Genomic DNA, 144,179 nt, shown 5'->3' on the forward strand with positions numbered 1-144,179 from the left:
GAGCCAAGGTAGACAAATTCATCGACTACCTCAAACTCGCCGTCGATAAATATACTACTGCCCAAGCGGTGTCGTTCGGCCTCGGTTCCGCTGGCCAGCATGTACTTTGTTTTAGACGTATTTACCTTTAACCCAATCTTTTCTGCTTCGCGCTTTAGTCTGGTGTACTGTTCAGCCACCGCCACAGATGTTCTGCCGATAATATCCATGTCATTGGCAAAGCAGACGAATTGACTAGATTTGTTGAATATCGTGCCCCGCACCTTGCACCTTGTAGCGCTATGTTCAACAGCAGGCATAAAAGACCATCACCTTGACGAAGCCCTCTGTGTGATTCGAATGAACTTGACAATCCACCCGAAATCCGAACACAGCACTGTGTACCACCCATCGTAGATTTAATCACTTTGATGAGCTTCCTGGGGAAGCTGTTCTCGTCCATGATTTTCCGGTCGATGGTATCATATGCGGCTTTGAAGTCAACGAATAAATGATGCGTGGGAACTCTGTATTCACGGCCCTTTTGGAGGATTTGCCGCAGTGTAAATATTTGATCCGTTGTAGACCGACCTTCGACAAAGCCGGCTTGATAAGTTCCCACAAATCTATTCGCAATTGGTGATAGACGGCGGAAAATGATTTGGGACAGCACTTTACAAGCGGCATTGAGAACGGTGATCGCTCGATAGTCGACTTGTCGCCAACTTGTTATCGGGCAGATAACACCATCTTTCCACTCCTCCGGTAGCTGTTCCGTATCCCAAATTCTAACAATTAGTCGGTGCAGACAAACGGCCAGCTTTTCTGGTCCCATTTTAATAAGCTCCGCTCCGATGCCATCTTTTCCAGCTGATTTGTTCTTTAGCTGCATGATGGCCTCCTTAACTTCGCCTATCGTTCCCCGTTTGCTGCACCGTCGAAATCGCTTTTCCCGCCGCCATGGTTTTCCGCCTGGGCGCCATTCAGGTGTTCGTCGAAGTGCTGCTTCCACCTATCTGTCACCTCACAATCGTCCGTCAGAATACTGCCAGTCTTATCCCGACACATTTCGGCTCGCGGCACAAAGCCTTTGCGGGATCCGTTCAGTTTCTGGTAGAACTTCCGCGTTTCCTGAGAACGATGCAGCCGCTCCAACTCTGCATACTCCTGCTCTTCCAGGTTGCGTTTTTCCTCCCGAAAGATTTGGTTTCGCTGCATCTTCTTCTGTTTGTGTCTTTCCACGTTCTGACGTGTGGCACTGCGCATCTTGGCCGCCCGCGCAGCGTTCTCCTCATCCATCACCCTCCTACATTCATCGTCAAACCAATCGTTCCGCTGATTCCGGGCCACATGCCCGATGGAGCTCTCCGCTACACTGCTGATGGCTGTTTTGATAGTGTTCCAACAGTCCTCGAGAGGGGCTTCGTCCAGCTCGAGTCAACGTTAGCGCTTCGATAGGATCTGACGTCGATAATGTCTGAGAAGTGCCGACTGTCGATCAGAACGTGGTCGATCTGTGATTCTGTCTGATTTGGTGACCCCCAGGTGTACTTATGATGGATTTTGTGCTGGAAAAAGGTACTACGTACGGCCATATTCTTGGAGGCGGCAAAGTCGATAAGTCTTAGGCCCATTTCATCGGTTCGCTGGTGTGCACTGAACCTTCCAATCACCGGTTTGTATTCCTCCTCCTGGCCGACCTGAGCATTGAAATCCCCGATGACGATCTTGATATCATGTTTTGGGCAGCGGTCGTATTCACTCTCCAACTGCGCGTAGAATTCATCCTTGTCGTCATCGGTACTTCTGAGGTGAGGGCTGTGCACGTTGGCTTCCATACAAATGAAATACAAATTTCCTCATAACACGAGAACTAATCAAGCAAATGGAACCAGATTTGACATGTGGGTATTTTTGGTCATGGAGGCATGAATTTTTTCTATGATGAATTAAGACCCCTTTCCCTTTTTAGGAGGGGGGGGGGCTCCCATACAAATAAAATACAAATTTCCTCATAACTCAAAAAGTAATCAAGCAAATGGAACCAAATTTGGCATGTGGGGGGTTTTGGAGGCAGGAATTTTTTTAATGATGGTTTGAGACCCCTCACCCCTCTGGTAGGGGGATAAGGACTCTCATACAAATAAAACAGAAATTTTTGCGTAACTCAGAAACTAATCGAACTCGAGAAATTTTAGACTCTTTCATAAAACATTAATCAATAACAAGACCACCAAAAACTATCAATAGTAACATTAGATAATTCAGCGCGAGACGGCCACAGGCCGCGAGTGTTGCCGGAGATCTGCCGTCGGAAGCGCCGATCATCTCTCATCTAGGATCATCTCTATCTAGGTTTATTTCTTTCCTAGATCTACTGACCTCTATTACTTTCCTTCAGTTGGGTCACCCCTGCGAAATGGTACATTCTACGAAAAGATTTTCCGTGGAATAGTACATTCCGCGTAAGGTTTTTCGCGAAATGGTATTCTGCGAAATTCTATATTCCGCGTTATGGTCAACCGAGAATTGGTGTTCCGCAAAATGGTATTCGGCGAAATGGTTTGTAATGATGGCGAATATATAAATGCAATCCGCTTTATTTTATCAGGCTAAGCAATGGGGGGAGTTGTTTTCTACTTTACTGTGAGGAAAATTTGTATATTAAAACACCCATGAACTCCCCAGAAACTTGCAAAACTCAAGATTGTGACAAAGGTCATCCAAGATTCACGATTTATGTACAACACAGTTTAATTTGTGGCAATACGAAGTTTGTCGGGTCAGCTAGTAACTCATAAAGGATTGCCACAAGGTTGTCCTATTTCACCAATACTTTTTAACATTTATACAGCCAATCTACACGACAAAATTGATGAGGTACTTTGATACAATTCGCAGATGACTTTGTGATATACGTCGAAAGTTATAAACTACCTGAAATTCAAAACAAAATGAACAACACTCTGAGGAAAATAAACTCCGCCATCACTGAACTAGATTTACAAATTAACCCTACAAAATCAGCATCGAAATTCGATTAACAAAGGGTAGAAAAAATCCAAAATCTAACCATTCCAACGAAATACTAAAAAATCTTTTTTTTTTAAATAAAGAAATACTAAAAAATCTCTTTTTTAAAAATAAGAATATACTAAAAAATTTCTTTTTTAAAAATAGCCCAATAGAAAACCGCTTACATGAGCTAATCATCTCAGATGATCTCCCGAAATACACTAAATTTCTCGAAAAAACAGCAAGTATGAACAATTATCTTATTTTACAGTGCAAGACTAATGGCTTAAGTTTACCCATAGTTTTAGAGGAAGATTCGTTACAAATTGTTCCGTCAATTCAAAACATTAAAAAAGATAAAACCCCGCAAAGTATACAAACTGAAATAGTAAAGGAAATGATTAGAGTAAAATATTGCAACTATTATAAAATCTATACTGATGGATCAAAAACTAAAGACGATGTCGGTTTCGGTTTTTATGACCCTCAGACTCGTTCATTATTCAGCCACAAACTAAATTGCAATTTCACAATATCTAACGCAGAACTACTCGCCATCATAGAAGCTATCGAATATGTAATTAGGCTGAACAAATTTAAAGTAGTCATTTTCACAGATTCACAAAGTTCCTGTATGACTTTGCTTAGTTACAATAATCAAAACAACTACTTACTACAACTATTCTTCACAATACTAAAATTTAACAAATTTGTAGAAATTATAATCCAGTGGATCCCAGGACACAGCAATATTATTCGCAATGAACGTGCTGACACCGCAGCCAAACTAGGAATGACCAAAGCAAAAAGTGACTACCAACTAACAGAAGGAGACTGTCTAGTCAGTCTAAAAAAGGAATTACTGCACACATGGAACAGTGAATATATTGCAGCATCTGAAAGTAATGGTAAATATCACCTTCAAATTATGAAAGAAATTATTGACAACCCATGGTATGGAAAAATGAATTTAAATACCAGACAAACGCTAATGTCTGGAATTCGTACGTTTCACTCCGCTACAAAAGATAGACTATATAGATGGAATCTCATAACCACCGATAACTGTGAATTTTGTAACGAACAGGAATGTTTTAATCACGTACTATATACCTAAATGCAAAAAAATCAGAGGGACTGTGCACAAGACACGACCGCATATATAGGTGACGCAGGACTACGTAATTCTCTTTGTAGTGATAGTAGCATGTATCCATGCTTGTAATCATTCGATTCTTCAAGTATACATGCTATATGAAACATATATACATGCTACATGCGTTGTATGTAACATTTACCAAAGTAGTAACATTGCATACGTTCAATCCTCAAAAGATTTCAGAGTTATTTCTATGTGCATTTGGAAACAGTTTAACAAAATCAAGAACACAAACTATTGCTTTCCTGCTACCTTACAGAAAATAAAGATTGTTTTTACCCATGGTTCCCCACGTTGAAGAGAATTTACCAATTCAATCCTATTTTATCAACAGCACATCTTTTCACTACACTTCTAATGAAACGGCAAGCGTGCGTATTCATATTCGTATTCGTATTTTCCTACACAGATATCAAATTCGTCTAGGTTTAATCGTCTCTTGTCTCCATTACGGCATGTATTAAACATCGCTTCGCCTACATTATCGACATATCGATATTTTTAGCGAAAAAAACATCAATTCGGCCGGCGCGTCAAAAGACAAGAATAAATATATTGTTCGATAGCACGGTTGGGAGTGGGTGGACTGTATTTTTAAACCTTAACATCAGCGCACGGTATCGGGGTGGAAGGGTGTAATCTCCTTGCGATAGGATTTGCTTATCCTAAGCAATCGAAGCCGTTCTGGCTGGAGCGCACCTGCGCCGCTTATAACCCGTTATTTTATGGGACTTCGGATTTTACACTGCTCCACGATTACACACCACATTGCACTACAGACTATATTCTAACTATATTTACACACTGAACATTATATACATGCACAGACAGCACGACGGCTGCTGGCGGATTGATTGCGCGGACTGATTAAACTTATCGTTTAGCGGGCTTATATAATTTTAGCGGACAATATCCCATTGTCGCTTTCATAAAGCCATATTCAAATCAGGGCATCCTATTCTAAGCCAATATCAGCTAAAGCCCTATTGATGATTAGTGCGCTAAGCCGGCGCTGCTTAACCGCTGGTCACTCACGCACGTACTACAGTGATGCCTCCCTTCGTACGGTTCGTGCTCACTTCCGAACATCCTGCCCGCCTTGAAATCGCCAGGTTTCAAATAAACGTTCTCGAGGACCTAGAGGATCTCTGTGTCCCTGATTGGCTCGATTGTATTAGACACCGGTGGCCCTGCCATCCGGTTGGTATCCTATTGGTTATTGATGCCTCATCTAGTGGCCTTTGCCTATTGCCTTCCGTCGTCGTGAAGAGATTGCGTATCGTTGAAATTTTGCTGGAATGCAATCCGCCTAAATGTTTGCCTTGGTATTTAAAAGAAAGTTTACTTAACTTAGGGTGGGTTTGGGGTAGCAGTTCCGGTCGCCCTGTTGACCGAAAACGCGCCGCCCCCCAATGCCTTTGTGCTGGATTCCTGCTAGCCACTTCGAACTTATGGCTGATGCTTCATATTGTACCATGCCGTCTCCTTGAGGTTCGCGTGCCATACTTGGTTGGTTGGTTGTTGCTGCCCTTCCTTGCAGCCCTTGCTCCTGCACGCATTTGGTACGCCCTTGTGGTACCCCTAAGCGTGTACTATGTTGGTGATTGTTGCTGCACCATGCACATTAATGATGCAGCTTCCCGTATGTGGAGTCCCTTGACTCCGATTAGTCCTCGTAACCTTAAGTTCACCCTTACCGGTAGTGGTAGGTTCCACACCGGTCTCTGTTATGACCAACATGCCGTTCGGTATTCCCTGCGATACCGCTGCATGCTTGGGAATCCGTCCCTTGAAGAATTCCTGACCATCAGAGTGCTCCCATGTTAGCACCGCCGCTGCAAACCAAATCCCTTGATCTGGGTAATGCCACCGCCGGGCGTGGAGTCCCTTGACTCGCTTGCCGGCTTAAGCCCCCGCCAACTAGGGGATGAACGCTGTGTCTTCGGTGAACGAGTAACTGCTTTCCTTGCAGTTGTATTTTCCTATAAACCATTCGTGGGAGAACCTCCTCCTCACAAGCTGAGTGAACCAAATACCAACTTCCGTCTCGGTGATCCTAAATGATTGCCAACCAATTGCAGTTCCGTTACTGCCTTGCCTTTCAATGCGGCTTCCTATGTTGCCGCTCCCGTAGCTGTAATGTCCGCTCTTGTCGAACATTGTTGCCCCACCATGAATCAACTACCTGCCGTTTTCAGCTGATTCAGGCAGACGAACCGCTCCGTCGTCCACTTATTTGATACACCTTTGCATACACTGCCGCCTTCAACGAACCCAATTGTCGCTGAAAAACATTAACCGCCTAAAGACTGGTTTACCGTTTACTATATGGTACTTATCTTGGGGATGTGGTGGGGTGCAGTTCGGTGGCCAAGTTGACCAGAACGCGCAACCCCTAATTGCTTTACTCGCTGGAACCCGCCTGCCACTTCTAACATGTGGCATCCTAGTTAGTGTCCGAAGCTTCGCAGTCAGCTCCGAGTACGCTTTGTAAGTGATTTAGTCTCACTAACCGTTTCTTGCGACGTAACCATTTACCTATTCCGAAAACTTCCCTTCGTTTCCGAAATTCACCTGACCTGCCAGGTGAAAATGTTGCGCTGCAGCAGCTGCCGAACGTTGCTGCCCGCCCTAAGACAACTATCCATTGATGGCAATGCTGATTGCTGTGGACAAACCGTTTCGGCCACAGACGTTGATTGTGATACCTCGTTACTGATAAACGTAAATTACCACCGTATTACCAAACCCAGCATGCAAACCTGCACCAGCCGTTTGGTGCATCAGCAACGCATTGAAGACTAAAATCGTTGACCGCGTAAATTCCAAATTCCCATCAGATTAATTCAGAATACTTAACTGAGAGGGGTGGTGGGGTGGCAGTCTGGTCGCCAGGTTGACCATAATGCACTACCCCTAAATGCCTTCCTCGATCGGAACCGCCTAACCACCTTGATTTGTGGTCCGCCGCCTTGGCGTTTAACCCGTTGCCCATGCCTTATGTTAAGTCGAGTCGATCCAAAAGCAAACAATAACCAATTGCACCCTCCGTTTGCTCTTTGAAATATACCAGTTGTGTTTATCAGGTGTGTCTTTAAAATGTAATCCTTCGCCAATTGTCAAAACCAAAAGTGCACCCGTCTTTATGCCATTCCAAACCCTTGCCCTTCAATTGCCCTGTTTCGTAACTCTCGCTCGCTTAATTTGCCCTTTACCTTATTTCTTTCCGAAGAAATCATACCGCTTTCAGAAATAACCAGTTCAATGCTATAAACCTCATCATGCCGCTCTGTCGTTCATATTTTCTTCACCGATATTCAATACTCCATAAATGTTCGCAATGGCGCCTTATATTAAACCCAAAACCCACGCATCGCAATATCATAGATTAGTCGACCTTCTTTCGCATAAACTGATCGCAGCTTTTCTGGCAGACGCAATCTCTCATCGATCATATCTATCACCCTTGCTGAAACGAAGCGAACCATCAACCAAGAAATTTTCGTTTAACATGGAATAGCGCGTAATAAATCACGTAAATTACTAATACTCCATTTATTATTATTCTTCCGTATTATATTCCACTGCACAATAGAGTATTATTTTCACTGCTGTAATCCACAATCGTCTTTATTCCGCTGCCTTTTGTCTACGTCTTCCATTACTGCCGAAAGCAATTGCCGTATTTGTCCTCGCGGTTCGAATTCTGCACCGGTGCATAGAGTCGCTACTTCCATCCGCAGATCGTTCACACCATCAGCAGGAATCTCCTAATTTTCATGTCTAAGTCCTTTAGACAGGTGACCTTTGCCATGGTCTTGCGGTAATCCAAAATTGCAAAGTATTTCACTGTTTCCCGTTTGTATATTAGTACCATTCGCACAAGAAGGTTCGAACAGTTGACCCCATGACGGTAAAATCTAAACTGCCGAAGTGTCAGGTGCCGAAAGTTATCTGTATGATAAGAGAACGACTATTCTCTTCTTTTAGTGTCAGTTTCAGTTACACTCTAAATACTTAGTTCACTCGAATCGGAATTGAATGGTTGTAAAACCAATATAAGCCAAAGTAAAATTCTTTCCTTCCGAGGCCTTGCACTTGAGCATACTAGTAGTATTCACCAACCATTTTGTTTGATTTTGAATACTGTTTTCTTTAATTCACCGCGGGCACCTTTTAAACCTGTTCCACATATTTTTCTACCGGTTGATAATTGTTCCATCGTTTTTTAACTATCCTTACCTCCCCTTAAAGAGAGCGATTGGAAACCGATCAACTCTGCTCATCAGTATTGCGAGTAGAGCGGAGTGTAATTATATTCCAGAGAAGATCACGATAAGTGCGATCGGAGGCTGCCAAATTGATATGCTGAACTATTCCGATTTATGACACGTTGACGAAATGGGCATACAAGGAAGAGCTGTTCCTTTCCTAATTTAGCGATCGCGTAGGCGAGGAGTAGAGCGTATTGTGATTAGAACTCGGTTAATTTTATTCCTTTCTAGAGCAATAATGTAATAATAATTGCGATATGCGGAGTATTTCATTTGAAGCGAATGGCAATGGGACTTGGGGCCATGTGGAATGCATATTCACTATGAGCCTTCTTTGTGGGAACTTGATATTCGACTTGATTGGGATGTGCTACATGCACTCGTGCGCTATTTGGTGACCGTTCGTGATAATTATCCAACCTTTCCTTATCATGGAGAAAGTACTCTTTCGCGCGGTATTTGTCGCAGCTTGAATCACTCGACGTTGATGTGTGTCCCTTTTTGCGCTGATTTAACTTAGGCATTTTAACCCTATCCTGAACCTCGATCCGGCTCCCAATCCGGCTCGAAGGACCAATGTTCGATAGCACGGTTGGGAGTGGGTGGACTGTATTTTTAAACCTTAACATCAGCGCACGGTATCGGGGTGGAAGGGTGTAATCTCCTTGCGATAGGATTTGCTTATCCTAAGCAATCGAAGCCGTTCTGGCTGGAGCGCACCTGCGCCGCTTATAACCCGTTATTTTATGGGACTTCGGATTTTACACTGCTCCACGATTACACACCACATTGCACTACAGACTATATTCTAACTATATTTACACACTGAACATTATATACATGCACAGACAGCACGACGGCTGCTGGCGGATTGATTGCGCGGACTGATTAAACTTATCGTTTAGCGGGCTTATATAATTTTAGCGGACAATATCCCATTGTCGCTTTCATAAAGCCATATTCAAATCAGGGCATCCTATTCTAAGCCAATATCAGCTAAAGCCCTATTGATGATTAGTGCGCTAAGCCGGCGCTGCTTAACCGCTGGTCACTCATGCACGTACTACAGTGATGCCTCCCTTCGTACGGTTCGTGCTCACTTCCGAACATATATTTTCATATTTATTTTTTAAGTCCGCAGATTCTAGCAGCTTCTTAAGCTATGCGTTACTCCATTCTTTACGACGAATGGTTACTTGGGCACAAGCATTAACGCATAACCCTATATTGGCTGTAACTCGGCATCGCTAATACCAAATGATAGCGGCATATCAGCAATTCGCGTAGTGCACTATAAAGCATTACAATTGAATTGATATAAAGCTTCGTGGTTACTTGGGTAGTTTTCAGTCAATGTGATATATACAGGTGTGGCAATGTTGGTTAAGTGGTGTTAGTGCAATGAAGAAATTTCATCATGGTGTGGGTGGAATCGTAAATCGACCAATCACGATGAAGCGTGACGTCAAACTTCAAAAACAAACCCCATTGTCCGACGCGGTTTGTTTTTGTAGTTTGACGTCGTTTTCTGATTTTTCGCTACTAATACCATCAAATGTCTTCATCTGCCACACCTTTTTAAACCTCATTTCGGGTCTGCCCTCAGTTTTCCGCATCCTAGTAAGAAAATCATCACTAATTCTCTGATAAGTTGGTTCTTCAGGTCACGAAAACGAAGTAGGCCCCTCAATTAGAAGCATGCCGCTAATACTAGTCAATACCCTACCTAATTCGGTAAAACTTATTTTTATTTATTTTACTAGCTGGCCAGACAAACTTCGCATTGCCACAAATTAAACTATGTTGTACATAAATCGTGAATTTCGGAAGACCTTTGTCACAATCTCGAGTTTTGCAAGTTTCTGAGGAGTTCATGGGTGTTTTACACACATACACATTTTCCTCACAGTAAAGTAGAAAACAACTCCCCCCATCGCTCAGCCTGATAAAATAAAGCGGATAGCATTTATATATTCGCCATCATTAAAAACCATTTCGCCGAATACCATTTTGCGGAACACCAATTCTCGGTTGATCATAACGAAGGAAAGTAAAAGAGGTCAGTAGATCTAGGAAAATAAATAAACCTAGATAGAGGTGATCTCTACAGGGGCTGCTCCCCGCAGTGGCCGGCGCTTCCGACGGCAGGTCGCCGGCAACACTCGCGGCCTATGGCCGACTCGCGCTGAATTATCTAATGTTACTATTGATAGTTTTTGGTGGTCCTGTTATTGATTAATGTTTTATGAGTCTAAAATTTCTCGAGTTTGATTAGTTTTTGAGTTACGCAAAAATTTCTGTTTTATTTGTATGAGAGTCCACACAGGGGTGAGGGGTCTCAAACCATCATTAAAAAAATTCCTGCCTCCAAAACCCCCCACATGCCAAATTTGGTTCCATTTGCTTGATTACTTCTAAAGTTATGAGGAAATTTGTATTTCATTTTTGTGGAAGCCCCCCTCTTAAAAGGGAGAGGGGTCATAATTCCCCTCCTACAGAGGAGAGGGATCTCAATTCACCACAGAAAAAAACATGCCTACAAAAACACCAACATGCTAAAAGTGGTTCCATTCCCTTGATTAGTTCTGGAGCTATGAGGAAATTTATTCTTCTTTTGTATGGGAGCCCCCCCCCCCCCCTAAAAAGGTAAGGGGTTCTAATTCATCATAGAAAAAATTAATGCCTCCAAAAACACCCACATGCCAAATATGGTTCCATTTGATTAATTTGTTCTCGAGTTATGGGGAAATTTGTATTTCATTTGTATAGGAGCCCCCCTCCTAAAGTAGGGAGAGGTTTCAATTCACCATAGAAAAAATTCTTGTCTCCAAAACCACCCACATGTCAAATTTGGTTCTATTTGCTTGATTAGTTTTCGAGTTATGAGGAAATTTGTATTTCATTTGTATGGAAGCCGCCACTCTTAAAAGGGAGAGAGGCCATTATTCCCCTCCTAAAGAGGAGAGGGGTCTCAATTCACAATAGAAAAAAAATTGCCTACAAAGACACCCACATGCTAAATTTGGTTCCATTTGCTTGATTAGTTCTGGAGTTATGAGAAAATTTGTATTTCATTTGTATGGGAGCCCCCTCCTAAAGTGGGGAGGGGTCTTAAAACACCATAGAAAAAATTCTTGTCCCCAAAAACACCCACATGTAAAATTTTGTTCCATTTGCTTGATTAGTTCTCGTGTTATGCAGAAATTTGTGTTTCATTTGTATGGGAGCCCCCCCCCTCTTAGTAGAGGGAGGGATCTCTAACCATCATAAGAACCTTTCCTGGCACCAAAAAACCCTACATGCAAATTTTCACTCCGATCGGTTCAGTAGTTTTCGATTCTATAAGGAACATAGAGCAGACAGAAATCCATTTTTATAGGCATAGATTTGTATGGGAGCCCCCCCTCTTAGTGGGGGGAGGGGTCTTTTGCCATCGAGAGAACCGTCCCTAGCCCCAAGAACCTCTACATGCAAATTTTCACGCCGATCGGTTCAGTAGTTTTCGATTCTATAAGGAACATACGGACAGACAGAAATCCTTTTTATATAGGTATAGATTTAGACAGTTTTTCCAACCAATTAGAATTGGATCAATCTTCTTGTGATTAGCAGAAAGTTCCGAAAATCGCGAGGTATGTATCGTGGAACCTTGCGAATTACGGCGCAAATTTTGCATCGCAAAAAGGCCAATTGAAATTTTTAAAGCATAAGGCATTATATGAGTAACTGAGCCAGTCGTCGTATGTTCCATATCTTGGCTAGGCGGTGCTGCTAGATAGAGTCAGTAGGATTATTGTATTATTGTTGTAGATGAAAACCGTAATAATCGACGTGCGACATTCGGTTTTATTCTTGTTCTGTGTGTCGCAACTACGTCGCATGTGCTGCGCTGTATAGCGCATCAATGTACGAACGTACCACGAGCCACGTAGTTGCGACACACAGAACAAGAATTAAACCATGAAGTATTCCACCACGCACACATATAAAGATTTTTTGACATTAGCTGAGGCCCTCGCTGAGGCTGTTTGCAGTAGGAGTAATATCAACAACATCAAATTCCAAACTCCCGGATCCCCTCCTCCACTCTTTGCTCCCCTCTCACTCCTACATAAGCGATCCTCAGCAAATGTCATTCTCGTTGGTGACGAAACCGCAAATTACTTCATATATCGCACGTCGATTATTACGGTTTTCAACTGCAACAACAATACTAGCCCCGTAACTGTCCTATACTCTAATAGGCGGCTGTGAAATCTATCGATATAGAAGAGTGAAGTCTTAGAAAGGACGTTTTAAGCCCATGACTTTGTTTTGCTTTGCTATGAGTAACTGATCCATATCTTGATAATAAATCAATCGTTGAAGTTTTAACATTTCAGGTGGATTACAAAAGTTTTTTTTTTTCCTTGTTGGGGACCTTGGACCACTGTGACCAGTTCTTTGATCTATTGTGGTGCAATTACAAAACTTAGTCTTGTCTGTCTAAGTGTTTATACGAAACACAACGACGAGCCAGTTTGTTTTTGCTCGTTTAAAGCTTGGTGTTTTCTTGCCGCGCTCTTTGTCTGTACTTAATATACCGTCTGTAGTCTAAAGCTAGAAATTCTCAGAGTATTACTCTGAGTATTTCTAGTCTAAGCCATTCAATTCAATATGTCACACATTCATTCGGAAATAATCTGGTCACTTTTTTTACCGTGAGGTAGTAGTAGTAGTAAGAGGGAAATCCACCATCATTTCAAGGACTTGCCAGTGTATGTGGGTAGACTTACAGTAGATTCAAATTTGATTATCAAATGAATATCACACTAATGCTGTTATAGAAGGACCAAAAGGGGTTTGGCGGATCCACGAGCAGAGACACTTGTGCGCATCCCGGGGTTTTAAGATTTTCCTTCCAAACATTAGGATCCTTCCATGTAATAATCAATTTCGCTGCACCAGCTTTAACCCACGTGATGGCTTGTTTGTGAGAAGAAGAACTTGGCATAACTGTTTCAGACCTTAAGGATTCCGGACCTTAGGACCGGAGGATTCAGACCTTAAGGATTATATATATATATATATATATATATATATATATATATATATATATATATATATATATATAGCCAGACGAAAACCGGCAAGGGATGTCCGGTTTTTTAGTAGATTAGTGCTAGCTCAAGTGGAGAGGAGAGAACTATGGCGAGGACAGGAAAAAAACCGGAAATCGCTTGCCGGTTTTCGTCTGGCTTGTTGTTGCAGTATGCAGATGTTATTATGTTCTCGTTTGTACCGATGTTATCAATATTTTGTATGTATTTGGTAATGTGGTAATTTTCAATAATATAAAAAAATTACATGTGAATTTAATATGGATATTTTGCTCACCAGTACCGCTGATCCAATATGGTTATTAAATATTATTATTAGAATAAATACCTGTATGGAACGTGTCAACGATACTGGAAACACTCAACCGCCTTGCAATGCCAGTTACCAATACTTAAATATAAATACTTCCTTAATATTTAGCGCCGTTCTTAGCTGTCGGTGTCGCGCTCTTCCGTTTCAACGCCTATTGTGCGAACGTAAATCAACAAAATCGGGATCCGATCCGATATATACTTGATTTATTTGCAGCTTTCCTTTGCATATTGTCAATTGCAAGGAAAATTGCCCAATCAATAAGTGCGCAATCGGTCATAAAAGTAGATAACGAAAAAGTGCGCCGAAGATACCGAAACGATTTAAGCTAAAATAGCACTATTATGAGCGATATCGCACTTTGGATGGTACAATTTTTCTTGCAATTGACAATATATAAACCAGCCTCTGCGCCGGTTATGCCACCGCACTTCGATGTGTGCGCGCAGCCAGTATTCTCTTCACTCTCCCTCTCTCACTATCGCTCAACCAGCGATAAAATTTTCAACTACGCCGCACTAATACTAGCACCTATATAGATGCAATTACGCCGATGCGACGGCTTGTATCGCTTATAGGGCTTTTGCTACACACACATGCAAGACATCTGTTGGGCACACATTGCAACTTTTCCTATTCGATGCAGCAAAAACGTGCTGGATAAAATTATCATTTTTTCTAAAATTATTCATCATTTTAAAGCAACTAATAGTTTAAGTATCCGACAAATGTTCCCTGAAATATATGCTGACTTTTGGTAACTAGGGTTTCGGTGAATTCGCGTTAAATCGGTGTCCCAAATATACTGTTTTTTGCAGCAGTATACGGCATAGGCGGCATAGGCCAAGTTGAAAGTCACGGAATATAAAATTGGTTTTAGCATAATAAATTGCTCTCTTAGCCGAAAGCAACTGCTGGCTATTGATATTTGTTTAATTTTATCCCGCTAACTTAGGTCATAGTTACATTTTTGATCATTGCTACCGCGTCTTAGCTTATTTGTTGAAAATAATTTTTTTATTTAGTAAACAGATATATTACCTTGCCATATGTATGAAGCAATTTGTAATTTCTGTTTTAAATGAAGAAAATAAATCATTTAAAAAATTTTGCTCTTCCCAGCCCGTGTGTTTTATATGGAGCTGTCACTTTTGCCTGCCCAACAGATCTCCAATACATATGCACTCTGCAAACACCCTATATATTGCGCACTGACGATATTTTAACACATATTCACGACCTAAACACAGTTGCAAACATTGAAGTCATTAAAATTTGCTGAGAAAACTCACCCTCGCGTTCATCGCAAATAAGAAACAATTGCCAACAAGACACAACACTTATGGCGCTTACAGAAACCTATCGCATTCATATCCAGGAATCACCTTCCAGTACAAAAAGGCCTTGAACAACTCACGCCGCGGCGACTGATTGGTTTCAGTTCACAGCCTCATGCTGCATATGGTCGGCTGTCACACAGGTCACACAGCAAATAAATTCAAAACCAAATCACACACTATTGAACAAGACGCACAGCTAGCATTCGTAACGGTAAATGCAAATCCAGATACATGGTCACTTTTTTACCGTGAGGTACCCCAATTCCGCGTCCTTGGTCTAACCGTGGTGGTTTTCTATTTATAACAATTTCGACGAAAAGTATTTGTGCGTATACTCTTTTAAGCTTTCAAACATTGTTGATAAAAATTTGCATGTTCTGTTGAGAGATTGTTGACTTTAACCCATTATAACTTGGACTCCAATAAAATAACGTATTAAATTTCATACGCTAGAACATAATGGGTATCAGGTGCACGGAATTAGGGCACCTCAAAGTATCAAGAATTCAAGATATTTTCATTAGTACTAATTTGACCAGATTGTATAATAGGCATATGTTTCTTAATTTGAATGTTATCGGTTGATATTAAACGTAATTTCCTTCAAATGAAACAGGCGATATTAGCATGAATCTGGTTTTAATACAACATTAAATTACTCGTTGCACAGCAAGTGTAATGACACGATAAACGATAACTTATACCTTTCAACAAAACTAGACCTTGTCATAAAGGAGTTTTTTTTAGCTCTTTTTTACCTCTTTTAAATAAACTAGAAGGGCACTACGTTTTTCAACAAATGACCTACTCAAATCGAAGTTTTTGTTTTTGGTCGAAATATTTTGAACGATTCTGGAATGACTAATAAGAAAAATTCACAGACATGATATCTACAATCTTTATAAGCAGGGCTCACTCGAGCGTAGTTTTCTGTGGTGCAGCTCGACTGCTGGAGCCTGTTGTTGCAGATGTCCCAATAGGTAACTTGTGTGCTTGTTTAATATGATAGTTCATGTGCTGCCGGTAGAGATAGTCCTTCCCGCAATATTGACACTTGTAGTTTCGCTCTCGAGTGTGAACAACGTAGTGACTTTTCAGTTTGTTTTTATTGGAAAACTTCGCACCACACTGCTCACACTGAACGTCCTTAATATGGCATTTGACATGACTGATTATTGTGTTGATCGAACCAGAATATGTATTGCCACAAAGATTGCATGTGTAAATTTTTCCCCTTTCTGGATCTTGTGTTACGGTGTAATGACTCGTCCAGTCTTTGTGCGGTTTATAGTTGGCATTTTTTGCATGGACTTTTTTGTGGCAACGCAGATTGCCCAATGTGCTGAATGTCATTGGGCATAGATCGCAATTAAATAACTTACCTGCGCTGTGTAACGTAAGATGAATATTATAGCTATCTAAAGAGTGTAACACCTTCTGGCATAGATTGCACTCGTACTTTTCCGATTTTTCATGCACTTGAGTTACATGTTTGTATAGTACACTGCGTTTATGGAACAGTTTTCCGCAGTATCCACACCTAAAATGTATGATGATTTACGCATGGTTAATGGGAGACGTTTTACTATTTTTACCTAATATCTAACGTATGATTTCTGAGATGATTTTTGAGTGCTGCAATTGACTTGCAAATTTTTCCACATTTTTCGCATGTAGAAGGAAGCGGGGCATTTTCTCCAAGGTGTTGCAACTTTACGTGAGCGTCCCTGGTTCTTGGGTCACTGTAACGCCGATCACAATATTCGCATTTAACGGGTTGTGCGTGCATCTTCTTGTGCAAATTGAGTGATCGCACATTCTTCAAAACGATTGTCTCCATCACGCACTCTGAACAAGTAAACGGCGTCAGACCTACGTGAACCGACAAATGTTCCAGCAATGCTTTTGCTGATTCCATTGATTCACTTCTGCAAATGTAGCATTTGTGATCGTTCACCTTCGGTCTGTCAGGGTCACGACGTCGCTGACGACGCGAAATACGTGGCGAATTTTTCTTAGTACGAGACTGTTTCGTTTTAGCCACAGTCTTGGTATTTTTGCTGCTTTCTGTTTCGGTGGTTGATATATCTCTGCTGTCATCGTCGGAATCGTCAGGTTTCAAAGCGTCGATTTCACAATCTCCCTGATCGCTGGATTCATGCTTAATTAGGACATCTACGGGCACCTGCAGCTCATTAGGTGGTTGCGCTAAGACATCATTGACCGGGAACATGTCATCCGTCTCTTCGGGCTCACCCTTGAACATTAAATCTGCATTTCTGAAATTTTGTTTTAAATATATTTTTGCACCGGAAATAGTAACAAGAAATTAATTTTCGTATTGCTACTGAAACTGACTAATGTAATAAGTGTTAAACGAAAATTATTGTAAAAAGTAGTGAATTTTTGTTAGTATTACCAATAGTGACATTCGGAAGTAGCATATAAAAAAGGTTTTCCTTACGCTACTGGATAAATAAACTAAACTAATCTCAAATGGTTGCTAAACATGAAATATGTATTGATAGCCTTTACTCTAATTGAATTATGTACTATTGATACTAGTAAAATCCAAAAAAAAAATGTAAAAATATAAAACAAAAATACTGGAAAATTACGCAAACTAACTTCTTGAAACAAGTGGGTATATGTATGTACATCAGATGGAAAAGTTGTTTAGGCTTACACTTCGATTCGTTCCACTTCCATTGTGGAACCCATATCGCCGTCACCGTAATCGAATGTCATTTCCCCAAAGACCTTTCTTCGCAGATTTTTTTCATTTGCTCTGAAAGCATGAATAGTACCATGAAGTTTGGTCAAGTTGGTGGTGCATGGCTCACAGATACAGGATGGAAGGCCATCGTTTTCGCGAACAGTATAACGAAGAGATTCATTAATTACTTTCAGCAGGTTTTGTCCTGCGCTATCATGAAACAGCGATTTTAATTCACGGTTTTCTGACGAACACAGTCGACAAAGTTTTTGCATATCCATTTTTATATCCACTTATAAATTAGATAAAACTGATAAAAACAATTTTTTTTAATAGAATGCCATTTATTGATGCAAATATTCGACAGACGACAGCATCAGAATCAGAAAAGCACTTTGTTGTCATAAGTTTATTCAATATTAAGACCAAGGTGAACAAAGATAGGTGATTACAGAGCTGCCACAAATACAGATATTTGTGCATGCATAAATTTGGGACCCTGGGCAGCTCTGGCCCGCTTAGGCGCGTCCGGCAGAAATCGAACAAAAATCTGGCAGCGAAAAACTTTTTCTGCCAGACATTCTGCCGGATTTCTGGCCGCCGTCACCCGTGAAAACTATCCAGCTTACCATGAGCGGTAATGGCGGATATTGAGCACAAGTGGGCACAATCTTTTGACATTCATTGGAGGAGAGTCGAGTTCGCCCTGACGGAGTTACTATATGGATACATTCATGATTGTTTGTTGTTCGAGTGTAAAAATGTAAACATTGTTTAATTTTGCAGATCAGCTGAAGCGGAACATAACTAAACGGATTCAAACTTTTATAGTGGTTTGCGGCCATAACTTGCTGAAGGCACTGGCTCAGAATCCTTTTCCCAATCGTGCAAATTAAACATTCGAAACATTACACATTAACGCAAACATTAACTTCATGTTGGTCGAGCCGTTGTCAAGTTTGCTCTTGAACAGCATCTCGACTTGATAAGAAACTTTCCGTTGCGTATTTGGACATTCTCCCTGAAATTTGCGAAAACTGCAAAGCCACAATCCATAAAACTTGTTGTTCGTTCAATTATGTTCCTCTTTAGCTGATCTGCAAAATTGAACAATGTTTACATTATCATGAATGTATCCATAGTAACTCCGTCAGGGCGAACTCGAAGCTCCTCCAATGAATGTCAAAAGATTGTGCCCACTTGTGCTCAATATCCGCCATTGTCGCTCATGGAAAACTGGATATCAGAAATGCAACAACCGATTCTGGCAGAAATTTCGCCTAACGGTTTTGTCTGCCAGATTTCTGTTCGATTTCTGCCAGCCATGTCGAACAGAACCGATACCGAAACCGATACAACCGGTTTGTGTTTTTTGTGTAACTTTTTGGTTAAAACAAAGCTGTCATCAATAATAAATACAATACATACATTTGCGCATTTTACACTATTTTATTGTTCATTCTTACGTTCAGCTTATTTTTGTTAGTTTTCCGTGTATTTCGGAAGCAGAAACCAGATGAGCGGGGCCTTTGGTCTGAAAACAAAAAGAATGCACGGAGCACGCACGTTATTAAAATCGACCATTTAAAATATTTCGTGAGGCTTTAAAAACAGAAACTAAATCCCGCAGAAACAGGTTGAATATTATTTTCTTACCTGTAATGCTGAACTGCAACATTAGGCAGCATCGTGTGAAGCACGTATCTCCCGTTTTACAATGTCATTTTTGACATTAAGAAAATCGAGCGAAAAACGAAGAAGACGAACCGGTTCTGAATGTCAAATTCTGCCGGCGGCATATTGATTCTGTTCGATTTCTGCCAGGCATCCGACTTTTTCCTAAGCGGGAAGAAGCGTGCAATAAACAGGTTAACAATTAAATTATACCAGCTTTATCATGTTCCATATTATTCTCTTACCTTTTGCCCGAAACTGCAAAATTGATGAACCACTTTTCTCCTGCCTCAAAGTGTCACATTTGACATAAAGAGAATCGAGCGAAAAATGAAGACTGGTTTTGTTCGATTTCTGCCACGCATCCGACTTTTTCGTAAGCGGGAGGCTGAATAGCCTGATCACAGAGAACAGACTACAAAGTAATTGACAAAAAGTGTGTAAAAGGTTTTTATGTAATCTACGAGTAATCCTTCAATAGAGCACCTCTCGAGCAGTAAGTGGCAAATTAAGGCCATATAACAGGCTCGAAGAAAGTAACCGATACTTTGTGTGTAAAATCTGTCGGTAGCGCCCTCCAGAAATAGTTTGCCAAACGCATCAAAAAATATCCATGTACCTTTGTCAATATTTCTAGATAGAATTAACAAAAGGGCGAATGTCGCAAATGTAAACAAAACGGGTGAGAGTTATTTTTTGCTGGTTCAGCATAGGCAAATCAACCCTCACTCGGTTTGTTTACGCTTGCGACATTCGCCCTTTTGTTAATTCTATCTTCATTTCTTTGTGCTGGAGTTACATAGCAGCGATGGCAGTGACATCAAGATCTGTAGTTTGACACTTACTGCTCGAGGGGTGCTCTATTGAAGGATTACTCGTAGATTACATAAAAACCTTTTACACACTTTTTGTCAATTACCTGGTAGTCTGTTCTCTGTGCTATGGATACATTCATGATTGTTTGTTGTTCGAATGTAAAAATGTAAACATTGTTCAATTTTGCAGATCAGCTAAAGAGGAACATAATTGAACCAAATTCAAGCACATATTTTGAAAATATGCTGGCACATATTTTGAAAATATGCTGGTATGCTGGTAGTCAGCGGAAGACGAAATTCATTCTGTACCTTGGTGACAAAGGAATGCATCTCTACTGTTGTTGTTTGCCTCATTTTCAAGCACCAATATACACATAGCTGGAAAGCTATATATCGTTTATTTTGTCAAGTAAATCAATAACTTACGTGCTACACAAGTACAATATATAGGGTAACCAACGTATTTTGGACCCCCTCAAAAGCTGTACATAATTTGGACACTTACAGCAAAATCAAATGGAAGTATCCAAATTATGTACAGCTGCTGAAGGGGTCCAAAATAGGTTGGTTACCCTACTTATAACTTACAAACAGCCAAGCAGATTCTTTCTACGACGATTTCAAGCTATTAAAAAAGTGAGCAGCTCGTTTTGTTACCGAAGAAACGGGCAAGAAATTCTAAATAGAATTAAACTGGTCCAGCAAAAAATAACTCACTCGTTTTGTTTATACATTTGCGACATTCGCCCTTTTGTTAATTCTATCTAGATTTTATACGTTGCGTAATTTTGACACCGTTGACACTTGACAGCTGTTTAGCTGAAAAACTAGCCGAAAACGCTGAAAAGTTCTTTGTTTGTGGTTTTTTTCTTATTTTCATTCACTGTCACTGCTCACTGGTTCTTTCGTTTGCTGTAGTGTAAAATTCGGCCACTGATCACATCGGAACAATGGCCAGCCGTGAAGCCGTACGTCGTGCCGTGCAAAACGTTCGCCCAATCCTTTCCGCTGACCGGGAAGAAGCTCGTAGGCGAGTTTTGAATTTATACAAAGCCTGGTATCGCCAGATTCCCTACATCGGTGAGTTACTTTGTGTTATGTCATACCAAGTTAGTACTTCTTGGTAAGTTGCTGGTTGCTGCACCCAACAACAAAGTTAGACACATTTTTTATTTCGTTTTTTAAACAAAATATCACATTTCCGCGATGATATTAAATTATACACATTTTTCTGTTAATCATGTGTTTTACTTGGTTTTTAGTAATGGACTACGATATTCCTAAATCGGTAGAGCAGTGTCGCGAGAAATTGCGAGAGGAGTTCCTTAAACACAGAGATGTGGCTGATATTCGTGTGATTGATATGCTAGTAATCAAGGTACTTATATACGTATAATTGTTTATACCTACTAAAAATTTTCTACCAGAGGTTCAAAAACTTGCATCTCCATTTTTGCTATTACCAACTACAGATTACCTTTTATTCCCTGTTTAGTTTCCATCCAGGGATGGTTCGATCAGTTTGACTCAAATTTGATTCATTTGGCATTACCGTCTCAGCCAAGTAAAATTTGAAAAGTTGTATAAGGGAAATTTGTAGAACTAGTTGATATCTACAATATTGCGAACAAAGTTTTAGGATTGTATACCATTCCCCAGAAAACCACTTCCCAGAATCCCATTTCCCAGAAATTAACTCCCCCGAATGTACCATTCTCCGGAATGTACCATTCCCCAGAAAGACACTCTCCAGAATTTACCATTCCCCAGAAAAACACTCTCCAGAATGAACCATTCCCTCGAAAACCATTCTCCAAAAAACCATTCCTCAGAAAGAAAGTTAGAAATAAAATATGCTAGCTTACCGTGACCGCACTTAATTGCGATCAGCTCCTAATTCCGATCACTCAACCTAAATAGTCAATTTATAGAAAGTTGAGCCATAATCTGTAGTAAATGAGCATGCTCAGTTATTGTGTTATGTGTTTATGTGTCAGTTCTCGAAAAATGACTGCCTTTGGGGTACCATGCACTTCACAATAAATTAAATTCGACAGGCAGTAACAAAAAATGTCATCAAAATGTATTTTCTTAGCCGAAGTGCTAAGGGCGCAATCAAATTTGCTAAGATCATAGCAGCGTGGAAACATGAACTTGTTCGGTATTCTATGATAAAATGTAGAGTCAAGCATACATAACCGTTCTATATCAAATTTGGCTGAAAATATGCTGAATTTGCGGAATTTATCCCATTAAAGTGATCGATCGGAATTATGAACATAACATTTTTTTCTGCTTTTGATTCCGATCACTATATCAAAGTTATAAATTCGCAAGATGCATGCTAACGAAGTTGCTATTTGGATTTTAGGATTATTCGTAACATGATAACATAGTAGGATTTTTGAAATCTTTTGACGTACAATTACGTCTTACGGCAGGATGTCAATCCAAAATTTGGAGTTAAGGCGTCACGAAAGAATGAAAAATTTTGAATGCTAATAGTCCTTCCAATTTAAAACGGATTTTTATCATAAATGATGCAGCAATTGTATGATTTTCTTGAAAAGATTGTTTGCCAATCGCTAAATAGTGAAAATTATCGAAAACTTTCAAGCTAAAATTTTTCCATACATTTTCCGTCCATACATTTACACACCAAGCTTGTGGCTGCTGCTCCTGTTTGAGGACAAAGGAGCAATATAAATTTGCGTGTTTTTTTACTTATACTACAAGGCACAGCACAGTCTTCGCATCCAGCTGTAAGAGTACGGGACAATTGGACCAGTGCCGTACCACGAGACCAACTGAAAAGCTCAGAGTTTTTGCTTTTCTAACGCTACAAATAAGATACAGCGACAGTGCAGTTATGGACTATCTTATTAATGCCTATTCTCTTCTTGTAACAATAATATATTATTTTGAGGACTTGAGTTTTCTCCTAGAACTTTGTTAATAGCTGTATGCGTGAGGCAGATATTTCTATAATGAAATATTCCGATTTTAGCACTGGTAAAAATATTCGTTTTTGATATCACAAAATAGCTCACCTACCACGATACATTTTATTATGCAAGATAATATTATTATTAGGCTTTTTTTTGTTAGATTAAAGTCACTTTTACACTTTTAGGTCATTCGTGACTTCTGCGGGTTGGGATTTGAACTCGGGTCCTCGGCGTCAGAGGCGTGAATGCTAACCACTACGCCGGGATTTACCACTAATATGCTGTTTGTTTTTTCTCAATTCACGTTATTTTATGCTACATAGGTATATACCAATATGGTGTAAAAAGTTTTCTTTAATACTCGAGGTTTCTTCCCGAAAACCAGCCTAACGTAGTTCTACACCAACCTTGCGGTCATGTCTGGAACACAACCTTTCTGATTTAATTTTTACTATTATTTTTGATCAAAACTTTATGCAAACGTCGAATGTTTTATTTTATTGCAATTGTAACAGTTGAACGAAGATAAAAGAAGGGTAAAGTTTCATAATCCGCTGTCAAGCTCTCGAGTACACAAATTTTATGAATATTAATCTAATGATAATAATTATCATTAACGCAAGCAGAAGATGACTGGTAGGGAGATTGTCTTCACAAAATATAAACGCAAAATGTTGCCGATCCATTTGGTACAAGTTGACTATAGTTTTATACTTTAACAACTTATCATGACGTGATCGGAACTAGGGGTATGAAATGGGGAAGGCAACTAGGAAAAAGCGCCCAATATAGCTCTAGCCATCCCAAGCCCCTACCTAGCGCCTCCACGTGGCCATACCTGGAAATACTCCAATTTGTATAATTGAGTAGCCAAGCTAGGAGGTGCGGGGTCGTGCGGTTTTCAGTTCCTAACCTTACAAATGTAGTTTTAGGCAACCATTAAACCACACGACTTTATTTTCAAGTATTATATGATTTAAACTAATATTTTTGGCAAACTAATCTATTTTCAGAGAGCGAAATAAGGCGCTATATCCTTGGCCAATTGCAGCCTGGCTTCTGGTCTAAATACCATTAGTTCATCCCTAAAGAGTCCGGAGTATCACTTAACCTTTATTAGCAAAGATACTCCCAACGATTGTAAATAAATCATTATCTATGTATACGGGAAGCGTTTGGTACGGGAGGTCCACGCTTTCTTCCTTCCCCTTGATTTCAAGGAGTTTAATGGTATTTTTTCTGGTTCCACTTGATTCCTTGGAATTCTCTCTGCGGTACATGCTGCGCAGTTGGCCTGGCCGTTGACAAGAAAAATGATTGATTCAAGTAATCGTCATTTTCCAGGATGCCTTCAAGAATTGGCTGCGTTAGTGTGAGATTAGATTAGATTAGATTATCATGACGTGATCGGAACTAGATACACCTGTGATCGGAATTAGAATCACTCCTTAAAATTGATGATCGGAATTAGGTGCACTGATACATCATACTTTGATAGATTTTTGTAACTTTCGGTAAATAATTTAGCCATTTTCATATTTTTCCGTGAAACATAATTGAAAATACTTGCTAAAGACACATACCATGTAATTAATGTCAAAGCTTTATTTTTTAGTGAGGACTCAAAGATGAATCATGCCTTAGGTAATCGGAATTAGGTGCTTTCACGGTACAATTGGAAGCAAAATTAGAAAAAGAAGAATAGAGGTCAATAAACCTAGGAAAACAAATTTTAGACGAGCTGTTTAAGTGTCGGTCTCGTCAATTTTTAAGTATATGCTGTCCTTACTCGCTACCGCTCGTTCGGACTAAACTAAGGGATAACACCTACTAGTCAGTAAGCCTAAGAAAATGCATGCACCTAAACAGAGGGGGGGCCCCCGCAGTGACCGGCGCTTCCGACGCCGGCGAACACTCGCGGCCTGCGGCCGTCTCGCCCTCAATCATCTATGATCCGAAGGGAAGCAGGGGTTTCATGCCATCGATTTCCGAGTTACGCTCAGCTACGCTCCCGAATTAGTTGCAAGTGTCTCCCAGATGATTCAGGGTGAGACGGCCGTAGGCCGCGACTGTTCGCCGGCGACCCGCCGTCGGATGCGCTGGAGGTGCAGAACCCCCCCCCCTCCCCCCGCAGAAACCACCTCTATTTAGGTGCATGCATTTTCCTAGGCTTACTGACTAGTAGGTGTTATCACTTAGTTTAGTCCGAACGAGCGGCAGCGAGTAAGGACAGCATATACCCAACAATTAACTAGGTCGACTGAGCAGTATTAGTAGTAAGGATAATCACAAAGTCCTTTGTACTGTGTGGAAATTCACTAACGAAAGTAATTGCGGTGGATCAACTTCGCCGTGTAACAATTTTACCACAAACAAAGTCCGTTGTATTTTGTTTTGACGTTCTAATGTATTTATATGAAACAAGATACATCGATCGGGATATGGTGATAAATTTTCCAAGTTGTGCCGAGGCAAACTACGTAAGGCCAATCATATGGACCACCTCTATACTCGTTCATTTCGAAGCTTCCAGCAAAGTTTATGCGGAGTCCAAATTAGGTCCGCATTTTCAAGAAGGGGACGAACTAATGTACAATACAGTGCAGGCCTTTAAAATCTCGTTCAATTTTTGCAATAAATTTCAACTGCCAATCCTGTTTGTTCTTTATAGTCAATCCTAGTAGCTGATTATCTGTGGATTCTGTTTGATTCACAAACAACACTGTGACAACTGTTTTTGTTTTTTAGGCAGGAAAAAGCTTGGTAACAAATTCGAGGAATAATCAAACTATTTTTTCTTTAGTTTGAATGATCTTCATTAAACCAAACATGTGCATTGTTCTATCATCTCACTTGGTTTTCTCAGTCCTGTTTTGAAATTTTTTTTATCACTGAGTAAGTGGTGGTGAAACAAATGGTAGTCTAATGGGGTTAGTCTAGGGCTTTATGCATTAGCGGAACTAGCGCTCATTTCTAGGGGGGGGGGGGGCTAAAGCCCCCGGAATTTTTTCAACTGTTTTATTTCGTCAGCATATTAAAATTTAATGCACATTGATGCCTGGAATCTTATAACAGTCATGCAAATAAACTTTACTCTAAAGTTTTTCGTACCTATAGTTATCTAATTATTGGTTTTTCAAAAATTAAAAGAGCTGCTTTTCGTTTTTGAAAAAAATCGCAGGTTGAAATTCAGTCCATTTTTTTGCAGCCGATTCTACAGTAAACAGGCAAAATTTGACGAGAATCCTCAAAATACAAATAACTCTTTACTGGCAGCTATTGATCGCCCTTTAAGTAAAATAGTGTCAGCTGATAAACCCAAGCATACGACATTTGATATCCAATTATTGGTAGTTTGTAACCGAGCTTTTTCCTATATCTAATATTATCATGTTTGGGTAGGTACTTATATTTAAATGTTCGACAGGCAATGATATTATTAATCTGCACTTTACTACCGCTACTCGTATAACAGTCCGATTTTCCATAGAGTTTCCTATATAAAGGGGACTTTTATGCGAGTAGCGGCAGTTTAATTATTGACCATTTTCTTTACTTCTTTTATCTCTTCATGTTTAGGGTCAAATGGAGTTGAAGGAGTCGGTCGCTATTTGGAAGCAGAAGGGTCACATAATGCGTTATTGGAAAGAATCCTGTGAACCAAAGCCAACCGATTTTCTATCCAAGTTCCTGGCGGGACACAATTAAATATGAGCCAGGGACGAATAAGGAAGACCTATGTTATGGCTATTTATACAGTTTAGAATAAAAAATAATAGAAACTCATATGGGATTTTTCAATTTTTAACGAAATGCAACGTGCAACCTGTTTTGTATCATTTCAAACAGGGCATTAAAACTGGGTTGTCTGCGAATATTCCATTAGATTGTTGCTTCTCCGCTTAGCTGGTATAACAATTTCTTGTTTGAATATTTTATAGTAAATATTTTTGTGTGGAAAGTGTTTTGCAGTGATTATTTTATGCTCAACATGTAGCAGCACTTTAAACTTTATTCAATGTAGTTTCGATTCACATCACCAAATTGATCAAATAATAATTGCGTACTTTTTATATGTACAATTATCAAATCCGATGTGAATTTGTTGTATTTTATTTGCTTAAACAAAAAGCCTTGAATTCCATCTGTCGCATTCTCTTTGGCAGCTGAATACTTTGGAAATTTTAATTAAATTGGTTATATACCAAAGCGGGGCCACTTATTTTCTCGATCAACCAATCACTATAACTAGTAAAAACCTTAAGTTAAAAGAATTTCTATATCCTGGGCATTGGCTTATTTTGCCTGTTGCGGGATAATTACCATCTGCAATGATGGTATGGTATACCATTGCACCCCAATGCTAATCGGGAAAGTTTCCACTAAAAATAACCGATCTGCTCGAGAACAGGTAAGCCGAGCTCCCACCGTCGCCGCTAGCGATGGTCGCCACTGACCACATTGCATTAAAATTAGTTCAGTTAAGAATATCGAAGAATTTATCAACGGAGCAAAGCAAGGAGATTTGGCATTTAAAATATGTGTGGTCATTAAAAAAAGATAAGGAGTTTTGTACTTACATACAATCTAGAACGGTTGAGGGTAAGGTACATACTTGAGAATATCAAATTGTTTTTTAAACATATATTAAACACTCAATTTTTAAACACTTGAGTATTTTTTATTTTGAGACATTCATGTTATTGCTAGCGCATATCTTTGATTTTGAGCTTTATGCTTTTATATATTAGACTTCGGAGTCACGGTAAGCTCAGTTCAAAATACCCGCTAGATGGCGTGCACCGTGCAGTTCACTTATAAAAATTAAAATTATAAAATGGGATTTTTTTGATGTGGTATTAATCTAGCAGGATATTACTCAAAGCGTGTCAAATGTTCTAATTTAAAATACTAGGGTTTTTTTTCTATTTTTCATAGATTTCTTATTAGTATTTTAGTGTTGTGATCTGAAAGCAAACTAACAAATTTGGGTTTATTGATTGACGTTGAGGTCCGGTTAAGGCGTTTTTATTTATATTTGTTCAACAATGCCGTGAAATTGATATACGACGAACTACCCGAATATAAATGTACACGAAAAAACATTGTATAGCATGGCATTCACTGTTACAAAACTTCGAAAACCACATTGAAATTGACAAATTTGAGTAAAAACTGCCGGCGTGTCGCTACCTGCTGCGATGGTGAGAAAAACGAAAACAAATGTCAGATGCGGTATATTTCATAAAAAATTTCAGGAAATTTAATTTTTGAAAACTTTACTACATTTTTATCAGGTTTTGTAAAAAATTTGCTGTTTTACAAGTTACTTTAAAAACACTTTTAAAATAGTGAATTGAAAGCATAAATTTGAAGAATACTGTAAAAGTTAGTGTGGCGACTTAACTAATCGAACACAGCAGTGATCCTAAAGCGGTTTTAGCATATTATTGGAATGTTTTTCTACTTTACAAGTTCCTTATGCTTGTTTTGTATCGGTTCAAGTCAAAGTTCTTATCGAACCAGGTTGCCGCGGCACTACATGAAAATATGAATGTTCTCTTTAGTTATCCTGTATCTTGCTTGCAAAAGCCTGGTTTATATTAATTTCAAAAAAAAAACAAGTTTTTTACCACTCTAGCTCGTGGATTTTTATAATTTAGCGTGATATGTAACCTGTTTGTTGTCGCATAAATATACAAAAACATTATTTTCTCGTATATACTGTAAATAAACCACTGACAAAGTATATACCAAAAATAAATTACTCAATTTTCTTACATTTTGCAATAAAAATTTTACTTGTACAATGTTTCACTACATTAAGAAAATTAAAAAAGTGAACTTTTTTCCGATTCTTCAAGCAAACTGTCAACTTTCTCACCGTTCGGCTAGTTCCAAAGACCACCACCGTCAGCGCATAAGTTTCTGTCGAACAGGTCAATAGTGAAAAGTTTTATAAAAGTTACACACAATTTTTGTCAATTAAACCACAGATTTTACAACAAATAAGGGGGTGATTAAGTGCTGTTATATTATATTTTTCGACATTTTTCCATACGAATAAAAACCAAAAACATCAGTGAAATTTGTGGTCCATGTACTGTAAATTTTATACTGTTGTTCAGTGAACCCGTATAGAATTGCACACTGAACCATGATGTAAAAACATGAAGATTATTGTAAATTGGATTACAACTGTTCATGTTATAACTTTCTTGTACACGTTATTTAATTTTTTATCTATTATTTGGCAACGATGCGAGTTTAGCTGATGTAAATGGCGGTTAGCATGTTTCGCATCTGCATTTTCGCATTGGCATCGTACCTGTTCTGGCCGGGAAGTATGGATACAAAGTTTGCTAATTTAAAAAGTTTACATTTACACCCAATTCCCGTGCAAAAATAAACCGTGTTATTTCGAGAAACCGTGTAAAAAAATCCGTGTTATTTCGAGAAACCGTGCAAAAAAAATTCTGCGTAAAAGAATCCGTGTAAAAAAAGAATTGGGTATACAACTGTTGCTGGCGAAATTTTAGAAAAACCGTGTTATTTCGAGAAACCGTGTAAAAAAAGTCGTGCAAAACAAATCCGTGTAAAAAAAATCCGTGCAAAAAAAGAATTGGGTGTACTGGTAAACGAGGTCTTCTGCAACAGCTGGTTAATTATACCGGCCGAATCTATTATATTTTACAATCTGTTATTTCAATAAATAACTTACATATATCCTGTAGGGACCTGTAGAAGATATGCGAGATAGTTAATATGACAATAAGTAGACCAGACTAAGCAATCAGCTTTTGGACAAACGTATAAACGTAAACGAACGGTTGTGGTCGCGAGTAAGCGGCTTGCTAAACCGCAAGGCTATTCAGTCAGTCACGACAGGTCGCAGTACTTTGACCCCTCCCATACTGATATTTATTGAAAAATATATTAAAAAATCAACAAATCAAATTTTTCTCAAACTACATTATGCGATGTAGGTTCACAAATTTCACTTTTCATGAAAATATCGTGGATCTTGGGTATTTTATGAGGTAGCTGCAGGGATGGTTCGATCACTTTGACTTAATTTTGATTCACTTGACAGTACCGTCGTAACGGGGCCAAATATGACGAAGTTATATATGAGACATTGTAGAATAGGTTATTATCTATAATTTAGCTGAATAAAGTTTTACTGTATCTTTTGTAATTACGGCGCTACAATGCTAGAATCTTATTAGTGTTATTAGTGGGTGGGCTTGTTGTACAGTCTTCGACGCAGGGGCAGTACAGAATTCTAGCTAATTTATTAATTAAAATTTAGAATTTCGTTTTTAAATCTAGACCTGCTAACATTAAAGTCGGGGTATGAAATGGGAAAGCCAACTAGGCAAAAACGCCCAACATAGCTTTAGTCATTCCAAGCCCCTACCTAGCGCCTCCACGTGGCCATACCTAGAAATACTTCAATTTGTATAATTGAGTAGCCAAGCTAGCAGATGTCGGCTGGCTGGTAAATGGCTTGGTAATGCGTACCATTGGTGCCTTGTGCACCGGGCATAAAATAGACCCCACAGTGGTTCACAGCCTCTTACCTAGCAACTCCTACCCCAACCTCCTCGTGGTACCAGCCGGGATACGAGCAACCTCGGGTGGAGATCGGGTAACCAACCCCGGTGGAAACCAAGGTCGTATGCTGACAGGGGAGGAGGGCTCCTTCGAGCTACGTTGGCCCTCCGGCGATACTGTGGGGTTGGTTGCGGGCTTTGCAAGCCTGAACCACTAAAAAAAACCAAAGCAATGGACTCCGTAAGTAATAATAATAACTCTAATCGGAACAATCGGCAAAGACCCAGGCGACGAAAACGGACTAACGATTGGAAATTAGGAACATGGAATTGTCGGTCTCTAAATTTCCTCGGAAGTACCCACGTGCTTTCTAAAGAAGTGAAGAGCCGCAAGTTCGACATCGTAGCGCTGCAGGAGGTATGCTGGAAAGGAACGATGGTACGTACGTATAGAGATGGTCATACCATCTACCAGAGCTGCGGCAATACACACGAGCTGGGCACAGCTTTTATAGTGATGGGCGAGATGCAGAAGCGGGTGATCGGGTGGTGGCCGATCAACCCCCGAATGTGCAGATTAAGAATCAAGGGCCGATTCTTCAATATAAGCATAATTAACGTGCACAGCCCTCACCTCGGAAGTACCGATGATGACAAAGACGAATTCTACGCGCAGTTGGAGCGTGAATACGACCGCTGCCCAAGGCATGATGTCAAAATTATCATCGGGGACTGTAATGCTCAGGTTGGTCAGGAGGAGGAATTCAAACCGGTGATTGGACGGTTCAGCGCTCACCCGCAAACGAACGAAAACGGCCTAAGACTTGTCGACTTCGCCGCCTCCAAGAACATGGCCATACGTAGTACCTTCTTCCAGCATAACCTCTACCATCGGTACACCTGGAGATCACCCAACCAGACAGAATTGATGTAGGAAGCGGCACAATATGTGTCGATAACCCAACCTAACGCGTCGCTATCCTTGAGAAGTGGATTTTGCGGTCTCCTTTTGTCCAGCGCCTCTATGGTTCAAAGGTACAAGTACCAGCGAATCACATGCCCTGGCGGGTGTTGTGGGTTCGAATCCGGTTGTAATCTCAGATTACAGCTTGGTTCGACTCATGCACCTTCCAGTATTGGACAAAAGGTAGGAGTCAAAATGACTACTTGTCAAGCATAGCTACCAATACCCCCCCTTCCTTTCCGCTCTTCCCCACCTTCACCAAAAATTTTCATTTCTTTCCCTACCGTCCCTTCATCAATTGTAGAACCATCGTTTCAAAAAATATTAATATATATGTATGACCGCATTTCAAGGTCAAGACTAAAAACTTGAGATTAGCCAGACAGAATCACAAATCGACCACGTTCTGATAGATGGTCGGCACTTTTCAGACATTATCGACGTCAGAACCTATCCGAGCGCTAACATTGATTCGGACCACTACCTAGTGATGGTAAGGATACGTCAAAAACTATCTGTTGTGAACAACATACGATACCGCCGCCCGCCACGGTATAATCTAGCGCGACTGAAGCAGAGGTCGCCGAAAACTACGCGCTCTCTCTCGAAACCGCGCTGCCGGAAGAGGGAGAGCTGGATGAAGCCCCTCTTGAAGACTGTTGGAATGCCGTGAAAACAGCCATTAACAGCGTAGCGGAGAACGTCCTAGGCAGTGTGGCACCGAATCGACGTAACGAATGGTTTGACGAGGAATGCCAGCAGATATTGGATGAGAAGAACGCAGCGCGGGTACAAATGCTGCGTAGAGCCACCCGTCAGAATGTGGAGCGATACAAACAGAAGCGGAGACAGCAAACCCGACTCTTCAAGGAAAAGAAGCGCCACCAAGAGGAGAAGGAGTGCGAAGAACTCGAACAGCTGTACCGCTTTCACGACACACGCAAATTCTTTCAGAGACTCAACGGATCTCGCAAAGGCTTCGTGCCGCGGGCCGAAATGTGCAGAGATAAAGATGGAGGTATCTTGACGGACGACCGTGCGGTGATCGAAAGGTGGAAGCAGCACTACGATGAACACCTGAATGGCGTGCAGGCGGAAGACCATGATAGCGGAGGAAGTGACCACATTGGTGCAGCAAGCGACGAAGATGTGCCACCCCCATCGATAAGGGAAGTTAAAGAAGCCATCCAGCGGCTGAAGAACAACAAAGCAGCGGGAAAGGATGGCATTGGAGCGGAACTTATTAAAATGGGCCCGGACAAGTTGGCCGGCTGACTGCATCAACTGATTGTCAAGATTTGGGATACGGAATGACTACCGGAGGAGTGGAAAGACGGGGTTATCTGCCCTATTTACAAGAAAGGTGATAAGCTGGATTGTGAGAACTACCGAGCCATCACTATCCTGAATGCCGCCTACAAAGTGCTGTCCCAAGTCCTCTTTCATCGACTATCGCCAATAGCCAATAGATTTGTGGGAAGTTACCAGGCCGGCTTCATGGAGGGTCGGTCTACAACAGACCAAATCTTCACCTTGCGGCAGATCCTCCAGAAGTGCCGCGAATTCCGAGTCCCCACGCACCACCTGTTCATCGATTTCAAAGCCGCATATGATAGCGTAAACCGACAAGAGCTATGGAAAATTTTGGACGAAAACGGCTTTCCGGGTAAGCTTACTAGACTTATCATGGCTACGATGGATGGGATCCAGTGCTGTGTGAGAATCTCGGGTGGATTGTCGGACCCATTCGAATCTCGCAGGGGACTTCGACAAGGAGATGGTCTTTCCTGCCTGCTATTCAACATTGCGCTTGAAGGTGTTATAAGGCGAGCGGCGATCGAAATGCGGGGCACGATTTTCAATAAATCCAGTCAATTTATCTGCTTTGCTGACGACGTGGATGCTGTCGGCAGATCATTTGAGGCGGTGGAAGATCAGTACACCAGACTGAAACGCGAAGCAGAGAAGATTGGATTGCAGATAAATACGTCTAAAACGAAGTATATGCTGGCGGGCGGGACCGAGCGCGACAGGGCTCGCTTGGGCAGCACCGTGGTAATCGACGGGGATGAGTTCGAGGTAGTCGACGAGTTCGTATACCTTGGCTCGCTGGCAACAGAGGACAACAATACCAGCCGTGAGATTAAAAGACGTATTATCAGCGGAAGTCGGGCCTACTACGGACTCCACAAACACTTGCGGTCGAACAATCTGAGCCCCCGTACAAAGTGCACACTGTACAAAACGCTAATTAGACCGGTTGTCCTCTACGGGCACGAAACGTGGACATTGCTAGAAGAGGACCTACGAGCACTCGGAGTTTTCGAACGGCGGGTGCTAAGAACCATCTTTGGCGGAGTGCAAGAGAACGGCATATGGAGGCGAAGAATGAACCACGAGCTCGCGCGTCTCTACGGCGAACCAAGTATTCAGAAAGTGGTTAAAGCTGGACGGATACGTTGGGCAGGACATGTTGCTAGAATGCCGGACAACTATCCTGCAAAAATGGTTTTCGCATCAAATCCCGTAGGAACAAGACGAAGAGGGGCACAGCGAGCGAGGTGGCAAGACCAGGTGGAGCGAGATCTGGCGAGCACTGGGTGCCCGCGGAACTGGAGATCAGTTGCCATGGACCGAAACAGATGGAGAAATTATACTGCGCAGGCCTTGTCATAAGACGTTAGGCCAATTAAGTAAGTAAGTAAGTAAGCTAGCAGATGTCGAGTCGTGTGGTTTTCAGTTCCTAACCTTACAACTGTAGTTTTAAGTAACCATTGAACCACAAGACTTTATTTTCGAGTGTTATATTATTTAAACTCCCAACAACTGTAAATAAATCATTATCTTTATGGGAAGCGTTTGGTACGGGAGGTCCACGCTCTCTTCCTTCTGGATTTCAAAGAGTTCAATAGAATTAGACTGTATTTATAGTTCCACCTAATTCGTTGGAATTCTCTCTACGGTACATGCTGCGCAGTTGACAAGAAAAATGATTGATTCAAGTAATCGTCATTTTCCAGGATGCTTTCAAGAATTGGCTGCGTTAGTGTGAGATTAGATTAGATTAGAGTAGACCTGCTAATATTAAAGTGGTCGAACACGTGATTCACCTCATTAAGCAATGTACAGCACAAATGTAACAGATTGTTACGTCCATATTGGGTTCGGTAAGCTGGAGTCCATTGGAGCATTGGATACCGGAGCGACACATGTATATGGATTTCTTCCAAGAGACTATTATTGTCGATAAGTCCCATTAAAAAGTCGTACACGATTAATCTCTGAGATATTCGTCTTCTTTCGGCAAGCGTGTTCAGTTTTGTCAATAGACACCGATTTTTGGAAGCCGTAAGGGATCCTGCCGTGACACACGTTGCAGAGCAAAACGGATAAAAGAGCGTTCGACGCTTTGTTATTTTTTTGATTTGTCCTGTTTGGTACGGCGCCCACACTGGTTTTGCATATTCCAAGATACTGCGAACCAGGGAGCAGTAGAGCGTTTTTAAAGCATATATATCTTTGAAATCCAAAGCGTTGCGTCGAATATACCAACAACTTCAAAATACAAAAGAGGCATAGAATGTACCAATAATTTGTATAGCGGGATCGATCAGTTATGTTAACAGCGCTTATGAACTCAGTAAGCTGAGGGCGATTTTTCATGTAAAATTGGTAGCTGAATCGGTCAGAAAAAATCGAAGTAGGATAGTTTTTAAGATGCGCGCAAAATTTGAAATGTTGCTAAAAGAAGGAAAGTACGTGTACAGAAATACAAATATCTCAGGTTACAGTGCGTCGATTTTAAATCTCTTTTTCTTATATTAAAAATGAGAAAATTTGCGATCGATCATTTGAACTTCACCTTTTGTGTAAGAATAATAGTAATGCAGATATTTGTGAATTTGTTCACAACAAACCAAAGGGATACATTTTTTGGAATAATTTCAACTTTATGAAAGATTTTGGACAAGATTAACGCATTTTAAAAATTTTATTTTTTATGGGCATGTAAGGCCAATAAAAAACAAAGAAATCAGGAGGTTAAAGATAACAATCAGTTAAAAATTGTAGAAGTTATGACCATTTTACTAAAACAATAGTGTTTGCGCATTGGAATATTATCGAAGATTCCTGTAACAAGAAGACTGGCAGCTCTGCCAATATTTGAGAGACACTGATGGCAGCTCGCTCTGCCGGCCAAGGTGGTCCCTAGATGCACCTGTGTGAGCGACTGCTCGTATTCATACCACCATAACAACATAGCCGAACAAACATCAATACAGTATTTTGGAGGGCTTACTAACACTCATGCAAAACTTACCACCTTCGCTAAAAGAAGCGTCACTGACGGTGGCGCATGACGTTTATATGGGAAAATAACAGAGATGCCAGTCTTTTAAAAGTGGGGTCTTCGATATTATGCTCATGCATACACCCTTACTTGTTCACATGCAACGAACACCTCTTTCTCTCTCTCTCGCTCTATTTCACACACACACACACACACACACACACACACACACACACACACACACACACACACACACACACACACACACACACACACACACACACACACACACACACACACACACACACACACACACACACACACACACACACACACACACACACACACACACACACACACACACACACACACACACACACACACACACACACACACACACACACACACACACACACACACACACACACACACACACACACACACACACACACACACACACACACAACACGATGTTAAAAATGCATTCAACAGCGGCAGCTGGGAAGCCATCGCTGCAGCGCTCCATAGAATGAGAGTCCCCGACTAACTGTGTCGCGTTCTGAAGAGCTACTTCACGAATCGGGTGCTAGTATACCGGACGAACCTCGGAAAGGAAACGACCGTGATCACGGCGGGCGTTCCACAAGGGTCAATACTCGGTCCATCTCTCTGGAACCTTATGTACGACGGCGTGCTAACTCTAGAGCTACCAACGGGGGTGGAAATCGTCGGCTTCGCGGACGACATCGTGATGGTGGTTGTATGCGAATCGCTAGAGTAAGTGGAGGCGTTGGCGATTGAGTCAATCTGCAGGGTGGAGAGTTGGATGCAGAACGCGAAACTGCAAATAGCGCACCATAAAACGGAGATACTACTGGTGAGTAATCGAAGAGCAGTTCAACACGCGGGGCTTACCGTCGGAGAACATACCATAACCTCAAAACGCGAGGTGAAGCACCTGGGTGTGATGATCGACAATCGACTAAAATTCAACGGTCACGTTGACTACGTATGCGAAAAGGCAGCGAAAGCCATCAGTGCACTGTCTAGGATCATGCCGAATAACTTTGGACCAAGCAGCAGCAAGAGGCGCCTCTCAGCCAGTGTATCATCGTCGATACTGCGGTATGGCGGACCAGCCTGGATTACAGCGCTCCAAACCCAGCGCAACAAAGCGAAGCTGAGAAGTACGGCCATCGAACTTGTAGTTGAAAATCATATCGGGGAGCGGATTCGGGTGAAAGAAATAATGCAGTATTTTTGACGTAGGACTACGTCTTAGGGCAGGATTGGGATAGGGTGTCATTCCGAAAAATCAAAAATGCATGCGTCACGAAAATATGAAAGGTTTTGAACACTAGTAGCTCTTCCAATTATGAACGGATGTTCATGGTTTATATACCGATCGACTCATAATAAATGCAGCAATTATGTCATTTCAATTATAACTTTCTTTTTCAATCACTAGTTAGAGAAAATTATCGAAAAATTTCAAGTTAAATACACCATTTGTTTACTGTGATTTCGATTATTTTAATTTTAGAAAAAAAAGTGACAACAGATCTAAGATTTGTTACGCCGTTTAAACCTATACAAATTTGATACCTGCGCTTGGGAAGTACGCCAGAGTGCATAACTACTCCTCTTCTTCAACCGATGCTATTGTTAGAATATTTAACTTAGTCAAATTTGATATCCTGAAAGTAAACAATTTTGTAGAAATATAAAACCACCCCTTTCTTTCAACCGAGTTTATCTTTAAACATTGAATCTAGTTCAAATTGGTGTCCTGAAAGTGAAACGTCATAGAAAAGCGAGAGGTAATCCATTCTTTTTGTTAGATGTATGTATCCACAAAGGTACTGCAAGAATTTGTTCGGAATTGTAGTCTTTCAAGGAAACACGACTGAAGGGATATTTGTGCAGGTGACGTAACGCAGCAATGATCAAAGTGAGGAAAATCAGCGACTCTTTTTTCTGAGAATAGTTTTGAATGTTTCATTTGCTGCTTTGCGTCAGTAAGTTGCCTACAATTCTTTACTATTCTATAGTCAAGCATTACATTTAGATTAATTTCTTTTGAAAATGATGGACAAGACAAGACAGGAGGGATCTGTAGTGATGCCAATGTTTATTTGTTTATCAACTCAGTATAAGGCAGTAAGGTACAAAACATTTTGCAAACAACTTTAACATTCTTCAAGCTACTGTAGCTTTCAATCATGAAAATGCATAAAACAATGTGAAAAAATTATCAACTTCAAACTTGTAGCTGGCCCCGATTGCTGTATACAGTTTACGGATTGCTCATACCATTTGATGAAGTTGAGCTAGGTTGTAAGACTGTGCCCCAATTAGGTACTACATGGTTGATAAAATCAATAACCTTCTTAGGATGGTGTTTCCATACAGAGTATGGAGTTAATTGGAAGCTGGAGCTGTACCTGGAAGACTCAAGAGCTCCACAGCAGCAGAGCAAGTGCGCTGAACTTTCCAATTCTAAATTTCAAAAGCGATAAACCAGAAACGGTTCGGGATGAAATGCAGATCCTTGTCTCGCTAGGCTGTCATCAAGATCATTGCTCTCGATTCCGCAGTGTCCAGGCACCCAGAATAATGAAACTTTGTTCTGGCGGGAGAGCTCCCTTAAGGTTGTGCTGCACTCCCTGCAATATAGGGCTCGGGTCGTTTAGTGAACGCACCACCGACAATTCGATGTGCTGCATTGCATGTCGTTGGCGGCGTTTGCGTTAAGCAGGCCTAGTCAATTCAATTGTCCGTAAATTTGGGTATTTCGAAACCTCATGGAAATTGCGTATAAACCGTCGCTAGACAGGAAATGAGTTTCTGACAACTTTATTTCAACTATCCACTACTTTCCGATCTTTTAACTTCCTATACGGTATTAGTTACCAGGGTTCATTTGATCACCATGATTATTACGCTGGGATGCCAAGTTCTTCCCTCTACCTTAGCATAGCATGGAAGGTATAGATAGTAATCGCTTCTTTACTGACGAACACTTCCTTACTGGCGAGCTGGTCTCCTTAGGCTCGCTTATGCGCTAAAAAGCTCAAATCGATAATTGAAAAAAAATAGTTGTTTAAAAATGAGCGACTTACCTCGGTGAGCATTAGTCCAAAAGTGAGTGTGCTCTGCATATTCACGCTTATGAATGGTGGTCGGTGGGGGGGGGGGGGGGGGGGCGAAGCGTATCTAAAGTAACGGGTTACGCTCAACATTAAGCTCTATTTACACAACGTGCCACACAAAAAATACTTTAACTAAGCTCAAACAAACTAACAATCATATTTCTGGAACAAATTGCAATTTTTCCTCTGTGTTGTTCAAATAATCTTCTATATACTAGTTCGCTGCAATTTAAAGGATACTTAGTGTGATATATCACTTTTCCATTCTAAGACCGCATGAACTGTGTTTGAAATTTTGTTTATTTCCTTCTTTTTATTCATATTTGTTTTCAGTTTTTCATATTTACATGTATATAATAAATTCAATAAATTATTCTTATTTTCAAATATAACTCTAAACGATTTATTCGTTTACGATCAGGCAAAATGAACTTTTACACTCTATTTTCTTGCTGCTTTTTTACATTTGCATCGAGTAAAATGTACAATTTTTGATGCTTTTTGTAACCGTTTCCTATTGATTCAATTATCTGGCTTTACCAGAAACCGTACTAATTTTGTTCTTGTTTTTTTTCCTAGTTATTCTACACGTTAATTTGCCGTTTTGCTGTTACAATATATTGATTAGGTATATATAATCTCTTATAGTACAATTTTGTTCATTTACTCGTTCAAATAACATCAAGGATGGGTTTGCCTAGTTTTGTTGCTTTTAAAATCCAAACTTTTGTTCATATAGTATATCTCCTTTTGTTCATCCTCGTTTTGTTTAGTATTTACAAACAATTTGCTCGATTGAATTTGCTCATCAGAAAGAAAATATAATAAAAACAAAATATCGATGAGGCAATAGACAAAATAAAAAAATAAAAATTTGATTTAAAGATTGACGTGGACTAGATTTGGTTTGCTTTCTCTTTCTTTTCCAATGCAATTGAGAGTAGTCCCTTCCCCAAAATTAGCCCGCATGCTTGATTGCCGCTCAAGAACTAGTTGTTAGATAAAAATGGTTAACTTTAACCAATTCCATCCGATTCATTTTTTATGTTACGAACAGTATGTACAGCAGCAGTAGCTTACTTTTGCCAGATAAAAAAAAAACTTTAGTTGATTGTGGTTGAGAATACATCAGCTGAATTGACGTAATTTTCCAATTTTAGAGTATTGCTAAAACACTCGAAGACTGGACTTCGGTAAATTGCATGACCATGAAGCAGCGGCAGTTTGAGCTTTAACCGTACGTAACTATTGAAATCGTGGTGTAACTAAACATGAACAACTGGAATGCAATCGAAGATTAACAGCTACCGGTATTTAGTCGATGATCGGTAATTTCAATCTGGCGAGACTAGCAAGTAGTGGCGATTGTGACGTTGCTTCATAGACTTGGGTGCTACCGGGATTTCAACGAACAGCAGGGTCGGCATCGTTAGTTTTCTGTTTTCATAGGAATAGGTGTATGGCACTCGTGGGTCATTCCACGTTTTGTTGTTGATTTAATCTGGTATTGAGAGCTAAGAGTTTTGGTATGGCCTAAAACGAAGTATCTTTCAAACCTTCACAATGGCGAACCTGCTGCCGTTGTTGCGATGTTTTCTTGTTTTGTTTGTTAAACTATTGTACAATTCCTTGTTTTTGTTTCCATCACTTCGTCTTGTTTATTACCACTAGTTTGTTTAACCGCAATGTTTGATTAACCCTAATAAGGAACCAATAGTGACAGAAGCAGTTTGTATTGATTTTGTAGCGCTTTGTAGCTCTGCCGTTTTGTACGCTGGTTAGTTAATTTCAACAGTAATCCCGCGGATGATAAGAAAGGAAAACTTATATCAATAGAGGACAACCTTAACCCATCGTTTACTGCGGTAGGTATACTTGGATTTGTTAGAACTTAACAACAACCTGTCATTGTCGAATCGAAACAAAAGCCTAATAATGTATAACACAGCCTTCACAACCTGAGATTTAGCGCCAATATCTTTTTGTTCTGCACATTGTCGGACCTGGACATGACATTTGGATGGTGAACAGATAAATTTAACGGGATTTTTCGGGCGTCATGGTGGAAGTGGATTCAGGTTTTGAGCGAGCGCGCTTACCGCCCTCAACTGGGTGGTTAGAAATCCCTCCTGGGGCTTAATACTAACTTCCAACCATGATGTGAGTCGTAAACGAATCCATATCATTATCACAGACTACCTTGCTTGGTTCTAGCATGGGCGATTTCAGCCCAAGCATATCGACATCGGAGTTGAACGAGGTTATTTTGTAACAGTTGGGAAACATATCGTATAACTCGTGCGTAGTGCCGAGATCCATGTCCAGATACGCTAAATCCCAGCTAGAACCGGTAGTGCTGGTATGATATTGAAGAGCGGAAGCACAGGAAGAGAGTAATGGTGAGGGAGAAGTGGTGAGTGTGGTTAGATTTAGATCACAATGACTGGTGGTGGTCAGGGTAGTTAGAGAGGTTAAGGTTGTGGTGGCAGATGAGCTAGTGCCGGAGGAACTAACCGCATTAGTACTATCCATTGGATGATTGCTTTCGCTACTGCTATCACTATTGTTAACACTACTAACGGAAACATCGTCGGATTCGCTGCTCGTTAAGCAGGACGCTGACGTCGTCGATTGACTTAACACTAAACTACTACTACTGCTACTATCACAATTATCGTTATTTGCTAAAACCGTTGCACTTGCGGCATGATGGCTGTCATTTACAACGCTGACCACGACACTCGGAGAGGTCACAAAAAGGTCGTTGTTGTTCAGCGGGTCTAGTGCCGATTGCGAGGATAAGCTTAGCACCGATCCCCAGTTGATAGGGCGGGTACAATCGTCATCTCCGAAGCCAGAATCACTCTCGTGGTAGCCACTGCCGGCCAGACCACCACCGGTGCAGGATGGGAAAGGCGTCGCCCGACCAGAGTGTGGATCCTTTAAAGGATGATGATGATGATGATGATGATGATGATGGGGAGTCGGTGCGGTTGTTGGAGATGCAGTGCTTACTGCTGCCAGAGAGCCATGATGTTGCGGTTGTTGCTGGTCGTAGGACGATAATTGTGTAGTTATAGTCGCCGATTGTTGCTGTTCGGCGGTACAACTGGCACCATTGCCGTAGGTTGGAGGCGACTGTGTCGTTGTATTGCTGCCTTGAAGTCTGCTATAGTTGCTGCTGCTACCGTTGCCAATATCACTAAACTTAGGAGATGGTTGCTGCTGTTTGTCTGGAGTCGCTATCCGACAATTGTTGTACGCTGGACCATTTCCGTATTCCGTTGAACCTGAAGATAGCGACGATGGTGATGGCGGCGGGTGCTGATGATGAGGATGCTGCAGATGGTGCGGTGGAGGTGTGTGATAATGATGCGTATGCTGCTGCTGCTGTAAGTGCTGCTGGTGACTGAACTCCTTATTCTCGTGGTCTATTTCACGTTCGATTGACTTCAATGTGTTACATATTAGCACCGATCGATAGAGAGATTGATCGGATGCTTGACGAAACCGAGCCAGCTTGAACATTGAAAGATTCATCATCTTCAAGCGACGCTCTTTATAGCACTGCTTATTATTGCACGACATATTACGACCGTCACAGCATCGTTTTAGGTGCCTTGCTGGTGCGCCGAATTGATTAACACTGTTGTAATTGGCGCTACCTAGCTCAAAGTATGATTTTCCGTTTTCTGCGCAACGAATTGTTTGCTGGGAGGACGGCGCTTCATATGGCGGGGAATAGTAGCCGTGCTGACTCCATCCGTAACCCCGGTTTGCGTATTGCTGAGCACCATTGTTTGCCGAACTCGTGCGAGAACAATTCTGGTACGGCTCTGGAAAGTAGCCAGGTTTTGGATAAGCTGGGATGTAACCACCCCGGTTCGGAGAACATGGATAACGGATAGGTGAGTAACTAGGTAATATCGTTTCGTCGTCGTCAAATTCATCCTCGAAATCGTCGTCATCGTCATCCAGATCGTCGGCTGCCAGCAACGTGGTAGCCAACGTTGACCGTGTGCTATCTGAACCCCACGTTTCCCCAGGGACCGCGACGGCTTGAAGTTTACTGATCGGATCAACGATCGGTTCGCAGTTCCAGTTCGTTTCGCCGGGAATAACGACCGCCTCCAGTTTGGCTATGCTGTCCTCTGCTGGTGTTGCTGGCGGTAATATCAGAGGACTATTGATTTGCACCGTGGTAGCCGTCTTGTCGTCATCCATAGCCGATTCTGCTGTTGTCGTCGTAGTACTGTTGCCACCGTTCGTTGTAGTAGATTCAACCATATTCACCTGTCCCGCATCTTGTTCTATAGTTTCTTCGAGCCGCGGATTTTTACTCGCGCTCGCACCATCAGCTGAAGTTTGCAGATTATCAGCAGCAATGCCATTATTTTCACACTCTTCCACGTTTACTGCTGTAGCGCTTGCTTCCTCGTATTTGCGCTTATTGCTGCCGTTACTATTTGCTGCCACTTGAAGACCCATCTTTAAAAGTCTCTGCAATAGAAAAGAAAAACAAAAAAAACACAATTAAAAACCAACTCCAGTCAGGTGAATGCGAGCTAAAAAGTCTGTTGTGTTGTGCCCGTTGTGCAGCCGGAGTGCCTAACATGGTGACGCGTGCCAGCTATCCAACATAAGAAAAGAGGAATTGCAAGTACATAGGTAAGTAAGTAAAAAGTTGCTCTCACAAAAACAAAATCCAGAGACAACGAGTCCTGCTTGAATTTGCCAAAATTGTTAAAACGTAAACAACATCTTTTGCCAGAGAGAGGCAGACAGCGGTGGATAGGACAACGAGAAATCGGGCGTTCTAGTCATGCGAAACAGAGCAGGCAATCGAATCGAATGAATGACACACAAACAATAATACATAAATTAAAAGGCAGCGATAAACGATCATAAAAATCATATGGTTTGTGTTTACAACTAAGTCCTACCCATTCGTTTCATCCTACCTCTCCGCCGCACTGGCTGGCTTAGGGGTGCTTTGAGACGGGCGTTCATTCATGAAAAATTGAATTACGATACACACAGTCAAGTGATTGACCTTTTTGCTACTGCCGGCGGACCCATTTGCGGTGCCAGAGGTAGAGGAGGGGAAATTCGATCTAGAAAATGGCTAGCCAAACGAGAGTAGAAGTATAAGCAGTTAGCAAAAAGCATATCTCCCGTCTGCGTTGTAAAAAAATATGTGTGTATAGAGGAAAGGGTAAGAATGTCTTCGCGACAAGTGATAAATGACGAAAATTCATTCATAATCATGTTGTAGGAAGGAAACTAGCGTGAGAGCTGGAGCTGTGCAGGGTTACCGGGACGGGAGAGACTAGAGCTGCAGTAAACTGCTCAGCAAAGCCCATCCGATATCATTCGAAAAGTTTTTTCGACTTTCTCTTTCCTTTGAATTTTTTTCCGCGTGGTTAGAAGGATAACTTTCAACAGTTCAACCCAACCTCCATGATTCCCGTGTCGCCACAGTTATACGTTGTGCGACGAGAAAAAAATCACTTTGCCTAGTTATTCACGCTTCCCGAATTCCGGCCACGGACTTCATCCAAACGGAAGAGCTTTGTTTGATCAATCGTTGGAAGCTTCTTCGCATGGCTTGCTGCGTTTCTGTTTTGCAGTATATAGGAAGCTAACGTCTTAGGATCGACTGAGACTCTTTACATAAGCGAACGAGCAGGAGGTTGGATTAAATGGGGTGGAAAATTTCGTCTCTGTTCTCGGTAGCTGGAAGCTTTTTTCCGTACGTCCTGACGAACGAACGAACGAACATCTGGGGACATACGCATTGCGTGAGAGGTTATGTGCCCACTTGCTGCGGTTGGATCCCCGCACACCGGTACAGTCCGCGGTCCTCGGTTTTAGTGGTTCACAGTATCCCATGTATTTATATGAACTGTTATGTAACAACAGAACAAAGTGGAAATGCACATACAGCATTAACGCAACATTACATAAATAGTATCGAACATCAAATCGATAGACGAATTTCAGTCGATCAGGCTCTCAACATATGCTGCGACCTTAAAGCTATTTCAATGCTACGTCTTAAACTAATCTGTTTATTACACACCGATCAAACTTGGGTGCTACACATTCTTGGATTAACGATTGCCAGCATAAAAAGTTTCATTTCAGATTTTCCTCTTGTGCGTACACAGGCACTGGAAAACTCTGCATGCAGAATGATATAAAACGAGAAACGGCACAAACTTTACTGCCTATTTCCTCCGTTGGGTGAGCAACACGAGACGACGATAGCGACCTAACCTGCTTCGAAGCTGGTCAAAATGAGAAAGCACGATGACGCCAGCCAGAAGTCACTTCTTTGTTCTGTGGCTGACTCTGCGGTGGAGATGCCGTCGCAATAATAAAAGATTTATCTTCTGCTCATTTTTATTATTGTACCCCATTTTTCTGCAATTATTCTCCCTGGAGCGATTGGAAAAACAAGTCAGGCAAGGTGTTTTCCTCTTTCGCAGGGATTTCAGCGGTTTGGCGCCAGCCAGCAGTTCAAATGTGATTGAGCAGTTTGTGCCGCTGGACAGTTCAATCCTTTGGTGATGGATGAATAGGTTGCAAAACGATCTAATCCATCCCAACGGTACTGCAGGTGGCAGCCCTGTAGGCTGGTCAAATTTGCTATCAGCGGTACAGCGCGATCGAACGATCTTGACATTGCCTTGCTGCACCACAAGAGCCGAGAAATTCTACAACGGAATAATTGTGTGCCGAGAGTAAAGTGCGCGTAATCAGCTGTCAGACGGAGAGCAGTGCAATTAAGCCTCTTTTAGTCTGTCTCGCTAGAAAAAAAAAATGTTTTTATTGCTCATTGTACAGTTTTTGTCTTGTCTCGCCCCTGTGGAGCAAACTTTGTGAGAAAATAATTGCCTGCTTGATTTTTATTAACCACTTTCATTGGAATTTAGCTACATATTTGTGTGCATTCCATCTGCGTAATGCACAGGAAATTGTTAGGCCTATTTTCCGATATTTTTTCAGAATAAATTTTTTTTTAAATTTATTGTAGATTAACACCTAACTAATATAAACTGTATAAGTACATGATTCGCAGCAATGTCTGATTGTAAAAGATGGTCTGCAACCGCCTCACATTAGATTTTTAGAGCATAAGGCCTTATTGTAGTTTCGAAATCCTATTTAGTGATTATTGTTACTTTTTAGTGTGTAGGGTTCTAAGGTCAACATAATCACATACTGGTCGTATCCCGACTTGAACGCTTCGTCCGTTACATTTAGGTGGGTAGCTATTCATAATAAGACCAGTTGTTGATCGTTCACCAAATACCATTCACGTGTAAGTATGCACGAAAGCATTTAGAAAAAAGAGAAAGAGAGAACCGTTTCATAACCTAAATGTTGCGTTCGTTTTTGGACGGTTTCCGAATCCGGTCTCTTACTTCTGGGATATTGGTTATCATCCTAGCGAGTAAAAGAGCAATAGAAAAGACTCATTCGCGAGATACGCAGGCACCTTCGCCATGCGTTGTTTCTGCCAATTATTTGCTCCAAAATCTATCGATGTTTCCTTCCTGTTGAGCTGAGCAAACTTTGGCGTATGTTCGATTGATCATATACGTATGAAGTGGCATGCTACATGAAGAATTGCTTGCCTTGGAATGCAGTCGAGTGGCAAGTGAGGTGTTGCACGACGTTTGAGTCCGTCACGTAAGCTAACCTGCCAGAATCGAATTGCTTCGTTTTGTGCTGTAGCTACTGGAGGACTGCCGGGAAGATTCTTGATTTTCGGATGTGCGAGGCGGGTAAACGATGAAGCCTGCAGCAAAACTTGAATTTTTAATGAACTTTTTTTCTTCGCTCCTGCCTGCTGTGTTCTTATAGAAGAAGGTACGTACATATAGCGAAACGGTTGCCACTCGTCGCGCGGAGACCGGTTTTGCCACTACCGGGCTGGTTGGTTCGCCGCTTGCGAAGGCCAAGCTCTCCAGTCGGCCGGATCGTGCGTTGGTAGTTTTGCTTACAGCGCAAGAGTGCGATTCTGGCTCGGGAGTCACTATATTTAAGTATTGAGGAAATTGAAGAACATTCCTTTCTTGCGCTTTGTATGCAATGTCGAAATAATGGGAAGAGGGTAAGTGAGGTTTGCAATCATGCAAGCTGCATTTTATGCCTGGTGCATCGCGAGCAGAGCAAAGGAAGAATGCGTCAAGTGCTTTTTAATCCTGCATTGACTGCCTGTTGCACGTCATGACAGGTCGCAGGAAAAGACGATGTACACCCGGAACATACCGCTTCAGTTCAGGGACTGAGTCCGGTAATAATCTTGAAGTTTTCATCTACGTGAGCGCCACCACACGATCGCTGCCGCTGGAAATAGTTTCATCAGCGTCATTATTCGTTTCTCTGCCTACTCCCGGCCTGACAGTAGTAGTAACGAAGACGCTGGTACCAGCTATGGTCTCAGCGAGGTGCCGGTCATCAGACCAGGCACCACATCGCTATGAATAAGAAGGTGCGATGGACAGATTAATATTCGCCGAGCGCGGGGAAGAAATAGTTAACGGTTCATATTTTTCGAAATTAACTCTTGATATGAGAAAAGCCGACACAAAAAGCAGCAAAAAAGTAACAAGCGAATGTAAAAGTTGAGAGCCTACTGATGATTGTATCAAGTTTGGCCACATAGAAGTAGGCGTTTGGTGTTTCGCTGGGTGGAAAAGTTTTCCTTACAGAAATTTGGCGGTAGAATATCTATGCTCGATGATTTGTAAAACATAATTGTAATTTTTAAACTGGGCAGGTCACCTATACTTCTAGGACTGTGTTTTCGAGTAAACCGAAAGACAGGAACATAACAAAACGAAAAAAAAATAATCCTCCGGCTTTCAGGATACACGACGAAGGTTTGGATTTTTCGACTTACAACTAGACAAGAGGGATTATGTGGACCGTTCTACCTGGACCAGCATATTTCCTTGCAGTTTAGCAGGTAGAAGTGGCTTTTGCTGAAAACTTTTCTGTTTTCTAATTTTTCTCATCCGTGGCGCGAAATGAATTGTATGAATCGTTTCGACGTTTATCACATTCGTTATAGACCGCCCCAAAGCCTTATCAATCATGACCGGTCACTGCGTGACAACATCGCATAGTAGATTGCGGAAATGCTTATCAAATAAGGCTTATACAAATTTGAAAAGAAGTTTATGTCCTGGTCACAAAAAAAAATGTTGAAGGTTGAAGGGGTGAGGGGGAGGGGCGAAGGGCAAGAAACTTTTAATAACTAAACAAAACAGAAGCAAGCAGCGTTTATTTGTTAAAAATTTAATGAAGTTTTTTGGCCCTAGCACATAAAGTAAGCATCCTGGTAGAGATGAACCAGCTTGATAATAGTGGAGTGCCATAGGGTCACCTTAGAGAGCCACAAACGTATAACTTGACCTTTATTTGAATTTTGCTTTGAACTTGCGTGTTACTCGGTTAGTTACCTTGTTTTTTTGAAATCCGTGTCTCTTACTAGTTCAGAAATCGTTAACCACGGTATTTCTCTGCATTTACACAAACATGCAGTACAGTTGGATTTCGAAAGTGGCACGGTTCGATTTTGGCATGGTTCGATTTTGGCATGCCTCGATTTTGGCAACAAAAGTACATTCGTTTTTGACAACACAAGATATTTCACTTCCAAAAATATGCTCAAATATCAATCATTTTCCGCATACATCCTTTAAATGACGAAAAAATGTTGCCCTCAGTATGTTCATAAAAAAAGTTGTGTGGTTTCGAACAATATTTTTATTGCCGTAGGACTACGTCTTACCGCAGGGTGTCAATAACTTATTTGCACCGAACGGATATCTCTTGGCGGATTTTTTAAACATAAAATGGTTGCAATCGTTGTTTAATGATATTTAGGTTTGTCAATTTCTAAAGCATTTACATTCAATTTTTTCACATTAAAAAAGGGTCTCGATTTTGGCAACAGAGGCGACACGCGACTGTATATAAATAAAAGGCATTTTGCATTTTAACAGGCAAAATAGTTTGCAAAAACATGTGTTCCGACATCCTCGAAGTTCATGCCAGAGCGGGATATTTTCCAAATTTTACCCATTTCCGTTGCTCCCATCGAGCGATCTTTTCTCGCCACCCACCGACAAAAAAAGCGATACAGCAAGATTTGAAACCCTAAGCTCTACGACACTTGGGTCGCCCGGTCCGATGCGTGCGCCTTGTGAGCTTCGGTGCGGTTCACGAGACTCCGGGCACAGCGTTTTATATTTCGAACTCTTTAGTCCGCCTTTTTATGCGCTATTCAGCAGAATATAATACTCTTTCTCCTCTGTACCGAGTAAGGCAGCTCTTGACTGGCCTGGATGAGTCGGGGTGCTTGAAAATGTTCGTTTTCTCAATGTTCCCAACATCATCTAACCAAGCGACCGACGGACCAAACAACCAACCTACCGAGCAAGGTTTTTACGTTGAAAAAGAGGGCGCTGCTTACGACGTAGAAGTAGCAACAGTGTAAGAAAAAAAAAGATCCACACAGCTTCGTATACGAACAAATACGTATGAAGCAACCCAAATAAACTAAAGCATATAATGTTTTTCCTCCTCTGCTGTGCAGTGTGCTGTACAGCACTTTAGTATTTCAAATGGCTGAGAGATATCGAAGGCACCGAGATAGGGTTGGCGGCGAATGTAAAATTTCGCGAATGCTCTTAATGACTGCAAATGACTTCTGCCGTTGAGGTCAAAGGTTTTAAGGGTCTCAGTAAAGAATCTTGTTTGCTGGTAACCCTATCGCGGCAAGCACCGTTCACCGAAGCGATCGAGTCTCGAGCCACGGCGTTCTGCACACCGCACATCGGAAAAAAGACACCGATGACGACGTCGACGACCAAAGACCGTGTGCTTCACACCGATATGATGATGTGAAGAAGGCAAGGGAAATATAATAAAGGGGACGAACGGCATTTGGGTTACCAGCCATCGCAGGCCATCCACGCTGCCTGCCGTCGAGTCGAGTTGAGATTGCTAGGTGTAAAAGGAAGGAAAAATACACGCAGCCATGGTACGTACGTACGACAGCCGGAGCGAGCGCTGTGTGTGAGTGTGCCGCTGAGGAGGAAGCGTTTCGGCGAATAACGAGAAAGGCTGACGGAAGGAGAAAAAATTCGAAATGTTCCCTTGGCCAACACACAGTGCCGGTGCCGGCACTGGCTTGTGGGACGGGGCAGGGAAAAACGGAAAATCCTAACCCTCATCATTCTTTCGGTTCTCCGGTACTCCGTCCCTGGGTAAAAATACGGTACACAGCAGCAGTCAGGCGACGTGTTTGGGCGATGTAGAATTCGAAATTCGGGTGACGTTCTCTCTTTCCAATAGCTCTAGCACTTTTTCCGTCCCGACACACTGTCTCTGAGGGCCGACTCTAGGTTCCCTTTTTTTCTTCTCGCCCATTTTCTTCTGCTGGAAGGATGAAATTCTTCGCTGGAATCGAATCAGCGTTTTGTGACTGTTGTTAGGTATGTCTGTTTATCCATCGTTCCGATTGATTCGGGAAGAGGGCACTGCTACTTAATTAGGGTTCGAGTCCGCACTGTTATGGTTTATAAATATCTTTACGAAAAACAAGCATTGAATGAAAATATTAAGACACCCCCACATTATTTGGTTTCCAATAGTATTACAATCTAACGTGTAAATAGATTTTAAATAATGATCACATTTCAAATAATCATTGTAGCAAACTATTATTTTTTAAAACAGCATTATAAAAAAGGTGTGCTATGATACAGTAAAAAAGACTTTATTAATGCAGTTTGCATTCAAATATCCAGTACTCTAGGATTAAATATCTGTTAGTATGGCTAGTAGGATAAACCATATGTTTTATGAATAGAAATGTTGTTCTATTCATTAGCTTCTACACGTTCAACATCTACAAGGTCTAGGATTCAATGGAGGTTAACATTACAAAACACGTAAGTGAAGAGTTAAATGTTGTCAAATTCAACACTACTCGTGAAATTTACTTATCGAGAATGTATAATTTATTTTCGTGCACATTGTTACAGGGTGAGTAGTAGGTAATAACTGTCAGTGTTTTCTAGACTTATTTAACTGAAAACCCATTACAGATGTGTCTGCATATTTTTCGTATAATAAGTGTATTCAAATGTCCACACAGCTTGCAAATTTGTTCTGAATTCGTTTAAGAGTCGTGGACGCAAAAAGAGAATATTTGAAGTCTGTTTTTGAAATTTTTTTGTACGTGTGATATTTTAAAGAAGCTGAAACAATTCGAAATAAACGACAGATTCATCTTTTGGAACACGGAAACCGATTCATGGAAAAAACTTCCCAAACCTGGCGAACTGTAAGGACACCGGAGGCCACCAATCGAGTAAGAAGAGCGAATTCGACGAAAACCAAATTAGTCTGGACGTAAGATAGCCAAGGAACTGGAAATTTCGCAGTCAACCATGAAGATTATCTTGAAAAATGGTCCGTGTTAAGTCAGACCGAACCAAGTAACAAAGTTCTGATTTCGAGAAAAAAGTGTTCAAAGTTTGCTACTCTGTATGGTTTATAGCTATTAATCGTTCAAAATCATCTTATAACTCTGACAGTTTGCAACATTTATGCTATCTGATTAAAGTGATATGTAGCTTAGAAAATTCCTGATCGTTTGCTGTAATTAACTCATATTTTTTTTAATTTGCGACTTGGTCCGACCAAATGATCTTCGATTGATTCCACACAAGAAGCAACGGGTGGACTAAAAAGCAGAAGGTCGCAAGAGTCGAAAGACGTCGGCAGCTGCTCAAGCGGTCCGGTGATTGTGAATTTTGTTTTCGAACGAAAAAATGTTCCTGCTACGGGATCACCACAACCAACCAAATGATCGGATATATGCAGCACATCTTTCAGATACTCCTTGAGGCAAACTGGTTATTCAAAAGTTCCAGGAGGGTGATGGTTATGGAAATGTGATGGTATGGAAAGATTCCATTGCTGTTCATGGAACCTGGTGTTAGAATCAACACTAAATATTAAATCGATAATGTTTTGAAGAACCATTTGCTTTCCAATACCAAAAAACCCTACAAGAATGCACCATACTGCTTCCAACAAGTTTCGGCACCGTCTCACCAGGCGAAAGCTGCACATACTTTGTATGAGGACAATTTTCCGGATTATTTTTCTTCGCCTGATTTGAATCCTCTCAACTTATATACCTGGAGTTACATGCTAGACATACTAGGGAGAACCAAAGGATTGAGTATGGATACTTTCAAGCAATGTTTTTAGAAAATTTGGGATGAAATTCCTCAGAATATCTAGCGTGCCAGCTGGAACGCTGTTCAACTATTGCGACTGGTAATTACATCAAAGAGAGAAAGATTTGAATTGTTATAATTTAAGATAAATGTTATGGATGTACTTAAATTGAAATACACTTAAAATTAAAATTTAAGCAAGCGTCTTATTTTTGTGACGGTTTACTTTACTGACAGTTTTTATTGCTACTCACACCGTAAATATCACCAAGATTTCCTTTTTGTAGCAGTCTTCTAAGGGTTAAGCATTACGCGATACCGGCGAATCATGGTATCTATGGGAAACGTTGAGTTCGAATCCGGTACTAATTGGATCCCTTTTTAACCTGCTTCAATCCGCAAGTTCCTTTCGTTTGGTAAAAGGAAACGAACTACAACAGCTCATAGTAAGTGTTGCCTCAATGACCCTTTCCAATGATTCCAAAAAATGACAAAGTTACAGCTATGCATAAAAAGAACTTATCCAATTTAATATAGTAGACTATGTATACTTATTCTTGACAGATACGTATTTCGCCTACGACTTGGACGCTTCCTCAGTTGCTGTTTTCGTACCGAAAAACAGACACTGAGGAAGCCTGCAAGTCGTAGGCGAAATACGTATCTGTCAAGAATAAATATCCACAGTAGAATTAAATTGGATAAGATTTCTTTTTATTTAATTCCAGGTTTCGTATTCTACTAAGACGCTCCAAAAACTTCAGCCTACAGCTATACCGTTACAGTTATGTGTTCGCATTTTCAAAAGAGAATCGGTCAAGCACGAGATAATTTAATATACTTTCAAGGGGTTTTAGAATTTTCATTTCGAATATGCAACTGATCGCCAATCCATTTTTTAATATTTAGTCTAAAGTGCAATATTTCGATTGCAAAAAACCCTAATCAATTCGTCTTTCGCGTTAGCAAAAAAATATTAGAGACCCCAGACAGGATTCTTTTCCGAACCAAGCGCGGAACGGATTTCGAAGGAACCTGTCCAGGATCTGGAATCAGCCATATGGTCTCTAAGAGACTAGAGATGATCGCCAATCGCTATTTTGTGCTGATATGCGACATGACGTTTGTTACTGATGTTTGAAATGTCCCTTCATTGGAACGGGTTCCCGGTGCGCAGGGTCCTCCCGGATCCGGATGACGCGTACCATGGCTCTTAACTGCACCAAAGTATCTGATGTGACTACAGTCACATGTATTGTTAAAAAATCAACGTGTTCCAAGCAAAACAACCATGTCGCCGTTTTCCAAGGAATACCGAACTAACTTCAGAGCCATGTGGCATATGGCCGCGATCTGTAGCAATTATTAAAATAGAAAAGATTTTTGGAAAAATTTCCAAATTTGGTGTAAAAATATTAAAAGATAAAAAAGTTAGGGTAGATGTACCAGTAAAGGTGGAAACTCGAAACATTTCATAATTTTAGCGGATTTCGAGAAAATATCACAAAAACTTCTAAATTGAGCATCGTAATTATTTTTAAATACTGTCCCCTGACATAATCACTGCATAACTGGATCATCTACCCGACGGTCACTTTAGTGAATTTGTTGGAGCTAAGGATTGTGTAGACCTTAGAGGTGGAGTTATAAACGAAAATAATATTCAAAAAGTTCGAGGTCATCTATTTGCCAAGAACACAAAATATTATTCCAACGTTTTTTTTGGAGTTTTCCACCACCGTGGGAAATCTTGTAAGATGTTTTCTTCAGATAACATTATTTTCTGGATGAGGTGAGGTGATGTGACATAATTTTCCCATCTTTTCATGAAAAATTGTGTGCTCTAGGATGGATTGTTCTGCTCTAGGATTGTTTCTGAATTCTGAAGATTGTCGGCCATAACTAGTCGAGAAAATTTGAATAAAACTCCATGTTACTGCTGTAAGCGCTAACTGATCGCTTTCGCTAGCCAGAAGGTTGCGGAATCCACTTGCAAATTTTGTAGTACGATACAGTAAAACAGGAAGAAATCTGGTAGATATTCTGTTAACCTGTACCTTTTTTTTTTGTTCTAACCAAACACATGGTTGACGCAGTTGTAATAAAATTTTGTTGTTTTATACGGTTGAATTATAACGTCACCAGTATCATCATACGAGTCCAGAAGTCAGATTCAGATGATTATAAAAAGGTAATTACAAAATACTTAAGTTGACTCCATGTTTAATAATGCTTTTTCTGGTTACTTGATTTACGAACGCAGTGTTCGCGAAGAGAAGGCTTAAGTTGTTTAAAAAATGTATTGTGAGATATTCGGAAGGCTGATTTTAAGAAATATTCGATATGAAACTGTTTCGAATTGAAAATATGAGTGGACTTTTGTTGCAATAGATACACAATTAGTACAATATTAATTCGATTAATATGAATTACGTATTATGAAGTCTTTCAGAGCATAATCACAATGATAGACACTGTCAGAAATGTGGCAACAAATGTCAAAACTCGCTTTCTCTCTGTAATGAGGCATAAAATGTTCCCAATTTCATGATAATTTGATATGAATTCATATAAATTGATATAAATATCAATGTCAGTATTTACATACACGAAGAGTAGTAATGTTTTTTGTACTTTCGATTTGTAATCTTTTCTTTTTTTAATCTTTTTTTAAGTACATCCTATACTACAGCATAAGATTGAGAACAACAGTTGCTATCTGAAACGGTTTAATATAAACGGGTAATCCGGTCGATCAGGGATGTCGCACTTTTCCCGCCTTATGGCAAAAGATGAACTGATCTATGCGGAAACGCACATTAACCACTGCCGTTGCTGTGTACACTTGTTCCGTTATTGCTTACTGCATAATCGCGCAGTGCAGAGTTCAATGCAGTGCTCCGACCGAGCGGTCAAACTTGGCCTCGCTGATAACGGCTGGCTCGTTTGGCGATGAACCTGTGCCGCGTGGAATCCTTTATTTGTCATAACTTCACAGTGTGCTCGCTCGCGGCATGTCGCAAAAGGCGGAGGGAACATTTCGATTCGTCTTTCCATCTTTTCATCGATTGAACTTTTCCTACTTCGGGCTCACCGAACGGCGGCACCTTGGCAGGTTCCCGAATGCTTCAGTCGTTCTCAGCTTCAAGATAGATGGAAAACATCGTCGTTTGACTCCCACTGCTGCCGCTGGTGGGACCGACTCGTCATTCGCGTGTAGGACGGCTAAATCGACGACCCGGACCGGGACGGCGAACGGAAGGCGCTGGCATTCTCGTTCCATGATAACAATAATGCTAAAACTCTCAAACACAGCGACTGTGCCGCACACTCTTGCTTACTGATGGCGTCGTTTGAGCAACCAGGCAGCTCGCGAAGAAGCGACAGTGCGGTCGGTCGTCGTCGACGGTGGCGGCAGCGACGACGGCGAAAACCTTGGCTCGGACTCCTTTATGGATAGTCATCAATGGTGGCACAGCACCGCTGCGCTAGCCCGAAATGTGGGAGACACCGGTCCACAGCAGTACAGAAGCCTTCAATGTTTTAGGTACGCTTGATTATTGATTTTTTTTTCATATATACTATCATATAGGTAAGAAAGATGTCGATTTTTGTCAAATAAAATAATGTTATTTTTATTGTTAGATGGTTTGAACTTTACATGTTCACATGATGTGATCTTATTTTGATTGTTTCGCGCATTGCTATCAGTGTCCGGCAGTGTCAGTGGCTAGCTGTGCCCACAATACAGCAAGACACTGTACTTCAACGTGAACGGAGAGCTCTCAAAGTTAGCGGCACCGTTTCTCGATGCTTCAACGTAAACGAGCTTTTGGCTTTGGCCGTAATGGCTCCACCCCAGCGGTTCCCCATCAGTTTGCCGTTCCGACACTTTCTGTTCGTCCGCCAAAGACGTAGAGGTTGGGCTGCTACAGCACATCAAGCACCCGGTGATATCGAGTGGTTGTGCTGTGCTTTGGTGCTGCTCCACAGTGCGAAGCTCCGAAACATCGGACAGCCACAACGCTCCGACAGCGTGCAGTGTTGTACACTTTCTTTTCAGTTTTTTTGTGCCACCGTTGCCTGGCTGGTGATTGAGCTAGAGATATACGGTGTCGGTGCGTCTCCCTTGCTCATTCACACGGAATGTTGCTGCTCCATGTTGCCTCCTTCTTCTCCATCATCATCATAATCAAACCTCCCACCGCCACCACACCAGGTACACTCCGGTTTTAGCAATTCGCCTTCACTCTACCGGACTTGTGCTTTGGTGGCACCCAAGATTTTGCTACGATAGGTCTCCGGTGTTGGTCTCGGCACACTGGGCTATTTGGCTATATAAATTAAACCACCTTTGTCATTTTTATTTTACGTTGATTTTAATTAATTGCAACTGACTAACTCATTGTCATCTTTGTCAGATTCAATCCATTTTAGCCGTTTTCGAAACAATTTGCTCTCACTGTGCCGCTCGAACGAGTTCACAAAAGTTGGTCTTAAACTCTAGCAGTATACAGCACCACTGCCGTTGCCATCGAGGGGTCTCTTCGACGCGTTTTAGTCCCTGTTAGCAAGATGTGAAGGATCCGGCAAACTACAGTAAAGCCAGTGGGTAGGGTGTCTCAATTTTACGTGCAGTGTTGGAACATTTCAACGAAATTTATAATTTCGGTTTGCTCTGCCACTGGAGTGTAAAAACTGAGACACCCTACACAGTGGATAGACCAAGATCAACCAGTCTTTTCGAAGCTGGCTAGAAGGGCACCGGGATGACGAGCGGCATTATGTGAGCGTATATATATAGCAGCAGCATTATAGCATAAGCATAAGGCAAGCACATTTTCGAAGTAGGGTACACTGACTCATTCGTTCAGTTTGGTTCGGTTCCATCTGCAGTATCAACCGCACCGGTCGTCCCTGCATCGTTCGCATGTGCCGTGCGACCCTTTGTTGGTTCGTTCCTGCTCTGTCTCCCTCTTCGCATAGGGTGTTTTTTTTTGTATTCCGACATATTTCCACTCTGCCTTTGCCTTTGAAACACCCGTCCTGCAAAATATCATTCCGTTGTTTGCCGGTTCTGTTGGGAAGGAAGCACCGAACGGAGAAACGTTCGGAAAGCCATGACACAGAATGTATGTGTCTATCTATATGCCATGCTTGGCTCCAGGTTTGCAGCTTCTGCATGGTACATCTTTAGCCAAGTCTTCTAGTTTGGTTTTACACAAATCCCAACAATAACTGGCACGGCTGCTGAAATATTTTCGATGAAATATTGTTGGTTCTGGACCAGGAGTTGTGGTCACTTTTTGGAACACACGGATCCTGGGAGCCTCGGTAGAGATTTCTCTACTACCGCATCCGTAAGAAGAGAGGTCAATATCGGTTTTTCATACGCCGTCATTTGTTTTTTTTTCTTTGTATTTTAAAACATTTAAAAAATACTTTTTCTTATCAATTCCTAATCTTTCAGTGATAAAAGACAAGGGTTTTTCGTTTGTTTTTCGAGTTAAGGTGGAAAATGCAACTCAACTTTCCTGTACAAGTCTGTTTCGAAAATTCATATCTCATGAACAAGCATCGTAAAAGAAATATTTCCACGGTGACAGAAAATTTCATATCAAAGCTTTCATGTGAGGGCTTCTGCAAATTATTTTCTTAAATTAGGCCATTGCAAATATTTTTAAAAGTTTTGGTATACCACCCCCCTCCCCTTCCTTGGAAATTGGCTTGAAAAATCGATGGGCAAAAAATAATTTGTTGGATATGAGTTAATTTTTTTTCATAAAATCAATTGTCTGTGGGTTCTACAGCCTGAAAAACTCGAAAAATGAGTGTACGAGTTGAGTTAATGCCTCTAGCACGAAACAGAAATGAAAATTCGAGCAACAGAATTTCCGAAAATCGACCGAAAAATTTTTCTTTCGTTTTTCGCATGGAAAATAATAACGTATATATTAAAAGCAAGAATAGATTTGGTTTTCATGTTTAAACTTTAAGTAAAATTGCCTCAAACCCATTTTTTTGCTCGATTAAAAAAATCTCTTTGTCCCCCCCCACCCTTCAGTGGCCCAACACCGGAAGGACACAAACTTAAAAATAAAATATTTGTAATGGCCTTATATTAGTCAAGACCAGGGATGGAAAAAATCGCTTCTAGCGATCAAGATCATAGGAGCAATCAGATTCAGATTCATTGACATCACTACTTGCAAACAAATTCTTTTTCGCGATCTGTACAGATTATAATAAATCTCATATCACGATTGCGTTGAGAAATATAACAGATACAGACGATTGGTTGTGTACAGCATATGAATCTCAATACAAGCAATATGAGTAACCTTATTTCTCGCAGCTAAGTAAGATGTAACGCTGTGATTAACTACTGAGACTGTTTAGAGAACAAAATCTTGTGATCAATGCTATAGATTCACTATTTGTCATGTACTGTACGGATCGTGATCTGTGCGCGTGGCGATAACTCACAGATTTGATCAAAACCACTGATTATCCATCCATGGTCAAGACTATAGTCTTATGCTGAGTAGTCGTTTGATACTTTTTTTTCGGAAGTCTAAGAAGGTAAACATTTGTTTTTATTTAACCTTTTTTTAAGTTTTTCAAATTACCTGGTCTTTCTAAACAAAGAAATTCCACAAATTTTTCTTAAGCCAAAAGTGCGAACGGACAGTGATACAGTGGACTCTCGCAAGAGTTAACTCTCAGAAAAGTCAAGCGAATCTAGGTCTTAACGCTCTAAAAATTTAATTTGATTCCTTACTCTTCTAAACTTTTAAATTTATTGGTTGTCTCAGCGTTTCTTCTGTTTAAATGTAAAAAAAGCAACAGCAGGGAACAGAAAATACGTGAACATTACCAAAACGTAGAGTACTATTCTTTCGTAGTCAGGAATGGTTTGATCATATCGACTAAATTTTGATTCATTTGACAATACCGTCTCAACCAAGTAAAATTTGAAAAAGTTGTAAATATCAGGAACACGCTGCCCGAGCCACAGATGCTGAAGTGGGACCTTTGTGGAACTAGTTATTATACACGAGGAGCAACATTGCACTAGCGTAAATACAAAAGATACAGCAAAAACTAGTTCTACAAGTAGTGTCTCATATATCTGTATAACTTTGTCGAATTTTGCTTAGCTGACATGAGATTGTCAAATCTTTTCAGTAAACTTCAAAATTTTTGTACCGGTTTGAGCCGAAGATAGATCGAATCGACAATAGATCGAAATGCTGGTCGCAGTGATCTCGTCTTCTATAAACAAAAAAAACGTCGACGTCTTCTATTGTATTATAAGCTTGACCCAAGTATCGTACAATAAAAATTTTCCGATGAAAAAGTCAGCCAACCTTTTGAGCAGTGTAAACAATATTTTGTTTGTTGTTGTCTTTCTCCAAATATTTCATGGTAGTGGAAAATTTCAAGGAAAAGCCGGAAAAACTACATTCTAAGTCATGGAAAATTTTCGAATATGTACTTTCTTATTGTTAATCAGTTCCTAATTTTTAGTTAGTTTTTGTAACCGCCCTTCAAAATTGACTCTAAATATGTATATCGGGGGCGAAAAAACTTGTTAAACTTTAGTAAAAAATTTTTTGTATAAGATCTATTATTTGTGGGTATTACAGCCTAAAGAACTCGAAAAAATAGTTTACGGATTGTTAACGCTTCTAGCACGAAACAAAAGTGGAAGTACAGTTGGGTTTCGAATTTGGCATGGTTCGATTTTGGCAATAAAAGTATTCGTTTTTGGCAACACAGGATATTTCACTTCCAAAAATATATTTAAATATCAATCAGTTTCTGCATACATACTTTAAATGATGCCCTCAGTATGTTCATGAAAAAAAGTTATGTGGTTTCGAACAATATTTTTATTGCCGTAGGACTACGCCTTACCGCAGGGTGTTAATAATTTATTTGCACCGGACGGATAGCTCTTGGCGGACTTTTTAATCATAAAATGGTTGCAATCGTTGATTAATAATATTCAGTCAATTTCTAATGCATTTACATTAAATTTTTTCATATCGAAGAAGAGTCTCGATTTTGGCACGGTTTCGACTTTGGCAACATAGGCGACACGCATTTGTTGCCAAATTCGAAATCCTACTGTACATATAATGTATAATTTCCGAAAATCGTCAAAAAAATTCTTTCGATTTTGACTCTATTTTGGAAAGTTTTTGCATGGAAAATAATAAAACGTACATATGGAAAGCAAGAAAAGATTCGGGTTTCACGATTGAACTTCAAGTAAAAATTCCTAAAAATCATATTTTTTTTGCCTGATTAAAAAAATCTCTTTGTTTTTTTGGCCCCCCCCTTCTCCCCCCCTTCAGTTGCCTAGCACCGAAGGACAAACTTTTAAAAATATTTGTAATGGCCTTAATGAAATCAATATCAAATGCGCCCATAAAAACAGCTCTTGATTTTGGTCTTTCGCAACACTGTGCAAAGATTAAATCAAATTTTTATCAAAGCGTCAATAAACCAGTGTTTAATTAACTATTGTTTACTTGAGCGTCTTCCAGTGAGCGTCAAACCTGTGTTTGTTTCACGCACCAAAGCGCTTTTGCCTTTACAACAATGAACGGACCGACAGAAACAACAACAGCTAGGTTGCTATTTTGGTGGGAAATGAGCAGTCAATAACTTTTCGTCGGAAAGCTTGGAAGCAGTTTTTGGGCCCAAAACTGGGACTCTGTTTTTAAAAATGTATTCACTGATGTTTCTTGCCAATCTGAACACAGAGAATATATTTTCATGAACAGAATTTTTATTTCGAACAACAAAACTGTTTTTGAAATTCACAAAATCAATGACGACTCATTTCACCTTAAACAAAAGAGGTTTCGTTACCGCACTAATTGGGGCAGAATGAGATTGTTTTTTTACAGTGTGTGTGTCCCGAAAATCGTCACAAAGAAAAAAGTTTCTTTTCGACGATGCTACCCTGCCTACTTATTCGATGTAGCTTCATAAGACTGAGAGAATTCCTAGTGGGGATGTCAACGGCATTTATACTGCAAAAGCCTGTTAATGTGGGGACAGTCGGTCTGTTTCTGAAAACCGTCAGAAGTACTGGTACCGATGAACGGAAGTGGATACAAGGGAAACCGGAGCAGAAAAGAGGAATTCCACAGGAATCAGCGCAGCATTCCTGCAGCTAAATGTAGAAACCGAAGCACTTTCGGCCGCTTGTCGGTCTATTTTAGTATCAGCATGTCCCGCTGCAGCTGCTGCTGGAAAGCGCTTGGATATCCGGCGTTAGGAAACACAGTGCTACCATTGCACTGACTGGTTAATGTTAGGCGTTGCTCCACAAAGAGGGACAATTCGTGCGGAAAATAAGTGAAAAGGAATGTCTACCCCGTCGTTCTGATGCAAATTCGTCAATCGACCTTGTCTCCGACAGTCGAGCCCCCCTTGATCACAGACACAGATGTCTGTCGCTCGTACTAGCGTGATGGTCAACCGCCATTCATAAAATCTAATTGCAACAAGTTTCCGATGTCAACTAATCAGCCCGACCATGTCAGACAGAGCGAGAGCTAAGCGGTGTGGTGATGATAAAGTCGTTAATGACGCGTGTTTGTGAAACCGCGATCAGAATCATAACAGCAAGTCAGCCACTCTGTCCAATAGAAGAGATGTGCACCCATCGGCAAAGGGAGGGAATTCCATCGCTTGATTTGAACGTAGGGATATGACTAAGCCAGCCAGCCGAAAGAATGTAGTTGACGGTGCCGGTAGACAGTGTTATATAATATAATAACACAATCAATAGGTGCAGTATAAACGAATACTAGTGCACACCCCTCGCTATCTCAGCAACTTGGGGACTTATCGCCGGTGATGGATCAAGCACAGCTGTTTGCAAACTACAATGAAACCGTCCTCACTCTTCATGCTCTTGCGTGCATAGTAAAATCTTGAAAGGACAGGTGGCTGTTTATATTTTGCACTTTGCACAGCATTACTGTTGGTGCAGCAAACGCGCGCGAGCTTTGAATGGAGCAAGTTTCGGAAGCATGTCGCTAGCAACGTGCTGCAAATATCAAAAAAAGCGAACATGAAAATAAAAACAAAACAGAGCAAGTGTAAGTGCAGTACTGTGCAAGACATTGTTAGAAAGGACGGCGAAAAAACCAGAGTAGAAAAAGAAGAAGCAAAAGAAAATCGTCGCACATAAAAGGTATGAGCAGACGGCAACGCACGTGAGCGAACGAATAAATGAATATGTATGTATGTATATATGTATGTATCATTAATTAATATGAGCGCGAAACCAAAATAAAGAACCAACCCGAAACGAAAAAGCCGGTCACTACTTGTCCTATAAGAAACACGGACGTGGGACGTGAGGCACCCGTAATAGTAATGCTGTACACAGATATGTATTTGTCACTATGCGTTTGCGTTCAGTTCAGTCTTTGGTCGACGAATTGACTCGCTGCTGTCAACCCTCCTGCGGATTGCGGTCTTTACGCGCCGCTGGATGATGATGGCTAGGACGACTGTCGGTCTCGGACGACCTTCATAAATTTATTATTTTTATTGCAGCTTTCTGTGTGTTTATCTCTGCTTAATGGGGTTTGTTTGCTTTCTACGCTATCGTCATCAAGTGGAATCCCCTGTGTCATAGTTCCGTTCACGTATCAGTCAGAACTGACAGTAGAGATCAAACGAGTAGTCACAACCGTTTTATTTAAAACAGCGGCAAACAAGACTGTCAAGTGGTCGAATAACAAAATGAATGACCGCAACAGAGGCGGACTGCTCGTGTTGAAAAACAATGTGCTTTTTACGGACGATAAAGTTACGATGTCCAAAATGTGGGTTTCTTGCTGGTTCCAACAATTTTAACATTAACAACACTGGTCAGCACGCGGTAATCGTTTTTCTGGATGAAACGTCAGATTTACTGTGAAGCGACTAAAGCATATAAACCGGATGCAGCACTTGCCACCGGTATGTGTATGTATGTATCATTATCATCAAAATGCAAGCATAAGACGAGCATCTTCGGTCCACGTCTAGGGGACTCAAAATTTTTCACTAGTGTGCATGTGGTGACAGTAGCGACGAATATCAATCACTTTTATGTGCATCAAACTCGTCATCCAATGAAAAATGCGATCGAAAATGTAGGAAGGAAATGCTCCAAACGTTCCATTCGGAAATCGAATCAGCAAAAAGGGGCATATAATAAAAAGGGATTCTCCAGTCATGTCGTCATCGTCTGCGCTGTCTGCCGCAGTCATCAGCATGACACGCGGACTTCGGCGATGGAAGTAAACATCGTAGACGGCGTTGTCGCTGGAGAACCAGTGAAAGTTAGAGCGGGGATGATGACCTTGAATCCTTTTTATTTATTATTTTTATGACTACCTTCGTCTCCGTTCGCTGTACGGCGTTCACGTTCATGATTTTCCATTTATGATTGTTTTGTTTTCGTCTCGTACAGCGTACTGCTCTTTCAGAGCGAGACCTCTTTCATCAATCGTGCTTGAGGGGGAAATCCCAGTCTTGTCGTCTAGAGCAGAAGTTGCAGCCGCAGTAACAGGTGTGCAAAACCTGTCCAAAGCCGTATAATCCTTTTCGATTGCAGGAATTGTAGGTTGCAACGTTGCTGGGTGCTTCCTTCTACCGAATGGCCTACATTCGAACAACCGCAGAAACGGGAAAGCTAAACAATCGATCTAGGCTCATAAATATTGTAGTGTCTGCTCGTTGTATAAGACGTCAGAGTAACCACCATATGATTCATTCATTGACCATATACGCGCATTACTCCGACGTAGCCCCAGTCGAAAGCAACAAGGAGGTGAATTTTACAGACGATCGTACCGCGTGGTCTGTATTTATAATAATAAAAGGCACTCATTCACTTCACATGTGCTGTTCCTGGTCGGCTCGTTCGTTCGTAACCTTGTCTCGTGCCACCACAGCTAAAGTTCGCATTAATTAAGTGATATCAGGAGAAGCGCTGATTATAACATTCCGGCTGCTTCGCCGTTCTCGTACTCGCTCTCGCTCTGCGGCCGTTAGGGCCTAAATTGGAAGCGCGTCGGCCTAGTGCTTAGCAAAGCATGTGTACAGTTTGATGTGTGGCTATAAGGGCTCTGGGAAAGCATATTTAGGCAGACAGTGAAGCGTCTGTCTCACGTCGGTTTTGAAATGGGGATTTCCCAGGAATGCGTGTAAGCCCGAGTCCAGACTGGTCTCTCATGACTAGCAGGAGTAATTATGTACCGCAAAAATAATAATTATCTACCTTGACCTAGGCGAGCGTACAGCCTAGGTGTAAGCTGCCCTCTGTAACATGGAGGAAATTCGCAAATGAAAGTTTAGGCTAATTCAGCATTTGCATTTCGTTTAGACATAATATTATTTAAGTCCCAGAGCATTTTTTTATTTTTGCTAGTCTTAATTTTTCCAAAAAAGTTTTTTCACCATTTGTATGCTTTACAAGTGCTGATTGGGCGTATCTTTGTCGTAGTCGTTTGCCGTCGGCCTGTCAGCTAAGTTGTATCGAATGTGTTATGCGAAATGAGTATGAAATCATGTCCTGCCTATCTGAATGGTATAATGGATGAAATGTGTACATATATAAAGCTTTCGATGCGTTAGTGTTTCACGAGCTACGCGCAATATAATGCACAAATTAAAGCGTCTTCTCTCGAGGAGGAGGCTTCGACAGGCCAATGATTTTTCAACTATGTGATTCGGTTTTGTTTTGATCTTAAATTCGTTGTGTTTTCCATTCTTTCCCGCTCTAAGCTGTGCTTACCGTTATCAACCGACTTGTACCTACTGCCGAAGGGTGCATTGGGTGTTTTCTCAATGAAACGTAATGATCGTTGATAGAAGAAGTTTGATTATGCTCGCATAGGATGATCGGAAGAATAATGCAAGTAGGCAAAAAAGCGCTCAGTTTACACGATCATTACCTGCAATGATAAGAAAGAAAAGTTCAGTTTTTTGTAGTCATAAAATTAGATATTGAAATGTAGTCAAAGAATCGATCAATTCGGGATTATATTGCGAATTTTGGAATGCCGGTTCCCGAAATAATGCTGCATTATCCGTATGAGATAACACATTATAATTGTTTTGTTTTAATGAAAAATTCATTTTTCGAAAATCCATTACCTAAATGAGAACGTACAGTGGCAGATCTTGAATGGAAAAAGTGCTTTGAACGGTAGTAGGTAGTGGAAACAGGAAGGCAGATTCGTTCGGTACACGGTGGAGAAAATAACGTTACGGGGGCTATAACAATAAGCCACTGTATGACGGACATGCGCAAAAACGAATCCTCTGGTAGGTTCGAATAGCACCGTGGCTCCCACTCACTGGAGAATACCCATTCCAGAGTTCCGAATGAGTTACATAGAGATCAGAGCTTATGTACCAGTGCCAACGGCGCGCCTCAAAGCTGGATGGAAAATTTTCCCTGCTATGTGAATTCAATAGGGCTGCCAGAATGACATGAGTCACAAACAACGATGGTAGTAGAATATCCTCGTGTTAACTGGCAACACAGATGTGTGATCCCTGCGAGTTGACATTCTGGTTACAGGTTAAAATCGATAGGTTGCTACCAGAACTCATAATGGGATTACAATATTTGCGAGGCCGCTAGCTGTCCGTTGTTTAAAAATCTCATGCATCGAGAAACTTATGGTCAGATGTTCTGGCATGAAATCATACGAGTGTAACATTCATTCGTATCTATCCACCCACCCGTTATTTCGAATATAAACGAGTCTGACGGAACGGCATGAGCGACCGCGACAAAGACGACGACCGTCGACGACGATGATACCAACCAGGCTCAACAACAATCAACCCAGTATAGACCGGAGCTCGGTCGGTTGGTTCATAAAATAAAATTTATACGAAAGTATTTTTCTTCTAAAGAGAAGACTGGCAGGCAGGTTCATATTGTAGCCAGCATCAAGAGGATCGATATAGAAAGCTGGAAAAAAACCACAACCCGAGCTCGCCCGATGGTCGTTTTCGAACCTTCGGGTCGTTGCCGAACATTGTCGAAACGACTTCGTGTACATGCAATGCGGTGCCGAGCAGACCGTGTGGTCGATTTCCTCGGTGCCCGACCAATGTTATTAATATCATTTAGAGAGAACAGACGCAAGCAAGCAGAAAGCAGGCGGCAAGCAGTAGGAATGAACGAGCGAGCGAACGAACGAACGAACGATCAGACGGAGAGGGAATAAAATGCGAACGAAAAACCAAGGCAGAAGGTATTGCTGTTGCTGCTGCTGTGCGCTGTTTTGATGGTTTGCTGCGATGGCGTGCCGACAGCGGCACAAACAGCAGCTGAAGCGGATGGGATGAGGCAAACTGAAACATGAGGGGTAACCTCGTCGCCGTTCATTCGCTGCTGTTACTGCTGCTATTGCTTTATACGTAATCTGATGAAGCACCAAGTGCCGACTTTTCATCGAGACCTGAAACGGTGCGGCGTAGTATACCTACCCTGAAATGCTTCAGCGCTCGACTCGACACAGCACAGCAAGCACAGAAAAGTTTCACCACCTTCAGGGGCTTTTTGCTGTGAGAGCTCGGGCGGTTGTTTTCCTCCCGGCTCCTCCTCTTACCGTGTTCGACCCACGCGTACCTACTATATGTGCCTGGCTGGTGCGCTGTGTGTTGTAGATTACGAAAATGAGACTGCCGCCAACATCGAATGGGAATGAGCACTGCCATTCGAGCTGGTGCGTGACTTCTACTTTAAGCTCACTATGTTCAGCAAGAAGCAATTGCACTAGAATGCAGAGTCGCGAAAAGAGCCACTTTACCGACGAATGGCGATACGTTAGTATGGCGACAGGATCTTGCACTGTTGTGCGTTACTCGGCGAAGTAACAAAACGGAATTCCATTGTGAAATTTAAATACTACAGTATTACAAATTTCAAAGTTATTCTAATTTTTAATATGCTAACTAGAATCGTTTTCCTTAGGTACTAAATTGGTCTCGGTCAAATCGACAAATTATTAGTAGCTCTTGTAAATTATAATTCATTTTGAGGCACCGTTGAACGGTGGACGGTGTCGACATGTTGGTGCAAAAATTATAGCATAAACTAGACAGGCCTGTCGAGAGGGCTAGCGTAGAAGGGGGACAAAGCCACCGGGCGCAGACCTCCAAAAGATGGCTGAATCCTGCTGACTCAATTGGAGCCCACAATTTAAAAAAAATAAACGAAAACTTTTTCTGAGAAATTTATCTTTAACTAACTTTAATGACGAATTTATATATTGATATTTTATATTATTTTTTTATGGTAAAGCTTGAGAAGAATATTTGTATTTGTATTTGTATTTTGGTCGATTCATCTGACAATTTTTAATATATTCGTAATCGGGACTATTTTAGAGTAGTTTTAAGCTCAAACGTAATTACGTAAGTCCAACTGAACCCCCTTTCGAGTAGACCCGATACATTCTTCTCGCTCGGGTTCACCAGCGGCGGATTGCTACAAAAGAGCTGCCGTTGCTACCGCTGGAAACCATCGGAGAAGAAACTTATTTTTGTGAAGAATAATATAAAAGTTATTTCTCGTTCCCCTTTCGTTCATCAGCAGTACAGTAGTAGCAGCGCTTTCAAGTCGCACCAACCAGCACCACTCACTCGCTCGCCGATGGTTGCCCAAGTATAATCATATTCTCTTTTGTATAAATTGATGTTTTTCTTTGCCTCTCCCTCTTCTCTTAATTTTCTGTTTTCCGTTTTGTGCATCGATTCGCTGTCCGCGCGTTTACTGGTCTCTGGTTTGGGCTTAGCATAACTTCAAACCATTATACCGCAACGCGTGATGGCCTGGCCAGGGCATAGCACCACATCACATAGTGCACTGATCTCGCCGTGGTGGTGCTTCAGCACAGCAGTGCAGTACATGGAGTTATCGACAGCTTCGACTGCTCGGAACGGACACGAAAAAGTTCCTTCAACAACGGCGCGGCTGGCGTGGACAGTGGCAGCCCGGAGAGAGGACGGACGCGTTGAGGAAAAAATGATCCATCCGCGTCGCCACGACCACGACGGACGGGCTGATTGTGTGTCTTCTTGCCTGGGCGCAATCATTTTTGTAGGTTGCCACATGATGGCATCAGAGCTACAACGAGACGTTTGTGGAACGATGAGAGGGAGGTTGGGGAGATGACGATAATTTCCTTCTCAACAGCAAGCGGCGCGCGAAGGCTGAGCTGAACCGTCTCATAACGCAGTGTGTTTGCTGTTGAGTTGTGTGCCGCGTTTATTGTGTGCTGAGTGAGAAATCTACTGCTTTGGCGAAGTGCGCGGCGCTCTGTTGGCATTTCCGTCGACTCACTTTTCTGCGAAGCTCCGCAAACTCAGACTGTGAGTTGGAAACGGTCGAGTGACGGGGATTTTTTGGTTATTACTTTGCCTGGTTCGACTGAAGCTGATTGGTTTTTTTTTTATAGAAGGCCTTGTCATGCATTTCGGTTACCGCCGTTGTTAGCATGGGTGTTTTCAAGGAATATATATGAGATTTATTTCAAAATGACGTTTGTTAGTTCCGAAAACATGATTATTTCGTCCGATATTGACATTAAATGGAAAATATTACTGCATACAATCCATATAACAGTAGTTATTTGTCACCTGTTGCGTCAGCGATAATACTTTCCTTCGCTAAGAGTAAGAACCTAAAGTGTCTCTTCCACGACCGCATCAGGGAAAAGTAAATTCTCTCGATTGCTGTCGCGTGCGAATATCTTGAATCAGATGACGAAAACGACGCTGCGCATATGCATCATACCGCGACGCTGTTTATTATTTATGCTATTCAAATTCGATTCACTAGTCGTCATCGCCGTCGTTGTCGTCGTCGTCGCTGTTAACAGCGGCAACTCTTCAACCCGCCGACGATATCGAGAGTGAAAGGATGGATGGTTCAAAGCTTGCTCTCGCCTATCATGCTCTCATCGCATTCTAATTCATCGATATTTAAATCGATGAGTCGAGCCGACCGGCGGCTCTGGCCGTGTAAGCAATGGTAGATTTGTTTTGTTTAATGGAGGTCACGAGCAAGGACGCTTTGTTGAAAGGACCATCAAGAGGTTTGAGCCTTCTCATCAACAGGGTACAGGATTACAGTGATTCCAACTGTACACGTACGGAGTTGGTGTACAAACCAAATGCGCCTGAAGTGGTTACATCGAAAACCACCCTTTTCCTGATAGCTGTGCGAGAAAAAAACATTGTCACCTAGAACACGAACAATCTCATCAGCCAAGGCGCACGATGGAGCGACGAATACCAGCGATAACTAGATTCAAAATATACTCTGCCCCTTCAACAGGACATAGTAGGTACCTCTACTCGAAAAACGAACATAGAGAGCGGGACGGAGAATACTCAACAACACTACGTAAAGCTTGTGAACGCTATCGGCATGTTGCCATGGCTACGACAAGAATACAATATCCAACTGCACATAATGTTTTCAGCGTATGAACGAGCTTCCGAAAGAAACCGCAATGCTCGGCACTTGTACATAGTATAGTGGTAGATGGAAAAGCTATATTCATAGAAACAACACATTTTCAGCATATTTAAACTCGAAGCTTGCGGCGCTTTATACGAGAAGTGGCACAAGGACGGAAGGGACTTCCGAGCTTTATATGCGGTATATAAAACAGGTCGATCAAACATAAAGAGAAATTTTCCATTTACCACCCTCTTCAAAGTGACGTACATGGGAAAGCCTGACGTACATAGAACTCACACATAAAACCATTCCAGTGAGGGAAACGGTTAGGTACGCAAGCATCGAGACTGATAAAGCAAACCCACCGTTGTGTGCGGGTGTATGGATAGACGAGTGGGAGCTTTCCGGCCACTGATCGTTCGGTGGGTGGCTGGGTGGTAACAACCTCTGCCATAATAATGGAATGGTAGAACACAGGCTGAAGCGGTGATAAGGAGCGCGTAGGATTTGCACGGACGTCACCGAGGACATCGTTCCTGCTCGAGATATGGGAGAGGACGGTCGCTGTGCCCTTTTGAATGATTTATTGTTAATGTTCTGATGGTGTTTCCATTAACCCCGTTGCGCTGGAAACGTCTTTGTTCGCTGGGCTAGTCGGGCATTGGAGTTGATGTCGACTTCCAGCGTTGCGGTTAACGGACAAACATTGCTGACTGTCAATTAATCCGGCAATCATCGTTTCAACTTAGTCGAAGTTTTAGCTATTTTAGGATTTGGTGAAAGTAAAGACTCTTTCGTCACCAGTAATATTATATGTTATTATTTATTGCTCTCTGCTGCAATTTGCTTCTTCTTACCATCCAGAACACCTAGGTATTTTTTTCAGCATAAAATAATGATCAACAGGAGTAAGCGTGGTCACTGAGCGCATGAAAACCCGCCAGTGGTTGCAGAACTTTGGAGTGTACCCATACCGTCCTACAGTTGTGACACAAATAAGTTTAAAATGTTGACCCAGTTCATCACCGAGCGGATCCGGGAACGCCGTCTGCATCTGCCAGTGCATCGAACTCGGTGGGATTGCAGCTGGGAAATGTGTTTCTGACAATTGCAGCCACTCGTCTTGTGCCTCCACAGACTGGTTGCATTAAGGATGCACTTCTCGTTCGAGAAAAAAAAACCATGTGTGTCTTATATGTATGGCACCGGAACAATACGCGCTTTGCATTGTACATGTCTTTATGTATAGATCGAGAAATTTGAACCAGTGCGGCGGAGAAGGGTCAGCCGTCAAAGTTGCAGCAAAGGGGTTGCAAAATTTTATACATAAAATCTAAGTTTTCGCTCTCGTTTGTTTCTTTAAGAGAATCCCCACACGCGGTACACGATACAGCCCGAAAAAGCGCACGGGGAGAGAGCAACCATACCGTCGAGAGAAAACGTCGCGTTTTCATAATATTTTATTTTATTGTGGTATTTATTTTATAAATCAACAGGTTCCTTATACTCAATCGGAGCCTCATCATCGTTCGTGATGTTGTCGAAATCGTATTAGCGCAGCTGATACCGTAACAGGGTGGGGGCCGGGCAGATGGCGGTCGCGCTGTGTCATTGTCTCGTCTGGCAATTTGGCGGGACGTTTATGATAAGGAGATTCCGATGCCGAGACCGATGCCGTCTTACGGGATTTATGCCCTGGCATAGGATACAAATCGGTGAATAGAATTTATTCAAAGACGTGAGTTACTTAACCAAATTGCTGAATTATATATTTTATTAAAGGGGCGATCGTTCTGAAAATCTTTCGACAAATTAGGTTGTTGTCATCAATTTAATATTGAATCGCTTTTACTTTGACTTCTGTTTGGGTGCGAGATACAGGACTAACCTATAAACCCGGTTCAGATCTTAGCTTTGAGATATTCTTGGAGCAGGCTTGTGGCGATACTCCACAATTATTGTTCTATACGTTGTGCTGTTTGTCGATAAAGAAATGACAAGTATCTGAGAGACCTTTTAACCTAAGATTTTGCTTTTAAAAGGTACATTTCGTCTTTGGTTTGTGGCTGCTTAATGTTCTTTGTAACCGATGTTTTGATAAACAAGTTTTTTTTGAATATTTAGTGGTTGTGCATAAAGACATACAACACTTTTTGTTTTGTCTGACTTATTAAAAACCTGGTTTATGGGATGGAAGAATATTTTCAAAATGCCTATTCAAATTTCCACTAAATGTCATCCTTTTTGGATTCTTTTTTTTTTCCTTCTAGAATTGTGATCGACAGTGCTCATCCAATTGACAATTAGAGACAACCATCGCATCTGTTTGAATCCAACCATAGTTTTCAATTGTCCATAACCCTGATATTCTACCGTTCGTTCGGGATACAAGAACAACGTAGAGGAACATTGGTTGCTGTTCAAGACTTGATCCCTTCAACTTGTTCTCTAGAAGCTTGCCATTGTGTTTTGAGCGAAACATTAATGCTATCCATAGGCAGCATCAGCTTCTCCACAAAAGTTCATACCACGGTTAGCAGAGATACTAGCAGAGCATGGCGCTTCAACTCTGCCAGTGCGGTAAACGTATACTGTTGGCTTGTTTCTGAAATTTTAATCAGCTAAAGAGACATGGGAAGAATCAACCAACCAACGACCAAGCCGAGAGCGGACATCAGTGTAGATGAATCATTCCCTATTCTTGCTGCCACAGTTTTTCGCCTGTGCTACCATCAGCTAAAACTACGTCATTTGAGAAAGGAATGCTACCGCTACTAGCTGCCACGAGCACTGTAGTAGTAGGTAGGATGTATGACGTCTCCTTCTCTATCTATACACGAACGGTTCTATTTTCGGAATAAAACAATATAACGTTTTTATACGTTTCGCCCTCCTCTCTTCGATGGCAGCGCTGCTGCTGCTGCCACGAATAGGTTGAAACAATCCACCCCACAGAAATAACGGAGAACTTGGGTGGGAAAATGACGCTACTGCGCGTGCGTTTTCCATTTGTTCCATGTCAGAGTACTACATATAAATGAGTCTGAAAAGCTCCTCGATTCCGCCCGACATTCCATATACCCCCGCAAGCCGGAACAGCCACACTGTTCGTTTTTTGCCATGTTGCAAAAAAACAAAGCTATATTATAAACCGAAGCACTGTGGCGGCAACAGGATTTGGTATAACCATCATTATCTCATACCATCCTTTGAGGGAGCGCCCGGTTTTTCAGGGATGACTGAAGAGTACACCAAATACATGGAAAGTGGTTTCCTGATCATCGGCCTGGCGTGCACCGAGACCCCTCGTTGCTCCGATCCTTGCCCCAGAAGCGCTGTCATTGGCTCTGTGACCCGAAACCCGAAGGGAGCGTGATCATTTGTGCGTTTGTTCTACGGGGCAGTGGGGAACAAGCGTACCTTTAAATCTGTTATGTTTTAACGGCCAACGCACATGAATTGAGTATATTTTCATGCTAGTTGTTTGTATCAGAAAATGGAAAAATTAAATTTATCTGAGAAAATTGCTTCACGTTTGTTGGGGTCGCAATGTTCTGGTAAATTCGGTATAAGTTTCCGTCTCCTTTCTTGTTTTCAGACCGACCGCCGTACGTACTGTAATGACAGGCATCTATAAGTATAGCAGGGAGGTCCACGCGAAATTAGATCTCCCTCCTTTATGGGTAATCTCGCATACACGACAGCAAAAGAGGAAAATCTCCCCCTTTTGTGTTTTCGGCGACGATAACGTCGCCTGTGCTGTCTCGATCCGAACGTCTTCTACCATCGTGAGGACTCGGAGCTCTGTCAGGATGTGAAAATGGCACACGTGTACAATTTTCCATCCTTCCTCTAGAAGAAGGGTGGAAAATTCGCTACAGATTCACACGCGATATCTAGCGGTCTGCTGGCGTGTAGTTTTTCCTTGATAAATACTGCGTGTATGGCTCGATTGCTAGTCGCCAACAAGTAAGCTTGAAAGTCTTTCTGCGTATGTCCGGAAGAGTGGAAGCGAGGGTTGAATTAGCTGATTGATTTGGCTACTGTCATTGAGTCGTTCGAAATGACCGTTGTAAGTGAAATTGGCTAATGAAAAAATACAAATTTGTTCGAACGTAAGTAACTGTCCGTAACGATATAGTTTTGAATTTATTATTTTGCCAAAGGATAATGTTCATAAATGCTAACTCGTACATAGGTCGATACCTATAGCACAGTTTAATTTTCAAATGTTTTTTTCTCTCTATTATAGCGCTACGGCTTAATGCAGCGTTACTGAAAAATCTAGATCCATGTTTAAAAAAGTTAGTCAAGCTAGAAACATGTTTACTGAATTTCTTTGGTCACCATTCGGCATTAGAAAAATATTTGTAGAATAATACTCTCAATTGGAACTTACCAGCTCCAGTACCAGCCGTCAGTACCATTCTCATGTCCACGAAATATAAAGAGAGATAATGTCGTTCAGCAAATTAAAACTCACAACATGTTAAATTGTTATTCTGTTCCAATCAAGAACTAATTTACCTATGCATAACCCAAACACATCTTCTAAACCAAAGAGCAGAGCAAGGTTATAGTTTTTGGAAGTTTTTGGGAACTTGGCTTGGATAATTGAAAATTAACCATGTAACTCCATTGTATGGAAAATTTATGAAGGTGCTCCGTTAGGCACGATCGTATGAATTTGCTAGCTAATTATTTTGAAGTTTGTTTGTTATACAAATAGGTAAATATCTTTATAATTTACGAATTTGAGGATTCCCAACTCTTCGCTGCTTGTAATGAATTGTTTCGAATGTCCTAAGGGGCAATGAGGCAATTCTGTAAATTTCGAAAGCAGTTTTTTTAATTGAAATAAAAATTCTATCCATGAGTTCTCTGTGTTCAGAGTGGTAAGAAAAACACAGTGAATTCAGTTTTAAAAACCGAACTCTTATTTTTTCCAAGAGAACTGTTGCTGATACACTCAAGTCTTTTTTACACGGTTTGTTTTTTTCGATTACTCGAAAACGGTGCAGCTAAGGAACTATTTACAATCTACGTAAGGAATGTCGAGCTACTCCCAAATGTATTGAGAAATAAATGAATGGTCTCTAAGTTATCCCGTTCTTAATACTCAAAAAACTAAACCGTGTAAAAAAAGTACTTGAGTGTATTCGAAAAGTTAATGACGATTCATATCCCCTAATTGGCTCCAATTGGCATCAATCATCGATGACTGCTAGATTCTAAGTTTCGACTTTAGGCAGGATGAGGGATGTGGAATATCACAAAAATAGTTAGAAATAATGCCTTCCCAAATTAGCTTCCACTGACATGTGTAAGCTTTTAAGCTTGACTTCGGAGAAAGATATTGGCATGTCTATATATTCTGGTCAAGCGAATATTTGTGCAAGTTAAAATAGCACGTATTTCTGTTTGAAAAACTGGAGGTCACCATTGTACTATGTTGATGATGTTGATTTCTGGTCCAGTAGCCCATTTGTGAATTTAGAAATAATCAATGTTAATCAAGGATGTTCTCGGACATGCTGTAGGACCAACTTCTTACCCTGTGTTTATTCTAGTTTTCATGCAGTCTTCATTCATCCATACCAGAAAATATCATATGTATATGTTTGTTGTTTCAAACAAGCTATTTCCTCTTTGAAAACAAAATTAAAATTTAAAAAGTATCTGATTTGAAAAATCGATTCATTAGAATTTAAACGTTGGCAAGTCCTTAGAAACAGATATCAGACATTTTTGGTTTAACATCAAATCTTTGTTTTTAATAGTACACTTACGTTGCTTTTTACGCGGTTTGTTTTTACGCAGATTTCGGAATTTACGCAGTGTTCTCAACGCGAATTTTGGAATTTACGCGGTGTATAGTAACGGTTCTCTTACCATCAGGTTTGTCATACCTTAACTTTTGGAAGAAAATGTTAGTAAAATTCGGGATGGAACTTTCATAAACTGGAAAAAAATTAGGTGGAGAATACGTGCCGCGTAAGTTAATACCGCCTAACTTGCGGAATTCGCGTGAAAACGCAAGAACTTAAAAATGCCGCTGAGAACTGACCAATTCATATTTCATTTTTCCCAAGACATTTAGATAATTGGATCTCAGGTGTATTTTGGATATAGCATCGTCTAGAAAATGTTCTTTTCTCATTATTAATAAGGCCCTTTGCAAATTATTTGTAACGTTTTTGTTACGCCTTCCCTCCCTTTTAAAATTCGCTTTAAAAATCGGGAGCCAAAAAATAATTAGCAATTAGTGGATAAATTTCTTTGTATAAAATCAGTTGTCTATGAGCTCTACAACCTAAAGAACTCGAAAAATAAGTTTACGCGGTGTTAACGCTTCTGGAACAAAACAGACCAAAAGCGGTAAAAAAATTGCTTTTCGATTTTGAAATTTCCGCATGGAAAATAACAACGTAAAAGCAAGAATAGATTTGGTTGTCAGGATTAAATTTTAAGTAAAAACGTATAAATATTTATGCTCTTTTAAAAAACAACTCTGTTTTTGTTTTTTTAGTTGCTCAATGTCGGAAACAAATACTTTACAACAACGACGACGTTTGACAATAACGGAAAACAAATAGTCATGCTACAAATCAATAGTAGATATACAGCAAAAAATACACCAAATGTTATGCTTGGGAATGAGGAAAAACTGTTAGAAAATAAAAAATACATGTTAAAGGTCATTTTAAAATCAAACGTGGCGAACTATGGTTTCAAATATTGTATTAAACCCCTTAAAGATTGGTTGTTAGATGTCAAAAATCAAGGGTGAAGCCATTTAGAATTTCAAGATGGAGGATGACGGTTGGACATTGTTAAATAAATCCCTTACAATAGGTTTTTGTTTGGGAACTAGGTGGCTGTTGATGTATTTTCAAAAACCAAGATGGCGGATCGTTCAGTTTGGATTAGAATATACATGAATTGTTTTAGATTCATGCAATCGTTTAATTTCGTAATGTAATATTTTAAACCGTCAGAATGTGTATGTCATTTTCGAGTTTGTCATTATGAAAAATGTGATTTCATGAATATGTGAAGACGGCATTTGACAAACCTGAGAGCGAAATAATTGCGAAAATTGAAAATTACGAATTCTTTTTTACACAGAGAGGCTATTATCCTTAATTTGTTTGAAGAGCGATTCATTTGAATAGGCAACTGGTCCAAAAATGTAAAAATGCATTCGTTAAAGTGTCTGCTCTAAGCAAAGTAAAGCAAAACAAAATCAAGGTGCTGCATTTCAATTTCGAAACTTTACCGTCTGGTTCTATACGACAGACTTCGCAACTAGCTGTTAGAGTACAATACCATTGCAAGACAATGTTGATGTACAAATAAACAAATAAATGCTACGATCCCATTGACTCGTACGCCTTCTTCCAGTTGAAGTTCGAACATGCGACGTCTGACTTGTTAGATCAGTGCCGTACCTCGAGACCAACTGGGAGGTTCTGGGGATGAAGTAAGTATTAGACATTAAATTATTGCGCGTATTCAGTACTTATCATCACCTGACAGAAAAACTCAAAATTGTGGAAAAACCTTGTTCGCTACTAATATTTTAAGAAGTTATCTAATACTGAAATTAACACAATTAGATTAGATATTATTAGGCAATTGGATATCATAACAGCATAATCAAACGAGGGGTCACTTTTTACGAAACCGTCGCCGTCTTTTGTGTACGATTCTTTACTTTGGACATCACCGCAGTCGAAAGTTACCAAGGGGAAGGGGCCTCAAACCACCATAGAAAAAAATACTGTCTCTAGAAAGCCCCACATGTCAAATTTGGTGCCATTTGCTTAATTAACAGTCGAGTTATGCAGAAATTTTTGTTTCATTTGTATGGGAGCCTCCCTTCTTAAAAGGCAGAGGGGTCTCTATCTGCCATAGAAAAAAATTCTGCCTCCAAAAACCTTCACATGCCAAATTTGGTTCCATTTGCTTGATTAGTTCCCGAGTTATGCAGAAATTTATGTTTCATTTGTATGGGTGCCCCCCCCCCTTCTAGAGGGGGGAGGGGTCTCAAAGCATGCTAACAACATTCCTCACATCTGACGTAATGCGTATGCTAAGTTTAATCAAAATCCGTCGAGCGGTTTGCGAGTCTATACCGGACACACGAACAGCATTTCATTTTTATATATATAGAAGAAGATAGATAGATAGATCGAAACAATGGCTTATCTATCGAACCGTTAAATACTAATTTTGGTTCTAGAAAACCACATCTTTACCATTGATAAATTTTAGGATAATTGTTCGTGGCCCAAAATTAAAAATTAGATAAAAAAAAACAATAGAAAAAATGCCCTTGTATGAGACCTCGAAAATCAAAAAAGCTATTGCCATGAAAGTTTGGCCTTCATATTGGAAATGAAATCAAACATGAACTTTAAAATCAGAGTCGTTCAATTAGGCGCAAAGAAAAATTACCCTGCCACGTCAGAGAACTCGGACATACTGGCGATAGGGACATGTTCAGTCTCGGTTGAACTCGATCGAAAATATCGTGAGTTGGAGCTCTTCCCTTTAGAAAACCTCATGACTGTGCGTAGCGAACCGGTAAGCGTTTGCAACAGAATAATTCAGCCGACGTGACGTTCCACCCAAAAGAACGGCGCGGCGCTCATACGGACTGAAGTGTGTATGTATGCTATATTATGAATCGCTGTCGAGGGTGCACCGCATAATGTTAGGCTTAAGCCGGTGCTTCCCAAAGAGACGTGCCATGGAGTTGCTTCGTTCAAATAGAGCGAAAACACATCCAGCTACTGCCGTCAACGCTAAAAATATTTCCACCTTTCCATTCACCGACGCTTGAGGTATCGCCACGGAGCCAAGGTTCGAAACTCGGTAGAAACTAGTTTCAGTTTCTCGTTTTTCTGTCCCACCACTGTGCAGTAGTCAGAGTCTACTTTCGAGGTTTCATTCCTCTCACACACAACTGGTCGATAGCGGCGCGTGTTTTGCGACGAAGTCGTCTATCGTCACGACCTGCCAGAGCAGTGCCGTATAGCGAAACAAAAAAAAAACAATTCTGTTCAATGTTGTTTCACACACCGCAAGCCTGCAGGCACACAAAGGCCAGCTTCGAGAAACCGGCGCGAAAAATAGTTTTAACAGCGGTCTGTCGCACATGTGTACCTATTGTGCACGTATGCAGTCAAGTTTTTCCTGTAAAGCTACAATGCACGAGCTTTTGCGTGCGATGAAAACCTGGAAAATACACCTGAAACACTTTGGTATACTGTAAATATAGCTAGTGATAAGACGCTGGTGGACGAACCGGACCAAGCGGATGGAATTTATCTACAAGGTTGAGCGAATGGCTCGCTTATCTGTGAGCAAGCCTGTCGCGCTGCGCACTGAACACCGGATGACTCAACGGGGCCAGTTGCGACAACCAAAGTCGCGACACTGTACAGTCTGCTGTCGGATGTGTCGTAAACAATTGACGTCATCAGTTTTATTCGGCTCCGAGCTTAGCCACCCCTATAAGTTTATTCCGAAAAAGTCTTCGATTGATAGTCATCGTTTGTTGAACATGCATCGGGCTCAAAGATCGCATCATAGCCGGAGAAGTTGGCGCACAATAAAATTATATTAACCTAACTCTACTTGTTTACTTAGTATTTTCATCCTATTGAGCGAATTGTAGAGATGACTTCACGCGGATCAGGATGTGCATTCCGGTGAAGGGTTAGCTGCGGATGCTCTGCCATTAAGCTGGCAACCTTTTCGGACCGACACAGGACATACATGTATCGTTTGCAGCCCCCGCTACTATGTACACAATTTGCAATATCCATTCGCACGTGCACAAAGAGATGCATTTGTTCAATTGTTTGAATAACTTATGTCACATTCGCACGTATGTACATACATGCTTGGTGGTTACCAATACACGCATGCATACGCGTGGACAGGATCATAAAAACGCTTCTGACACATGGCCGATTAACCACCACCCACCCGTCACCGGTGGTGGAATCTGGGCATTTTGTTTGCAGGGTGTGAGTGCGGTCACTATGGAAACGTTTAATTTTAAACTTCTGCCATGTACATAAATAATAAGCTCTCACACGGTCCTGTCGTCCAGCTAGCAGTCGGCTGATCTGTCATTCATGGCGAAAGCAGTCGGGCCAGCCATGTATGCAGTCATCATATACCTACATATAAAAGTTCAGGCACACGCGAACCTGGATGAAGGAATTTATGTACGTATCTTCGCTCGTTGTGTCAGCACTGCATCCAACTGCTGGAAGCCAACATCGAATGAAACAGCTATAAAGATTGAAAGCGAGAGAGCTTTGTGGCTGCAAATTGTGCATAAGCCGACATACACTGCCTGGATTGTGCGGCGATGAGCTATGTGCACGTCAACGCGGTCAGGTCACACGTCACGGCTGTGAATCCGGGCGTACAGAGCCTACTGGGTAAAAAAACTTATGTGAAGCTTATTTTGCACATATAGTGCAGCTCACCCGAAACATGAGCGAAAAGCCCAGCAACAATAGCAACGTTGGTTTTGCCAATCCGCTAGCGCAACCGGCCAACACTGTCCAGCGGAGGTGAAGGTTGCGGAAGTTTCCTGTCCACTATGGGGGAAGCGATCCCCGAAAATGTTTCAAATATTAACCAGCGGCCCCGTAAGTTGTCGGTTTTCTACCCCGAAAATTGCAACAATCGAGAGCGACAAATGGATTGCCACGATATGCTCTCGAGAAATGAATTCCCGTGCGTGTTCAGGACATCATGTCAGTAGAAAAGTGTAAAAAAATCAATTGTGTCATTAGATCTATCTGCACTTAGAATAACTGATTTAGTATCTTGAATGACTTTGATTGTTTCAACCGGTTGAAACCTAATATTTTTATTGTCTTAAGAAGTCCCAAATTGCACTGGCTTTCGATTATTGCATAATACATTCAGCTACAATTATGTAACTATGTACTACTAGACAATTTATTTATCAATTAGTTTCAGTTTGAATAATCCTGTACGCTTTCAATGTCAGCATAATCGTTTTGTAAGCTGTGAAATGTTCGTATATAGCATAGATACTCTAAGGCCCAAACGTAATGCATCAGCTTTTATGGAGTTGCAAAAATTTGACAATTAGGCAAATTATTTTCAAAGCTTTTGTCATCCTAACTCCCACCCCCCACTCCCCCTCTGAAAATTGGCTTGAAAAATCGGGGAAAAAATAATTTGCAGGATATGAGTTAAATTTTTTTTATAAAATCAATTGTCTGTGGGTTCGCCTGAAGAACTCGAAAAGAAAAATGAATGTACGAGTTGAGTTAACGCTTTTAGCACGAAATAGAAATAAAAATTCGAACAAAGGAATTTCCGAAAATCGGACAAAAAATTTTTTTTTGTTTCTGTCTTTGTCTTTTGTAGATTTTTGCATGGAAAATACTACCGTATGCATAGAAAGTAATAATAGATTTGGTTTTCATATTCATGTAAACTTTAAGTAAAAATGCCTAAAATCCATTTTATATTTGTTCGATTAAAAAATCTCTTTGTTTTTTTCGCCCCACCCCCCCTTTCAGGCCCCAACACCGGAAGGACAAAGACTTTATAAAATATTTGTAATGGCCTTTTTGCCCAGATTTTATAGAATGATCCAGAAAACCCTAATAACAAAGTAAAGTTTTGACTTCAGCGACTCCATATTTGTAGTATTTATCTACAAAAAACACTATTAAAGAGAACCTATTTATAAATACACAGGAAAGAATCTGTACCGATCAGCTTGATTACTACAAACGGCACAATTTCAACAAAACTGGAAAATTTAAATTTACTGAACAGCTCGCTGTTTTTTTCTCCAAAATCCGGTGCGTGCGATTGGTCAACGCACTGCCGCCGAAGACCGAGCACATTCCTTTCAAACATTGGAACGAAGAAATTACGTTTATGCTCTGTAGGTACAGGACGGAAGAGAAAGGCGAGAAAGGTTTTTCCCCATATACTCTGAACATCGAGTGAAGACGATAAAACCGAAGCGATTGGAACGGTAGATGGTTGCACAGCCCTCCGGGCGACGAACGGTGGGAAGCGAATGGCAGAATAATGAGTCCAAAGCAACTACTACGAAACAGTGAAGAATGGAGAAAATGTTGAAAAAGCTTGCTCGAAGAAAATAAGAAATCTTCAACTTATAGCAGACGGTGTCGGTCGGTATGTATACACAATAAATGTTGGGTTGGGATGTGCCGCCGTCGGGAAGCAATGGGAGCTTTGAGAAAGATGAAGGAACTGCGAAACGAAGAAAAAAAGGTAAGTCGAAGATACTTTTTTTTATGTATGACGGTGTTCTGTCGAGAAACGTGCGTTGTGCGAGGGCTAAAGGCAGAAAGAACAGCAAGAATCCGATTATGGCGGTAAGATGTTGGGACGAAAGGAAATTGCCAACAGCCAACAGGCTGTCTTGGACGCTGGATGCTTTTTTTCTGATATCCAACCAGAATGATAAATGCTATATCGTCCATCGCGGCAGAGGGAGCGTACTTATATGACGGCAGGCAAAATTGTAATTTTTGAGTTGGTTGAGCAGCATTTTTTTCCGAAATCATTCTATCGTTTAAGAATGAACACTTTCAATGTTTTGATTTGGCGGTGAATTCATCTCACGCCAACAAAGTTGCAACACGCGAGAGAATGGAAGAGAGCAGAAGAAAAATGTAATCTTATCAAGGCCTATTCACTCTCTTGGTTCGATTGCAATTGGCAAATGCAAGCAAGTAAAAATGGACAGAAGCGGGGCACCGCTGCGAACGATGCGGTTCCGACTCAGAAAAGCTGAATGAACGAAAAGGAATTGGTACGTTATGTACCAGTCGTACGAATATTCTAATGAGAAATAAAATAAAATAGAGAAGCATGCAGCGTACTCGCATTTTGGACACTTTCTGTTTGTTTATAAATTTTCGTGCACGTATTTGGGCCAGCAAACGGACGACGGCACGAGATATCGGTTAGCATATACATATTTTAGAGCTTGCAAGAGAGTTACCCATCGTTCGGAAGGAAGGAAGGGGTTGAACGGTGTTGGTGGTCCACGAGAGAATATGAGAAGAGGCTCTTACGCACTGGCCCTACTGGTAAGTGAATTTTCCTCGTAAAAGCGCGTATCGTCCGTCTCGTTGTTTACAGTAGGCCTATGTTAAATGGCCGCTACTCTGCTTCGGAAACATATGCGCTAGTGTGCGCGGAACCGGACGCTGTTCGTTCTGCGATCCTGGCTGGCGGAGGAATGAGAGACGACGCGACGGCACCCTCCGAGAACATATCGTACCGGAACTTCACGGTAAGAACGTGTGCGGGGAAAACCGCCCGTCGGCTGGACTAATGAATGAGAAAATTTATATAAGTGCAGAAAGCCGGGAAGGTTGTGCTCGTAAGCCCTCGTTTCAAGGAAAGCTCTTTTAACCAGCTGTTAGATGGGAGTTTGTTTTATTGTTATTTGGCACGAGGACACGTGTCAGAACAGACCACATGTGCTGGAACACCCGGATATGTTACGTACGTTGTCCAGATCATCCGTTGAGTTCATCGTTTGACTGTTGCATGTGCAAGTATTGATTAATCTAGCTCAATGTATGTACTGCTTCATAATATTTATGCTTCGTGAAGATCGTAGGGAGAACTATCGAGCGTGAGCTCTCAGCTCGATCAGTTGACCGGCAATGGTGCGCGGGTGATTAAAACACCCGGAACAAGTTTGTTTACTTGATGCTGCCCCAGAGAGACAGAGAGCATGCTCGCAAACGCTAAGCCGACAGCAAAGCAGCAACAAAATAGTTGTTCTGATCATCAATCGATCGATATCATCAATGTGCCGAGCGAATGGCAAATTTCGAGAGAAGCATAAAAATTTAACCGGGAGAGCGAATCAAATTGACGACGAGTAAATAACAGGCTGCATTGAAAGGCCAAACAACAAGTGTTGGATTTCTCAAAAAAAGAAAAAAGAACCCGATCGTAGCCGGTGAGATCAATAGGCGCCGGTCGACGTCGATGCTGGTAGAACACACACGACAAACGGAAGATAGAGCGAGAGTATGTAAGAGATTGTAATTCAAAATCAAAAAGGCATAAGTACATAACAAAACGCGCACAAAAGAGAACCCGATGAGAGCGCAAATCCAGTTAACGGACTGCATCCATTGACGAACTTAATGATGCTAATTACCTTGGTGGTTGGTAATTATTCGTTTAGGGCGCTTAAGCATGTGCGCGCGTGGTGAGAGTGCAGTAGCTGAGAGAATGAGAAAAATCGAGTGCTGCTGTGATAAGGCGCGGATTGTAAACAAAAACGTGGTCATAGGGCAGCGATGGGTACCTGATTTTGGCACCGGCTGTCAAGATCATTTAACCGCGCAAGGCAAACATAGGGCGTGCTTATGAAATATATTGAAATACAGTATCACACGGCAAAACGCAAAAAACAATGTTGTAAAAACGAACAGTTTTTTAATTTTTGATTTTATCACTATTGATTATTTAATACAAAATTAAGGTGTAACAATGTTTTTTATAAAGATCATCAAGCACACTTTTGTTGAACTATCAGGTATGCAACGAGCAGAATCAAAATGGAATGAGTGTCAATATTGCATCAAAGTGCAAGTTTCATCATAAACATAGTTTCCTTCAAATTGTATTACAAAACTTCGCGTAGAATTCACCTAACCTAGCCGGAATTATGAAATTGAAAACATTTTTCTTGTATGTTCCAAATTTTATTGAAAAATACATATTGATAATCAAAAAAGTTCGTCATTTTAGTATTTTTTCTAGCACTTAAAATATGTGTTTACGAAATTCGATTACTTTTTTCGACGGATCTCGTAGCCAACCGTTAGCGTACAGGATAGTTGAGTTTGTTACCAGCGTTACGATCTCTTCAGTAGACTCAACTAACAGCAAAAACAATTGGCAACATATTGCTGCTACTCGACTAACAGTCCTATTTTCTTTGTAAGTAGCGGCAGAATAGTACATATAATATTTTATTGAAATCGTTTTTTTTTGTCAAGAAGGTTAAAATGACTGCGATGTAGTGTGGTATTGATTGCCTTAAACATACTTGAAATAGTTGACTATATTTGATGATTTTCAGTATTACACGTCCATGATCATTTTGCAAAGTATTTAATCATAACTCAGACAGCAATAAAAATTACTGAGTCATTTCATTACGGAGAATCAGGGCAATCTACTCCGAATTCTCTGACCGTTTCAGTTTCAAGTAATTTCAAAATAGCATTTGGAAGTGGAAAACATAGATTTAATCCAGCGCTTTGCTGTTTGACATTGAAAACAAGACTTAGTTCCTGCTCACTGTATCTTCGATAAGTCAACAAACATATTTCTGGCTCTGGTAAGCTTTTTAATACATGTGTACACTTTGGTGAATATTAAACAATCATGTATCCGCCCAGTTAGCTCCGAGGTACGATGTTGGTCTAACAAGCCAGCCGCCATATGCTCAGATCTTGGCTGGGCGGTGCTGCTAAATAAAGTCAGTGTAGGATCGTGGCACTAGCCCCGTATGTTTCCTGTACTCTAACAGGCGGCTACGAATTCGTTGGTAAAGAAGGGTTAAGTCTTAGAAAGACGTTTAAGCCCAAGGCTTTACTTTTTTATATTATAATTGTAAACAAGAAAAGAGAAAAACCATTTGATTTTTCCTAGATACGTATATTTTTCGGGTTTCATATCAAAAAAACATCAGATACTGTAGTTTAGAATGTTATCTTACTTGCCAGTATTGTATTGTATTTCAAGAAAAGCATTAAATCTGTAGTGAATTTTAAGCCATTCTTGTCCATAGTCTAACTCTTAAGTTGCAGAATAAATGGTATCTTTTATAATATGTATATGTATTACAGTGGACTCTCGAAAAACTTAATTGATTGGGTTGGGGATTGGGTTGATTAAATTTTTCGAATTAGGCCATTGCTAATCATATTTAAAGTTTTTGTCACCCCCCCCCCCCCTTGGAAATTGGCTTGAAAAATCGGGGGGCAAAAAAATAATTTGTAGGATATGAGTCAAATTTCTTTTTATAAAATCAAATGTCTGTGGGCTCTACAGTCTGAAAAACTCGAAAAATGAGTCTCCGAGTTGAATTAACGCTTCTAGCACGAACAGAAATGGAAATTCGAACAATGGAAATTCCGAAAATTGTCCAAAAAAATTTTCCTTTGTTTTTGTCTTTTTTCGTATATTTTTGCATAGAAAATAATAACGTATATATTATAAGCAAGAATAGATTCGGTTTTCACGTTTAAACCCTAAATAAAAATCAAAGGACAAAAACTATTTAAAATATTTGTAATGGCCTAATACTAATCCTAATACTACCAGTTAGTTTCTACGCATTATTACCTGTTCCTTGCTGTGCTTTTGCAGTTAAATTCAATCTAATGTTGTGCTTTTTCAGCATGGTATCAAAAATTACTAAGTAACTATTGCTCGTATCAAACTATAGTGGCAACTGTCAGGTACAAGAGGTTAATTTAATCCCTGTTATGATGCGACTCTGCATGAAGCTGCGGAAATAAACATATCCACAAGATTTAAACAGAAAAAATGAATATTAAACATAGCAGCAAAACAAATGTGTGTGGATTAGCACTTGAACAGTCAATAAATTTCTATGCCCAGAAAATTCAAGTAAAAAATTAAGTTTTCAGAGCGTTGCATGAAAGCTAATACTGGCTTAACTTTTCCGAACAATTAGCTTTCTTGAGAGTTAACTTTTCTGAGAGTCCAACTATGAACAGCAAAAAAGAAAATCGACGCACCAAAAATTGGTTACCGGAAAAATCATTCAGGAAAAATGCGATATTGCTGCTGAGATGATTTTATATAATGATGTATGAAGAAGCTGTTCTACCTACTTCTTCTTCTACCGAATTAATTGAGAATCGTACTACACGTTTGATAAACTAATGCAAGTTTACTGAAAGTATCTCACTAACAAAAGTTATCGAGTAATATTTTCTACTGGCTGAGGATTGAACATGTACGGTTTAATGATTTTGAAGATATTTTAATGTGTTTTAGTGTATAGTACAATTGCAGGGCTAGCGTTACGGTCATATAGACTTTTACAGCCTCGTCTTCTAGTCGAGATTCGTATCTACAACGAAAGGACAAGCCTTTCCAGTGTCTTATCGCGAGGCCAACTAGGAGGCTATTGCTCTCTATATATAAATAATCCAAATATCATCATAAAATACATATCTAAAGATTTTTTCTTTTTAAAATTGCTTAGATTTTGAGCAAATATTAACGCCGAATCAAACAAAAGGGCAAATATAATTCCCATTGGAATTGATTCACCTGACCACTCAACGAAACTTGCTTTACCACCTGTTTTAAGGGCAAAACACGTTCGATGCGGCCATCGAACGCCTTACCCGTGAACGGCGTTCCCTTTTCGATTCCTTTTCTGTGGCGTTTCGCGACCTTTGTGAGTGGCAAACGCATATCATTTATTGCATGTACATTCGAATTCTCTCACTGCATTTCGCTCGAACTTTATGCTCGCATACATTAGCGTAGCACAGCACATGTACGTGTAGTATACAACGACTCAATCATATCTCACATCCGACCGTCAAACATAAACGGCGCGAAAAGAAAGCAGCATGTGGTTGTTTGACGTCTCTTCCACACTATCTTCTTCGTCATCGGCCCATTGACAGATAGAAGCATAATGCAACCGAGAGAGAGAAAAAGAGTGCTGACGATATCGACAGAAATCCCAACCATTCGATTTCCTAATATTTATTTATCCTCGCCGCTTCTTCGCAATTTGCGGAGGGCAGCGAGAGCGGAAACATTGAATTAAAACAACAACCGGGTAAGGAAGAATAGTGCAACATGACGTACTCTAGTAGGAAAAATCACCTGTTCTCTTATTGGGATACAAAAACAGAGATTATACTGTCTACTGTAAGACTAAATTATTTTTTCACGTTTTAAAGCGCCACTTAAAATCACTGCAATCGAAGCAGAAAATTCTGATGCAAATCACACAATTGTTTAAAACAAATAGCGATCTTTTTCGAAATGTGCTCTAATCTAAAAAGTCATAAACAATTATTGATAAGCGAATTTTTCATGAAACAAGTAAAAAAAATATTCACAAATCAAGCAATCTTGCGGTCATTGTGTAATTCTGTAAGTTCTTCCTGCTTACAATGTTTGACAGCGAGGACAAGAAATGTACTGATACTAATGCTCGTATACATACATTTTTAACCGTTGCTGCTTTCAGCCCTCGTGCAATTACTCGTGAGTGGCTGAGCTGTAAACAAAAAAAAATGAACCTGCTTGTTCCTTCGTCCGGGTTTGTGTTATTTTTTGCTTCATTTTCGTTTGTACATGCTTGCATATTTGTTGCGCTCTTGCACATATTCTCTCTCTCTAGAGCAATTGCTCTAGCGATCGAATGTCATTTTTGAACACGATCAACTCCAGAGTATCCACTTATCGGATACCGTTGTATTACATACTATCATGACAAAAGCGGCAAAACTGCGGTTGGCCGCATGTTCGCTAAGAAGGTTTGTTTACAAACTTTCGCGCTGATAGTTGCTTTGCAGTTTTGGCGCAATCACTTTCGGTCGGTCGGTTTCTATTAGTTATCATTAGAATATCCCACATACCTGCTCATTGGTTTGTCGAAATAAATTCTCATTAATTCACTACCACAGTCATCGTTGAGAGCACTGAATCCAGAACCAATTTGTCAAAAACTGGATTAAAATATGCCCTAAATGGCCACTTTTTAGAACCGTTTTTCCTTTATTTCAGCCTTTCATGTAGTCTTCACTATCGATATGATTTTCACTCTTCAATTTTTAGATGTTCTTCCTTAATTTTTTCGCGATTGATCTCTCATCTCACTGCAAGAAATAACTTTAGCTGCTTTTACATGATAACATTTTCACATTTTTAAAAATTTTCAATTATTTTTTGAAAAAAATACTGATAACAAATGTACGTTTGTATCTCAGCGTACGCGCGATAGTTCGCTAGTGCCTGTTTTGATATTACGTACGCTCGTGCTTGCACTCGTCGTCCGTAAAAATGCTGTATACTGTGTGTTTAGGAGATGGAAGAAGCGCTTGGTACGAACTCTCCGCATAGTCAATCTATATCATGCAGCGCACAAAATGTTACTAATCTACCATTCGCTTCAGTTATACAGTCAGACCCGTCCGTCGGTCGCTTGGTTTGCCTTGCCTTGTCGTTCATTTCATTTTTCCTTCATCATCATCAGCCCGCGCGCACCACACACAGCACAGCAACCGACCGACCGTACAATAGCTCGGCTCGGGCTTGGGCTTGGGTATAAAGAGAGCGAATGCTATATCCATCAGAGCACCGTTTTATGTACTCATTCCACTGTAGCTGCTAGCTGGTAGCAATGGCAGATGCAGAATGTGTGCGTGTGCAGGATGTACCTGTGTAGTGGTACTCTCGACAGCGACTGCTGCCTGCTTCGGAACATTTCGGCTCTTTTGTTCATATTTCTGTGTGGCAAGAGCTGTACGGAAAAATGCGTTCCACCTTTTCAAAGTAAGTTTACGCTACCTATAAAATCGCACAGGAACCAGGTTTGCTCAAAATTACAACATAAATATGATTGAATAGATGAAACGATTTTTTTAGCGGTATGATAAAGCTCTGTCGGGTTTTGCGCAATGTTGAATTTCTTTCGTTGAGATTCTAATACTTTCTTTGAGGTAGAATAATATCCAAATCGTAAGGTCCGATCCACCCTGCTTTTTCATGTCCCTGGTATGCCGTTCGCCGTTCCTATCCGCATAGAGTCGTCGTCTGCTTGAGCTGTACCGCTTGCTGTTACCATTGCCTTTCCCCAAGCCACACCACACCATACCATACCATACATTAGTCATGTCCTCTATCCAACAGCCTGCCCTGATGGGTTTACACACTTTATACTCTCTTCCACCGGTGTGTGTGCTTGCTCGCAGTGCGGCCTTCTGCCTGTGCACATTTCTGTGAAAATATGTATTATAATATTATATTTAGTTTTCTATACACCAGTATTTTTCCTCCTATAATCGAATATATTTCTACCTCCCTTCTCAAAGTTATATAACGTAACAGTTAGCGCAGTATTGAGATCGGAGCTTGTTGAACAAGCGTACGGCTTGGGGATTGTAGAAAATTGTAGAATCTCATGTTTGAATGTCGCTTTACTGCCCGCGACGTTGTTTCTAGATCTTCAATTGATCAACCTTATACTCAACGCATTTCAATATGCGATCAATCACCTGGGTACAAACTTACTTGTTGGGTATGTTGCTACATAGTCGTAATTGCCTATTCCCGTCCTATCCAACAGAAATTATTAAAAATATCAGCATTTTTATGACACACAAAGCAAAACTAGTTATTCCCTAATATTTTAGTTAGTTGTCAATCATACGCGATAAATCAAAGTGAGCTGAGATCTATTCAAATGCTTTTTATGATTAAAGAAGTCCTACCAGCCAAATTTCCAACGTTTTTTCGTACGACGAAGAAGACAATGTCGACTAATCGTGTTAATTTCCGTCATTCATAAATGAAAATAACTCACGCAAGGCATTGCCGTTATTCTACAGCCAGGAAAACTTGCCTGACCTGCAGAAATTTTGTAGAATAACATTTGTCATGCCGTCCTACACAAATACATGCGCGTTAGCTTCGTAAACATTGTTGTGATTTTTAGTTCGGACGATGAAAAATTTTGATGGACGGATTTTAAAATGGTACGACGAATTTTAGAAATAAAGTCAGTTCCGTAATTTCAATAATATGCTTTAATAATCACTTTTCAGTGATTTCAAAGTTCACGGATCGGAAGGTAAGTGTGTTTTAGTCAAATCAGCACAAAAACTTATGGAGTATTGATTAAATCCGTCCAACAAATGATGAAAATTAGAATGGCTTTCCTTATTACGACGGGAATTAGAAAAAAAACCCTGCTTAGTAATTTCATGACAGTGTTTCGATTATGTTAAAACTTTTTATAAAAAATATTCAATTAAAGTTATCCCTCTGTCTGCAGACGGCCTTTGCTTATAGAGCTACAGCGCTACATACAAAATTTGTTTTAAATCTATATCTATAAAAATGGATTTCTGTCTGTCGTGTCTGTCCCTATGTTCTATAATCGAAAACTACTGAGCCGATCGGCGTGAAAATTTGCATGTAGGGGTTTTTAGGGCCAGGGAAGGTTCTTTCGATGGCAAAAGACTCCTCCCCCCACTAAGTGGGGGGGCTCCATACAAATCTATGCCTATAAAAATGGATTTCTGCCTGCCCTATGTTCCTTATAGAATCGAAAACTACTGAACCAATCGGAGTGAAAATTTGCATGTGGGGTTTTTGGTGCCAGGGAAGGTTCTTATGATGGTTAGAGACCCCTCACCCCTGTGGTAGGGGGATAAGGATTCTCATACAAATAAATCAGAAATTTTTGCGAAACTCAAAAACTAATCGAACTCGAGAAATTTTAGACTCTTTCATGAAACATTAATCAATAACAAGACCACCAAAAACTATCAATAGTAATATTAGATAATTCAGCGCGAGACAGCCACAGGCCGCGAGTGTTGCCGGCGACCTGCCGTCGGAAGCGCCGGCCACTACCTCTATCTAGGTTTATTTGTTTTCCTAGATCTACTGACCTCTATTACTTTCCTTCAGTTGGGTCACCCCTGCGAAATGGTACTTTCTACGAAAAGATTTTCCGTGAAATGGTACATCCCGCGTAAGGTTTTTCGCGAAACGGTATTCTGCGAAACTATATTCCGCGTCATGGTCAATTGAGAATTGGTGTTCCGCAAAATGGTATTCGGCGAAATGGTTTGTAATGATGACGAATATTTAAATGCTATCCGCTTTATTTTATCAGGCTAAGCAATGGGGGGAGTTGTTTTCTACTTTACTGTGAGGAAAATTTGTGTATGTACTAAAATACCCATGAACTCCCCAGAAACTCGAGATTGTGACAAAGGTCATCCGAGATTCACGATTTATGTACAACACAGTTTAATTTGTGGCAATACGAAGTTTGTCGGGTCAGCTTGTTAACAATATAAAAATGGTATTCAAAACAGATTTCTTCACATTTTAATATTAATATCATAACATTTTGAACATGCGTTCAAGAGTTATCATTTTTTAAAAACAGGAATTCAAAAAATTACGAAAAAAAAATTATTGCGTGAATTTTTCCTTTTTTGACGTAGGACTACGTCTTACGGCAAGTTTTGAGATAGGGTGTCATTCCAAAAAATCGCAAAATGCGAGCGTTACGAAAAATGAAAGGTTTTGAGCGCTAATAGCTCAGCGGTTTTCCGATCGATTTTCATTATATTCTTACACCAGTCGATTGGAAAATCTTCTAAGAATTGGCCCAAATGAAGAAAAGTATGGATTCTTGATGTTGAACTATTGAAAAATTGAAAATGATGAACCTATGTTTTACCAGAATTCTCGCTTCGTGATTGGTTGGAAGATTCTTTAGGATGATCTAAACCTATACCAATTTGGTATCTGTGCTTGGGAAGTAAGCCAAAACAAGTGACAAAGTTTCCTCATTTCAACAAGATTTCTTAACACCGCGATTAAATCTAGACCATTTTGATGTCTGTGTTAGGGAAGTGTGCCAGAAAAATCGACACAATTTCGTTGTTACAACAGATCGCAAATTTATTACTGCGAGACGATTAAACCTAGGAGAATTTGATATCTGTGTTGGAAAAACGTGCTAAAACTTGTAATGTTCGGTTACAATATGACCCTATATGAATACGCATGCTTGCCGTTTCATTAGAAGTGTAGTGAAAAGATGTGCTGTTGATAAAATAGGATTGAATTGATAAAATCCCTTCAACGTGGGTAACCATGGGTAATAAAAACAATCTTCAATTTCTGTAAGGTAGCAGGAAAGCAATAGTTTGTGTTCTTGATTTTGTTAAATTGTTTCCACATGCACATGGAAATAACTCTGAAATCTTTTGTGAATTAAACGTATGCAATGTTACTACTTTGATAAATGTTACATACAGCGCATGTAGCATGTATATATGTTGCATACAGCATGTATACATGAAGAAACGAGTGATTACAAGCATGGATACATGCTACTATCACTACCAAGAGGCTTACGTAGTCCTGCCTCACCTATATATGCGGTCGTGTCTTGTGCACAACTCCTCTGATTTTTTTTTATTTTTGAAGATAAAGGTTATCTAGAACAAAATGATTCGTTTCTAATTTTCTCTATGAATAATTTACATGCTTTGCCTCCCAGTTGGACTCCAGGTATGATGCTGGCCTAGTAAGCCAGTCGTCGTATGTTCTAATTTCGACTGGGAGAGCCTGTTAGAGTCAATAGGATCGTATCATAGCAACTGGCCCTGCAATTATTGTCCTGTACTCTATCAGCCGGCTGCGAAGTCTGTCGTATAAAACAACAAGGTAAAGCTTCGACGACGGAATGTAGCACCTAGGCTTTGCTTTTTTTTAAAATTTAGGTACATGCTTTACTAAAATTTTGTATTACAAATAAATGTAGTTCCACTAGGGGTTAAATCGCCAGACTACAGTGTAACATCCTCGGGAGATTGGCGGTGATAACGCATTTTGAAGATTTATGCGTTGTTTGTAGTATCTTTAGATAATATGCATAGAACTGTTTACCAGTTGATGAACTACACACGTTTACGTTAACTTGTTAAAAAAACTTGCATAAAATTTGAAATATTTGTCATTTAGACACACAACTTTCGGTTAAATATAAAATAAATAAGAATTAAGTTTCATAGTTGAAAGCACCATATATTGTGATAGATCGATTTGAAGTGTATTTGTCCTTTAAATACCTTGTAGCCATTGGGGCGAACCAACCAACGGTTGAAAGCCGTTGAAGTAAATAAATAAACCTTGTTGCCTATTAATGATAATGGCGGGTTAAAGTTCTTTAATTAGTTAACGTTCACTGTATCTTGCAAATTTTATCTCTCCTCGTTTTAGCTTACACTAACTAATGCAATACAATAAATCAAACGTCAGTAACCAATTTTTGGATAAAACAGCTATTCTCATGGAATTTTTACTCTGAGGCTACGTCACATCACATGCACGAACATTCCGTTTACCCTGTTTTCATACAAGACTTCAGTTTTGAATAAATTATTTTAGTATTCTAAATGATCGGTTGTGAGGAAGAGATGGTTGCTCTTTATTACGAACACTTTGTACGTTCAGGACATCAAGTTTGTGGCGGTTCAATGTTTTCAAACGACATGATCAAATATAAACGATGGAAGCGGAGGGCAGTTTTAACACTTTTACAAAATTATTTAGGTACAGAACATCTACTTGCTTTGCTCTAGGTTTAATCGAAACAAATAACCTTTGTTGCACGGAGAAACTCTGTCACTCATCATCATGAATTCATAAAAAAGCATGAATTGCGATATTGTTTATTGATAACTTATAAAGAACTTACAAGTATGAGACTAACATAATCTTTTTTCTATCGTTTAGGAAAGTTTGAACATAATTTTTTACAATTAGTTTTGAGCCAAAATAATTTAAACTTAATGTCATCAAAACGTGTTCCAGTAAATGGGTAACGTTTCATATATACCATGGCTATCTCAAGGAAAAAGTACACAGTGATCAAGCCATCATCACTTTGCAGTTCGTCATTAAGCTGATGCGCCGAGCAATCATCTAAAAATGGTATAGCTTAAGTGAAATACCATCTTCAGCTAATATTTTTCGTACTAATGGCCACTTACTCCAATTTTGAAACTATTCGCATATCATCCAGACATTTTTGGAGGCAAACTTCGAAATGGGTACCTTGACGGTTTTAGGTGCTCTGGGATTGGGGGATTTTCCAATGATCATCATTCACAACTTATGGTGATCTGCTGCATTACTGCAGGGCATAAACGTTGTACGCTGTTTGATAATTTTACGACCTGGAGCATTCTTCTAATCTGAGCCTTTGAGTGTTTCAGCAGATAGCATTTTAAAAAATAATCCAGACTCATCTGCATTGTAAATCATTTGAGCCGAAAATTCACGACACTCTAATTTCTCATGGAATTTCTCAAGGAAAACTTAAGTTAAGTTTAAGTTTCTGAAAGGATTCAGAAACACTACACCATGCAGCAAATGACTTTTGCTTTTAATACAATCATTGTTGGGGCTATGGTTTCGTTGACGTACCTTTGATTTAGTAGCCACAAAAACAAACTGTCTTTGAAATTCTTGTACGTACGGTAACTATCCTAGTTTGGACCCCATCAGCAGCTGTACATAATTTGGACACTTCCATTTGATTTTGCTGTAAGAGTCCAAATTATGTACAGCTGCGGATGGGGTCCAAATTCGTTTTCTGTTTATTGTTACGATTGGAAGCAGCTCGAAGTATGATTTTTGCGTTTTTCTGTATTGACGTAGGACTACGTCTTACGGCAAGTTTTGAGATAGGGTGTCATTCCAAAAAATCGAAAAATGCGAGCGTCACGAAAAATGAAAGGTTTTGAGCGCTAATAGCTCAGCGGTTTTCCAATCGATTTTCAATATTCTTACACCAATCGATTGGAAAATCTTCTAAGAATTGAACCAAATAAAGAAAAATGTGGATTCTTGATGTTGAACTATTGAAAAATTGAAAATAATGAACCTATGTTTTACCAGAATTCTCGCTTCGTGATTGGTTGTTGGAAATGACGTCATCAAAGTAGAAACGCGTTTTCACGCTTCGGCTTATAATTCAGTCAATTCTCAATAGATTTCCAAGATATTTACACCAATTGATCGGGAAATCGATTGAAAATATAGAAAACTATTGATTTTGTTTTTGAAACTGAATTTGAAAAATTTTTGTTTTTGAATTGATTTTGAAAATTTGAATTATTTTCATATTTTTGCCTTCCCTCGTCAGTGCTTCCCTACCACGGATGACAGAAATATATACGATATAAGCTATGGGTTAAGCTTCCTTACGATTGTATTTAATTTACGCCCTATAGAATCCGATCGAAAATTGTTGAACTTCAGCTGTTGCTGCTTCCCACGGATAAGGCAACGAAGACATGCAAATTCACCAAGCGAGGTGTTGGAGCAGGAGCACTCGTTTCGCTGCCGTGAAGGGATATCTGGCTGCTGAAGTACTGGAATTGGGAGGACATATGCTGCTCGCGACAACGAAACGATCAGAATTATCGTCACTTGCAGCTGGCCATCCGCAACAACGAAGAGTTGAACAAATTGCTGTCCCGTATCACCACTGCTGTGAGAAGTGTCTTTCCGAACATCCAAACTGTTTTGTTGCTGCCCAAGAAGTCGGAAAAGAAGGCTTAAATTTCCAACATATCACGTCGAAAAACCGTTCTTTTAAGAACGAAACATATGTTCATGAAGATTTGAGGATTTTTTTGCTCAATGATTTTAATTCTATTTAATTTAGATTGATTCTAATGTTCGCTTCTTACCAAGAATTTTAACCGATCACCTGTCGTGGTTTTGTTCGCTTGCTGCTGGTGGTTCATTTCGTTGCCGTGATGGCACGTCTAAACTGTTTTGTTGCTGCCCAAGAAGACGGAAAAGAAGGGTTAAGTTTCCAGCATATCACGTCGAAAAACCGTTCTTTTAAGAACGAAACATATGTTCATGAAGATGTGAGGAATTTTTGCTCACTGATTTTAATTCTATTTAATTTAGATTGTTTCTAATGTTCGCTGGCCTCTGGTAAGCGGGGTTGTGCACAAGACACGACCGCATAGGTGACGTAGGACCACGTAAGTCTCTTTGTAGCGATAGTAGGATGTATCCATGTATATAATAATACGATTCTTCATGTATACAAGCTACATCCGTAACGGTCATCAAAGTAGAAACATTGTATACATTCAATCCTCAACCGATTTTGGAGTTATATCCATGAATTGATTGAATCTATTTTATTAAAACGAAACCAAGTTAGTAACTAAACCAAACAGTAAATAAATTTGTATGATATGTTTCTACGTTGAATAGTGCTTTTCCTCTGGTAATCGGGTAGACGGTACGCGCGAGTTTTCAAAAAGTTGAAAATTTTGCGCAACTTTTCTGCGGCTTACAAAAGGACACGGATAAAGCATTTACAACCTCTTGGAAATCTATTGAAAATTGACTGAATTATAAGCCGAAGCGTGAAAACGCGTATCTACTTTGATGACGTTCAATTTTTCAATAGTTCAATATCAAGAATCCATATTTTTCTTTATTTGGTTCAATTTTTAGAAGATTTTCCAATCGATTGGTGTAAGAATATTGAAAATCGATTGGAAAACCGCTGAGCTATTAGCGCTCAAAACCTTTCTTTTTTCGTGACGTTCGCATTTTTCGATTTTTTGGAATGACACCCTATCTCAAAACTTGCCGTAAGACGTAGTCCTACGTCAAAAATTAGCCGTAAAAAGGACGTTAATTCATATTTAGGACGTAAAAAGAGAGGACGTTAATTCAAATTTTGGACGTAAAAAAGAGGTTGGTAATTCAAATTTTGGACGTCAAAAGAGGACAATAATTCAAATTTTGGACATAAAAAGAGAGGACATTAATTCTAATATCGGGTGTAAAAAAGTGGACGTACAAAAGATCACCACAGACAAACAGACATAACACTCGTTTGCCATTCTTCGTACCGATTAAACCGTCATTTCAAATTTGGGCTTAGTTGGGAACGTCTCCGTTTTGCACAAAGTGGCGCTTTTTGACGAAAGAAGGGAAATTCCCCATAAAAAATCTTTGCTACTTCGAGGGATAATAGTGACAGGAGCACTATTTGATGTTTGGGAATGTCGATCATAGATGGTGCTAGTGTTCAGGCTAAATGTGAGGTACGATAATTTTTGTTGATTTTTCTTCCAAGAGTTATGTCTGTTTGTCTGTGAGATCATGTTAATTGATTGAACGTAAAAAAATCAAAGGGGTTGTGTACAAGACACGACCGCGTTAGGTGACGCAGGACTACGTAAGTCTCTTTGTAGTGATAGTGGCATGTATTCATGCTTGTAATCATTCGATTCTTCATGTATACATGCTATATGCAACATATATACATGCTACATGCGTTTTATATAACATTTATCAAAGTAGTAACATTTCAAACGTTCAATTCTCAAAAGATTGTGCATTTGAAAACAATTTAACAAAATCAAGAACACAAACTATTGCTTTCCTGCTACCTTGCTGAAATTAAAGATTGTTTTTATTATCCATGGTTTCCCACGTTGAAGGAATTTTACCAATTCAATCCTATTTTATCAACAGCACATCTTTCCACTACACTTCTAACACAGACAAACAGACATAAATCTTGGAAGAAAAATCAACAAAAATTATCGTACCTCGCATTTAGCCTGAACACTAGCACCATCTATGATCGACATTCCCAAATATTAAATAGCAACATGGGTATCCCTCGAAGTAGCAAGTATTTTTTATGGGGAATTCCCCTTCTTTCGTCAAAAAGCGCCACTTTGGACAAATCGGAGACAATCCCAGCTAAGAACAAATTTGAAATGACGGTTTAATCGGTACGCTGAATGGAAAACGAGTGTTACGTCTGTGCTTCTAATGAAACGGCAAGCATGCGTATTCATACAGAGTCGTATTATAACCGAACACTACAGCTGTAGCACATTTTTCCAACACGGATATCAAGTTCGCCGAGGTTTAATCGTCTCGCAGTAAAGAATTAGCGATCTTTTGGGACAACGAACTTGTGTCATTTTTTCTGGCACACTTCCCTAACACAGACATCAAATTGGACTAGGTTTAATCGCGTTCGTAAGAAATCTGTTGGCACGAGGGGGCTTTGTTACTCTCTCTGACGTATTTCCCAAGCAAGGACATCAAAATGGTCTAGGTTGAACCGCGGTGTTAGGAGTCTTGTTGAAATGAGGGAACTGTCACTTGTTTTGGCTTACTTCCCAAGCACAGATATCAAATTGGTATAGGTTTAGATCATCGTAAAGAATCTTCCAACCAATCACGAAGCGAGAATTCTGGTAAAACATAGATTCATTATTTTCAATTTTTCAATAGTTCAACATCAAGAATCCATACTTTTCTTTATTTGGGTCAATTCTTAGAAGATTTTCCGATCGATTGGTGTAAGAATATTGAAAATCGATCGGAAAACCGCTGAGCTATTAGCGCTCAAAACCTTTCATTTTTCGTGACGCTCGCATTTTTCGATTTTTTGGAATGACACCCTATCTCAAAACTTGCCGTAAGACGTAGTCCTACGTCAAAAGACTCTAGTGATATTCGAATTTTAATATGTACTTACTGTAAGAAAGAAAAGTAGAGTCCTATTTGCTTAAGATTAGAAATCGAGTTTATAATATTAAGGAAAAAGGATACCACTGAATGGCCTGTAGACCAACCCGGTAACAATGTGACAGCTCCCATACTAATCAAACGTACCTAAAACTGCTGGTTCATGGTTCACGACAGATGTTTGAAAGCGGCGTAAATATCGAAGAAAGAGTTTATTATCATTTGTTTTGGCAAAAAATCCCTTGTGCATATAAGATCTGAATTGGTTTATTATTTCAATAGAGTATTTTACGAACTGACAATATTATGTCAAGTACCAAAACGTTTCCGTGGTAATGACAATAGCAGCATAACTGGTTCTTCTGTCATAATAACATGCTCTATTTGGTTCTGTCATAAAACAGTGTGTTTTTTGTACAAATGCAACGATCTCTATTGCTTGGATTTACTCTTGAATTTTGCTTAACTTGTCCTGTTAACGACAAAATCGATCCAGCAATCATGAAAGAGCATTTCATTTTGAATTTCGCAGCGGATAACTTTTAATGAAACACGCAATATTCAAATACTTTAGAGCAGACAACTCGTACACAAGAATGACAATCTTGTAATAAATACCGCTTTTTATCTTGTAAACAAATCAATCAAACAACCCACCAAGAATTCAAACAGTTTTACCGAAAACATGAAATAATGCTGAAATAATCAATACGCACTTTTTAAATCGTTGTCCAGACAGCTTTTTGCGTTCACATTTAACGTAACAAAAATTAACATTTCCTTTGGAAATCGAAGGTGCGTCAATTTTGACTGGCACGTAAAAACGATCGTCGCGACATTTTTGACACTGGCGGGTGTTATGGCAAACTGTTAATAACTGTCACTTTGTTACGGGGTAGCTGTAGACATTGAAAAAAGAAAGGAATTGTTACGCCGTTGATGATTCGGTGCAAAACCAGTCATAAAACAAAGTCATTCGCATGCACGCACACATCAGGGGGAACGGCAAAAAGGGAGAAGAAAAACACAGTCATATTGTGTATGGTTTCGAAAAACTGACGCGGACTCGATTCTCGGTGCCGCCATCCGTAGCAGCTCGTTGCGCTGTTGTTGCCAGCCAGTCAGCCTTTGCGGTGTGGCACTCAAATCGGTCGGTGTTATGTGCTTCGAACGAGCACATCAGCCAGCAAGAGCACACGGCTCGGTCTAGTCCGGTCCCAGCGCTGTGTATGCTCGCACAAAATGCTATATGCCGCACCGGAGCTGACGGGGCATCACCGCACAGTAAACCGTATGCTGGTTAAGATTTGGATTCGTAGTCACGATGAAACTGAAATATTTTAAAAGTGGTTTAAAAAAATGAAAAAACTGGGTGGAAATATCTGTGGAAAGTTTTAAAATCGTATAAGGAAAAATTAAAAATAAATAAGCATTATTTACTTGAACTAGAAAGTATAGATATTCAGGTTCATTTGGAAAATGCTGTCCCATGATGTTTTGGGAAAAGACTTCATTTCTGACTCTGAACTGAACAGTACTAAGCTCTGTAACTCTGAGTACTGAATAAGTCGACAAAGATCGACGATTGAAAATCGCATGTTAGAAGACAGATAGACAGGTTAAATGTAATTTCACTCGCAATCCCAGCTTTTTAATACGTGATTTAGCCGATAAATGGTCATTTCGTAACATTACCTCCAGAGGTTCCAGGTAAAGTTGGATTCCATGCTACAAGGTTTGAAACTGACTAAATCGCAGTGAACGACAGCAAACGTTTAGGCAGGGTTGTAGATCAGATACAATGGCTGTGTGATAGTACACATTTTATTGGTCGAGCGTATTCTGACAATTACCAGGGACCAGAGATAGAAATTGTATGATTTTGATCTAATTTATCCATCGTAACAATTTATAGTTAGCTGTACAGACCATGACTGAAACTGATAGTTAAGCTCGTTTATGTTCTTGATTACTAGAAGTACATTTTTCTACTCCTGCTTCCAGAACTTATTCCTTTGACTTATTCCAGAGGATATAATTTAACAGTACATAGCCGTTTCATGCAAAAATGTAGAAATTTGCAACGAAATATCGTATTTGGTAGGTTATTTGCATTTGCAAAATTCGTGTAAGATGGTGAAAATTGCTTAATTGATTACCTAGAAAAACGCACGAGGTCCGTACCATTACGGAATACGACAATACAATTTCATATGAGGGACGCGAAACAAGTGTTAGTAATCTCATTAAACAACTTTTAATAGTTGATACAATACATACAAAATAAGCCTATTAGATGTATAAAGCTGTATTATCCCATGGATACGTGCGATTTGGTAGCAAATTGACTGTGTTTCAACAAGCTTTACAACATATGTCAAATAATCGCATATCCTTTCCACTTTTTTATTAGCTTGTATTTCGTGAAGTCTTGTCTAATTTAATCTAATCTCATACTAACGGAACCAATTCTTGCAAGCATCCTGGAAAATGACGATTACTTGAATCAATCATGTTTCTTGTCAACGACCAGGCCAACTGCGCAGCATGTGCCGCAAAGAAAATTCCAAGGAATCAAGTAGAACCAGAAATAATACCAAATTCCATTAAAATCTTTGACATTAAGGGGAACGAAGAAAGCATGGAGCTCCCATACCAAACGCTTCCCATTTACAGTCGCTTTGATAAACGCCTTCATTTATTTCGGACCCTAGGGGATGAACTAATGAGGTTTAGACCAGAAGGCGGGCTGCAATTAGCCAAGAATATACGCCTTATTTCGCTCGTCTACCAAAAATATTATTTTAAATAATATAACACTTGAAAATAAAGACGTGTGATTGAATGGGCCTAAAACTACAGTTGTAAGAATTGGAACTAAAAACTACGCGACGCGTGCCTCTTAGTTGGTTACTCAATTATACAAATTGAAGTATTTCCAGGTATGGCCACGTCTTGTATTTCGTGAAGTCTTAGAGCGAAAATTGTTAAAAGAGAATCGAAATTGGCAGTTTGGAACTACAAATTAAATTTCGATAAAAATCGTAAGTTACATTTATTTTGTTTTCAACCGAGTGTTAAATTTCATTTTGTCCAAGCAATACTCAGAGTGCCTCACTGTGCCCCGAGTCGGAGCCGTAGCACCAGCACACAGTGTTCACAGTACCGACATTCGGAGCACGGTGGCATATACGGGCCAGCAACCGATCGTTGCCAGCGGTCTGCGTCAGGCTGGGCCCGATACGGGCAGCATAATCACAATCAACCCACCTACCCTAGGTAAAGCAGCGGGGTTAGCATATCGCAGATATACCAGATATAGCCAGAAGAGCGAAGTACGGTGTTCGTCCGTCAAAGCGCTGCTGCTACTGCTTCTTCTACCACTCGGCGCCCGCTTTTCCTCGTATCAACGAACTGAAAACGCGTTTTCAGCTTTTGCTATGAAAATTTCAAACCATGGCATATACCTCTATACGGGAAACGTCACAGTGGAGAGAATGAACTTAGCCACAAATGAAGTTTTATTTTTTGTTGCCTTTGCCGCTGTGTCTCACGGCAATGCTGTGTTCGCTGGCTGGGTAGTGAAGAGTTCCACTATCTCCGCCAGGCGGCACTGATGTGGCGACCTACTATTCTTTTTCCTACGAAAATTCAGTTATTCGGTTCATATCTGTGGACCTTCTCTAAGTGCGCCACCACCTTGCATGTTATGCGCGCAATACGTCATGCGGACCATGCGGATCTCTAGTAAATGTATTGTTATATGCAAACACGGGCGCGAGCGCGCGAAAGGCGCAATTTTTTTGAAAAAATCGTTAGCATTCTAATACTCGCTCGATCTGTTGCACGCCAACAGCGTGCTATTCATTACAAAGCAACTGATATTCGATTCGTTTCGTAAAAATCACATTCTACATTAAAGCTATATTTTAATTCGGTATTATGTCTTGAGTGTATTCAAGTTATACTTGCGATTATAATCCATTCTCTCATTCATATGCGATTTTTTGGCATCAATTGATACTATTTTGCTAGAAGAGGCACAACAAACAAGTATGTGAATATCAATAATCAACATGTAGTACAATCTTGTCACTATCAAGATAAATGATTTGCTATGTTTTAAAGCCAAAATTGTTTTTTATTTGTATTGCATTTGAAGGTTGAGTTTTACCAAACAAGTTACAGTATTCACTATACGTACCTATATTTTGTATAAATTGATAACTAGAAGCTACAATAGCATTTCATTTGGTAAGATACTTTCTGTTTGAGTAACAAAGTGAAAATGGAATGATGTAAACATCTATAAAAGCCAAAGTTTCCAAATTATTTTAAATGTAACCGATTATTTGAAAAAAGTATTTGAAGGTTCAGAATATTCATTTTTACTGGTTATAGCTACATTGGACGTCTGCTGTCAAATAAATATTGCAATTGCATGCTTTTTTGTTCGTCAATAATATAAATCATATAAATCTTCTAAACTTTGTCAAACACTCGAAAAATTGACCCGATTTATATCTATACCTATAAAAATGGATTTCTGTCTGTCTGCCCGTATGTTCCTTATAGAATCGAAAACTACTGGTGTAATCGGCGTGAAAATTTGCATGCAGGGGTTGTTGAGGCCGGGGAAGGTTCTTATGATAGTTTGAGACCCCTCCCTCCGCTAAGAGGGGTGGGGGGGGGCTGCCATACAAGTGAAACACAAATTTCTCCAATCCCCCCACTAAGAGGGGGGGCTCCTATACAAATGAAATACAAATTTCTGCATAACTCGAGAACTAACCAAGCAAATGGAACAAAATTTGGCATGTGGGTGTAATAGGAGACAAGAATTTTTTCTGTGATGAATTGAGACCCTTCCCCTCTTTAGGAGGGGAATTATGACCTTTCTCCCCTTCAAGAGAGGGGGCTCCCATACAAATGAAGTACAAACTTCCTCATAACTCGAGAACTAATCAAGCAATGGAATCAGATTTGGCATGTGTAGGTTTTCGGAGGTAAGAATTTTTTCTACGATGAATTAGGACTCCTCTCTTTTTTAGGAGGGGGGGGGGGGCTCCCATACAAATGAAATACAAATTTCCTCGTAACTTTAGAACTATTCAAGTAAATGGAACCAAATTTAGCATGCTTTGGGAGGCAATTTTTTTTCTATAGTGCATTGAGACCCCTCTTCTCTGTAGGAGGGGAATTATGACCCCTCTCCCTATAAGAGGGGAAGCTACCATACAAATGAAATACAAATTTCCTCATAACTAGAGAACTAATCAACAAAATGGAACCAAATTTGGCCTGTGGGGGGTTTTGGAGGTAGGATTTTTTTATGATGGTTTTAGACCCCTCACCCCTGTGGTAGGGGGATAAGAACTCTTATACAAATAAAACAGAAATTTTTGCGTAACTTAAAAACTAATCGAGCTCGAGAAATTTTAGACTCTTCCATAAAATAACAAGACCACCAAAAACTATCAATAACACTAGATGATTGAAGGCGAGACGGCCGCAAGCCGCGAGTGTTGCCGGCAACCCGCCGTCGGAAGCGTCGACCACTGCGGGGGCAGCCCCCCGCAGAGATCCCCTCTATCTAGGTTTATTTATTTTTCTATGTCTACTGACCTTTATTACTTTTCTTCAGTTGGGTCCGAACGAGCGATAGCGAGTAAGGAGAGGATCACCCCTGCGAAATGGTACTTTCCACGAAATCATTTTCCGTGCAATGGTACATCCCGCGTAAGGTTTTTCGCGAAATGGTATTCCGCGAAACTCTATATTCCGCGTTATGGTCAACCGAGAAGTGGTGTTCCACAAACAATTTTTTTCATTAATTCAGGATTTGATGGAAGTTGTATCGTCAATAGAAACACACAATAATTGATTTTACTCCTTTCCTGGTTTTGGCAAGTTTAAAGTTCTATAACTTTTTTCGCGCTCACCGCAAGCTCATGAAATCAAAAACCGGATCAGTTCAAAGCGTTGTCAAGTCATACTACGCTGAGTTCCATTGATGTCGCAATGAACTCTTTGTAGCTACGATAGGGTAAATGTGTTATATTTCGTCTCCTAGAACCCAATTTCCAATGAACTATGAGAGTTTAATTAGCTTAGTTCAGATATTTACAAATTTATGTTACTAATTACGGTCAATCAACTTTTTCTCAACAACAATTTATGGTTTTATAATCGGTTTACATTAACATTTACATTAAGTACTTAGTACTTTTTCAATTTGTAAAAACCGAATTTTTTTATTGATTATTTCGAAAGATTAACATTTTGACCATATGTGTTTGAAGTCATTTGGATGAATTCCAAAAATTGACAAAGTTACAGCTATTTGTACCGCGTATGTCTGGACTTCTGGAGCGATTACACAACGAATAAAAACTTCAACGCCGTTATTCTCGAAACCAGGTTTTTAAAATCGGTACCATAAATATCTCAAGAACGGCTCAAGCAATTCTCATGATTCTTTTTTTGTTTGAAAGCCAATAAAATTATCTAGTGTTTAACCCATCCCTTTTTCGATATTGCAATTTTTGTATATTTTAGAAATATTTAAAGTCAATTTTTCGACTAAAAACCTTACTTTTAAGTTTGAATGTCCGCTATTTTGCTATGCGTTCGAATTTTAAAAAAAGCATGGGTCAATTACGAGATAATTTACTATACTTTCATGTCGTTTTGGAATTTTTTAATTCGGATAAGCCCCCCAGAGCCAATCCATGGTACCGCAATTCATGTTGTTTTTCAATGACTATCTTCAAGGAGCCTTAGGGGAAAGGGGAAGAGGTTTCCATATGAAAACAAAATTGTAAACATTAGTATGAAATGCAATGCTTTGAATACAAAAAAACCGGATTCGATTGGCATTTCGCATTATCGAGAAATAAATTTTTGAAATAAGGCAAAAAATATGGTGTAAAAAGTACTATGCTCCCTTAATCGGTTACGTCTTATTATTGGAATTATGCATTTAAAATCTTTTCATTTCGCCCCCATGCGGAGAGATGCATCGTTAGCCGTTTCTACATAGAAATAGTGATAGTCAGATTTAACTATGTCGAGGATTTCAGGACTGTTAATATGAATGAATAAGACTCGCGTTTTCTTTTTTTTCGCAATATTATTCGATTTTCGAACCGCAATTGACTTAGTGCTACCATGCATTTCTAGGGATTGTCGTTATCACAGCTTTAGGTTGCATATTTTTGTGGGTCATTTGTAATGGAATGACCCATATGATCTCGTGAAATTATCACTCGCAATGATTCAATTATTTTACATATTTACTTGTATTTGCATTACTAACGTATAATATACTGTCCATAAATGGAAGACAGTCACATATGCAAAAACGTGCAGCGGCGAAAAACGCTTTTGAAATCGCTACATTTTTTCTTTAATATTGAGTAAATTTTGGAAACAAATCGTCCAAATCATCATAATATCACTTGAATGTACATTATAGAATACTTTTACAATCAATTTGTTCACAAGTGACCTACAATTTGTTCCAAAACTTAGAAAAACTACCGAAGTTACTAATATACGTTTATTTGTGCTTGAATAAGCAAGAATAAACGCATAACAGTCACAGCATGCCTTGATCCTTGCGCTGCCGGTGACTCAGGAGTATTTTCAAGACCACGTGTCGTTGTTGTTTTGATAATTCGCGTGCACGTTTAATTCAACTGTTTCAAATGTCTGTACTGGACTATCTGAAATTTTACAGGAGTAAGGATAAATCTGAGGATTAAGGGCCGTTTCTTCAATTACAGTATCATCAATGTGCATTGCCCACACGAAGGGAGACCCGATGACGAGAAGGAGGCGTTCTACGCGCAGCTGGAGCAGGTGTATGATGGCTGTCCGCGACGGGACGTGAAAATCGTCATCGGTGACATGAACGCGCAGGTAGGACGGGAAGCTATATATAGACCGGTAATCGGGCCAAACAGCCTGCATGCCGCAACGAACGACAACGGCCAACAATGCGTAAATTTTGCAGCTTCCCGCGGAATGGTAGTCCGAAGTACCTTCTTCCCCCGCAAAGATATCCACAAGGCCACCTGGAGATCACCAGACCAACGAATAGAAAACCAAATTGACCATATTCTAATCGACGGTAAATTCTTCTCTGATGTTATAAACGTTCGCACCTACCGCAGTGCGAATATAGATTCGGATCATTTCCTAGTTGCAGTTTGCATGCGCTCAAAACTCTCGACGGTGCATAACACGCGTCGAAGTCGTACGCCGCGACCCAACATCGAGCAGCTACGAGTCACCGGAGTTGCCCAGGAATACGCGCGGCAGCTGGAAGCAGCGCTACCAACGGAAGAGCAACTTGGCGCAGCAACTCTTGAAGATGGTTGGAAAGGCATTAAGACCGCCATCGGTAGCACTGCACTAGCGGCACTAGGTACAATGAATCCGAACCGAAGAAACGATTGGTTCGACGGCGAATGCGAGCAATTAGTGCAGGAGAAGAATGCAGCACGTGCGAGGATGCTGCAATACCGTACGAGGGCGAATGTGGATCGATATAAACAAGCACGGAACAGGCAAAACTCAGTCTTCCGGAGGAAAAAGCGCCAACAGGAAGATCGGGATCGCGAGGCGATGGAAGAACTGTACCGTGCTAACGATAAACGGAGGTTCTACGAGAAGTTAAACCGCTCGCGCAAAGGCCATGTGCCGCAGGCCGATATGTGTCGAGACTCAGACGGTAATCTTCTCACGAACGAACGTGAGGTGATCGAGAGGTGGAAGCAGTATTATGACGAGCACCTTAACAGCGATGTAGTTGAACATGGAGGTGACGATATGGCAATAGATCTTGGAGCACGTGCAGAAGACGACAGAATACCAGCCCCTGACCTCCAGGAGGTAGCAGAAGAGATCGGTCGGCTGAAGAACAATAAAGCGGCTGGGGCTGATCAGCTACCCGGCGAGCTGCTGAAATACGGTGGTGACGCACTGGCTAGAGCGCTGCACTGGGTCATTGTCAAGATTTGGGAGGATGAGCTACTACCGGAGGAGTGGACGGAAGGCATCGTGTGTCCGATCTACAAAAAGGGCGACAAGTTGGATTGTTGCAATTACCGCGCAATCACACTGTTGAACGCCGCCTACAAGGTACTCTCCCAACTTTTATGTCGTCGACTATCACCATTTGCAAAGGAGTTCGTGGGGCAATATCAAGCGGGATTCATGGGTGCCCGTGCCACCACGGACCAGATTTTCGCGCTTCGGCAAGTGTTGCAGAAATGTCGCGAATACAACGTGCCCACGCATCATTTATTCATCGACTTCAAATCGGCGTACGACACGATCGATCGAGATCAGCTATGGCAGATTATGCACTACTACGGATTTCCGGATAAACTAACGCGATTGGTCAAGGCGACGATGGATCGAGTAATGTGTGTTGTTCGAGTATCAGGGGCAGTCTCGAGTCCCTTTGGATATCGAAGAGGGTTACGGCAAGGTGATGGGCTTTCATGTTTGTTGTTTAACATCGCTTTGGAGGGTGTGATAAGAAGAGCGGGTATAGACACGAGTGGCACGATATTCACGAAGTCCGTCCAGCTTCTTGGTTTCGCTGACGACGTTGACATCATTACACGTACCTTTGAGAGGATGGCGGAAACGTACATCGGACTGAAAGCTGAAGCCAAACGGATAGGACTTGTCATTAATGTATCGAAAACAAAATACATGAAAGGAAGAGGTTCTAAAGAAGTGAATGCTGACCTCCCTCCCCGAATTCATTTAGACGGTGATGAAATCGAGATGGTAGAAGAGTTCGTGTATCTGGGCTCACTGGTTACCGCAGACAACGACACCAGCAGAGAAATACAAAGACGCATTATGGCAGGAAATCGTGCCTACTTTGGACTCCGTAGGACGCTGCGATCGAACAAAATTCGCCACCGCACGAAGTTAACAATCTACAAGACGCTGATTAGACCGGTAGTCCTTTACGGCCATGAGACATGGACTATGCTCGTGGAGGACCAACGCGCCCTTAGTGTTTTCGAACGGAAGGTGTTGCGCACCATCTACGGCGGAGTGCAGATGGAAGACGGAACGTGGAGGAGGCGAATGAACCATGAATTGCATCAGCTGCTTAGGGAACCACCCATCGCTGCCACTGCAAAAATCGGTCGCCTGCGATGGGCTGGGCATGTCGTGAGGATGTCGGACGACTGCCCGGTTAAAAAAGTTCTCAATAACGATCCGACTGGAACGAGACGGCGGGGCGCGCAGCGAGCAAGATGGATCGATCAAGTGGAAGGCGACCTGCGGACCCTACGTAGACTACGTGGCTGGCGAATTGCGGCCATGGACCGAGTAGAATGGAGACGACTTCTTCGTACAGCAGAGGAAACCACGGCCTGGAGCTGATTAAGTAAGTAAGTAAGGATAAATCTGAAGATAAACTCCCACTTCCTAGCATTTTCTGCTTTTATTTGTAATTTCTTACCGTGGTGTCGCATAAGGGGTTTTGTTCAACTCAGAAACTGGTCGCTTTCCTGTGTGTCCGGAACACTCCCAGAACGTGTCCGAGTGTGATCGATGTTATCCTGGACACATTATGTGATGACAAATGAACTATTCTGAACTAATTTGGACTTTCGCGTATCTAGAGATGTCACATGTTGTATTTTAGTTCTATTCAGAAACTGATCCCTGTAGGGGTATCCGGAACATTTCCGGATATGTGGTTAGATATGGTCAATGACGTCTTGAACACTTATACAACTACCAAATGGTCTAGTTTTGCAAATTCGAGTACTTAGAGGTGTCGTATAATGCAATTATTGTGAATCAAGGTGGTTCAAGTTTCATCATATATTCCATAACTTGTTCCGACTATAGCTTCGGAGCCTGTATCCGCCCAATTTTTCTTCAATAGTGTTCTTGTAGGTCATAAAATCCGAAGAAAAAAGTGCTGTTTTCAATGGTGGAATTTTAAAGTTCCAAATTTCATCATAAATAAACTACAAAACTATACGCAATTGATGTAAAATGAAAATAGATTTGATCTTTTGAAAGGAGACATACATTTTTTTACTATGCGTAAAGCTTGAGATATATAGAAAAGCATGTTTTACCAGGGGGAGGAGAGAGGGGAAGATTGAGGAGGGGGTGAACGCTCATGCATCTCCCCTAGGACATTGTAAAACTTAAAAGCCTATCGATGATTTTAACTCTCTGTTGTAGTGTAATCCTAAGCAAGTTCTAACTAAGGGTTTTCATTGATTTATTATTACGAGACTTAAGGTTCAAACACGCGTCATTGATTCTGGGATTTAAAAGCAGTTTTTAGGCTCAAAACAAAAGATATGTTTCAAAAATTTATTATTGTGTTTTAACAGACGCCAAGAACTCAATGATAAATAATTTTCCTGAACATATCTTTTGTTTTGAGCATAAAAACTGTTTTTGAAATAAGCATTAAAACTGCTTTTGTAATCTCAGAAATCAATGACGCGTGTTTGAACCTTCATCATCATCATTAGGTGGCTTGCCGTCCTAAGATAAAGCCTGTTGAGCAAAATTTCTCCATGTAACTCGGTTGAGGGCTACCGCTCTCCAATTCCTCGGACACCGAGTACTCTTCGCCAGATCTCGCTCCACCTGGTCTAACCATCTTGCTCGCTGCGCTCCTGGTCGTCTTGTTCCTACCGGATTTGAGGTGAACACCATCTTTGCAGGGTAGTTGTCCGGCATTCTTGCAACATGCCCTGCCCATCGCATCCGTCCAGCTTTAGCTACCTTCTGGATACTGGGTTCGCCATAGAGCCATATAGCTGCGAGTTCATGGTTCATCCTCCGCCTCCATACTCCGTTCTCCTGTACGCCGCCGAAGATCGTTCTTAGCACTCGTCGTTCGAAAACTCCGAGCACCCGCAGGTCCTCCTCGAGCATTGTCCATGTTTCATGCCCGTAGAGAACAACCGGTCTAATAAGCGTCTTGTACAGGGTGCACTTTGTACGGGGACTTAGTCTGCTCGACCGCAATTGCTTGTGGAGCCCATAGTAAGCACGACTTCCGCTGATAATACGCCTCGCCTCCGAATCTCACGGCTGGTATCATTGTCCGCCGTTACCAGTGAGCCAAGGTAGACAAATTCATCGACTACCTCAAACTCATCGCCGTCGATCAATATACTACTACCCAAGCGGTGTCGTTCGGCCTCGGTTCCGCTGGCCAGCATGTACTTTGTTTTAGACGTATTTACCTTTAACCCAATCTTTTCTGCTTCGCGCTTTAGTCTGGTGTACTGTTCAGCCACCGCCACAGATGTTCTGCCGATAATATCCATGTCATCGGCAAAGCAGACGAATTGACTAGATTTGTTGAATATCGTGCCCCGCGTGTTGATATCCGCTCGGTTCATAACACCTTGTAGCGCTATGTTGAACAGCAGGCATGAAAGACCATCACCTTGACGAAGCCCTCTGTGTGATTCGAATGAACTTGACAATCCACCCGAAATCCGAACACAGCACTGTGTACCATCCATCGTAGATTTAATCAGTTTGATGAGCTTCCTGGGGAAGCTGTTCTCGTCCATGATTTTCCATAGCTCTTTCCGGTCGATGGTATCATATGCGGCTTTGAAGTCAACGAATAAATGATGCGTGGGAACTCTGTATTCACGGCCCTTTTGGAGGATTTGCCGCAGTGTAAATATTTGATCCGTTGTAGACCGACCTTCGACGAAGCCGGCTTGATAAGTTCCCACAAATCTATTCGCAATTGGTGATAGACGGCGGAAAATGATTTGGGACAGCACTTTATAAGCGGCATGGAGAACGGTGATCGCTCGATAGTTCTCACAGTCCAACTTGTCGCCCTTTTTGTAGATCGGGCAGATAACCCCATCTTTCCACTCCTCCGGTAGCTGTTCCGTATCCCAAATTCTAACAATTAGTCGGTGCAGACAAACGGCCAGCTTTTCTGGTCCCATTTTAATAAGCTCCGCTCCGATGCCATCTTTTCCAGCTGACTTGTTGTTCTTTAGCTGCACGATGGCCTCCTTAACTTCGCCTATCGTTGGGGCTGGCACCTCTTCCCCGTTCGCTGCACCGTCGAAATCGCTTTCCCCGCCGCCATCGTTTTCCGCCTGGGCGCCATTCAGGTGTTCGTCGAAGTGCTGCTTCCACCTATCCGTCACCTCACGATCGTCCGTCAGAATACTGCCAGTCTTATCCCGACACATTTCGGCTCGCGGCACAAAGCCTTTGCGGGATCCGTTCAGTTTCTGGTAGAACTTCCGCGTTTCCTGAGAACGATGCAGCCGCTCCAACTCTGCATATTCCTGCTCTTCCAGGGTGCGCTTTTTCTCCCGAAAGATTTGGTTTCGCTGCATCTTCTTCTGTTTGTGTCTTTCCACGTTCTGACGTGTGGCACTGCGCATCTTGGCCGCCCGCGCAGCGTTCTCCTCATCCATCACCCTCCTACATTCATCGTCAAACCAATCGTTCCGCTGATTCCGGGCCACATGCCCGATGGAGCTCTCCGCTACACTGCTGATGGCTGTTTTGATAGCGTTCCAACAGTCCTCGAGAGGGGCTTCGTCCAGCTCGTCCTCTTCCGGCAGCGCAGCTTCGAGTGAATGCGCGTAGTTTGCGGCGACGTCTGGCTGCTTCAGCCGCACGAGATCTAACCGAGGCTGGCGTCGGTACCGAATGTTGTTCACAACGGAGAGTCTTGGGCGCATCTTAACCATCACTAGGTAGTGGTCCGAGTCAACGTTAGCGCTTCGATAGGATCTGACGTCGATAATATCTGAGAAGTGCCGACTGTCGATCAAAACGTGGTCGATCTGTGATTCTGTCTGATTTGGTGACCTCCAGGTGTACTTATGGTGGATTCTGTGCTGGAAAAAGGTACTACTTACGGCCATATTCTTGGAGGTGGCAAAGTCGATAAGTCTTAGGCCCATTTCATTGGTTCGCTGGTGTGCACTGAACCTTCCAATCACCGGTTTGTATTCCTCCACCTGGCCGACCTGATCATTGAAATCCCCGATGGCGATCTTGATATCATGTTTTGGGCAGCGGTCGTATTCACTTTCCAACTGCGCGTAGAATTTATCCTTGTCGTCATCGGTACTTCTGAGGTGAGGGCTGTGCACGTTGATAATGCTTATGTTGAAGAATCGGCCCTTGATTCTCAACCTACACATTCGAGGATTGATTGGCCACCACCCAATCACCCGTTTCCGCATCTCGCCCATCACTATGAAAGCTGTACCCAGCTCGTGTGTGTTGCCGCAGCTCTGGTAGATGGTATGTCCATCTCTGAACGTACGTACCGTTGAGCTCTTCCAGCACACCTCCTGCAGCGCTACGACGTCGAACTTGCGGCTCTTCAATACGTCGGAGAGCACTCGAGTGCTCCCTTGGAAGTTGAGAGATCGGCAGTTCCACGTCCCGAGTTTCCAATCCATAGTCCTTTTTCGTCGCGTGGGTCTATTCCGATTGTTCCAGTAAGAATATATTTGTTCTTCGTTCCGTGCTTTAGTGTTTTTGGTGGTGACGGCTCGCAAAGCCTGCTACACCAACCCCCTGTTTCGCCGGAGGGCCAACGAAGCTCGAAAGAGCCCTCCTTTCCTGTCAGCATACGACCTTGGCTTCCACCGGGGTTGGTTACCCGATCTCCACCAAAGTTGCTCGTATCCCGGCTGGTACCACGAGGCGGTAGGAATAGGAGTTGCTGAATAAGAGGCTATGAACCACTGTAGGGTCTATTTTATGCCTACACGTGCACAAGGCACCGACGGTACGCATTATTCAGCCGTTTACCAGCCTTGAACCTTCATAGAGGCTTTGAGAATGTGGTCATAACCAGGGCTTGAAAAGGAATCGCAAGTTGAATGTAACTGCGTGGATGCGTACGCTTTCCGCATTCAACCTGTGCTTTTCGACCGAGACTGTTTTTTGAATCCAGTCAATCTGCCGCTTGCGCTGCTGCCGTTCAGATCGAAGAATCTATACTGCAAACTGACTGGAAGCATAAGATGACGTATTTTTTCGTTTCTCTTTTCTCCAAATCGGCTGCTTACAGTAATAGTTTGTCACCCGGACGTCGGTCCGACGCAAGCAAAATGCTCGTTTGTATTTGACGGAGTCCGACCGATTTCTTCCATGCACATGTAGTGGTTGTTTTTTTGTAGTATTGAATTATACGATAGCGCAGTTGCTTTTCGATAGCATGGTGACTGCCAGTCTTTTGACTGTTTTAGTGTTTTGCAGTCATTCGCTGCTCCAAACAGTTAAGGCAACTTCATCGAAACGAACATGTTAAAAAGGTTTAAAATACGTTCATTCTACCGTTCAAAACGGAGGCATGACTGAGCAAGCTGCTAGTGGCGTTATGCATAGCGTTCGTATTCCACCACTAAACAGACGGTTTGAATTTGAATGCGCGGTGGTGTGACTGCGAAAGGAAAAAAGGATCAGTTGAAGCCCTGGTCATAATAACAGCTTACTGATATTCTAATATTGTTACTTGGGCATCTTGCTCACTGCGCTCCTGGTAGTCTTATTTCTACCGGATTTGAAGCGAACATCATCTTTGCAGGGTAGCTGCCCGGCATTCTTACAACATGCCCTGCCCATCGTATCCACCCAGCTTTAGCTACCTTTTGAATACTGGGTTCGCCATATAGCTGTGCGAGTTCATGATTCATCCAGCGCCTCCATACTCTTTTCTCCTGTACGCCGCCGAAGACCATTCTTAGTATTCGTCTTTCTAAAACTCTATGCACTCAAAGGTCCTCCTCTAGCATTGTCCTCGTTTCATACCCGTAGGGAACATCAGTTCTAATAAGCGTCTTGTACAGGGCTCACTTCGTACGGGGGCTTAGTCTATTCGACCGCAATTGCTATGAAGCGCATATTAAGCATGACTTCCACTAATACGCCTCCAAATCTCTGACAAATTCATCGACTATCTCAAACTCATTGCCGTCGTTCGTTACATTGCTGCCTGAGCAGCGTTGGTCGCCCTCCGCCGGTAAGCATGTACTTTGTTTTAAACATATTTACATCCAAATCGTTTCCTCTTCGCGTTTTAGTCTGGTTTACTATTCAGCCACCGCCACAGATCAGTTCATAACACTTTGTAGTGCTATGTTGAACAGTAGGCATGAGAGACCATCACCGTAACGAAACCCTCTGTGAGATTCGAATGATGATCCGTCTGAAATCCGAACACAACACTGTGGACCATCCATCGTAGATTGAATTAGTTTGATGAGCTTCCTGGAGTAGCTGTTCTGGTCCATGGTTTTCCATAACTCTCTTTGACCACTTCCACCTGTGTTCACGATGTTTGCGATGTCTTCGCAGGCGTATAGCAGTACGGATTTAACGTTTGAGTTAAAAATTCGGGTTTTCGAATGTAGAGAGTAAGGTGGTTTGAGCGCCAAATATTTCGCAGACTTACAAAGGCGCCCTTGGCGTTCCTACCACCATCGTGTGTTGTCTGGCTACCAGGATATTCATTGGCTTTCACCTGCTCAATCTGTTGTCCCACTATTGTGAAGCTGGTGATGCGAGTAAGACAATGTCGTTGACTAGGTCGAGGTCATTTAGTTGCTCCATCGTTAGAGGATTCTAAAGCAATTCTCGATTTGGTCTACTGTCAATCGCTCCACTTAATATCTCATCCATAACGATGAGAAAGAGCAGCGCTGATAATATGCAGTCTTGTATCACACCAGCAGTAACCCTTACAGACTCGAATAAGACGCCATTGTGTAACACCTTGCAAGAGGGCACCTCGTACTGAGCCACGTAACCACAAGGGGGCCCTGTTACGAATCCAATTATTTTAAATGCATATTTTGACGTAGAACTACGTCTTACCGCAGGGTGTCAATCCAAAATTTAGATTCAACCCAGCGTCACGAAAGAATGAAAGATTTTGAACGCTATTTTGATTTTGAGCTCTGCCAATTATGAATGGATTTTCATGGTTTAGACACCGATCGACTCATAAAAGATATAGCAATTATGTGATTTCTATTGTAACATTCTTTTTCAATCACTAATAAGTAAAAATTACCGAACAGTTTCAAGGTCAAATTATCCTATACATTTTCTTTGTGATCGCCTTGCTCCACAGGCAGGGACGACAGTTAAATACACCACCTGTTTACTGTGATTTCGATTACTTTATGTTTAGAAAAAAAAAGCAACAAAACCCCCTCGTCCCAATAGGTCAAAAATTCTTTACGACGTTTAGACTTTTATACCAATTTGATATCTGTGCTTGGGAAGTATGCCAGAAAGAATGATAAAGTCCTCTCGTCCTAACAAAATTTCTTAGGACTGCGACAAACCTAGTCCAGTTTGATGTCCTGAAAGTAAAACAATTTTGTTAAAGCATAAAACCACCCCTTCCTTTGAACTTTGCAGGATCGCGTGATAGATTGGAAGGCGATCAACGAGAGAATGTGTGTATTGAGGATAAAGGTCCGTTTCTTCAATTATAGCATCATTACCGTGTACTGCCCGCACGAAGGTAGACCCGACGATGAGAAAAAAGCGGTCTACGCGAGGCTGGAGGCAACGTACGACAGCTGCTCGTCACGGGACATCAAGATCGTCATCGGGGATACGAACGCCCAGGTCGGTAGGGAAGAGATGTATAGACCGGTGGTAGGACCCCATAGCCTGCACACCGACACAAACGATAACGGCCAACGATGTATAAACTTCGCAGCTTCCCGAGGCCTGGTGATGCGAAGCACCTTTTTCCCGCGCAAGGATATCCACAAAGCCACCCGGAGATCACCTGACCAACGTACAATGAACCAAATTGACCACGTTCTCATAGAGGGCCGGTTTTGCTCTAACATCACGAACGTACGCTCCCGTCGGGGTGCGGATATTGATTCTGACCATTAACAAGTAGCAGTATATGTACGCTCAAAGCTGCCCACCGTATACCGGACACGTCAAAGCCGCCCTCGTCGGCTGAACATCAGGGAGCTAGATAACCCACAAGCTGCCGAGAACTACACGCGAGTACTGAATGAGGCAGTGCCTTCTTCCGAGGAGTTGGGTGCTTCAAACCTCGAAAACGGTTGGGGCAGAATACGCTCGGCCAACGGCGAGACACTGGGTATTGAGCCTCGGAGTACACAAAATGATAGGTTTGATGGGGAATGCCAACAAGCGGTGGAGGGGAAAAAACTGCTTGGAAAAATTATCTAAGTATTGCCACAACGTACAACGTGCCCACGCATCACATCTTTAACGATTTCAATGCAGCACACGATACAGTCGATCGAGACAAGCTTTGGCAGATAATGCACGAACACAATTTTCCGGACAAACTGACGAGACTGATCAGAGCTACATTGGATCGAGTGATTTATTTCGTACGCGTCTCTGGGACACTCTCGAGTCGCTTCGAGATGCGGCGTGGGTTGGGACAAGCTGACGATTTATCCTGCATGCTGTTCAACATCGCTCTTGAGAGGGTGATCCGACGAGCGGGCATTGAAACGAGAAGCACGATTTTTACCAATGGTAGCCAACTTCTAGGCTTTGCAGATGACTTCGATGTCATAGCCAGGAACTTTGCGACGGCGGAAGCAATCTACTGAACTGACTGAAAGCGGAGTCTAGGAGAATTGGGCTAAAAAAAAGGACGAAGGTCTGTGCCTAGAGGCACGAATGAGGGTCTCACGTAGGACTACAAAGGCAGGTTCATTTCGACAAAGCTTGATATTTTGCAAATGTTTGTCACGCAAATTTTTAATTTACTGTATTATAATAAATGCCCTGGAATATTACTATAAATTTGATACAAGAAGGCAAGCCTAAATTTCCTAAATGCTCGTGCTCTGAGTCATTTACCACTGAATCACTTTCGACCATTTCCTTGCATATAGTTGATATGTGATTAAAGCAGAGGAGCGTTTGGTGCGAAAAAAATGTTAGGCTGAATACTGGGCAAGTTGCGATCTGCGGCTAAAAATATTGGGCTTAGCGTGGCACTGGGACTCCAACCCAGAATTTCTCGATTAGTACTCGAGTGCTTTACGCATTTAAACTATACCACACCCATATATTAATTAGTCTCAGATCTAGTTTTTGTCCTACCAGTCCAAGCATTCCATAGTTGATATGTAGCACCATTTATTGTGACAGGTTGATTTGAAATACAATTGCCTTTCAACTAACACACGAGCAGCGATTTTAAATCATGACAGTCAAAATATCATCAATTAAGCAACACATTAAACGCCCAAAGTTTATTTTCGGATCAGACAGTCGCTAATTTTTCCTCACTTTGAAAATTGCTGCATCACGTCACATGCATGAATATTCCGTCAACCACTTTTTCATATAAGACTTCAGTTTTGAATAAAAATTCTTTCGGTATATGGATACAATCGGCCAGATAGGGTTGGTCGCTCTTTTTTTTAACTATTTACTTTCAGGACATCAAATTGGACTAGGTTTATCGCGGTCCTAAGAAATATTGTTGAACGAGACGACTCTCTCCAAACGCCAAACACACTTCCCAAGTACAGATATCAAATTAGTATGAGTCTGAACGTCGTAATGAATCTTCGACTTGTTGGAACGAAGCGGCTTTGTCGCATTCTTTTATAAAAATTAAGGAAAAATGTAACGAGATCCATTAAATGCAAGTGTAGAAACTGGAATGAATGAAAATTTAAGAACGATTGTATACTTATTCCATCACCATTCCATTCCAATCACAGAGCGTGGATTTTTTGTTAGACAATTCCTAACATTTTTCAATTATTCAAAAGTTTGTTAGGGAAACGTGTAATCTGCTGCAAAATTTCCAATCGATTGATATCAATATCTCTAGAAACTATTGAGGGATGACTGAGTTATAAGTGTGCAAACTATAACCACTTTTCGTTACATGTTCGCTTTTCGTTTTTCTAAAGTGCACCCCAATATAGAAATCAAAGACGTAGTCCTACGTCAATAAATGCGCCGAAGACCATCCAAATGAAAGGAAGAGGCTCAAAGGAAACAAACGACGGCGACGAACTAGAAGTGGTAGAGAAGTTCGTGTATTTGGGATCGCTGGTGACAAACGAAACACGGACAATAACACTAGTAAGGAGATCCAGCGGCGCATCCGAGCGGGAAATCGGGCCTACTTTGCCTTCGAAAAACGCTAAGATCAGGAAGCGTACGCCGCCGCACGAAGCTAACAATGTACAAAACTTTTATTAGACCGGTAGTTCTTTATGGACCTGAAGCCGTGACGCTGCTCACGGAGGATATACGCGCCCTAGCCGTGTTCGATCGGAAAGGGTTGCGGACGATATTTGGCGGAGTACAAACTGAAAGTGGAGAGTGGCGGAGGCGTATGAATCACGAGCTACAGGCACTGCTCGAGAAGACTCCCATCGTACATCTAGCGAAAGTTAGCAGGCTACGGTGGCCCGGACACGTCATAAGGATGCCGGTCGACAGTGCCTCTTCCTCTTCAACAACCCCACCGGCACCAGGAACAGGGGGGCCCAGCGTGCACGATGGCTCGACCAGGTTGAAAGCGATTTGCGACTTCTGAGACGACTAGGAAATTGGCGACGAGTGGCCCAAGACCGAGTTGAATGGAGACGAGTGCTTGAAACAGCACGAGCCACCCCCAGGCTCTATGCTGCGGAAGAAGATGAAATTTCAGAGGTTGGGCTGACTTTTCTAGGGAAGGCTAATTCTTTCCAAGAAGGGCTTAGTATCCCCATTCCTTAGTTATGCCAATGATATTAACGATGCTTTAGTTAAATTTGCTGTTGAAAAATCGATTTTTAGATTTTTTTTGTATATTATGCTTATAATAGACACATTCCAGAGTAACGGGACACTATCCCTACCGTGCAGATCAGTTCCTGTTTTATCAAATCCTATTTTATCAACTTCAAAAATGAAGTACTCTTTAAGCAACTATTTTACAAGGTATTTGCCAAGAAATTGGTGAAACAGGAGGCGATACACAGGGTAACAACAGGCTTCATTCTCGCATTTTTGCTCAGTAGATGCTCATTTGACTATAGCGTCACAACTAAACAAAATTCAAAAAAGTAGTGTATAGAGCAAATTATTGTCTACATTATTGCTGAAGAAAGTATAGTTTTATCTTTTGTATTTAGGGCGCTATTCGATTGCTACCCCGTTGGTTACCAAATGAGCGCTCTTTTTGCTACCAACGGGGTAGCAGCCACATAGCGCCGTAAATACAAAAGATAGAACTATACTTTCTTCAACAATAGTGTAGGTAATAATTAGGTTTACAATTGTCCTTTACACAACTTCTCTGAATTCTGTTACGTTGAGGGATTGCAGTCAAATGAGCAACTACTGAGCAAAAAACTGAAAATGAAGCCTGGGTAACAATGGGTGCTAATAATTGTGTCTCGTAACGCTGGAATGTGTCAATATTGTTTTTTCTCCACATTAAAAGGAAAGTAGATGTATTGAGATTTTGAGATAAGTTTAGGTAAAGTTAGAGCTTGATTTTTTATTATTCAAATTGTTTGACGTTAAAGCTCAATTTACAAGTTCCATACTTTCTTTTATGAGCACTTTATCATATGCGAACAAAAGGGCTCAATCCCGGTATAGTGGTTAGCATTTACGCCTCTAGCGTCGAGGACCCGGGTTCAAATCCCAACCCCGCAGAAGTCACGAATGACCCAAGCCACGGACGTAGCCAGAAAAGTTCCTTGGGGGGGTTTACAAAAACAAATCTGACATAGCCTAACCGTAAGCAGCTTATTCAGGAAATGGAGAAATATTTTCAGTTAAAAACTATTTTGGGTGAAATTGAGTATTCTTCATGAGACAAATGCCGCTTAGTTGGTTTCGAGGTACGATGCTGGTCTAACAGGTAGGTAGTCATCGCATGTTCGAATTTCGGCTAGGCGGTGCTGCTAGATAGAGTCAGTAGGATTTTTGCACTAGCCCCGTAACTGTCCTGTACTCTAGTAGCCGACTGCGAAGTCTGTCGATGAAAAAGGGTCAAGTATTAATCGTTTAATCCCACGGTTTTGCTTTGCTCATCAGACAAAAAATCAAATTGAAATAACAGAGTTAAAGTTATGGCTTCCCAGCCGGCATTGAGGACCGTTGTATGTTTGAATCTCGGCTGGGAGAGGCTGTTAAAGTCCATGGAAGGGTGCTGAAGAACAACTTATCCTGTATGATTCTCAACATCGCTCTTAAGGTGATCCGACGATCAAATTTCGAAAAGAGAGGTTTGATTCTCAGTAAATGTAGCAAACTTCTTGGCTAAGCAGATGACTTTGCCAGGTGGCTAAGCAGGTGACAGAAACTTTGCCACGACGAAGGCCGTCTGTGCTAGACTGAAAGCGGAGCCTAGCAGGATTAGGCTTTAAATCAATGCGTCGAAGACCAAATACATGAATGATAATAGCTCAAATGGTCGCTATTAAGTCAGACCGAGCCAAGTGACAAAAATCTTATTTCGAGAAAAAAGCGTTCAAAGTTTGCTGCTCTGTATAATTTGTAGCTATCAATTGTTCGAAATCATCTCATAACACTGGCTGTTTGCAACATTTATGTAGTCTTATTAGAGTAAAATGTAACTTAGAAAATTCTTGATCGTTTGCTGTCATTAACTCATTCTTTTAAATTTTGCGATTTGGTCTGGTCTGATTTAACGCGGACCAAATGAGACGAACGTGCTTTTTTCGCGGACGGTAATCGTTGACGGCGACGAACCAGAAGTGGTAGATGAGCCCGTGTATGTGGGATCGCTGGTAGCCGCGGACAACAACAAAAATAAGGAGATCCAGCGGCATATTCAAGCAGGAAAAACTGCAACTTCAGAGATGCCTGGAAAATGGGCGACTAGTAACCCAAGATCGAATCAAATGGGGCTCTAAACAGCACGAACCACTCCGGCTCTAAGTTCACGACGCCGACGGGGATCGTACAATCAGCCCCGTACATTTTCCTGTACTTTAAACAACTGCTGGCTGTGAAATTTCAAGCTTGAAAGTGTATAATAAATTTTCTCCTGGGGGGGTTTGAACCCCCAAATCCCTCCCCCCCCCCCTTCGCTACGCCCATGACCCAAGCTGTTAAAGTGACTATAATCAAACAAAAAAAAAAATAAAAAAGCAAAGCCTAGGTGCTACATTCCGTTATCGAAAGTTGACCTTCTGTTTTTATACGACAGACCTCGCAGCCAGCTGTTAGAGTGCAGAAAAATTGCAGGGCCAGTTGCTACGATCCTATTGACTCTAACAGCCTCTCCCAGTCGAAATTCGAACATACGATGACTGGCTTATTAGACCAGCGTCATACCTCGAAACCAACTGGGAGGCTAAAAAAATAATATGTGATCATCTTCGGACGGTATATTCGTTTGTTCTGTACACAGTCACAGAATAAAGAAAACATAAATATTATTCATATTTTGTTACAATAATTTGCTTCAAGAAAAATGAGTGCATTTTATTACATTAAAACAGAACATCAAGTTCTTGAATGCCTAGAAGCAGTGCAGTGCGTATTTGCACGCTTTAGATTTACTTACGCATGTGGCAAGCTAAACAAACGGTTACAGCTTCGCTGGTGGAGCTTGACTATCGTGCGAACATATCATTCTTCAATGCTTCCTGCGGTAAATCCGAATCTGCTCTGATCTACAGTGATATAAAGTTGTCTTTTTTAATCAAACAATTTTCTTTCTTGCAACAAAAATGACAGCAATGCTGTTGGGTTCCCGCTACAATACCGCGCTGGACTCACTGAGATAATATAGAGTACAGTGAATTCTACCATAATAAGTTTGCCTCATACTAAGCTTCCGATTGAGGCTGGCCCCACTGATAGCAAACGATTCTAACAGGATAGTTAGCCTTAAGGGTTCGTTCATAATTGGTGCCCCAATCAGCTATCTTGGAGGCTGGATTCAAGGATAACAGCATTTACAGCGTACGCTGCGGCGGATACGTATTCTGATGGTTGTATCCACATGGTATGCAATGTTGGCAGCACTGCAAAATAGCGCATTTGTGGATTTGGCTTGAACTCTTCTTGGCAGTTCACAGTACAAACAAGGTACACTTGCATTTAATGGACACACAGGTATGTCGCTAGACGTGCTGAATAAGTAGAATTACCATAATACACACTGTACCCTAGTCAGGTCCCAGTTCAAGAGGAAAAGAAGACTGCAGAAATGTGGGTAGGCATACTGACAGTCAATGCGCCTTCTGGTATCAGCATACGAAGACAACGAGTGGTTCGTGTATTGAATGGAAGGGTACAGCGTTTTGGGTGCCTCAGCAAAGCAACAACTGAAATAGGATAGGAAATTTTAATACGCATGGTTCAAAAAATTAACGTTCATAATTCACCTCCGTGGGGAACATTTTGACTGCAACGGTTAAAATTGTTTATTGTATGGTGCATGTACATTAAACACAGAAAAAGGTTCTTCAAAAATAATTTCGTTCAGAGTAGACCAGTAGTGCGTTTTGGTGAGATCTTTTAATACGTCACCTATATCTCTTAATTTCAATTTAAATAACTCACAAACAGTCGAGTATTGTTTCCGATTTTCGGAATTTCTGTAATTCTATCAATTGTGAAACAATTTTGTGATAGCAAAAATACATCAATTTTAGAATATAGCTGCTTAATCTCGTTTATAGCTCTTTAATAATAATGTTGTTGTACAACTTGAAATCTTTTTTGGCGTTTGTGATTAAGTGTCAGAATAGGTTTAGTTTAATGACCATTTTGCAGAGGTTGGGAAATTCGTAAAATATACACCGAGCATCGGCAAACGATTTTATCATGAGAAGTGAATGATTCAATTCGGCTATAACTAATAAGCCAAATGCATTCACGTTTAATAGCATCACTAAATAATCTACTAAAACAACTAACAGTACTGTATTCTTTTCTCTTTTCATGGCGACATTATTCTGAATACTTTTCAGCGTTTCCAGGCATCCTAAAGCCGCTAAATCGGCCACGCTCAATGTGCAATATTCAATTTTTGAGCGAATTCCGATGTTCACAACGAGGTTTTGTTTGTGATAAAATTTAAAGCCGATTGATGTATTATCGGCGAGGCAGGCGAATTGTGTATGTTCATGAGAGATGTTCATCAATTCAAATAATCATTTTTTCGCGAAATCTTCAACCACTGCCATTTTGTAAAGTATAAATTCAACCATTTAATTTCCCGCATAAGTGAAAACAATCAGTTAAAATAGGGAAAATATGGTTAAAACACATTCTAGAAGCAAAATTTTTTAACGGCTTTTAATATTTATATTATGGTACATCCATTATCAACATTCTTAACCTATTATTTTTATGGTTACTTAACGAATAACCATTACTAGTATACTTGATATTATATCGGGCAACAGTTTGGATACGGTACGGTACTATTTTGGAAGATAGGCGATAATATTTACGCTTTGATATTGTTTAAATTAACGCGGGAATCAGCATTTAGCAACCACTATTGCAGTAAGTCGGAAATTTTTATGTTTCCATTAACATCGCAGTCTTATTTGCCTTCCCTAATACATTTCGCTGATGAACGAATTAGTTGGTCTGCGAGGGCTGGATGAGGAGGCGTAAAGGAAAAATGATCTCTAGAAATAAAAGCGAATGTTGGGTGAGGGTGGTGCAGCGTAAGAGAAACAACCGGTTGGTACTGCCGGAGCGCTGGATGTCAGAGTGACAGAGCGCAGCGAGCTAGCTCGGTTCGCAGTACAGGCAGAACTTGGGGCTACCAACACAGTTAATCGAAATTACTACCACCAATGCAAACCCGTCCGAGCCGATGTAGGTACAGCAAAATGGGAAAAACACAATACCGAGAGACTGTGAGCAAACGGAGGACTGGACGATTTATGTAGTTTGATGCGGTTTTCGATTTGAAAGTGGTATGACACGGTGTAGTCAAATTTTGATATGTTTTTTATTCTCGAATTATTTTAATTTTTTTTTAAATTATTATAGACATCATATTTTTTTAAAACTTACATTACATATTGTCGTTTTAATATTTACAGGCTTTTGGTGCATGAATTTAGAATTTAACAGGTAGCGGTAGCAAAACGTCTACCAATATATTGCCAAACAGACGATACCAAACGAGAGCTCCTCCAATAAAATTAATGTGCTCTAACTGTAAGCTAAATGAGATAAGCCCAATTCGATTCTACGGACTTCTTTATACAAATTTATTAGGTTTTTATGTCTTGTTTTTTCAAAGCCTTGTTTGGTATAGTCCAAAAAGTGTTAAAAATAGGGGAAAATGCCTCTGATGACAAACAGGAAAGGGGTTGGCACCACGCAATTCTCCGGAAAATTTTACATAGGATCACCAAAATATAGTCAGCATGCAGACCGTATCTTAATTGCGTCCCTTTTTTGCTCGTTTTCCCCATAGTGCAGCGGTTTCAAATCATAGTCTTTTGCAGGTTTTGGACTTAGAATTCTTGAAGCAAAAAAAACTCCGCATTATCAAAATGATGAATTTCTTTCATTGACGCTAGTTACGTACCCAAATACAAATGTAGGGTAAGGAACGAGTTAAGCAGTGTTACCTATTTTAATCAGTTGAACATAAATGATCCGAAAATGCACTTTTTTATTCATATTTTCAAAATCTTTTGATAGGATCATCTTCACAAATCACTTAACCATACATTTGGTTCACACAAACACAATTTACTGGGTTTCCGACAAGAAATATGATGAATTAAAAATTGTTGTCCAAAAACGTACATTTTTCAGCTGCTCTTCAGCAATCGCCACCTCGCTACTAACGAGTTCATCAAATTTTCAGCACTGATTACAACCACTCTGAAAGTCAAGCACTCAATTGTCACATACCATATTATTCAGTCTCTTTTTTTCTATTATCTAAGGCTTTGTCACTAGCCGAAAGTTTTATTATTTTCTAACAAAACTGAAAACAAATTCTGAATTGATGGAACCTGTTCACCAGTAGCAGCTGCAGCACAACTGATGAACTATCGTGTTGCCAAGATACTGTTTCGGTTCTGGAAATAAGAATTTTAAGTTTGAAATTAACTGAAACCTCCTATGGTGAAAACGTGGTTCAATACTTTTAAGAGAAATGTATGTTCATAATTAATTTTTCTTTATTAAAAACAACACAAAAGACAGCTTTTTCAATAATTTTCGAAGATTTTCTCAGTGATTTAATGAAGCAACGATGTGTTTCAATGTTATTTGCTTTGACAACACTGTTCTAAAGTTAGATCGTGTGCACTTCTATGTTTGCCTCTTTTGTTCTCCCACCATCCTTATGAACAGCGAGTGAGACGTCAAACTCGCAGTTTCCCATAAGAACACCAGAGAATAAAAGAGACGACGAATACCGTTTGCCGAACGGTGCGGTGAGTGTATGCCCCGATAAACAATTTAGACAGATGGCATTTTACGCATATGCCGATACGCTATGCCGATTACGCATCAGATGCCGATTAGTAGGTCGCGGATAGGAACGCGAACTTACTGAATAGGGGGAAAAGTTCGAGGGATTTTTTAACGGGACGTAAAAAAATTCAGATTTCAGGATTGCTGAAAACAGCACCCTGCGGGTGAAAATGGGTTCGGTGTGTTCAAAATTAGTTCCACCGCTCCAACTTTTCAAGCGAAAAATCAAAAGTTTAGCTCAACAATAGTGTCTTCCAATGGTAACAGCTTGAAGAACTAAAGATAGCAAGAAGATTGGTATGCTGATATCCCCCACTTAGTCAACCCATCGCTTGTAATAAGGTAAAACAATCAGTGACCCGCTTAGACTGCTTAAAACTAGTTCTTTACCCTACAATGAAAAAAATACGGTATTTCACTGGTACGAAACTTCGAAAAACCACAATGAAATAGTGAAAAGCTTTGTAAAAGTTACAGTGAAGTTGCCACAAATATTGTTGTTTTCATAGTAAATTTTAAGGAGAAATGAGTCGTCATTAATTCTGTAAACTTCAAAAGCAGTTTTTTTGTTTGAAACAAAAACTCTGTTCATGAAAATAGATATATTCCCTCCCGCAAAAATGAAAACAATAGTGAAAATGGTCATAACTATATCGCTATTATAATCCTTATAATCACCTTACGATCAAAGGTTACAGTACATTCCGAAAGCAGGAATTTCAATGGCATCTACTATTTACATTATAGTTCAACCCTTATCATTATGTTCATCATATCCTACGCTCCAAAAATATGTATGGAAAATTGTTCGTTTTCGTATGGTGAATATTCTTAACGACCCATTGTTTGTATGGTTATTTGACGAATAACCATAACTAATACACTTGATATTATACCAGGCACCATTTCATAAATGGTTCTAGATAGGAAGATAGACGATAATATTTATGGTCAGAGTATAGTTCCAATTAGTGCGGGCTGTGTTCAGATTGGCAAGACGAATGCAGTGATTACATTTCTAAAAATCAGAGGGGTTGTGTACAAGACACGACCGCATATTTAGGGGACGCAGGACTACGTAAGTCTCTTTGTAGTGGTAGTAGCATGTATCCATGCTTGTAATCATTCGATTCTTCATGCATACATGCTATATGCAACATATATACATGCTACATGCGTTGTATGTAACATTTATCAAAGTAGTAACATTGCATACGTTCAATCCTCAAAAGATTTCAGAGTTATTTCTATGTGCATTTGGAAACAATTTAACAAAATCAAGAACACAAACTATTGCTTTCCTGCTACCTTACAGAAATTAGAGATTGTTGTTATTACCCATGGTTCCCCACGTTGAAGCGATTTTACCAATTCAATCCTATTTTATCAACAGCACATCTTTTCACTACACTTTTAAAGATTTAATCGCGTTCGTAAGAAATCTGTTGGCACGAGGGGGCTTTGTCACTCTTTCTGGCGTAATTCCCAAGCAAGGATATCAAAGTGGTCTAGGTTTAATCGCGGTGTTAAGAAATCTTGTTGAAATGAGAAAACTTGGTCACTTGTTTTGGCTTACTTCCCAAGCACAGATATCAAATTGGTATAGGTTTAGATCATCGTAAAGAATATTCCAACCAATCACGCGCGAGAATTCTGGTAAAACATAGGTTCATTATTTTCAATTTGTCAATAGTTCAACATCAAGAATCCATGCTTTTCTTCATTTGGGCGAATTCTTAGAAGATTTTCCAATCGATTGGTGTTAGAATATTGAAAATCGTTCGGGAAACCACTAAGCTATTAGCGTTCAAAACCTGACCACTTTTCGAGAAAGATTTTTTGGAATTACCCCCTCTACCAGCAACCTTCCTGAAAGACGTAGTCCTACATCAAAAGAGAGACTCTGTTTGGGGCTGGAAATTGGGCTTTCCGACGAAAAGTAAATGACTGCTTATTAATCCTTATTACAAACCGCAGATTTTACACTAAATTCTCATCGAAGGACCGTTAAAGGGTGTTCTAGAGTGCACTCCATTCGAAGCGCGTGTTCGTTAAGCTGTCGCGGCAATCGTTAGAGGGTCGACCCAGTGACAACGATCGGTATATGACGAGATTTAATTCCGGACTGCCCGGATAATGCGATAAGTGCGCGACATACATTGAGCCTGGAATAGATCGTGTGATTCGGCGTGTGTGATATGCTATGCGGCGCGAGAGGGAAATTTAGTGTAACGTGAATTGACTCTCGAGCAATCGGTAGTGTAGACCGTGTAGTGTAGTGGTAGTGTAGATTTTTCATGGTTTGAATATCTTTTTTGCCACTTCATCCAATGTTCGTTCTTCACAAAAAACACATTTACTTCCCCATAAAGTACAAAATAAGGCCATTTTTAAAGTTTTTGTCCTTCCGACGTTGGACAACTGAAGGGGGGGGGTGCACCTAGTTTTAATCATCGTGCCCGTAGGTAAAAAATCTTCGACCTGTTAGGACGAGGGCGTTATGTCACCTTGTCTGGCGCACTTCCCAAGCAGACATCAAATTAGTCTAGGTTCCCTAACACAGACATCAAATTGGTCTAAATTTCAACGTTATATGAAAAAAGTCTGACGGGTTGTATGCAAGATGCGCCCGCATAGATTATGTAGGACTACGTAAGTCTCTTTAATAGCATTTATCCATGCATGTAATAATACGATTCTTCATGTACTGTCAACCAAAAAAGTATTTGGACAGCAGCACAAAATTTTTCTTTTAATAATATTGCTCAGTATTTTTGCAAGGAATTGTAACACAATCTTTAAAACCTTTGACTAAATCATATTTAGGAGTATGGCAATAATTAGGGGACAAGCACTCCGTTTTGAATAATAGAGTCCATTTAGTTTGAAGTGCCTAAAACTGCAGTCAAAAAAGTATTCGGACAGTTGACTATTAGTTAAAATAAATTTCCTTTCTCGCATAACAGCTCCCAAGCAACAATGTGAGTTGTATTGTATACTTATTGCAGCATTCAAGACCAATTTTGGTCTTAAATAGTAAGACTAATTTTGGTCTTAAAGAGTAAGACCAATTTTGGTCTTATATGCCATCATAAGAGCGTAATAAAACCCAAATTGTTACCTGGGATACCTTGTATGACCATCTACATTCTTGATGACATCCCTATCAGATGTTTCTAACAAAAATATTACCTGGAAATTAAATAAAAAGAAAACGTATCCAATTTAATTCTACTACGTATATTTTATTCTTGACAGATACGTATTTCGCCTACGAGGAAGCCTGCAATTCCTCAGTGTCTCAGTCTCAGTTCGTATTTTACTAAAACGCTCCAAAAACTTCAGTCAAAAATATTACATAAATGTAGCTCTGGTTGATGTTTCTATCAAAGTGTGTTATAAATGTGATAGCAAAACTTGCAACACAGGAAATGTTTTACAAAGAATCTATCTCGTTTTGCTACTTATAGCACGTTTTGTTAGTTTGGTTACAAAGCAGGGCAGAATGCATGCTGGTTTTTGTTACTTCTTGAAATAAACTTGATCAAATTTTATCATAATTTGATATAATTGTGATATGCCTAGAGCGGATTTTGTTACAATTTTTGTTATTTTAACTACTAATGAGGCCAAGTTTATACCACTGACGAACTGACATGACACATAGAAGAAAATTCTTCAAAAACCATCGTCCTACACATTTTGCTTGCACACTAGCGCCCTCTGTTATGCATGTTGCGGAGTAGCTTGCATTTGCAGGGTTTTATACTGTAGGTTTTATACTGAAGGTTTTTTACATTTGTATGGTTTTATACTGGAAGCTCGAAGCGAAGGAATTAACGCAAGTGTCTCGTCTGTTTGTCTGTACTTATACTAATAAGACCAAGTTTAAGTTTATAAGGAGATTTTGTTATATAAAGCTCGTTATTTAGAACTCATTTTGTAATAAATTTGTTATTTTCATTTGATCGGGATGTTTTAATTTGTTTAGTATAGAATTAACCAATTTTTTCAAATACTGCTCTATCGTGTGCTGACCATTTTTGTACAAGAGCTCGGTTTACACTATTTTGATTAGAAATTCAATGATTTCTTGATTAAATAAAAATCAAATTTATAACAGATTGTGTTCTGAATAACAAGTTCTTTATAACAAAATTTCCTTCGGGTTTTGGTGTCCTAAGAGATGATAACAAAAATTGTAAAAAAAACTGCTTTCGGTGTATCACAAAATATATCAAATTATGCTATAGTTAGGTCTTTATATCAAGATTTCAAGATCTGTTCTGATTTATAACTAAAATGTAGCAAATCGTGTTATGTGTGTCGTCAATTTTTCTATCACACTTATAACAAACGTTGATAGAAATATCAACTGGAGCTACAATTCTGTAATATTCTTGTTAGAATCATCTGATCGGGTCCTTATTATCGATGTGAAATTATCTTAAAAGATAATAAATGGAGCTTAAACATGGACTGAGTGGGGCAAAAGTTATGCAAAATGATGGCTAAATCTACAATATCAGTAAATTGCAAAAATCGTATAACGGTAAATCTAAAATCACAAAAATGTTTGTTTAATATTACGGAAAATTTGAGGAATAATAATATAAGAGTATGTTCCTGACTAGGCTAAAACGTGTGCCTATCAAGCACTAAAATTCTTCTGGTTCTCGTTAGCTTCATATAAACCACGTCTCGCTGTTTCCCGCAGTGTGAACAAACAACTACGTGACGTATGCCGGCTTTGGTCGGCAGTCGTCCAACGGATCGATTGCGCACACCCTCTGGCCGAATAAATACTTTTATGAGGAGAAACGTATATATTTTGTACGAGGAAAAAAGAGACTTCACCATTATGGTATATACACGTATCTACGGCGTATAACACACCACATAGAGAGAAGATAGAAAATTCAATGTTTTTAGTTTTTCGATTCACCAACAATGCGGAGAGCCTTGTGCCTTGAGTCACGCTTTGACTCAGACGTATGAACGGCTAGACTAGGCAAACCGGACCGTTCGTTGGACGGACCGAACAAATGGACTCATAGACGACTGGCTGCTGACGAAATAGCACATCAGCCAGCAGCAGAGACTGGCTACCTAGAGTCAGTGCCAAGAGTTTTGCGATTCCGAAGAACCGTAGGAGATGAGATGCACCGTATAACCGAATCCCTGTTCGTTTAGTTTTCCACAACCAGTTCAACACTAGCGCGACCTTCTGCTGGTAATTTCAAGAAAATTGCCAGCAGAAACGTGGAAATCAGGTTACGAAAAGGTAACTCCTCCACACGGTTAAATGTTTATACTATTTCAACAACTGATCGCTAGGATACTGAGCTCTCTCTTTAGAAGCTATACATGTCCTTGCTTTACTGGTGTACACGCTTCAAGATTTCCGGCCAAAGAAAAACGTGTTGGCCGCAATGCGCGTGTATTCACTTCACATGCTCTTTCAGATTATTCAAAATCTTTAAATTATCCTTCTCGTCGTATGCACGCCTATCTGTTGGTTTCTCGTGCGCCTGCTTCTGGGTGGTTAATCGGTTGGCGGGAATTAGCGGTAGAGGACGATAAACGAGAGAGCAAATAATCGCGGCCGAATCGAATTCGACTGAAATGATAAATCGATGAGTCAGTATGCATGCAATATGTAGCAGAGTGGTATTTCACAGGCCGGATCCGCGAGCAGTACAAGAATACAAAGGACTGTAAGCGCTGCTGACGAAGATATGCGGCGAAAGAAGTTAAGCGGTGCAGTTTGGCGGTTTAGGAGAAGTATTCTATCGGTTGAAGTCTGAAATGTGGTCATGTGACGGTGCGAATTGCCGGCCAATGATGCGTGATACCACGCGCGTGCGAACTAGTCTGAATATTTAGTAGATAAAGCTTGGCAATTTGCAACATTTGGTCGAATGAATTGCATTCTAACAACAAATGGTGCATGAGTATATTTGGGAAAAATGCTTAATTTGCATTTGTGCTTTACGTAAATTTAGAACAAACATTTCTGTATTCTCCTCTCTTTTCTAACTTTTATCGAAACAGTTAACGTAAAAACGTTGTCCATTAGCAACAATTTAGTGTATGTTGTATAGAACTAAAATAATTGGAAATTCAAAAAACAAAGAACATTCGTGACCTTTCAACCATATTTGCAAAATATCAGCCAAATCGCTTTCACCTTCCTGAAAAAAAATCATTTTAAGTTTGATATTTCATGCTAAAGAGAGTAGACTCCGAAAGACGTCCAGTTAAACCGAATTCGCAACACTAAGAAATTATTGCAAATTGCATCAAAAACACGAAATGCAACAATCTTGCAAACAGTTTGCGAGTAAAATCCCAGCAGAGAGCTGTCAAATATTTATGTCACCTACGAATGTCCGACACACAAATGGCCGAATCACGAATGGCCGAAACACAAATGGCCGAAATTACAAATGGCATAATATATCTAATGGCCGAATCACGGTCTTCAACCTGCAAAAACGTGGGGTACATGCTGTCCTTACTCGCTGTCGCTCGTTCGGTCTTAACTAAGGGATAATCTCTACTAGTCAGTAAACCTAGGAAAATGCATACACCTAAATAGAAGTGGTTTCTGCAGAGGGGCTGCCCCCTTCCCCCCGCAGTGGCCTGCTCTTCCGACGGAGGGTCACCGGCGCACACTCGCGGGCTGCGGCCGTCTTTCCCTGAATCATCTAGGAAACATTTCCTACTAACGGTAAATCGGTCTCGCACATTATAATGAATGAAGTTCACTTGCGCTTAGGGGAACAAAGAACTATCAATCATCTATACTCTATAGTAAATAGTTGTGTTGCTTCTTTTGTTTTTGGATTGATTAAAGTTATTTGTGATTTGGTTTTTGAACCTTATTACCCTGATCGGCGACGCAGAACATATCTCTCCTTTTTGAGATATTGCAGTCTGCGTGCTATTTGTGCTCCGCAATTGCAGAGCAAGTGTTCCGAAGTTAAATATCATCTTGTACGAAACCGCGATTCCGAACATGATATTTACTCGGACAATGTCCTGTCACAAGACCGGTAAACGTGCTGAGATCTCTCTTATTGAGATTCAGCAACTTTTGAGTACCGTCATCCGGGGCGAGATTGTGCCAAAAAAGCATATGTTTTTGTTCTTTAGCTCACAATTTAGGAACTAAGTTGATTTAAAACCTGTCAATATATACTAAATTGTTCAATTAACCACTACCGCAGAGATGGTTTAGTTACAATGAAACCTAATTTTACAGGAAGTGCATGAACTTTGGCACGATCTCACGCCTTCTAGGGGGTGACGTTGTGCCAAAAACATAAATCTAACCAGTGACCATTAGCATGTTCATAAACAATACACATAAATATCAGTATAAAGTAGTTCATAGGGGGCTGTCGATGAACTAAGTAGACTATTAGGGGCAGGGGGCCGGCCCAAAACAAAGCATCATACAAAAAGTATGAACGAAAATAACCCGGGGAAGTCGGAAATAACCAAAAATGAGTTCGTAGTCAATGGACAGCCTTTATATAGCCAGTAGCGTTTCTAGGATTAACAAGGGGGAGACATAGGGAGGGCGTATATCCTAAGGGGGCATATCTATTTCATCATTCAACAAAAGTAACCATTACTTCGTTCCCTTAAGCTCGAAAAGTACAAAGTTTGGAAAAATATTATTTCCGTAATCAAAACTTATCCAACGCATAATAACCTTTCAATACATTGTAAATGATTACTTTATATACCTTCAAATTAGCAAGTTGATGCGATTTCTTGTTTGGGTTGCTTTATACGGGACATTTTTTACAAGCGTTATTTCCGAGTATTTTTGAAACCCTGTTTAGGCTAAATAGGTTGCTAATATTATCTGTGCTCCATTCTAAGTTATGAATAAATATGTTATGTTCATCATCATTTTGAATTTAGGTCACCCGTTTCCATGGATATAATAAATTTTCACAAATAAACATTTTTGGTTTTTGGCACAATCTCACCCCCGTGGCACAATGTTACCCCGGATGGTGGTACCTTAATACTCGGCGTTATAGATTTTTAGATTGTGTGAGCGATTGTACGGTCATCCCATTGGCAATGACTGTTCGGCTCTCCCATAGTTTCAGCTCACCCTTCAGAGTTGGAGCCACCTCGTCTGTCGACTCACTACGAGTCGGCGTATTGAGGATAGACGAGGAACAGGGCTAGGTGTTCCTCCCCTATTCTCCTATCCATCTCCTTCGTTTCTTTGTTTTTCGTCAGAGAGAGCATGCACGGTAAGAAATCTTCCACTGCATCGGTGACCGGCTAGATGCATCAAGGGCAAATTGCTGTGGAGGGCGCCCTGGTACTCTACGGACTCCGTTGCGGCGAGAGAACGGCTCGGTACGGCTTGCGTCACACCTTGGATTATCCATTCAAGTCTTTACATAATAGCCATGGATAACAGCTATTAAAACCATCCTCCTTATAGGGGCTTTGGACGCTCTGCTATGGTTCTTAATAGTCATACCTTCTACAAGAACCGTCTTGCAGGCGGAGAGTTTACACTCAGCATTCGCATGCCTCCTTTTCTGTCCGTATACGACCCTAGTCTCCACCGGTTGTCCGATTTCCACTAAGGAACGTATCCCGGATGGTACCACGAGGAGGTAGAGATAGGAGTTGCTGAATAAGAGGCTGTGGAATTTCGTGGTAGTTCTGGAGCGCATTATTCACCCATTTACCAACCAAACTAATGATAAACCGTTGCGTCTATTGATATACAAAAATTCTCTTAAATATACTATATTAATGAAATCACTATTAAAAGAGCATTCAAACCACTGTGCGACGCAAGTAAGTTTTTGTTAAGGGCCAAACAGAATGCTGCGTCAACGCGTCCGTCAGCGTTATTCTGACAGTTTTCCCATGGGTTTACTGTCAGACTAACGCTAATGGATACGTTGACGCAGCATTATGTTTGGCCCTTTACCCTGCGGTAAGACGTAGGCAATGAAGATATTAAAAGGAAGAAAAGAATAAAAATATGAACTTTCGAAACATTCTATCACTATACACTTTTGTCATAGACATACATACTGGCATCACTTTTTCGTCATTGAAAACATGTATGCGGAAATTGATTGATATTTAAACATATTTTTCCAAGTGATTTTGTGTTGCCAAAAACGAATACTTTTGTTCCCAAAATCGGTCCGTGTTAAAATCGAGACATACCCAATTCGAACCATACCAAAATAGAAATTCCTCTGTACTTGTGAGCAGTTCAGCGTGAAATGACAAAATATTCTGATGATTCTTTCTGATACAGATTAAACTTTACCTACATATTTCATAGAAAAAAACTTGCACCATTTTAATTAAAGGCTAATTCACGAAAAGGGCGTATTATCATATATCGAAAACGGAAAATCATATCTCAAAAACTATCGATTGCTCAACAATCATGTCTAAGTTGCCAGAAATCGACATCTAAACATGAAAAAATATATATTAAAAATTAGTTTTATGTTGTTGAGATCGACTGGGATGTATAGTGCAGTATGGTCAAAAGTTTTAGGTATACACTTTATTTTAGCACCAAACCAATGTATTTGAAGCCGATACATTTGTATCTTCCGTCCGTTGGTAATCAACGACTAGACTCTAGACAAGAAAATGTAACAATATTCCCTTTGAAAAAGGCCAAAAGCGAAGGCCGAAACGTCAGGCAGTAAAAAAACGACCGTTTTCGATAGACAACCGACTGTGCAGCCGAAAATCTATACCTATAAAAATGGATTTCTGTCTGTCTGTCGGTATGTATATTGAATCGAAAACTACTAAACCGATCGGCGTGAAAATTTTCTTTTAGAGGTTTTTGGGGCCGGGGAAGGTTCTTATGATAGTTAGAGAACCCTCCCCCTCTATGAGGGTTTTAGAAGGCAGAAATTTGGTGGTGCTGCTAGAAAGAGTCAGTAGGATCGTTGCACTAGCCTTGTAATTGTTCTGTACTCTAACAGCCGACGGCAAAGTCTGTCGAACAAGAAGGATCAAGCCTTGAAAGGCATTTAAGGCGGAACCGAAAGTGGCTAACGTTATTGTGTTAGTGCGACAAACACTGTACTGTACATCTCATGTGTTCGTCAAAACCCTAAACGTTTATTTGAATATTGTATCAGTATTGGTAATATATGTCAAATAGCGGAGCTTGCAAACATAAACAGCTGATCCGCAGCCAACCGCACTGCCTACAAACATCGCGAAAAAGTGTTTGTTTTCTTTATCAAGGCATTCCGATTCAATCAAAATTAACAGCAGCAACTGAATAATGCGTATAGGATCACTAGGATGTTTAATTAATCCGCTTGCATCGGATTGCGTTTTTGATTCCTGCGTTTGCGTTTTGTTTGTTTACTTCAATCTAAAATTGAATTGATTGATTTTGATTGAATTGAAAATTGATTGAAAGCTCTTTAAAAGCTCATTGATGTGATGAAAGTTTGATACTGTGTTGCTGCTTTTCCGGAAATCGCTAGTTCAACGAAATATGTGCGCAACCAAATATCTATTAACTAATTGCAGATTATACGTTTTATGAACACTTAATGATCTATATGATCAATTAAATTTATTTTCCATTAGCAATTATGTTTTGCTGAGCGTTTATTGAGACATAGCAGTTCGATAAATTGAATTACAAGTTTTAGGAAATTATAACAGCGCTGGAAGCACTGATTACGTGACGAAAGCGTGCTCTGCCAATACAGATGCATTTTTAAGGCACAAAACAATACATGCTTCGAATGGTAGCCATTTACCCAGCCATCTTTGAGCCACTTTCGGTGTCCCCTTAAGTCAAAGGTTTTGTTTTTTTCGCATAACGGGTGGCAACTAAAATTTTGGAATTTTTTCGCGGCCCTTATGCTCAACAACAAACGAGCTCAGAGAGAAATGAGAGTATGTATGTGTTAGCTCTCTCTCTCCTCTTTTTGTTAATATTTTTTGTTTTGTTTATGCTAAAAATGGCGTCGAAACAAGAAGCATTTCGGAAGCGCGTTGTACACTTCTACGAACTGCAACAGAAATCTCGGCAAAGAGTATACGGTACAACATTTAAAAAGCAAATATGTTGCGGCTTCGACTGTTTACCATATTCTAAGATGCCCAACAACTATTCGCAAGCAAGGTAGTGGAATACCAGCCAAAATTATGGACGCAGAAGGACATCGTTCTCTTTCTCGTTTCTTCAACAACAAGCCCTTTGGTTTGATTATCAATTAAGATGCACCAGACGAATGTTTGAAGAAAATTTTAATCCCGTTTCTACAAAAACATCATGCAGATGGACGATACGTGTTTTGGCCAGATAGAGCATCATCGCATTACGCCAAAAAAAACATAATCGTTCCTGGATACTCATTCGATCCCATTTTTACCCAAAAACCACGAGCCGAAAAATCTGTCTCAGTGCGCTCAATCGAAGATTCCTTCGGGATTTTGAGTTCCTTGGTGTACAAAAATAACTGGAGAGCCGCGAATGACAAACAGTTGATGGGTAGAATCAAAGCATCAAATCGCAAAGTTGATATGAGGGCCGTACAACACTCCTGTTTCGACATCAAACGAAAGCTTCGCCGAACAGCCGATTGCGGACCATTTTCAAATTTACACTAATTTTTTTCAACAATGGATAATGTATCTTTAATTTCGGTAAATCAGATCTTCTTCATGTATTTTTGTCTTTTTTTGACAGCTTGGGGAAAAAAATTCCAAAATTTTAGTTGCCACCCGTTAGCATATAAATTTTTAACATAAATGCTTCTAACAAACATCTTTCTGAATGCAGCCGTTTTCGAGATATTTGTGGAACTACTATCGTGAGATATAATTTTTGTAAATCATTTTGTGTGTCGTTAATTAACACAGCTAATATATAATAGCAGTTCAACACTTCTAATTGATCATTCTAAACTAATGTACTTTTTTGCATTTTTTTCGAGTGTGCAATATTTCTAAAGTATCTGCTAACTGTAATAAAAAATAAGCGCACAAAAGATAATTAAGTTGTTTGTAAAAACAATTGACGATCAAAGTTTACTGTTCAGCCCAATATTTACAATAAAGAAATACAACTTCCTAGTTTCCATTTTTATTCTAACACATTTGAAAATCAAACTTGACTTCTTCACCTTTCCACAGCGACGGCTAGGCAGGCAAGAAAAACAGGATCCCCGGTTCGTCTCGATCCTTCCGACGACGGTTCATCCACGTGGCCCGTGGGGGCACAAACACTCGAGGAACTGTGTATAGATTTTCCCTCCGCTTTTTCCGCCTTAGCTTTCTCGTTCGAAAGGCCACAAGGAGGAAAGTCTCTTTCTCGTCATTTTCTGCTCCCACACTCGGCCGGGTGGTTTGCCTTTCCGTGTGCCGCTTAGAGTTGATGATGGAAAACGTTCCGTCGTGCAATTTCTGCAACCAGCATTTACGGTGAATGCCGTCACGGGTCTAGTGTCATCTTTTCCAACCCAGCGCTATTCTACCGCAGACATCTGGGACAAACGGAATTGCTTTCCTCCGGGAAATGTTCATATTTCGGTCTCTATTTATGGACGCTCCCTTGGTGATGGGATGATACTTGTACAGTTTGCTCTTTCTCCCCCTTCATTGCTACCCACCAGTATTCCAGCTTAATTTTCTTCGCCATTCGATGACGTTCGGAGGCATGGAGATAATTCTGACCGACCGTAGTGAATGTTTTACGTTGGCATCGCATTGGCGAAAGATGAAGACAAAGCAAGGGTATTTTGCTTCAGGATAGCACGCACGCACAAGCATAGTCCGCCCTTACAGTGACAATCACTGTTCCACAGAAGCTTCTGAATACATACCTAGCTTTGCTTCTGAACGCACGTGCGTTAATGGCTGAATAAAAGCAGTACTGTGAAGCGCGTCTATGACACCGTTTTGTTTCTAATGTTGCGTATCTTAGCTTCAGTTAGACATCTTGCATTTTAGGATTTGATTTGCGAAAAATCGCAAATGGCACTGATTAATTCCGAATCCTTATTATAGCTGCGGCTATGTTCAAAAATAACGTTTCACAAAGAAATTCATATGTAATGTAAAATTATAGATTGTTGTAACATTAACGGGAAACTAGCAGTCATTAACCTTTCGTCAGAAAGCTCAATTTCAGAAGCAGTTTTTGAGCTCAAAACAGGAGCTCTGTTTTTAAAAATGTATTCACTACGTTCATCTGGCCAGTCTGAACACAGAGAATATATTTTCATGAACAAAATTTTTGTATCAGCCACAAAACTGCTATCGAAATTTGCAAAATCGATGACGACTAATTTCACCTTAACGAGGGTGTCAGGAGAATGTAATGCCCCTCGCTTCCATTATCATGTTGTAGCAGAATTAAATGAAACAAATTTAAATTTAAAACTTTTTTAATTTTGTTCAAATTATGTGTACTTATTCCTTTTCAGAAAATTTATAAATACCAAAAAGGCAGTTGCCAAACGAGGAAAGGACGTGTCAATGGTGGAAAATAGTGAACTGGTTAATACTGATGGAGATTCAGATAAAAAATTAAGGTTTGTAGCTGATGAAGATAATCTAATATATTTCCAGTTATTACAGTTGAAGACCATTTTAGTTCAACATGGACCGATGCTTGATTGTTGTTTTCAATATGTAACTCTTCCGTATTTTGTTGAATTCCCTAAAAATTAAAAAAAAAAATTAAACGGTTTACGCGATTTTTATTCAATGTTCTGGAACGGGGGGAGGTTTGGTTGACGTTATGTAATTTAATATGTGGGTTATGCCAAGCATTACTTAATGTTACTTAATGTAATAGTGAAGGGAGGGGGTAAAAAACCGGAATTTTTGCGTTACGTAATTTGTGTACTACGCCTAATCAACCCATCGCTTATAATAAAATAAAACAATCAGTGATACGACTAGACTGGTTAAAATAGGTTCCTTACCCTATTTGATTAATTTTTAAATTTATTTAATCGCTTTTGTAAATGCAAGTGTGATAGGGAAGCACAGCTTTATCTTTTAGGACGAAGAAAGGATGTTTGAATTCTCCACTAGACGCGGTGGAGTACACGTTGAGTCCAGGTATTCACAAACTTTTTTGGAATGAAAATCTACTACGTATAAAATAATACGCGTAGTTGTTATGTTTTTTCAATCTTCCGGCTTAGTCACCAAGTCTCTGTCCATCGGGTATTCACTGCATGTCGCCGCGCACCGCCGATCGCATAATTGTACGACCTCACTTGACTGCGTGCATTCTCCATTAAGCCCGGCTCATCTGGGTCTGTGACGACCGAACCGTCACTGATAGTAAAATGCGGTAACGGCTGCAATTTTGCTTGCAATAATCGTTGCCGCTGCCAACAAACGCTGACTATCGAAGAAGTTTAAGTGAAAAGTAATACTCATAGATACTAAGGCTGTGAACCATTTTGCGAAATTTTTAACTTTTGGTTAAAATTTGACAGTTCGATGGTTTTTCGAAAATAACCCTGCCCGCGAGCATGGTTAGTTGTGACAGTTCGATGGTACGCTTCTGAGAGCCAATGAGATATGCCACAGGTGAGGAAAGAGCTTCGATGTGTTTCACTGATTTTTCCTTGATTTTTTTTTTCACCAATGTATGGATGTTTAACATATAACAAATTTGTTTATTCAACTCGAAGTGAAATTAGATAAATTATATCTATCAAATAGGAGCAAATGAACACCAAAAATTCTTCCAATTCCAACCTGGATTGAATAAATAAATTCACTGTTATAGAAACATATCGTCATCCTCACCTTATATATGCTCTCATTGAGTAAAACAACTATCAATCTGTACAATATGAAATGGTTCGCATTCTGAACTGATTTTAACCACTCGAGGAGAAATAACTATCGAACTGTCAAATTTTAATTAAAAAGTTAAAAATTTCGCGAAATGGTTCACAGCTTAAATACTTTGATTGTGAAAAGCTAATTCCAGAAATTGTATTGATTGTAACACTAGTGAAATAAAAATGTCGAATGACAATGTCCAATGTGATGTCCTGAAAGAGAACAATTCTAAAAAAGCGAGCGACCAATCCTATCTTTCGCCCGATTGTATCCACATACATACAGGATTTTGTTCAAAACTGATGTGTCTATGAAAAACTCTGTTATTTTCGAATACAACATTGATGGTCAAGCACTTGAAATGGTTGAACAAGTCAACGATTGATTGTATTCCAGGTTCAATCATCACATTTATACGATAACAAATAAGGCTTTCGCAATTCTAGGTTTCGTGAAAAGAAACACTGAAGCAGTCCAGGATATACACGCACTCAAATCGTTGTACTACGGTGCACTTGTCCGCAGTATTCTGGAATACACTGTTGTTGTATGGGCCCCATACCATGCTGTGTATATCAATAGATTAGAGGCTGCCCAAAAAAAAATCCTGAGATACGCTCTGCGTTTTCTGCCCTGGGACGATCCTATAAATCTACCAGCCTATGAGGAAAGCTGCAAACTGATCGTCCTGCATTCGTTAGCTGCGAGACGGAAATTATTGCAAAGACTTTTTGTTTTCGGACTACTAAACGGAGATGTTGATTGCAGCCTTGATTGCAGCTCTCTTTTAAGCCAAGTAAACATCCGTATCCCCCGAAGTGTTGTACAAACTATGGGTACGCCGAACCTTGGGCCAAGTGCTGCCGTGTCTTCAATTATGCTGGTTACGTGTACGATTTCGATATTAGTAAATTTGTTTATAAACGTAGGATACAACTATTAGACTAAAGCAAATTGTCTGTACAACTCTAAGTTAACAGGAAATTAACAGTCATTGACTTTTCGTCGGTGAGTCCAATTTCAGAAGCAGTTTTTTGGCCCCAAAGAGGGGTTCTGTTTATAGAAATGTATTCACTGCATTCTTCTTACCAATCCGAATACAGCGAATATATTTTCATAAAAAAATGTTTGTTTCAAACAAAAAAAAACTGCTTTTGAAATTTGCAAAATCGATGACGACTAATTTCACCTTAAGGATAATATAATACAATAATTGTTTACATACTTTCTATTTTTTGCTGTCAACTGATGAACAGAGTGTCAAAAAGAGCTATTGATGTGCAGAGGACGTTAGCTAATTGATGATATTTTAACTGTCATAATTTTAATTCGTGGTTCGTATGTTAGTTGAAATTTGAAAGGCAATTATATTTCAAATCAACTTGTCACAATAAATGGTACTATCACAGACAAACAGACGAGACACTCACGATAATTCCATCGTCCAATCAAAAACCACTCATTTTTCAAAAAAACATGTTTCGAAACACGGCCACACCGCGGTGCGCGAGTGTTGCTTCGAGTTTTCAGTATAAAACCACACAAATGTACAAAACCCTGTAAAAGCAAGCTACTCCGCAACATGTGCAGGACGATGGTTTTTATAGGATTTCTTCTATGCGTCATGTCAGTTCGTCAGTGATACTATGTATCAACTATTTTCAAGGAAATTGACGAAAGTGAACAAGGGGTAAATGATAACCCAGATTATTTATTTAGTTTTTTCGTTCAATCATAAGTTGTGCGTCCAATAACAAATATTTTATGTTTTGAGCAAGATCCTTAAATCAGTTAACTTTCGTTTCAAGCCAGTTACCTAAAGTTGACTAGTGCTACTTGTCACACAAAAATGTTCAAAATGCGGCACCGTTGCCAATCACCAGAAGAAGTTTGATTGTGACCTGATGAAACTCTTATTGGAACTACCAGCTCTAAGAAACGGATTAAACTGAAATACAGAGCATCGGCATTTAAGAAATTTAAACTAAATATGTCTCCTTGTATCAAATTTCTAGGAATGTCTCAGAGCGTAACAAACATTTGCAAAATGTCATGTTTTGTCGAATGAACCTTCATTCGTAGACCTATGTGAGCCCTTCGTTCATGCCCCTAGGCAAAGACCTTCATACTTTTTTATTATTCTCGAGTTCCAGTAATGTGCCGGTAATGTGATCAACCGGGTACACCTGTACCCCTGTCGAGTTTTTCGAGTTCCAGTTACGGACTGTTCCTTTTGAAATATCGTCATAAGACTCCAGGAACTTGTTGTTTTTCATAATTTTACGTAAATTGAAACGTTTAT

At 40.5% G+C, this 144,179-nt stretch overlaps 3 protein-coding genes across 5 annotated transcripts; 1 reads left to right on the forward strand and 2 right to left on the reverse strand.

Annotated features, from left to right (window-relative positions):
- Positions 1-15,811: 15,811 nt before the first annotated feature.
- Positions 15,812-18,211, reverse strand: LOC128745326 (zinc finger protein 728-like). 3 transcript variants are annotated; one of them, XM_053842368.1, is made up of 3 exons: positions 17,866-18,211; positions 16,775-17,458; positions 15,812-16,719 (listed from the first exon to the last, which is right to left on the reverse strand). In XM_053842368.1, exons 1-3 carry the CDS (start codon positions 18,174-18,176, stop codon positions 16,092-16,094), a joined length of 1,623 nt encoding a protein of 540 aa, XP_053698343.1. In that variant the 5' UTR covers positions 18,177-18,211; the 3' UTR covers positions 15,812-16,091. The 3 variants fall into 3 exon arrangements, with proteins under 3 accessions (XP_053698343.1, XP_053698345.1, XP_053698344.1); XM_053842370.1 differs by having other exon boundaries at positions 17,838-17,940; XM_053842369.1 differs by having other exon boundaries at positions 17,808-17,891.
- A 3,020-nt stretch (positions 18,212-21,231) lies between these two features.
- Positions 21,232-27,113, forward strand: LOC128742881 (NADH dehydrogenase [ubiquinone] 1 alpha subcomplex subunit 6). Its single transcript, XM_053839375.1, has 3 exons — positions 21,232-21,467; positions 21,650-21,765; positions 26,915-27,113. The coding sequence occupies exons 1-3, from the start codon at positions 21,338-21,340 to the stop codon at positions 27,041-27,043; spliced, it is 375 nt and encodes a 124-aa protein (XP_053695350.1). The 5' UTR covers positions 21,232-21,337; the 3' UTR covers positions 27,044-27,113.
- A 12,607-nt stretch (positions 27,114-39,720) lies between these two features.
- Positions 39,721-89,197, reverse strand: LOC128740116 (uncharacterized). Its single transcript, XM_053835628.1, has 2 exons — positions 88,807-89,197; positions 39,721-43,798 (listed from the first exon to the last, which is right to left on the reverse strand). Exon 2 carries the CDS (start codon positions 43,784-43,786, stop codon positions 41,441-41,443), a length of 2,346 nt encoding a protein of 781 aa, XP_053691603.1. The 5' UTR covers positions 43,787-43,798; positions 88,807-89,197; the 3' UTR covers positions 39,721-41,440.
- Between the last annotated feature and the right edge of the window lie 54,982 nt (positions 89,198-144,179).

Source organism: Sabethes cyaneus, chromosome 1, assembly GCF_943734655.1.
Source record: "Sabethes cyaneus chromosome 1, idSabCyanKW18_F2, whole genome shotgun sequence".
Taxonomy (NCBI): domain Eukaryota; kingdom Metazoa; phylum Arthropoda; class Insecta; order Diptera; family Culicidae; genus Sabethes; species Sabethes cyaneus.

Excerpts from the sequence above, each read along its gene's own strand:
- LOC128745326 (XM_053842368.1), bottom strand. The coding sequence starts at position 18,176 with ATGGATATGCAAAAACTTTGTCGACTGTGTTCGTCAGAAAACCGTGAA. Across the intron at positions 17,459-17,865 it reads GAAGTGGAACGAATCGAAGT|AAATGCAGATTTAATGTTCA; the intron begins GTAAGCCTAAAC and ends ACAAAATTTCAG. Across the intron at positions 16,720-16,774 it reads AATCATACGTTAGATATTAG|GTGTGGATACTGCGGAAAAC; the intron begins GTAAAAATAGTA and ends CATACATTTTAG.
- LOC128742881 (XM_053839375.1), top strand. The coding sequence starts at position 21,338 with ATGGCCAGCCGTGAAGCCGTACGTCGTGCCGTGCAAAACGTTCGCCCA. Across the intron at positions 21,468-21,649 it reads TCGCCAGATTCCCTACATCG|TAATGGACTACGATATTCCT; the intron begins GTGAGTTACTTT and ends CTTGGTTTTTAG. Across the intron at positions 21,766-26,914 it reads TTGATATGCTAGTAATCAAG|GGTCAAATGGAGTTGAAGGA; the intron begins GTACTTATATAC and ends CTTCATGTTTAG.
- LOC128740116 (XM_053835628.1), bottom strand. The coding sequence starts at position 43,786 with ATGGGTCTTCAAGTGGCAGCAAATAGTAACGGCAGCAATAAGCGCAAA.